Here is a 144,179-nt window from a genome sequence, read left to right as displayed (position 1 = left end):
ACACTTCATAAAATTGTTCAAAAAAAGCTCCGGAAAGCCAAATTTTCTCATCATTTTTTCCAGAAAATCCCATTCTACTCTATCGTAGCCTTTGCACATATCAAATTTCAATCCCAGATAGCCCTTCTTTCCAGTCTTCTTTTTTTCTCAAAAAATGGAAACATTCATACGCTACCAAAATATTGTCTGTAATTAATCAACCCGGTACAAACCCACTTTTAGATTCGCTAATGTAGACACCCATTTGTGTGTCCCCAAAACCAAACCCGGTGATGAGTGCCTTTCGCGTCGAATCATAATCGAATTAAGTGAAAGTGTGGAAAGTTTAGTGTTGCGGATAGTTTTAATTTCTTTTCTCTTCTCTCTGTTTTTGAAAACTTATTTTAAGAAAAATAGCCAATCCAGTTTGGTTGGTCCATTATATGGGTCCGATAGTAGTGTATTTGAATGGGGCTTGACAAGAGCTTTCCAACGATATATTATAAGCCCAATTCCGATGAATATTGAGGAAATTATGGCCAATTTACTCACCTGGGCCCGGTTTGAGCCTTATATGCGGCCCAATGATCTAGGGGAGGGCCTAATATAGATTTTATCATTCCTAATGCAATTAGGAATGATTTTAGTCTTCTAGATTCTTCTAGAAGGTTCTTTTCATTCCTAATTCAATTAGCATTGATAAATTGACTTCTGTTAACTTTTCAGAGTTTTAATTAAAATCAAAGAACTTTTTTGAGGAAAGATACGATTTTAACCTCTTGTACGGAAATTTCTATCTGATTTTAAGAAAACGCGTGAATTTCTGAATCAGCGCCAAACGCCAGCTGTAGCGCCTGGCGCTACGTTTTGCGCCTGGCGCTAATGTTGGCGTCTGGCGCCAATAGCCAGCCTTAGCGCTAATTCAGTTTTATCTACGCCAGAATTCGGTTTTGATATTTTATCTTTTTGGCTGATTTTCTTTATAAATAACGTCGTAAAAACTCTGTTTTGATCATCAACCAATTCACAATCACCTACAATCACCGATTCTCTCTATTTTCACCAACTCTCATCAAGTTTTTCTTGATTACTTTCTCTCTCTCTTTTTTTCTAAACTAGCCTTCTCTCAAATATAAAAATTCCGCATTCATTAGATCTAGATACACCTAGCCATATTCGAAGTTGCCTTCGCCCTAGACGTGAAAGGTTTAATTTCTGAGGGTTTGGTCCCAAATCTTTATTTTAATTATTTAATTTAATTGTTGTTTTGTTTATTATTTTCCTTGAAGTTACTAACGTGTGTATTTTGTTATTAGAAAGAGGTACGAGGCATCCAAGTAAGTGTTTTAATTGACTTATTGTTATTATGATATAGAAATCATACTTAGGTTGTTATTATGATTCCTAGTGTTATGTTAGGGTGTTTTGATCTTCCTAGTATCATGTCTAGGGTAACTTTAATATCAAGTATGATTAAAAGTATGATGCTTCCTATTTTCTTTCCTAATATTCATGTTAGTATCATGTTAGGGCTAAAGCTTTGATCTTTATTGTTTAGTGACATGCTAGGGTTTGTTATTAATCTTGTTAGTATCATGCCCAGGATCTTGCTATTATTATGCTTTAACATGATTTATGATTATTAATTATGATTATGATTATTTTTATGATTCATGATTATGGTTATGAATATTATTATTATTATAATTTTATGATTATAATTTATTGATGATTATTATTATGTTGCTTGATATTTATTGTTATTGCTTGATCACGCCTTTTATGCATGTTTAAAGGGAATTGGTACTTGTAATCACGCTTATATAAGATATTTAATAATCTTGTTTAGGGTTAATTTGATTATAATTCAAGTGATCGCCAATAATATATTTATTTATTCATTAATATTCAACCAACATAGATAAACATGTTTAGGTTAATCCTCTTGATTGCATGTTAGTCGGAAAGTGCACAAGAATACGATCAGAATAAAGTAGAGGTCTATTATTAGGGTTGGTTCAATCTCTTTTAGGTTGGATTTGTACCCTCATCCCCGAACCCTATTTGGTTCAAGACCTTATGGAGTTGACGATCTCTTGGATCGTTAAGGGGTGTAACCTTAACCTTGTGAACGGCTTACAAGTTCCTAAAACTTTTTGGCGACTCTTTTGCTCTATCTTCTTTCCCTTTGGACGCCACCGTACTTTAGTGTATGATCACAGTGGGGTTCAAGCTAGAGGATTAACGCTTAAAATATTCCCTACAGCTAATAATAGAAGGTAACACATTTTTTAGTCTGTTTGCTAGCACTTTTGCAACTATTTTATACACTACATTACACAAACTAATAGGTCTATAATCTACAGGAGACTCACATTCTTTTTTTTTTGGAATTAAAACTACATGAGTCCGATTAATAGAGCCTATATCACCTCTATTATTAAGCATATTGAGAGTAGAGCTGTACAGAGTGCGGTCTAGACCGCACCAAACCGCAATTTTGCGGTTTGGTGCAGTTTGCGGTTTGAAAATTGCGGTGCGGTTTTCAAATTTGGTCAAACCGCGGTTTTATGGTTTGGTGCGGTTTGAAAAAAATTTCAAACCAAACCGCATCGCAAACTGCAATTTAGTAAACCATAATTAAAATCAATGTTATAATATACGAAGTATAGTTTTATAAACAAATAAAACTACTAGGCAGTCCAAGTTCAGAAGGTATTTCCAACTTATTTACTTTTGATATTTTGACATCTAGATGTCAAGTGCAAAAGGTATATCAAGTTCTGTGGGAACACCTCTTGCCGAAGATGATAATGAGGAAGGATTCCTTGAGTAAGATGAAAATCACAAAATAAAACTACTATTTTTTAATTATCATTTGTGAGTTAAAAAAATTGGGAAAAAACCGCAAACCGCACCGCACCAAACCGTATTTTGCGGTGCGGTTTGGTGCAGTTTTGATAGAACTGCGGTTTGAAAAAAATCACAAACCACAATTTTGCGGTTTGGTGCGGTTTGAGATCCAAACCACACCAAACCGCACCATGCACAACCCTAATTGAGAGTAAAATTAATCACATCTTCACCAACAACATTCCAGAATTTTTGAAAAAAGATTGCGGACATATTATCGGGACGGGGTGCCATGGTGGGATGCATTTTGAAGAGTGCCTCATGAACCTCTTCACCTTTAAAAGGAACCGCCAGATCATCATATTGCAAGTCTGAGATCCTCGTATCCACTTTATCAATAACAGCTTCGGTCTCCCCTTGACCCCCAGACGCAAACAACTCCTCGAAATGAGCCACAAACACTTCTTCTATTTTCTCTTCTTCGTCATAAACGAAACCCGCTCTATCTTTGATTTTTCGAATGTGGTTTCTCTCCTTTCGTTGACTAGCTTTCTGATGAAAAAAGGTTGTATTTCTATCCCTACTTATAAGACAGTCCTGTCTGCTTCTTTGTCTCCAAAACAAGTTTTCTCTACTTTCCAGTTCATCCATTCTATCATCAAGGGCTCTCATTTGTGCAATTATATCATCAATTTGATCTTCCTTCATCAAAATCTCCATTCGAGCTCTACAATCACTCAACTCCTTAATAAGATCACCAAATTTATTCCGGCTCCACGCACTCAAGTTCAAAGAAGTATGAGCAATTTTTGAGCATAAATCGCCCCCCATCCCATGCATTAGCAACAATGTCTCCACACGACTCATCCCTTAACCAAATTTCCTCAAATCTATATTTTTTCCTCTTTTTTTCTTTCCCACCCCCTCATTGATGCACAACAAAATTGGGAGATGATAAGTCAGCTTTCACAAATGAGCCCGAGAACATCTCTCTCCATTCTCTATTAGCCAAAAATCGGTCTAGTCACTCTTGAACATTTCTCTCCCCTCCTCTATTATTAGTCCATGTAAAAGCATGTCCAATGAAACCTACATCTTCAAGTTCACAGACGTCTACTACCCTCCTTAAAATATCAGCCTCCATCAAATTAAAATCCCTTCCTCCTTTTTTTTCACTAGACATGAGCATCAGGTTAAGGTCACCTCAACACACCCACGGTCCACCAAAATTGTTGTGAAGATTTTCAAGAAGTGAGCCTGTCATGTGTTTATTTTCGTCTTCAGGGATGCCGTACAAACCTGTGAATCTCCACCCTTCATTCGGCCTTAACTTCACCCATGAGTCAATATGATTCAAGGAGTACGATAAAGTTTCAACATCAATCGTATTTTTCCACAACAGAGCTAGATCTCCACTTCACTTTATTTTATTTTTTATTTTCTCCATCTCGTGACTCTTCAATTTTGTTTCCGGCAAGAACATGATTTGGGGTTTTTCAAGAAAAGCAACATTTTTTAACGCATTCACGGCCGAGGTGTTCCCCAAACCTCTACAACTCCAACATAAGATGTAACTCATTGATCACCGAGAGCCCAAGGAGTGGGGCCCGCCACATTTTGTTCAGGGATTTCAATCTTGTGTTTTTTTTATTTTGGTCTACAACATTGTCATCATCCACCACCATCTCATCCTCTTCCTCACTTCTTCCCTACTGCCCCTTTTATTCCCAGCCACCTTCTTATCCTCCACCTCCCTTTTTTTTTCTCCTCTAAGGATCATAACACTCCTAAGCTTTCTTTCCTTCCCAACAGAAGAGTTGATTTTATCCACCCCCCCCTACAATTTCTCCTTCTATTTTTTGCTCACCCCCCACCAAAGTAACAATTTTATTTCTGACATGTTATTTTTCTCCCTTTTACCTCACTCTCCTTCCTTTTATCGTCCTCCCTTATTTCATCCATATCACCCTCTGACCGGAGCACACTTAAACCTTCCCCCTCCGCAATCAATTCCCTCCTAGCAGTCCTTAAGACCTCTTATCCTCACTACCACTAGCCACCTTCTGTAGTACGACTTCCCTGCTTTGCGGAGACCATATAATGCCTCTATCATTGTAAAATTTAGGTGAGGCAAAAATTAATTTTCTTGCTACTCCAATAGGCCCAAGCTTCACCACATTGTCATCATTATAGGATGGTGTTTTCTGTTCTTTGCTGAAAACTATAGTCTTTCCATCCAGGATTTCTCAAGCTCTCTTTCAGCTATATCGACTTTTTTCTTCTTCATTGGTGATGCCCGCAACCATAGTCCATATTGATAGACCATTTTTGATTCATCAGTCTCAACTTGTTCTTTGTATTGGCATTCTTTTTCAGTGTGATCCAACCTTCCACAAAAGAAACAGAAATCGACCAATCTCTCGTATTTTATATCAATCCATTGAGGTTGCTTATTGCCAGTAGCCAAAAGTCCCTTTCTCAACGACTTATTGATGTCAACTTGAATCTTTATTCTCATACATTCAGCCCAACCCAGAGGGTCTGAGTCGTCTACTTCCAGAAATCCGCCAAGAAATTCTCCAACGTTGTACAATTCCTCCAAGGATCGCTTGTTAAAGGGGGCATCCAACAAACGCACCCACACAGGGGTGTATTTGAAAAGTATTTTCGAGGGCTGTTCATCTCAAACTTCTTGTAAGAGCAGCAGTTTTTCGTCAAAAACCCACGGCCTGCCTTCTAGGACCCTTCGTTTATCCTCTTCACAGAAGAATTGAAACACAAACAAATTCCATTCCACAACCCTAATTTCAAATTTCTCCTTCAATCTTCATACATTCATTAGGGTTCTTTTCATCGCCTCCATATTATATGGCTTAACAGTCCATAGTTTACTCACCAAGGTGAGATTCAATTTATTTTTAGTATCATCGTTGACAATTTCTACATAATCACCTCCTAGCACAACTCCTTCGTCATCTGTTAAACGTAATTTTTCCCAATCCTTCAACAAATCGTTCTCCATTCTTGGCAAATAGAGTAAAAATTCGACAAAGATTCGATCAGATGGCTATGAAATTGTGAGCATATTGGTTGAGAAACAGGGGTTTACACCAGACGCACTCACAAATCCTAGCACGAGACTAACTCACCCTGCAGAGGGACTTTTTTTGTAAAATATTATTGTATTTAATTTCAAGGTAATTTTTTCATTTAATATTTAAACATAACCCGAAACATCACCCGGGTCCTAAACTAGATTATGTAATAACTAAACCTTTGTATGCTCTCTACCCATACAAGTCTTCACACAAGTTGCGAGTTATATATTTGTAATGTACGGGTCCATCTTTACCCAAGCGGCCAAACCACATAATGATCGATTTTGATGGTGTCGAACTTAGCGAGTTTGACCCCCAATGCACGGGCGCATGGGCATGGGGGCATTAACTAGGCTACAAAATGGCGTTACTTATACTCAATGCGCTTTCTTTTTTCAAACACCGATCTGTTTAAACTTTAAACCCAACTGTCAATGAATCGTATGAACTAACAAACATGAATTCCCTTTCTTTGTACCTGCTTTCATTCATCACTATCACTCTTACTTTCTTCTGTTTCATCGACCTCGCCTTTGCTCTCACCTCTGAAATCCCAGGTAAAATCTTTCCCTTTTTTTTTAAAATTTAATTTATAATTATGGGTTCGTTTCAATTGGAGTACTTTTTGTTTTTGCACTAGTATAGAAATATATGAAATGGGCAATTGTAAACTGTGAATTAAGATAAACATGATCCCAGAATTTGAATTTGTAAAAAGGGGTGAATTAAGTTTGATGGGCAATTTTTTCTATTATTTTTAATTATTTATGAACTGGGTTTTGATTTTTCAAATTTCAAATTTGATTAGGTAGGAGATTGTTGGATGATGAGTCCTCTAAACCCAGGTAATTTGAAGTATCATAGTTATTTTTTCTTCTGATTTTGAATATTTACTGTGTGATTTGGTTGTAATTTTGATTGATGTTTTTTTTTTTTTTTTTTTTTTTTTTTTTTTTTTTTTTTTTGCTGCACTATGTCACTGTTATCAATAATAAAGAGAGAATTTTTATTTTGTATTTATTTTATTTATATTTATGTAGGATTGATGTAACTAAAGGGTACATGAGTAATGAAGATTTAGAGAATGCTATTATGGCATTTGGTGAAAGGTGCAGTAACATTTCAAGGATATACAGGTTATTGATCGGCCTTTTTCCGCATTGATTTCTTTGTATTTTGTATTGTACATGATTGAAATTGAAACAATTTAACTATAATTATAATTTAAGTAATGATTCTCTCATGTACAGGGGAAAATAAATTTTTTTGAACTAAGTCTATTTTTCGCCAAATCATTTTGGGACTAAGGCTTTGTTGTTGTTGTAAATCTTTTTTCGGCTTTTTTTATTCAACCCAAAGTTGATTTCACTGACTTGAAATTATTCTCTCCTTGAGGGATTTTACATATTGCTGCTCAGTATTGGAAGGAGTGTCAATGGATTTCCACTGGTAGTTTTCTCTCTTGAATTGGTTTTGTTCTGTAGTGTGTTTAGCATTGACTAATGCCTGGTTGATTTGGTTGCATACAGTGGGTGATGGAAATTTCTGATAAACCAGAAAGCGAAGAGCCTGAACCTGCATTTAAGGTGAGTTGTCTATGTTTAGAAAGAGAGTTTTAAATGGAAGGTGGTCTTTCTGCTTGCAGTCAACAATAGTTGGTGCACCTATCAAATGCATTGAATAGCATGCAAGATGAGGGAAGGTGTATCTTTTTAACTTGCTAATTTGTTGACCTGTGATGTCGTTGATTCAGTTCATTGGAAATGTTCATGGAGATGAACCTGTTGGACGTGAGCTTCTAATACGTCTTGCAAATTGGCTCTGTGATAATCATGTGAAGGATCCACTGGTATTTCTCCTTACATTCTGGGGTAGGCAGTTATTCGACTTTTTATCTTTGCTTTCTATTTGACTGTGTATTTTTCCAAAAATATGCTGTTGCTGTGATAAATTTTGCTAGGTAAACAGTTCATTTAGATTATACGGAGTCATTAAAATGAAGCCTTACATAACTGAAAGATCCTTGGAAAATTCTTAGAAGAGCAACACCAATTGTATGTAGGGTAGTAAGGAACACCTTTTCTAACCCACAAATCCTATCTTACATCCAAATCCAGCTATTTGTTTTTAACAATAATACGCTTAGAACGCCCAGACAAGCTCCTGCCTGTAAATATATTCTCTTGAATTTCTCCCGTTGATCTCTCATAAGAGGTGTATTAATGTAATGAAAAAAATGGTGAGGTCAAACCTACTAATTCCATACAATCTTCCCCAATAATATGCAATCACTTCACAATGCAAGAAAAGAAAAGTCTTTACCTACAAATTTTGATTGCACGATATACATACAAACAGGTTTTTAAGTCTGCAGGTCATCAATAATGTTAATCCTCCCTTAGTAGATTTGATCTGTTCTGAAAATATCTGAGATTTTGCCCCACAAATGCAAATGAAATGCATGTGAAATTTTCTCTGAGTGATTTTAGACAACATTTCCAAGTAAATGAGCCAGAAAAATACCCCTACCACATTTTACTTGATGAATGTCTCCTACTTTGAAATTCTAAAGAGGATGTACCTATATTCAAGAAGGAAATCTGGTGTTAAAGGGAAGGGAAAGAGACACATAGACCCTGCTTCCTACTTCAGTCTCCTTCTAAGAGCTGTCATCTAGTTGGGTAATATACTGTCTTAATTTGAGATTTTATTGGCAGTTGAGCTTACAAAAGAGTAATTGGTGAAGGAAATTAAACCAAATCTGGAGGCTTAAAGGAGAAATGATATGTCAATCAAAGCTGGTGATAGAAAACAGAGTCTTCCTTTAAGTTTCTGTGGGTTTATGATAATCAATTGTAGCCAATTTTAGGAATTAAAAAGTGCATGATGTTTCTGTGTAATACTAAGACGCGTATAGTGCAATATGGCAATCTATTTTTGACCTTATGTGACTTTCACATGTATAAATCATGCACAAAAAGAGATGGTAATTATCTATTCAGGAGAAAAATAAGTTAAAATTTTGGGTGAAATATAGATTGAGACGTGAGGTTGATTATAGGTTTAGAAAATTTAGATTGAGGTATGTGAAATTGGTTAAGAGTGAGATGTGTAAAGCTGACTGTTGTTGAATTAAGAGATGGAGAGGTTAGAAAGAGAGATTGGGTCTCTCCTCTTGTACAGCTCCTACTTAAATAGTTCATCCCCACATGTAGAGAAACTCCGTGATAAATCTGGATGTACTATGCAAATAGTACATACCCTTGTTTTTTTGCTCATTTGGAGCTCTCTCAAATGAGACAATAGAAAGGCGTAGGTTTAGATGTACTGTACATCTGGATGCACAATGGAAATCGCCCTGCAGTAAGTTGCTGGAATGTGGACTACGAATGACAGTTTTTTTGCCCATGGATCAGGTGACTGGAAACTTTTTTTGTCACCTTTCTATTTTGAATATCATACTTTTACTTGTCCAGTTCCCATTTCTTATGTCTTCCATTAAGGGTGCCTTGTGAAATTCCCACATCTCACTTGCTATTTTTCATTGAAGAAAGGGAATGAGAGAAAAAGTTCTACATTTTCAGATCCTTTCTCTTTTAATATATATAAACATGAAATTTAAATGTGAGTGGATGAAAAGAGGTAAACAAGACATCCTCTTAAAGTGACAAAGTCTACGAGCAAAAACTTTATGTGATACTTGTGTGTTATTTTTATATATGTACCTTGCCAGCCAATACACAATAGAGAAAATGAATAATGAATAGTTTGAAAATTCACGAGATTTTTGTGTTTTCAGGCAACATTTATTGTAAAAAATGTACACCTTCATATACTACCATCAATGAACCCAGATGGATATGCTCTTAGAAAAAGAGGGAATGCCAAGAATATTGATTTGAATCGAGATTTTCCTGATCAGGTATGTTTTTGTTTGCCTTTTTCATCCTCATTATTGGGTTTGGAGTATGGACAGTTAGAGTTTTTTTTTTAAAAAGAACACCATGCTAAATATGTTTCTAAGAGTCACAAAAGTAATTTGTCTGAGAGTGAGGGGTAGCTTAAGTGGTTAGAGCTTCCCTCCCGGTTCCAAGAGATCTTGGGATCGATTCTCACCCCCGACCTTGTGGCTCTCTAAACACCAAAAAAAAAAAACAAAAAAAAAACAAAAGTAATTTGTCTCACATTGGTTGTCATTATTCCTGTCAAATTTGACAAAATCTTTTTGGGGTGTGCATTGCTGTTATTTCAGGTAGAATCAACAGTGCTTTTTTCTTTTTTTCCTGCCCTAAGTGATGCTTGCATGTCAATGTTCAGTCCCCTGCTCTTTGCCTAGCATCCTGTACTTATTTGTTAGCTATGAACCTATGTTTACTACAGATAATCACAAGATACATGTATCTTTTTCATGAATAGTTTCCAGAAATCGAATGTCTTGCTTTCTTGTCTTTTTGCACAAGGACATAGAAGCAGTGTTTTTTTTGGGGGTAATTTTTTGTTAACCAGAATTTTTGGTCTTCAAGGATATATGCTGTCTTGCAACTTTATTTAGGAAGATAGTCAAATATATTGATTTTAGAAAACAAGAAGTTTCAGAATTTCATGATAGTTATATAGCCATTGCGGTTTGATTTGGATGTTAGACGCACCTACCTTATTCATATTTTCCCTTTTAAATAATAAATAAAGGGTCTTTTCAGAATATAGATAGACTTTGTGATTTGAAAACAACTTGAAGGAAAGATGTGTTTTTCAAGATCCATCTTGAACCAGTTTATATTTGTCTTTTCTTATGGAGCTACTGATAATGGATTTTTATGGTTAACATGGCATATTAGTTTTTTGCTATCAATGACTTGGAGGATGCAAGGCAACCTGAAACAAAAGCAATTATGCGGTGGTTGAGAAGGATACAGTTTACAGCCTCTGCCAGTTTGCATGGGGTAGTTCCTTCTTGCCTCTTGTTTCTATAAATTCTGTCCATAGTATCCTACTCTGGCGTGATCATTTATCATTGAAAAAAAAAGAATTATGTATTTAATCTCCCTGTTGAAAAGCTGAATGTTTATACCGCAGTTGTTCCAAATAAATTACCATTAATAATTGTATGTTCATCTCTCTGTCGACTTATGGATATAGACTAGAATTCAAAAGTTGTACCTTTATTTCTCAGTTGGTCTATGGTTATAAAATTTTGTGAAGAGTTTGAAAAAGGTGTACATGTTCTATTCTCAGTCGATCTAGGGATATTGATTATAATTGGAAGAATGGATTATATCATGAATTGATAGGTCTTTATAAGGTTTATGAAATTTGATTATTGCTTAACATTTGATAAGAGACGAGCAATAAAAGTTAAGAACCTTCTGGTTAAGAAAAGGAAGGTAAAGGGTCTTGTGTCGAAAACTAGTTTTAATTTGTCATTAGTTCTTTGTTTGTTTCAAATTTTATTTAAAGTCTCAAATCTGTCATTTCCAGTTCCCGATAGACCCTGTCAAATTGACATAGTGTGAAATAATTAGGTATGTATTTATGGCATGCTTCTGTGTTGGCTTGGCTCTGATTAGCAAAATATTAAGATTTTAACCATTTTATTAGGTGTAAAGTACTGCATCACTTCTGACTTTCTGAGAGTTGATGAAGTGCAGATTGTTGGTTTTTTTACTTCAATCCTAGAGTTGATACCGAGCTTCTTAGAACTAAATTATGTCCAACATCTCCTGGCATGTCGTTCTCTTTCACTATGTGTTGTGCCTGTCTCCCCTTGCAGGCCTTTTCATTGTTACCAACAATGCCACTTCATGTTTCATTTTAAATGTTATTATTTTTTATTAGTTTTGATGTTAATAGATTTGGGCCTCAAATTGTTGAAAACTATTAAGAAATGACCTAATTCTGGTTTGCTACTGAACTCAAAATTTTGTGACACATACTCACATGTGCTCACTAAAGGTTGGAATTCGTTAATGGGGGATGGTGCTGCTGCTTATCAGAATATTATATGTGGCTTGCTGGATGATTGATTACAGTAGGGTTTGTTTAGCATCACTGTGGTTTTCTGTTTTTTGGTTTTTGTTTTTTCAAATCATATGATATATGTCATATAATGAATTAAAATTAGTCAAACTTATTAAAATCATAATAATTTCGAAAATTGACAACAGAAAAGTGGAAACACATTTTTCTTATTTTCTGTTTTTGGTTTTTTTGTTTTGAAAAAAACAGAAAACAAAAAACGTTGCCAAACAAGTCCGTAGTGGTTTGATGTATGATTTACCTTGATTTTGCAGGGTGCTCTTGTTGCAAATTATCCTTGGGATGGCACTCAGGATAAAAGGTATAATATTTTCTAAAATCCTTTACTTGTATTTTAGCACTGCTTGTATGTTTAGAGAGAGAACCATAGCACCATATGACCTACTTGTGTGTTAAGTGAACCATAGAAAACCTGCTTGTGTGGTTTTAATTTCTGCAGTGAGCCAGTTAGACATCTTTCAGAAACCCTAGAGTACCCGATTCATCCATTTTATTCTGCAATGAGTAGCTTGATCTCATTTATAGATTGCTGTTTTGTTATTTATAGATGTACCTTCATGTGGCAAGGTGGTACTTTCTAGATAGATTAAGGGTCAATCTGTAATTGAATAATGATTGGATGATTAAGGATAATGAGCTGGACTATAATAAACTTGACCCTTAAGAAGGGTATTTTCTCCATTAATTGTGATTGGGCTTAGGAGATGGGCTAATATCATTAAGGGTCAAACACTAACCAAACGATCCAAATGTTCGGCCATCCATCTTTTAAGCGATGAAGAAGCCAAAGACAATGATGATGCATAGACTATTAGGGCTTTCAAAAACAAATAATTATCTTGTTATAATTTAGTTAATTGCTTATATTAATGGTATTTTTTTTTGTAAATTATTATTTTTCTATAACCTCATGCTAAATGTTATCCTAAATGAATGAAAGCAATTCTTACACAAAATTAGGATTTAGCATACTAAATTTCAAGGTTTACAAATTAAGGGGGACATTTGTAATACTAAGAATTATTTAGTTGACTTTTTAGAATGCAATTTGGGCTAAAATGGCAATAAAGTGGATCAAAAGCCACATTAAATTACTATTAAAAGCCAAAGAAAGACAAACAACACAATTTGTAACAAGGCACATGCCAAACATACAAGAATTTAGGTGTCATTTGGTTGACTAAAAAAAAACAATAGGAATTGAAATTCTTTTAGGGAAGTAGAAATTCCTAGGATATTCCATACAAAATGAATGAACTTAATTACGTAAGGAGACCTAGGTAAATGTATATTCTCATGGTTAATGATTAACCAAACAACTAGCATTTCCTTGGAAATCCAATTACAAGGGAATATAATTCTCTAAGAAATTTGCGATTCCTACATTCAATCAACAAGACATCAATTAAGAGAGGATAGTGCCAAAATTTATTTGGACGTGGTTAGAAGATCCTCAATTTCTAGAGTTAAGTATAATAATGGGGTTTTTGGGACCTAGAGTCACTTTTCCGGCCAAATACTAATCAAAGGTGAGTTAAGAAGATAGTCCCTTAGTTAAAAAGATAGTGCCCTATTAATATTAAAATTATTATTGATCTTTATACATATTTTTTTCCATCAAACATATAATTTACATATAAGTAAAAATAAAAACCACAATTGGATTTCCTTATTAGGGACCAATTACTTTTCTATTTGGATGGAAATATTAATTGCTGAAAGCCTAAAATATATGTATTTTATTATACTAACAACAATCATTCTTTAAGAAAAAAATATGATACTAACATAATCAAATACTAACATTATTAAAAATGATAAACATTGAGTATGACCTTATTAAAATACTAACATAGTCAAATATTAAATATGTATTTATGTTAGTATTTGATTATTGTTTAAATTAATGTTGAAGTCACACATAAAAAGTAAGTAATTCGTAGGTAAAATATACAAAATCTACAAGTAGAGAGTATCATGCAACGTAAAAAAACATAATCCCTTAGTTAAAAACTCAGTCCCTTAATTTATTTATATCCATTTCAGATTTTTAAGGACTAACTGACTAAGAATCTATGTTTTTTGGAAATTTGGCAAGTAATTAATGGGAAGGAACCTATGTTTTTACTCTGGTGGGTTAAAGTGTAGTTAGTTGGCCGGATTATCAACCCTAGGTCCTAAAAGGTGAAAAAAAAAAACATTGAGGTTCCAAAAGGTGAAAAATCTAAAAACTTAGTCCCCATCTTTATACTTAAGTCCAATTTCTATTAGTAGTGGCAAGCAAAATGAACATTAACCAAAAAGATACAACGATTGCTCTTTTGTAGTATTCTTTATTGTTTTTCTTAGCCTCCTCTTGGCTTAGTAAGCAGGCCTTAGTTTAGTAGGTTTTAGTGAATAACAATTGAAGAATCAACTTTCCAATTTCTTGTAACCGGGTAATTTTCCTCTCTCGTTGAATGCAATTGTGAGCCTGATTTCTTTGTTTTTCTCAATGACTATCACCGGTTTAATAATTTTGTTTGATTATGCTTATGAATATAGAACTCCATCCGTTTTTTAAGTGACATGGTAGCTTCCGCACAGAGTTTTAAGAGAAATGTATAGAGTGTAGGGTGATTTGTTGAAGAATTTATTATTAGGCTGTGATTTGAAAGTAATAGTAAAGATTGTAAAAGTGAGGATCATGAGAATTGAGAATAAATAAATAAATAATGTAAGATGAAGTAGTGGGAACCAAAAGAAAGAAATAACTAAAATTAGTATGACTTTTCTTTAAAAAGAAATTGTTTGGTCTAAAAAACCGAAGGTTTAAGGGTAGTGTCACTTAAAAATCAAATGGAGTAACTGCTTTTATTTTATGTAAAAGTTCATAAGGTCACTTAACTGGCAATAGACAACTTTAAGAGCAGTTCGAGCACCCTAGATCCACTTGATAGGGTACTACTGGTTTGTTTGTCATTGACTAACGATCATGGTTTAAAAATGCGGATGCACTGTATCAATGCGAGCGAATTATAACGGTTTTCAAGTTTATTGTAACGAGATATCATAATTTGTTATGGTGCAAAATAATTAACCGCAATATTGGTCTTTACATCTGATAAATAAATTTTACTCAGTTGAGATAAACAGCTACAATTTCTTGACTCACGATTTTTCCACATGACTCTACTGGAAACCAAAAAAAAAGAATAAATATGTGAGAGTAGAGAGAAAGAAACTGGTAATGATGTCTGAGTGTGGTAGGTGAAGCCGTGAAGGTGAGGGGTAGGGAAAGTGGGTGTGAGACAACTGTCTTTTTTTTCTTTTATTTATATATTTACTTTTTAAAGAGGCAACTTAACCAACCGTTCGAATTCCCACATGTTTAAAATTTTAGTGTTATCCTTTCTTATTCGAATTTCCACATGTTTGGCACATTTTTTGTTACATTTTGGGTTGCCTATCTTTTTTCCGGCTTATATGGTCAGCAGGTAATGTCATGTGGCTTTTGATCCACTTTGTTGTCATTTTAGCATAAATTGTGTTATAAAAAGTCAACCGAATAACTTTTAGTGTAATAATGTAATATTGTAAGATATAGTGAGAATGATATTAGCATTCGAAAGTCGTCTAATATTGTGAGTCTAGTATTAGGGAACTTACATAACGTGGTCTAATGTGATTAGGGAATGTCATTGTTAGGGGTATGATGGATGGCACTTTAGGAAGTCTAGTGTTGCTATGTTATGTGGTGTGTGTTTGTATAAATATGTGATTGATTAATGATAATTACTTGTGACGAATATTGTAACCTTGTATTGGTTTCCAAAAGTCTTTTTGTGAATCTAACAAGATGTCATTTGATCTGCATGGAAATATGTGGAATTGGTCTTCATTTGTTTAAATGTTTCTTAAATTTGAAGCATTTTATTCTTTCCTTTGCATGGACAGTGTAGTTTTCTTATCATATTCGTCAGCATCTTGTTATTCTTATGTTCAAAAGTTAAGATTTATCTGCATAATCTTCGCTTTCGATCTTGAGCCAACTTTTGTTTAAGTTTTGGGCTTGTACTCATTAATTTAATTATTATTCAGAAAGGAATACTACGCAACCCCTGATGATGAAACATTTCAGCTTTTGGCTAGTCTGTATAGTCAATCTCACTATAACATGTCTACAAGCAAAGAGTTTCCTGGAGGTATAACCAATGGAGCAGCTTGGTGAGCCTTTGTTTAACTTCTTAAGCTAGTGGATCACATCTGCTGATTTTTTATCAGCATTTTTAGTCTTATATATACATGTGAAATTTAACCATTTAACGAAACCACAATGAAGGTATCCCATCTATGGAGGCATGCAAGATTGGAACTATATACATGCTGGTTGTTTTGAGTTGACATTGGAAATAAGTGACAATAAATGGCCTAATGCTAGTGAGGTTAGCTATTATTTTTTTACCTTCTATGTGTGGTTTTTCTATGCACTTAAAGTATTGTTTTTATATATATTTTTTAAAGATTTTTATCATAAAAAAATTTATTTTGTTTTTATGTAATTTTCTTTCCATATATTTTTTATATTCTTGTATAATCAGCACTACTTTGTAAAATTGGATTCAAGATTTGTGGTGCCTTGATTCTACTTAATAACGATCCTTGATGGTATGTTTGGTTAGTATTAATATATGGTGGTAATAAGAATGAATTTTTATGGTATGCCTTGATTCAAAGAATGAATTTTTATGGTATGCCTTGATTCTACTTCACTTTGATGGTAATGGTAGCTAGCTGATCCTAGCTCCAATTATCTCTTTTTCTTCACAAATTTACATTACCATTTGGGGGTTGTATTGGAAATTTATGAAGACACAAGTTTGGGGATAAGATTACATTATTATGAACATTAGAATGTTATTTAGCTTGCTTACACTTACGGTGTGTTTGGATTGAAGGAAATGGAGGGAAAGGAAGAGAAGAGAAATGGAGAGATGAGATATCTTTCATTTGGATAACAAATGAGGTAGGAAGGGAATTGGAGGGGAGAGAAATGGAGGGATTAAATTGTACTAAATTGATCCCTCCATCAATAGAGAGATTTGGAAGGAAAACTCACCATTCCTCCCTCCCCGACCTTTCCCTCTCCTCCTCTTCTCCTCCCTCCCCTTCTTTTCCTTCTCCTTTCTTTATCCAAACACACTGTTAAATCCATTTATATTGCCGCCGTATTTAACCAGTTACCAGACAGACCGTCAATGATTTTCTACGTATATTTAAGTGCTTTACATTAGATAATATTAGTTACAAGCTTCCTGATCATGTTGGTTTACTCTCTGATGTGCAGCTTCCTACAATTTGGGAGTATAATAAAATGAGCATGTTAAATCTGGTGGCTGCTACTGTGAAGGTATTCTTGATAATTGTTTCATAATGTCTAATCCTTGTCCCATTTCTCATATCCAGTAATTTAACTAACAAGAATTGTCTTATTTGACAGACGGGAGTCCATGGAAGGATTTTTTCATCAGATACTGGGAGGCCATTGCCAGCCTCAATCAATATCAAGGGATTTAATCAGACGGTGAGTTCTTTGCTGACTATTTCTGTAAAAATGTTTTAGACAAAAAAGCTCTAGATTAAAATCTGGAACCTCTCCTTCAACTGCACCTGAATGTTTCCTGAAAACTGTAAAGTTTACCAGTCCTATTTTTTCTTCTTTTTGAGAAAAAAAAAGGGGGGGTGGGAGGGGGGTTCCTTTCTTCCACATCTCGCACTGGTGAGGCTGGGTTGCTTATGTGTAACATTATCAGATTTCGCCAACTGTGGATCCATTAGCCTATTAGGTAATTGTTCGTGATGTTGTGAAGTTCAATTTCAAAATTTTATAAGATTTTCTTCTGAATTCGAGCTTCTGTCTGTTTTTTCAGATTTAACTGTAAATCACATCAAAACAAATTCCTGTCTCACCTATCCTTCTTGTGACAACTGGTCTAATTTGCATGCAGTCTGAATGAATTATCAGAAGTCCCTTGCCCTATGATTTGGAGCATTAGTGACATGTGCTGTTTTGTCTTTTGCGTCTGGCCTCTTTTTATATGTCTATTTGGTAATATAGCTGCAATTATATATTTACGTAATGACTTTGCCTGGATGAAACTCATGTGGTTCTTGCTTTTATAATTCATCGAGTCTGCCCATGACATGTTCGGCCCACTTAAAGTCTCAGAATTTGAAATGGGTGATATGCTTTATAATACCTTTTCTTTTTCTTAATCACAGGTGAAAGCTGGACGTCTATTTGCTGATTACCATCGTTTACTTGTACCAGGGATCAAATATCAAGGTGTTTTGTCTGGAATCTCTTATCTTCCTAGTAATTATGTTTTTCCTGTTATCCACTATTCACATACTCTGCTTTTTTATAATTTTTACTTATTTATCTACGAGTATTAAGCAAATAATGAACAGAGGAATGGCTTCTTTCTGTATCCCTTGTCTATTGGGTTTTTTTTTTTTTTTTTTTTTTTTTTTTTTTTTTTTGGTTGGTGAAGCTACTTAAGTTATACCTTGTTGTTTGTTACAGTCACAGCCTCGAGTCCAGGTTATAAGTCTAAATCGACCACTATCTTTCTCGAGGAGGGAGCCACAACAGCGGACTTTGTTCTTGAACCAGAAATCAGTAGTGTGGGGAAAATAGTAGAAACTGGTTGCCCTTGCTCTGGCAGCAACAAAAATAGGCTTGAAGTGGTTGATATACTTGCTCACCCTCAAATGGAGATTTCTCTCGTCATTGTTGTTGCATTTGCGTTCCTTTTGCTTTTGTACAGAAGAAAACTCTGTTTTAGTCTTCCAAAACATAGACAATCAGCTGGGTCTAAAAGACCGGTTGTTGTATGAACCTCATCTTGCTCTTTTTAATACATTAGGAAACTGTAACCTATGTTAGCACGTTACCATAGCATTGGTTGCCACAGCCATAGAGCATTACCACAGGCAAGGAAAACAGCTTCGAGCAAATTCTGTATAAGCGTAATTGTAGAAATACTTCGTACGTTGTAACTTTTGTATACTAATTTATCATATGTCGTGAGCCAAAGTAGTTCTTCCAATGACATGTAGCAAACCAATTGATTATAAGAATCTCATACGGTATTTGGAATGATTCTCAAATTCAGCAGAAACCAATATTTCTAAGTTGTACAAAAGAGTCGAAATCTTCTTGGCTTTTTAGCAGGCTAAGCCGTACATAGCGATCTTCAGCTTCGAATAATCGACCCCTACGACCGAGGATTCCAGCTTCTTTTAGTACTTGATAACAATCTTCATCTTCTTCTCTCTCGCATTTCAACCATGCATATGCTGCCGTGGTCCAAGATCATTCATAACATCAACAAAAAAAAAAAAATTGTGGTACCTCAGGAGACGTAAAAGTCAAACTGTTGTAATTTTAATAAAACAAAGAAAGTATATGTAGACGAATCAAATTTGAAAGGTGAGAAAATATTACTCCGTACCTGGGGAAGGTTCTCTAACTCGTTGATAGAAAGAGCAGAATTGAGGAGGTATGTGTTGGAGGGAGAAGCGCGATGAATAAGACAAGATTGTGGTTAGTCCTTCCCATCTTTCCTTCATTATTTTGTGTCCAGATTCGAATATTTCTCTTCCACCTTCATCAACGATAGCTTTCAATAGCTTCAATACTCGCAATTTAGTATCATGAGACACACCTATCGTATTATGCATCACATAACTATCCATTTTTTGATGTACAACCTCGTCCTTCACCAATGCCCACCTACATTTCTGAGGAAATTAAAGTGCGGAGTAACTCTTCTTTACTTTCACGTTCTATTTGTTTGATTCATCTCAATGTATGTAGTTTATTTTGGCTTATACAAGAAGTACCTATATACATATACACGAAGTATATGACTATATGAGTGTCAAGGTTCCCTAGTCTTTAACGAGTTTTATCATCATATCACGTACATATGATTTCAAACAATATATCGATTCAAATAAATTAAGAAATTAAGCTAAAACGCGGCTAATATGGATTAGAAGGAGTAGATAACTGTACCCGAATCTGCTGCCAGCATGACCAGTTAGCTTGGAGATGGAGAATAGCATGAGATCTTCAGCAGCTGGGGTTGTAATAGCAGTGTAATGAGGCCAATAATAGACACGATCATGAATAGTCTTAACTGAGGGTCCTGTAAGAACACTCTCTTTAAATTGACCACCTGGATTGTTTGGGGATGTCACAAATTCTATAAATGTAACATTTTCATTGCTTGTTTTGTTCTTCCATAAGGATGTGTCACCTTTAAACTCGTATGCACGAGATTGAAACAACTCAGTTTGGGATTTGTATATTTAAAAGAAAAAAAAATAATAATAATTATAACAGACAGAAGTAAGTGATTAAAAATAAATGATAGATGATGGAACTAAACAAGGGCGGATCCAGAGTTTATTTATAGACCGGGTCGAAGTTATAAAGAATTTCAATTAATAAAGCTATAAAGAAATATGAATATAAAAAATCCACACGGAAAAAAAAAAAAAAAAAGAAAAAAAAAGAGTGCAAACAAGGGGAATTGAACCCTTGATCTTCCTACATCTATATATCAAGTAACTAACCAACTACAAAACTTATACAAAGTATATTTTACACAAAGATTTTTTATTTATATGTATCAAAATCTGGGCATAGGGGGCCAAGGCCCGGGTAGGCCACCCCCTAGATCCGCCTATGGATCTAAAAATAATACGAGTATTTATTAGTGAGGATTATTAGATTAAGATTGACGGATTTCTATTTGGATTACATGAATCATCAATTTTATATCACAATCTTTTAAAAAAACATAATAAAATGTAAGTTTGGGTTGATTGACCATTTGACCCTACAATCTTTAATGTGGCTTCGTCCATCATACATCAACAAACATTATGCTTATGGTATGAATGATCTCATAATTAAAATAATGATATACATAAATAATGCAGGGTACTTGTTAAGTCATTTTTTTCTAATCAAATTGAGGTAGTTTTTTTTTTCCCCCCTCATATAAGTACTATGTAATAATAATCTATAACTTACACTGTTATTATCTATAACCACTTTAATTAAAAGTCAAAAAGTTAAAGAGCAGAAAATAGTGGTACTAGCATGTTCCAAAGTTGTAATATAAGTCTATTGTGGTCTCGAGTGTCTAGACACAACACATAGGATAAATTACACGTGAGCTCTATTTACGAAAGATCAGCACCACACGACTTTTTCTTAATAAGTTTCAAGTAAAGTAATGTGAATATATACCGGGTAAAAAGGGATGGAAGCAACCACAAATGCAGGACTAGAGGAGTTAGAGGAAAGAGCATTCACAGCAGCATTAAGTAGTTGAGTAGAGCCAGTCCCAAATACAACATGCCTTCCTTCAGTTTCTGCATTTCCAACCAACTCATGCACTTTGCGAATGTACTTCTCTAGCTCCGTTGATAGCTTCCGACCGTCGTCGTCGACCGGTATGTATGTATATCCCATTCGATGCCATCCTGATACCAACACTCCACTGCTTTCCTTTTTACTCATCCAGTAAGGCTCCATATACATAGGATTCCCACTGCAAAATATTACACACATAGACATAATAAAGTTACTCCTAGAATGAAAATCTAATAAGTTCATTCAATTAAGGTGTGATTAAGATAAAATAAAGGTTAACAAGCTCTAGTACTATAATATATGGATAATGGATTTGATATAAAAATATATTTTGAATAATATAACAATTAACAAATAATCATTATGACAAACTTACTACTTGATTGGTGTAAATAATATTTTATTTTACTTACCTGAGCTAAGGAAAAGTGTAACTTAAAATAGAGTATACACCAGATACTCCCTCCGTATTTTTTTAAGTGATACATTTTCCATTTCCGGCCGTGTTTTTTTAAGTGATATATTTCCTTTTTTGGCAAAACAATACATTAAAATATTATATCTCTCTCCTCTCATGGCCCCCACCCAAACCCACTACTACTTTTTTATTATATTTTTCCCCTCACATTCATTACTTTTCAATAAACTATTAACCCCACTATCTTTCTTTAACAATTTTTTAATACTCCACTACCCCCACTTACCTCTTATTTTATTTAAGTCAATTAAATTGCCTAAATCTATGTGCCGGTCAATATGTATCACTTAAAAAAACACGGAGGGAGTACCAAAAGTTATACAACTAAGCACAAAGAAAAGTGTATACTCTATTATAAGAGTATAATCAATTACATGAAAGTATTGATTCATGTTACAATTAAGAGCAAGTTCTAGATTGGCTAGAAAATTTTGATTAAATAATCTAATTGAGTATTGTGTAAAAAAAAATTACTCTTAATTGTCAAATATGGTTGTTGGATTGATTTTGCTTGACTTGAGAAGAGTTGTGTAAGATTTTTTTTATTTTTTTTAATTTTTTTGTCTTCTAAAAAGGTCTCTAATAACCAATTTAAGTATAAAGAAAAGTGCATGTTATGTGGACACCAAAATTCTTGTGAGTTGACTTAGCTTATAGAGTACTGTTACGTATTTACGTGGTCTGTAGTACATGGTAAATGTACATAAAAATTAATCGTGATTGTTATGTTAGATATTGAACAAGGAAATTAAAGACCAAGAAACTCCTTACTCATCAACATCTGCAACGCATGGCAAAGAAAGAAGAGAGCAATCAGGGGCAGTGTAACAACTGTAGCACTCGCACACTGGTTTTCCATCAACAACCAGGCCATCTAAGAACGCCCTTCCATGTCCGGAACACGATATAGCCGCCACTTCCTCCGCCTCAATTGCCGCCTCTCGTGACCAACTTAGCTGAGTACTTAGACTACTTACTTCACCCCACTTTACATTCAAGTATAAACCACTAAACACAATATTTAGGATTATTGAGCAAAGCAATAAGCATACGTGCTTAGCCATGCATGAATGAGCACTTTTAACTTGAGAAAATGCTAGCTTCTTTTAATTGGTCTAAATATGGATAATTAGACCCTCATAATTGAAGATGAAATCAACACTCTACCCATTATTTTATATGCCAATCAAAATCAAATAAAGCAAGGTGGAGTTTTACAAATATAGATACAAAAGATTGATATTATTCACTTTTTTTAATACATAGACAAGATATATACAGTTGAAATGACATTAAAATCTTTATTGATCAATTAGCAATCATTAAGCACCCTATCTTATAATATTATACCTTTGGATTCCATAGAAAGTTTGACTAGGTTACTAAGGTCAATATTTATTTTATGTAATAATACTACATCAGCTTCTTATTATTTGCAACAATTAAATATTTAAATGTCTAATTAATACAAATAATATAAAACGGAGATAATATAAAAATTCAAGAATACCAATACATAGTCGATCACGTTAGGTGTATGTTACTCTTATTTTAAATTATCTTTGCTGATGCATAAAAGATAAGTTACCCAACAAAAGAACCTATAACCCCCAAATGCATTATTGTTTATTGCTTACCAACTAATCTCTACCATTTTGTCATTTAATAATATCAATAATGTCTTGTTCTAACGTGATTCACATGCATGAAACAATCAAGATCTTGGTTAATATATATAATTCCAAAAAAGAAATATGCCCATACAATCTGGTCGTAGATGAGTCAATGTAATTCTTCAAATAATGTGTATGTTACCAACCAATTCAATTTATTATTACAAACTCATATGGTTTTGGAATGATTTCGAAATTCAGTGGAAACCAATATTTGTAAGTTGTACAACAGAGAGTCGAATTCATCTTGGCTTCTTAGCAAGCTGAGGCATACAAAGCGGTCTCCAGCTCCGAATATTCGACCCCTACGACCGAGGATCGGGCTTGTTTTAGCACTTGATAACAATCTTCATCTTCTTCTCTTTCACACTTCAACCATGCATATGCTGCCATGGTCCAACACCATTCAGAATATAATCTACTTATAAAAATGTGTTCAAGTTTTAAATTTTGTGTACTTGTTAACTAGAACATTTAAAATACTTTCAGCTACTATCCAATTGCAACAAACCTTAAAGCCCCTATGTGTAAACATGTTAGATTAACAGATTTTGTTAGATTTAGGGCTTGTTCACTTCAGCTTAATTTCACTTCAGCTCAACTCCTAATTTCCTTCTCTCATAAAATATTCAGTTCAGCTCCAATAAGTTTAGTTCACTTCAGTTCACCTCAGCTTAGTAAATGTGAACAGACGCTTAGAATAGTATTTGATGTTATCTTGAAATAAATTCAGCTTTGATAATTAGATTCCTACCTTAAACAACAACTAGAGATGGTGAAATTATATATATACCATAGCGTTTAAACAATTACAAATACAACACTTATTTATAATTGTAACGGTTTAACTTTCATACTACGAGTATTTTATTCACTAACCTTGACCACATGTTTTGTTCATATATAAAAAAAAAAAAAAATTATTGGATTAAACTCCTTTTTTTTTCTCTTGAATATTAATATTTTTTATTATTACGCCTAATAAAACTAAAGATATTAATTAATATAGATGATAAAATTGTGCGATGACAAATATAAAAGTGAAATTGTTGTGATTTTAAGGAAATGAAGGAAGTATGTGGTGCAACGATCAAATAATATTACTTGGGGAAGACCCTCTAACTCGTTGATAGAACGAGCTGAATTGTGGAGGTATATGTTGTAGGGAGAAGCGCAATGAAGTAGACAAGATTGTGGTTAGTCCTTCCCATCTTTCCTTCATTATATTGTGTCCAAACTTAAAAATGTCACATCCTCCATCATCAACAATTACTTTCAAACTAGTCCAAGAAAAAAAACTCTCTCTCTAAATTGAGAGCTTATCTCTCTAGGAATCTAGAGCCTATCCACAGCCTTCTGCACCGTCTTCCACCATCCTCAACCCACACAATTATCAAGCATACTCACAGTCAGTTCGCTGCTTACGCACACCCGAGCTGGAGTTGCACGTCCTCAAGCCTTGGACTATAGGTGACTCGATAAGAGATATCAGTTTTAACGAGGCTTCTATATGGGTGCAACTTGATGAGGTACCTTTGAACTTATGTGAAATTGATATTGTTAAACCGATGCTTTCTTTGGCTGGGAATGTTCTCTGTATCGATAAACCCCCTCCAAGTTCAATCAATTGCTTGCTTCGAGTAAAGCTTCAAATTAATGTTTTTAGACCGCTGTTACAAGGCTTCTACTTGAACCTCGGAAACTCTTAAGTTTAAATGGATCAATATCAAATATGAGAATTTGTTTATATTGTGCTCTGGATGTAATAGAGTTGGTCATAGGAAGAATTCTTGTTTACTATCTTCCCATATGCCTACTCCTATGGTGGCTGATAACAATAGTAGGTGCAAGTCGACTTTGGGTCTTGACCATAATTTCTCCAATTCGAACATTGGCCTGAAAAAGGACTGAAAAATTCAGAACAACTAGAGTAAATCTTCGGAGTTTTTTTATGGACATTATCCCACCCCGATCCCAGAGGAGCCAATCAAAAAAGAGGCCCCTTCTTTTTGCTACTCCATCTTTATCCCCTTTGAAAAAGAGGAATTTGCACTCTGAATCCACAGCACATAATAACTCTCCTCCTGCAAAACTCAGTCATACACCAACCTCATCCAGTTTCTCACCGTCTAGAAAACCCCGTTCCAAATTTAAACCTAGGATGATTAATGCGTCATTTTCCTCAAAAAGATCACATCCTCTTAAACAGCCAAAGCCTCCTTTTTATAGATTAGCATGTTTTGGTCCAAAACCACGGAGGAGCGAAGAAAAGATGTGGGAATAGGATAAGCATCACGGATGTAAGAAACGTCCAAGTAGTGAGGTTGAACCGTTTACTCCACCTTTAATAAAGGGCAATAGATCTTTGAATCTCCACTTATTTAGGAATTTTGAAAAGATGAGGTTTGGGGTTAAGGATTTTTGGCCCTGTACAAAGTTTGCTTCAGCGCAGTATATTTCAACGGCACACTTAGGTGGGGAGGGTAGTATTTCTCCTTATTTGCAGTCTTAATCCTTTTAAAAAACGTAGAGGGTCTTCCAATCAACACCATGTGTGTAGTGTTTTAAGTTCAATTTCTGAGGGCTTGGTGGCTCCCCGGTCTGGGCCACCACCGTTTTCATGAATGTGATAGCCTGGAACTATAGGGGTCTTGGAGCAGCGGACTCCCCTAAAGTTCCGTACATTGCCTCTTTAGTCCGCTCTTATGGTGTTGATATTATGTTTTTAGTTGAAACTATAACTACTGTTACTGTTCTGTACAAAAGTTGTCCTCTTTAGCTTTTAGTGGGTTTTGTGGTATGGATGCTACTGGGCTTAGTGGGGGTTTAGTTGTTTTCTGGTTTGCTCCCCTTAAGGTAGTTCCTATTTCAGTTTCACCTAATGTAATCTTTTGTGAAATCCATGTTCCTTGTCAAGTAATAAAGAATGTAGTTTTTGTGTACAGATCGCCTCACTTTTCAAATCGTAGTTCTGTTTTGGAGGAGGTTTCTACTATTCTAAGGACAATTGACAATGTTGTTTTGTTAGGAGACTTTAATCAAGTTGAATACTTGACAGACAAAGTTGGTGGGTCGTTTAATATTCCTGGTTTTCAGGACTTTGTGGATTGGAAATTAAATGCGGAGTTCATGGATGTACCTTTTTCGGGTCCTCCTTATACTTGGACTAATGGCCAATTAGATAACCCGATTTTCGAGCGTCTTGACAAGGCCTATGCTTCTAGGAAATGGTTGGAGTCTTTTCCTGAGACTGAGCTTATCCATCAACCTATTTTATTCTCTGATCATGGGGCGATTATATTACGTGATAGTCCAGTTATTTCAACTAGGAAGCGTCCTTATAGGATTGAGAATTGGTGTTTGTTATTTCGGGAAGTTTCCTTGCTGATTGGTACCAATTGGCAAGCTAATGCCCAAGGGTCTAAGATATTTTTAATTTGTCGTCAATTAGATTATATTCGTCGTTTGTTATTGGCTTGGTGTGTTGCTCATAAGAAATCGCGGGGTATTGACTGGAGGAAGATAGAGACTTCTATTTTCTCTTTATCTAGTACTTTGACTACTGAGTCAGATCGTATGAGTTTTATTTCAGCAAGGAAGGAGGTTTTAGAACAAGCCCGAGTTGAATTTCTTTATTGGAAACAGCGAGCCAAGGTAAAATGGGATGCATTGGGTGAGGCTCCGACTCGGTTTTTGTTTGCTTCAGTGCAGGCTCGTAAACAACGCAATAAAATAATCAGCTTGAAAGATGATTGGGGTAATTGGGTATCGGATCCAGCTGGAATCTCGCAGAGGTTAACTGATCATTTCTCGAACCTTTACCAATGTTATGCCCCTTCCGCTGAATTTCTGGTCCTGGATTGGGAAGATTTAAAGCTTCCCACTCTTTCTTCCTCTGCTTGTCAGGAGCTTATGTTACCTTTTTCAGATATGGACATCAAAGATGCTATGTTCCATATTGGTGATGACAAATCTCCAGGTCCGGATGAGTATTCTGCAACCTTCTTTAAGACCCATTGGTTAGTGGTCGGTGCCTCAGTTATGGAGGCCATTCAATTCTTTTTGCCCACGGTTATCTCCTTAAGGAATGGAACCGTACCTTTTTTATTTTACTGCCGAAGGTGGATCACCCAGAGGTGCCTTCTCAGTTCCGTCCTATTGGTCTCTGCAATGTTCTTTATAAATGTATTGCTAAATGTTTAACGAATCGCCTTCGGAGATTTTTGCCTTCTTTGATTTCAGGATTTCAGAGTGCCTTTGTTCCTGGTAGGTTAATATCGGACAACAGTCTGCTTGCTCATGAACTTATTTCCTATATGAATTCCTCGGCGTCTAAACTCTGTTCAGCGGCACTTAAGTTAGACATGAATAAGGCTTATGATAGGGTTAATTGGGAATTCTTGTGGCAAGTTTTACGAGCTTTTGGTTTTCCTCCATATGTGGTTCATATAATTAAGCAATGTGTTACAAAGATTTCCTACCAGGTCTTGGTTAATGGTTGTCCGTCAAAGACTTTATTTCCTCGTTGCCGCCTCAGACAGGGGGACCCTTTTTCATCGTATCTTTTTGTTCTTTGTATGGAGATTTTTTCTTTAATGATTAGTCGTGTTGAGGCTTGCTTCAGATATCTCGTAAGGCCCCACCCATCTCCCATCTCCCATCTCTTCTTTGCTGATGATGCCTTGCTTTTCTTTCGAGTTTCGCCTTCTGCTTGCGATAATTTGATGGCTATCATTAATAAATTCTGCTCTGTCTCGGGCCAAATGGTTAATCTCCAAAAATTGTTTGTAAAGTTCAATTCTAATACCCCATCGGATTATAGGGATTATTTGGCTTCTGTGTTGCGTATGGATTCTCGGAGCACCTTAGGTACTTATCTGGGTATGCCAATTGATATGGGTAGGGGGAAGTGTCAGGTTTTCCAGCCTATGGTTGATAAACTTGTTCAGCGCCTTTCATCCTTAGCTTCTTTGCACCTTTCAGCGGCTGCGAAGTTGGTTATTATCAATTCTTTTGTGTCGCTTCCTTCAACCATATCCTCTCAGTTTTTAAAGTGCCTTCTACGGTCTGTAATCGGCTAGATAATCTCCGAGCTCATTTTTGGTGGTGCTCTTCTCCTTCTTCTAAAGGGGTAGCGTTATCTCTTTCTTCTGTTCTTTATTTGCCTCGAGGACTGGGAGGTTGGGTAATTGAAATTTAGTTGTTTTAATGTTGCTCTTCTTGCTAAGCAATCTTGGCGACTTATGCACAATCCTCAACTCCTTGTTTCCAAGGTGTATCGAGCAAAGTATCCGTCTTTGTTAGCTTCTCATGGTACTGCCAAGATGGTCAGACCGTCTTGGGGTTGTCGTAGTGTGTTACAGGGTTTTCAAACTCTTTGTCATGGTTTGATGTGGAAGGTGGGGTCTGGTACCAATATTAGTATTCGTAATGATAGCTGGGTGCCTAGGGTTCAGGTTCAGTTTAAGGATTCTGTGAACAGGATGAGTGTCCCATCCTTTGTTTCTGGTCTAATTAATGTGCATTCGAACACATGGAAAACGAATGTGATTCACCGGTTGTTTCCTCCTCGTACAGCTGGCCTAATTTTAGGCCTTGAACGGCCTAAGGAGAAAATAGATGATTATGTTTATTGGATATTTACTAGGGACGGGATGTTCTCCACGAAGACTGCGTATGTGTGCTCCTTGTGTTATGAGAATGGTGATCAACGATCACCTTTAGTTCTTGACTCAAGTTGGTGGAGGCATTTTTGGGCTTCACCTTTACTTCCAAAGTGTAAAATGTTTGCTTGGAAGATTATATATAATGCGTTGCCTTCTGCTTCGTTGCTTGCTCGGAAGGGTTTGCCTGTGGATTCCAGATGTGGGTTCTGTCATCAGGATGTGGAGACTCTTTCTCATCTTTTCTGAGATTGTCCTTTTATTTGGAGTTTATGGGAGAATCGGCCTTGTGGATCGGCCTTGAATAAGTCCCAAGATCAGCCTTTTGAAGAGTGGTTTCCTGAGGTTCTTTATAGGTTTCTTCACGATAAGGAATGATTGATGTTAGATCGTTTTTTTAGTTTGTTATGGGCCCTCTGGCTTACTCGGAACTCTATGAGGTTTCGTTCTGCGGTTTATTCTCCTAAATCTGTTATGGATCTAGCTTCTAGTTGGGTAGACAGGTGTTCCGAGGCTAGGTCGTTCAGATATAATATTATGCCTGCCTTTCCTCCTGGGTTTTCTGGTACTGTATCTTCTTCAGTTCTTCGAGGGAATGTATCGAATGCTTTCTCTGTCAGCTTTACTTTTGATGGGGCCTGGAAATTTGGCACTCATAATGCGGGTACTGGATGGGTATTCTGGGATCTGGCTTCTAATGTTCAACTCGGGGGTGGGGCGCAGGCTTATAACTCTAATTCTGCGTTACAGTCTGAACTGATGGCTTGTATGTTTGGTTTACGTCATGCCAGGCAGTGTGGGTATTCCTCTTTACAGATTCTTACTGATTGTTCTTCGGTGGTGGATCTGCTTCGGTCTAAGTTTCCCAAGGATATTTCTGTAAGTTGGATTCAACAAGAGATTTTGGAAGTTATTGGTGCTCTGGGTGATCCATAATTGGGAACAAAATAAAGATTTATTTACTTATACTACATCCGTTTCAATTTATATTCGAACAATTTGTCCCTATAAGTAGATGTACAAGGCAACTAAACAAGGGAAATGGGTGTAGTACGTGTAACATGTAAGATGTACCTATATACATAAACACCAAAGTATATAACTATACGAGTGTCAGAACTCGCTTAATGTGAAACAGAGGGAGTAGATTGTGCCCAAATCAACTGCCCGCATGACCAGTAAGCTTGGACATATAGAAAAGCATGAGATCTTCAGCAGCTAGGGTTGGAATGGCAGTGTAATGAGGCCAATAATAGACACGATCATAAATAGTTTCAATTTTGGCGTTGATTATTTTGATAGTTACTTCTCTATCACTAAAATTGCAACTATTAGGACTTTAATTGCTCTTGCTTGCATTTTTTATCTTGTTGTTCACCAAATTGATGTTAAAACTACATTATTTTTAAATGGTGGATTGGATAAGGATATTTACATGGTCCAACTTGAAGGGTTCGTTGTTCCAAACCAAGAGAACAAGGTTTGTAAGTTGGTCAAGTCATTATATGGGTTTAAGCAAGCTCGAAAACAATGGCATGCATAACAAATTCGATAAGACTATGACTGGTAATGGTTTTCATGTTAATGAAGGTGACTCTTGCGTTTATTCTAAGCATGATAGTCTTTGTTGTGTGATTATTTGTCTGTGGATGATAAGTTAATTTTTGGTACTGACTTGGATCGAGTAATGAGACAAAATCGTTTTTGAGTTCGAATTTTGAAATGAAAGACATGAGTGAGGAAGATGTGATTTTGGGAGTAAAAATCAAAAGTATTGCAAATGGCATCTGTCTTAATCAGTCACACTATGTTGAAAAACTTCTTAAAAAGTTTGACTCATTTAATGTCGATCCAGTTAAGACTCCATATGATCCAAGTTTCCACCCAAAAAGAAAAATAATGGTGATCTAGTTAATCAGTCTTAGTATGCTAGAATTATGGTAGGGTTATGTTTCTTATAAACTACACTAGACCTGAAATTACTTATTCTGTTAGTAGGTTGAGTAGGTACACTCATAACCCAAGCAGTGATCATTGAATTGCTCTAAGGAGGTTGCTTAGGTACCTTAAGGTAGGGTACTATGGATTGGGATTTTCACTACTCTAAATTTCCTAGAGTTTTGGAGGGCTTTTGTGATGCCAACTGGGTATCCCATAATGATGAAGTTAACTCTACTAGTGGCTATGTCTTCACCCTTGGGGGTGGAGCCGTATCCTGGAAATCTTGTAAGCAATCTTGTACTGCTATGTCTACTATGGAATATGAGTTTATTGCTCTTGAATTGGTAGGTCATGAGGCAGAATGGTTAAGGAACATGCTGTAGGAGTTCATAGGTACGAATTGCGAAAATATGAATCACATTCATATAGCACCTAATCCCAAGATCATGAATAACACATAATGAATTAGAATTATTACCTTTAAAGCGTGATTAACGTATGATCGAGCAAGAACAATAGGGAGAATAAGAACCCCACGTGTGATTCCTCTACTAAGTCCACGAGCACGGATCAAACCTCCACTAATGCTAGTTAGTTGTGATCAAACACTTCAATCAACCTTTGACGGAGATGTGAGTCACGAGCACACCACGAACCCCCACGACACCACCACACGCGCCACCTAAGGAGGAGGGTCATACGGACAGGGAGGAGAGAGAGAGGGCCGAGGGGAGAGAGAGAGAGTAAGGGTTTTGGGAGTTAGTTGCTTGATCCACAATTAACTGTTAATTGTTATATCATACAACCCTAGGAATGGATTATATTTATAGATCACATCTCTAAATAAATCCATGTCAAGCCCAAAACACATTAATTAAGCTCTTCTAACTATTCTAGCCCAACAGTCATTGTAGCATGTCATAAACTCATGAGGCCCAATAATGGGCCTCTAACTTGTTTGACCCAATACCCATGTGTGTGACCTCATAGGATCCATTCTATAAGGCTTTGGACTACTCAACTAGCCGAAAGATCAATTTTCATATCTAGCACCAAACATTGACGACCATATCGAATGAACTAATTATCTCCATAATTGTGATCCTTGATATATCTAGTAATTGCACTTATCAAAGACAGAACTCCTTCAATCTCCCACTTATCTGAGACAAGTGCACAATATTCAAATTCCTTATGTCAATGTGTGTCGATTTGATAATATGATTGCATCTCATGTCGTGATCATATTAATATACAAATCTTTTCTTGAGAAATTGAGTTAGAATTACAAAACAAATGATTACTATGTAATCCATTTGAGCACGGCCATGCATTTTCTAAATTCTCCCTCCTCAAGGGGCCTAGACACATTCCTAATTAAATAGGTAGACTCAATCCAATCTTGTGGCAACCAAATCTCCCACTCAACTAATGAAGTAATCGGGAAACACACTTTATAATCTCCCTTTACGGGCAGACGTTTGAGTGTACCACAGTTAAATCAATCATTGAATGGAATCAGTGTTCCACTCATGTCAAAAAAATCCACTAATATATCCGGAAGTTCTATACTTGAACTTCAAAGTAAGTCTATAGTTCAATCATGCATCATTCATGCATATCCATGTGATTGACCGAGCTTCACTACGCTCCTATAGCCCATGAAACAACGATATCCAATCAATCTTACATGCTAGTCCATTTAAAGAAATCATTTATGTCCATTTTAATGATTCCGAACTAGGAACGTAACTCAAATAATGTATGGATTTTGTTCACCTGTGGGGTTTCATTCACCAGGTCATCAACCTGATGAGCCCATCAATGCATAATTATTTTGGACATTTTATTTAATATCATAAAACCATAAAGTTTTTCTGCAAAAAAAAGTACAACTTAAATTACATCATTAGCCTCAATCCAGTTGCATTAGCATGTTTCTCATGCTTAGGCAATGGAAGGGGTTTAGTAAGTGGATCAACGATATTCTCATCCGTATGAACTTTGCACATCTTAGCATCCCCTTTGCCAACGATTTTCTCGAATGAGATGATATTTCCTCTCAACATGTTTGGATTTTAAGTGTGACCTAGGCTCCTTTGATTGATCAGTGGTGCCATTGTTGTCACAATACAATTCGATTCCCTTTTGAGCACTTGGTACAATGTCCATCTCAATAAGGAATTTTTTAATCCAAACAGCTTTCTTAGCTACTTCAACAGCATCTAAATACTCTCATTCTGTAGTAGAGTCTACGACAATGCTTTGCTTTGAACTCTTCCAGCTCAATGCTCCTTCATTCAGACAAAAGATGTACCCAGACTGGGATTTAAAATCATCTCTGTCTATTTGGAAACTCGCATCTGTATAAACTTTGACAACCAACTCATCTTCGCCGCCATATACTAGAAACATTCTTTTAGTCCGTCTCAAGTACTTAAGGATGTTCTTGGCAGCTGTCCAGTGTGCTTCTCCTGGATTTGCCTGAAATCTGCTACACATTCTCAGAGCATATGAAACATCCGGCCTTGTACACATCATGGAATACATGATTAACCTTATCGCCGAAGCATAAGGTTTATCAACAATACGTCTCATCTCTTCTAGCGTTTTAGGGCACTCAGATTTACTGAGCGTAATGCCATGAGACATAGGGAGAAATCCTCTCTTAGAGTCTTTCATTGAAAATCTGTCAAGAACCTTATCAACATAAGTCTCTTGACTTAATCCAATCATCCTTCGAGACCTGTCTCGATGGATCTTGATTCCCAATATGTACTCAGCATCACCCAAGTCTTTCATGGAGACACAATTCTTCAACCACTCCTTGACTGACTCAAGCATTAGTATGTCGTTCCTCATGAGAAGTATGTCATCTACATACAAGACTAAGAAAACTATGATGCTCCCATTGGACTTCTTGTATACACAAAGTTCCTCTTCGCTTTTGAGAAAATCAAATTGTTTGATCGCTTTATCAAAACGAAGGTTCCACACTACTAAAATTCGGCTAAATTGCGACCGTTTTTCTACGACCGTCTAAAAAACGGTCGCAAAATCTGAAATTTGCGACCGTTTTTTATGCGGTCGTAATATTACGACTGCTTTGACAACGGTTGCAAATTTGCGACCGTTTTTAGCCTTTTAGACGGTCGCTAGGATGTTTGAACTATTAAAAATAATTCTAAATTAAAATAAATCGTTTTCGACCGTCAAAGACGGTCGTAAATGTCATAATCTACGACCGTTAGAGAGACAGTCGTAAATGTCATTAATTGTGACTGACTAAGACCAGTCGCAGATTTGCGACCGCCTTTAGCCGTCGCAAATTGTAACAATAGCGACCGACCATAGACCGGTTGCAGATGTGTGACCGCCTTTAGCCGTCGCAGTAGAGTAATTGGTTTTTGGAAAATTGGGTATAATATATACGAACCCTAACCCTGATAACTACACGCCACATTTCCTCTTTCTTTTTCTCTTTCTTCTCTTTCTCTCTCTTCTCTTTCCTTTCTCACGCCTCTCCATCTCCTTCTCTTTCCTTTCTCCTTCTTCTCTTTGCTTTCTCTTTCTTCTGATTTTCTCCATTTCCGCTCTCATATTCTTCTCCATTCTTGCTTTTTCTTAATATTTTCATCATTAAACAAATTGTGGTGTGTGGATTTTCATGGTCAAATTCGACCATAAAACTTCCAGATCTAGAGTTTTTATGGTCGAATTTGACCGTATAAACCTAAAGTGGAAGAATTATTGGATAAGGTATGTTGTTTTGTTTGAAAATTTTGTTTATTTTGGTTTAATTTTGATTTTCATGGATTTGTTTTGTTATCTAAATGAATTTCCTTGTTTATTTTGTTAAGTTTGATTTTTTTTTTCGATTTTTGTTTGAGTTTTGGGTTTGATTTTTAGTTTCGAATTTCTTTGTTTTTATGAAAATTCGAATTTCTTTGTTATTGGGTCTGATTTCATGAAAATCCGAATTTTTTTGTTTTTGGGTTTTATTTTTATTAGTTTTCTAATTTTTATGTCTATATTCATATGAATTATATTATCTGTTTTTTTTTCGATTTTTGTTTGAATTTTTGTTTGGGTTTCGTTTATTTTTTTATTTTTTTTTTAAGTTTTTGTTGATTTTGCTCGAATTTTCGTGAATTTTTTCCTATTTTTTTTTCAAATTATCATGATATTTGTTCATATTTTGTTGATATTTTTTTGTTAACTTAGAATTTTGATTTGGTTTTTGTTAATTTTAGTTTGATTTTGATATATTTGTTGGTTAGTTTTTGGATCTATTTTTTTGGGTTAAGGGTTGTTTGGGAGGGCGGCGATGGTGGGTTAGGGTTGTTTAGGGTGGGTACTGCTTTTTTTTTCCTGAAAACTTTTTGCAACCACCTAAAGCCGTCGCAAATGGAAATTTTTGCGACCGCTTAAATACCTGTCGCAATTAATTTTATTTGCGAGCGTTTTGGTACCGGTTGTTGAAAATATAGGAAACGGTCGTAAAAAAATTGCGACCGTCAACCAGTCGTAATTTTTTTTTGCGACTAAGGGAATAACGACCACTGCTTTACGACTGTTGACGGTCGCAATTAGTTTTTGCGACCGTTTTTGTTATTTTTACGACCGTTTGTGGCGATTGCAAAAACATTAATTTTTAGTAGTGCCAACTTTTTGATGCTTGCTTCAATCCATAAATGGATTTCTGAAGCTTGCATACCTTTCTAGGATTTTCTAGATCTTCAAAACCCACTGGTTGTGTCATATACACTTCCTCCATAAAGAACCCATTCAAGAAGGCGGTTTTGACATCCATCTGCCAGATTTCGTAATTAAAAAATACAGCAATTGCTAGAAGAATCTGAATGGACTTAAGCATTACTACTGGGGAAAAGGTTTCATCATAGCCAATGCCATGAATCTGTCTGTATCCTTTTGCAACCAGTCTTGCTTTATAGATGTAGGAATTTCCATCCTTGTCTGTTTTAATCTTGTAAACCCACTTGCAACCAATAGGTTTTATCCCAACAAGCAAGTCCACCAGGGTTCACACAGCATTTTCATACATTGATTCCATTTCGGATTTCATGGCCTCAAGCCATTCATTTGAGTTGGGGCTCGCCAAAGCTTGCTTGTAGGTTGTAGGTTCCTCATTCTCCAATAAGAAGATTTCAGAATCCTCAGTTAACATAACTTCAACAATCTGTTTGTTTCTGATTCTGGCAGACCTTCGTGGGGTAGGAGCCACAATAGAAATGTTTACTTCAACTCTTTGAATATTTTCGCAAGAATTAGATTCAAGTGGGATGATAGGAGTCTCGCTAGTTGAATTAGCTTGCTCCAACACATGATTATGCGCCCTCGCCTCTGATGTGGTGTTGTCCGCATCCATTTGTTGCTCGTCTCGAATTTCTTCGAGAACTACTTTACTCCCACTAGACTTTCTAGAGAGAAATTCCTTTTCTAGAAAGACACCATCGCGAGCAACAAACACTTTGTTATCTTCGCGATTGTAGAAGTAATACCCTCTTGTCTCTTTGGGGTAACCCACAAAGAAACACTTGTCTGATTTAGGGTGTTGTTTGTCGCCTTGTAAACGTTTTACATAGGCCTCACATCCCCAAATCTTGAGAAAAGACAAATTTGGAACTCTTCCATTCCATATTTCCTATGGTGTCTTTTCAACTACTTTGGACAGGCTTCTGTTCAGTACTTTGGCAGCTACTTCTAATGCATATCCCCAGAATGATATATGAAGATCATTAAAGTAAAGCTCATCATGGACCGAACCATATCCAATAAGGTCCTATTCCTCCTTTCCGACACCCCATTTAACTGTGGCGTCCCTGGAAGGGTTAACTGTGAAATTATTCCACAATTAATCAGATGTTCAACAAATTCTTGTGTTAAATATTCACCACCACAATCAGATCGTAATGCTTTAATTGTTCTCCCAAGTTGGTTTTGTACTTCATTCTGGAATTCTTTGAACTTTTCAAAGGCTTCCGACTTCTGCTTCATTAAGTAAACATAACCAAATCTACATAAATCATCAATAAAAGTAATGAAGTAACTAAATCCACCCCTTATCCAATAATCTGTCGCTAAAGACACTAAATATAATTATAAAAAAAAATAAATAATTACGACAGCTATAAATTGTTGCAAATTACGACGGTGTTCGAAACTGTCGCAATTCGCGACATCTTATGGCTGTCGTAGAGTTGTTTTTTTTTTATTTAAAATTAATGGTATTTAAATACCAATTCAAAAGCCCACACCTAACCCTCAATTGCCTTCCGCCGTTTCTCCTCTTTATTTCCCCTCTCAGTTTCTCTCTCCTCTCCTCCCCACTCTTTTTCTCTATTTTGCTCTCCTCTTCCCAACCATAAATTCTCTCAGTTTCTTTCTCCGCTCCTCTCTATTTTCCTCTTTCCTCTCTATTTCTAATGTGAAATTAAAAGCAACGAAATTCATGGTCAAATTTCTTTGGGTTTATCAAATTTCATGTTTTGAGGTCCAATTTCGTGATGTTGGAGTTTATTTGGTCAATTTTGACCATAAAAATTCCACATTTGGATTTTTTATGGTCCAATTTGACCATGAAAATCCAAAGAACAAATTTTCGAAGGTATGCTCATTTTTTTCGTATTTTTTCATTTTTATTATTGTGGTTTTTGTTTGTTCTCTGATTTTTATGGTCTAAATTCATAATTTTGTGCTTGAATTTCCGTTTTTGTTTCGTTAATTTTCGTTTTATTTTGGTTATTTGTGTCTATTTTCAATAATTTGAAGTTAACTTTGATTTTTGGGGGTGAATTTCCTATATTTAAAGGTTATTATTGTTTGTGTTTAATTTCATTTACTTTATTCAATTTGGTGGATGTTTTGTTGTTTTTTTCGTTTGATTTTTTTTGTTTCTTTTTTGTTCGAATTTTGTAGTGTTTTCGATAATTCCTGTAGTTTCATTCATTTTTTGTTCGTTTTTTTGTGCGGTATTTTATATTATTTGATATATATTTTTATTTGTATTTTTTTACGTGTTGTTATTTTTAGGTATTTTTTAGATCTTGTTAGGTTCCATTTTAATTTTGATTCTTATTAGGTTTTGTTTAATTTTGATTTTTCTTGGCTTTAATGTCGTAGCTTTTGTTTTTTTGGGGTTTAATTCCATATCTAAAGTTCGCTTGTTGGTATTTATGCGTTTTTTTATTTTCTTTGGTGATTTTTGGGTGGCGTTATGAGGATTATGGGGGCGGTGGGTGGTGGTTCGTAAGGGAGAGGATGGTGGTTAATGTTTACAGTGGATGAAGGGGGCTGGATTGGAGGGGGTTTTCCTTTTTTTAATTTTTTTATTTATTTTGCGAGGGCTTTTGACCGTCGCTAAAAGGTATTTTGCGACAGTTTTGTAAACCGTTGTAAATTTGCGACAGTTATATGCTGTCGTAAGCTAATTTCTGCAACAAAATTTAAAACTGTCCTTGAAATTAAAAAAGTCATCGTAATTTTTTTAACGAGAGTCAAACTGTCGTAAAAATGAAATTTTGCGACAACTCATATTGCGACAAACTCATAACAATAGTTTGTTGACGTAACTATTTTTAGCGACGGTTTTAATCATTTTTGCGACAAAATTTGGCTGTCGCAAAATTGCTAATTTCTTGTAGTGTTTAATGATCTATGTTGTAGACATGAGTTGTATAATCTAAGACATACAAGCCATTAAATAACTTTGCTTTAGCATATAACATATTTTTTTTGGAAATAAAACAACACTTGTCTCTTATTTCAAAAGAAAAACCTTCAGTGTCTAAAATTGGAACTGAAATAATGTTCTTGGTAATAGTTGGAACATAATAACATTTATTAAGAACCAAAACTAAACCAGATGGAAGTCTCAAATGATAATCTCCAATAGCAAGTGCAGCAACTGTTGCGTCATTTCCTACTCGGAGTGTGACTTCCCCTCTTGCTAACTTCCTACTCCCTCTTAAGCCCTGCTTGTTATTAACAATGTGAGCACCACAACCGGTATCGTATACCGAAGTTGAAGAAGAAGTAAGATTAATTTCTACAACAAAAACATTAGGTAACTCTTTACCTTCTGTTTTCACTGGTGTGTAATGGGGACACCCAAGTACGTGGCAAGACCACCTACCGCAATATAAGCACTAGCTTCCCTCAACCTCAAGGTACTCTTCTGAATGGTTGACCAAAAGGTTGACTAATGTCAATATAGAGCCTTCATTATCATGAATAAGCTTGACTAGATCAAATCCATCATGGAGCGAGAACAATATAGTGTCATGTGCAGATTCATCATCAAACAGCCTCCTAGGATATCCATCTGATTGAGTAATCCAATCAGTTTATTGACATGGTTCCTAACTGACTGACCAGGCTTCAGTTTCTTAGCCATTATCTTACAATGTATACTGTAAGTCTCAAACCTTACACTGCCAGTTAAGGAGTAGTAAATCTGAGAGATCGAGTTAACGACCTCTCTTACATTGTGGTTGTTGATGCTTCCACCTCCACTTCCTAATGCCCCAATGCCACCTCGACAGATGGTACGAAGACATTCATGCATATTGGTCAACTCATAGTGCCTGAACCTTCTTTTCCAACAAGTTGGAATAAATTCTAAAATGAGATTCTTGATTTTCTCTGCATCCGAAACATCTTTCGCATGCCTTTTAGGAGTGAAACCAATAGTATATTTGCTCTCAATGGGTATTCATAAACTAGCCTCAACCCTTTGACTACTGAGAACATTTCTCAGCTCGTTTTCCCATTCCCTGAAGTTTCCGAGATTCAGCCTTAGTTTCAATTTGTTTGCCAAAATAGTGTTGTCGTAAAGGTTATTCATCTACAAAAAAAAACGAGGCAAAGTTCATTAATTATGTTCAATAATTTTAAAGTACCATAAACGATTTAAATTGGTAACTTTAAAGCATTTATTCAAATTAAATTGATCCCTATTGAATTAAATAATTCCAAGACCTTTTATTTGTGTAATAGTTGACCGGACTGAGGCCCTACCATCAAGCATTACCTTTTCAAGGTGAGTAAACTCTTTACTGATTACAACTCTTTGTAACTCTTGGTTGAATAATTAATCATCACATGTTTAATTATTACACTTAGTTTCAAGGTTCTAAACGCTTTAGGTAACCTTGTTGAGTACAACCAATTAAATGTGTAGAACGTGATCTACCCCACAATTACCTATGATAACAAGTGACACTCTGCTGAGGCCGACTCATTACTCATGATCTAAGGATTGTTGGGTATTCAATTGGAAAAGCAACCTCAATATTACTGGGACCTAGATTCATTTATGTTGTGATTATTTAGTGAACTCTAACACATCATTATAACATAGAATAAATCTAACATGCATAATCTACCAATGCATAAATAAAACATGACATAGTATGGCCCCTTAATCCTAAGAAAACTAATAAAGCAGGAAATGCTCCCACTCAGGGGCGGAATTGGGGGGGGGGCCTGGTGGGCCATGGCCACCCCCTTGGCCCAAAAAAAAAATAGTGTTGAAGCCCAAGTTATAAAATAAGAAAATAAAAATAAAAAAAAAGAAAGAAAAATAGCTCATGCATACATGTTAGGCGGCTGACACAAAATTAGGAAAGAATCTTTGAATTCTTTTTCCTATAAAATATAGGAAACAAAAAATACTTCTATATATATAGGCTTAGGGGCTAGGCTACTTTTGAGTCTTTGTCTCTTTGACAATTTCTAAAGTATATTTTTTTTTACCCATTTACCAACTTAATAAAATAACAACTACGGAGTACCTTCAAGCTTCAACAATAGCCTACTTTGGTACCTTCAGGTTCGTCTTTTCTGACTTTTTTTATTCTTTGTTGTAATTTTATTATTTTTTAATATATATGTATTAGAGTTATATAATCAAATTAAGTGAGTTAAATTAGATTATAAATTGTATTACTTTGTATATGTAATTTAATTGGCCGAATATAATCGCATAATTTTATCATAAATTACTATTATAACTCACTGATATTATGAATTATTTAGCGTGTAATTGATCAAAATAATATTATTTTTTCTTGGTTTAAAACTTGAAATATGAAGAGAAAAACAATTGACTCTTATTTTTCGAAAGCAAAATCTCCTTCTAAATTGAACATTGAAGACCCATCCCCAAATGTGACTGTTGAAACGAATGTTGATGTAAATCCCGAGAATTTTACCCATAATGAACAATCAACAAATGCATTTACAGCTCAACCTACATTTAATATTAGAAATACAGTTTGATGCGTGATCCGGCTTTGCGTAAGTCAATTGATAGTTACCCTTCAAAGGAGCAGGAAGATATTGTCAATGCATATATACATTACGGGCCTTATCAATTTCACTTAGATCAATACCTTTCTTCAGGTCCGACAGATCACCCACGTCGACTCCAATCTAATTGGTTTAAGAAATTTCCCTGGCTAGAATATTCCCCTATAACGGATGCAGCTTATTGTTTTCCAAAGGACCCATTAGGAAAATTCGGATCAAATGTTTTTACAGTGAAGGATTCAGAAATTGAAAAAAGGTTGGGGGTAAAGATTGTTCTTTGTTATCTCATATGGGAAAAGATACCAATTCAGCTCATGGATATTCAGCAATATGTTGGGAAAATTTGAAGAAAACTGAAGGTCACATTAATCAGGCATTTGAAAAGCCTAATCCACAATTGATTGAAGATAATCGTTAAAGAATAAAAACTTCAATTGAAGTAGTGTGATGGCTTACATTTCAAAATTGTGCATTCAGAGGACATGATGAAAGTGCAAAGTCGAAAAATCAAGGTAACTTTCTTGAGATGTTAAAACTCTTAGCATCATATAATAAAGATGTATGTAATGTTGTGATGGACAATTCCCCACAAAATGCTAAATATACATCTCCTGCAATTCAGAAAGAGATTCTACAAGTATTTGCAAACAAAGTGCAAAAAGAAACCGTGAGGAAATTGGTGATTTAAAGTTTTGTATTATTGTTGACGAATATCGAGAAATATCTAAAAGAGAACAAATCGCTATTGTTTTAAGGTTTTTTGATAGATATGGTTATTTATGAGAGCGGTTTTTTGAGCTAGTACATGTCTAAGATACAATCTCGAAGACTCTTAAAGAAGAAATTTTTGTGGTTTTATCTAACCATGAGTTGAGCATTCAAAACCTTAGAGGGCAAGGCTATGATGGTGCTAGTAATATGAGAGGAGAATGGAATGGTTTAAAGGCTTTGTTCATCGAAGAATGTCACTATGCTTATTATGTACATTGTTTAGCACATCAATTACAATTAGCTCTTATTGCTTCAGCAAGGGAAGTAGCCGAGGTTCACGATTTTTTTAAAGATTTAATTTTTATTGTTAACATTGTTAGCTCCTCTTCTAAGCGTCATGATGAGTTACAAGCTAGCCAAATAGCTGAATTGGAGAATAATTGAGATTGAGGAGGTTAAAACAGGGAAAGGATTGAATCAAATTGGCACGTTGCAACGTCCTGGGGATACTAGATGGAGCTCTCATTATAAGTCGATTTATAGTCTATTAAAAATTTACAATGCTAATCGCTTAGTCCTTGAAAAAATTGCCATTGATCGTCGGGTATCATATTCTCAACGTGGGGATACTAAATATGCTCTAAAAAAGTTGGTATCATTTGATTTCGTATTTATCTTACACCTTATGGAAGATCTTATGGGATATACAGATAGTCTTTGTCGAGCTTTGTATCATAAATTACAAGACATTTTAAATGCTATGCATTTAGTTGTTGGTACAAAATCCTTGATTCAAAATTTTAGAGATAACGGTTAGGAATCCATTTTACAAAAAGTACAATCATTCTGCCTTAAACATGATACTCAAATACTGGATATGCAGGTTGCTTATTATGATATAATTCGATCTCGACGCAACAAAGACACCATTACAGTGGAGCATCATTATCGGGTGGATGTGTTTAATGCAGCTTTAGATCAACAATTGCAAGAGCTAAATAGCCGCTTTAGTGAACGAACAACAGAGCTACTGACTTTAAGTGCATCTTTGAGTCCTATTGATGGGTATAAACACTTTAATGTGGAAAATATTTGTCTCCTTGCAGAGAAATACTATCCCGAGGACTTTACAGAGTATGAAAAATCACATTTGAAGTATCAACTTCAACAATTTTATAGTGATGTTCCTATAAGCACCCGGATATGAAGGATTTGAGTACCATTACTGATTTGTGTAGAAGTTTGGTGGAGACTAGGAAATTAGTTACTTATCCATTAGTTGATAGATTGATTCGGCTTATTTTGACCCTTCCGGTTAGCACAGCAACAACAGAAAGAGCTTTCTCGGCAATGAAAATTGTGAAAACTAGCCTTCGAAATAAGATGGAAGATGACTTTCTTTCTGATTACTTGCTAGTGTATATTGAGAAGGAGATTGCTGTAAAATTTGAAATAAAGTCAATTATAGATGACTTTTATTCTATGAAACCGAGGAGAGCTCGTGTTAAGTGATTAGTATTTTTTTAATACTTCAAATTTTTATAGACCTTTTTATTTTAATGGTTTATGTTGATTTTTTTAACCCAATTACATATGCATTTATGACTTGTTGATGTATGTTTTTTAGATTATCGATTAGGTCGGCCACCCCTTCGAAATTTTTCTGGTTACGCCACTGCTCCCACTTGAATCTTCATGGATCTCATCCATCTTATTCCTTTGGGCCTCCACTCCATTGGCTTCTTGGATCAACTGCAACCTGTAATATTATTCTATTCTATCTACTACTTAAATGAAATAAAATAAATTACAAAAATACTTAACGGTACACAGACCGTATTTAGATTACAAAAATATGAACGATGCGCATATCGTATTTAGAATTTATGGGACATACTAGTCTAAATATAGCAATAAATAATATCATATATTATAAAGTGCCACATAATAAATCACTCATTATGCTTTCCTAAACTACAACATCAAATGTTGACAATTAAGGAAACATGGCTCCAAAATATCTCATATTTTAATTAATTACTACAATTAGATAATATCATATATTATTTCTAACCAACCATAAAATATCATATATTTTATTTTAGGTAAAAGATAGAATCAAATCATATTTTAATTATGGAAAAATAAATCATATTTATTTTCCATGATTATCATATCTAATTTAGGAGATTATATCTTTATTGCCTAGCCAATCACATAATTTTAAATCAATTACTATCCAAAATAATTATGGGATAATCTCATTAAATCAATTATTATCCAAATAGAATATTATGCTCCATAATTATCCAAACTTAACAAAACTAACCACTTTAACTTTGTTAATTATCTTTTCAAAATCAAAACTTATCTTTTAAATTTAATTTCAAAATCTGATGCTCATTAAAATAAAATAATTTATTTTTTGAAAACCGTGCACCAGCCACCGTGGCGTGGCCAGCCGAAGCCGGCCACGGTGGTCGTATACCGTGAGGTGTACGCTACTCAGCAACGGTGCACAGCAGCAGTAGTAGTTCCGCGGAACTCATGCAAGGTGCTACTATTGTTGCACCTCCCTGACGCGACTGCTGCCCCCGTCCCGACTCCCTCCAGACCACCTGCAACGGCATCCGCTGTGGCTGGCTGTGCTACCCAGCCGCGGTTGCCGCTGCTTAAAACCCTCTTTTTTATTTTGGAAAAATACACTTTAATAATCCCAACTATTGCCGATTTACCTACAACAATCCCAACTAAGGTTTATTTTTTAACAATCCTAACTATGCACCCAGTTTTCCTCTAGTAGTGCCAAAAACCGGTTACCTGCTAAAAGGGTAAGTTTTTTTTTTTTTTTTTTAAATGCCACATGTCATCACATGATTGGCTTAATTTAAAAAAAATTAAGAAAAAAAAAAGAGAAATTGAATCAGCCAACCCAGCCAACCGCCGCCGTTCCCGGCCACCCACATCCAATCAGAACCCGCCGACCATCGCCCTAACCTTCTGAATATGGTCGTTGGCCCTCCATACCCTTGAAACACACACCCCCAATCGACCGCAACCCTCTCTCTCTCCTCCATGTTCGTACGACCCTTCCTACCCCTTCGCCGGAAAATCGATTCAAACAAAAAATTCAATCATTGTCGCTCCTCCTCCCTTCCTACACCCTCGAAACCGTCCATGGGGGAGAATTCGAGGGTTGGGGAAGGAAGGAAGGAGGGTGGTTTTTTATTCGAGGGTTTCAATGGTTTGGGAGTGGAAGTTTTTAAAGGTCGAATTCGGTGGTTTGGGAAAGGGAATGGGCTGGCGAAGGTGGATTTTATGGTTTGGAAGGGCTGGCCGGCAAATTTTGAGGGTAAGGGGTGACGATCGGCCATTTTCCGAGGGGCTAGGGGTTAGCCCTGGTGTTTTGCGGTGGCACAAGGGAAGGGGTGGTGGCTGTGAGGTTTTTTTGGTTTTTTTTTTATTTTTTCTTTTATTTATAATTTAGACCAATCACGTGCTGACACGTGTATTGGTTACTTGTTACAGCAAGTCATTGACTTGGTGTTGACCGGATGGGTCTGTTGGAGGAAAACTGGGTGCATAGTAAGGATTGTTAAAAAATAAAAATTAGTTGAGATTGTTGTAGGTAAATCGGCAATAGTTGGGATTATTAAAGTGTGTTTTTCCTTTTTTTTTCAATTTTTAATTTAAATAAAAACAAAACATATTTTGTTAAAAATAAATTAATCTTAATGTTGTCCAATTAATTTCAAAATTAAATCATATTCAATCTTGAAATTAGGGTTCTTCATGAAAATAATCCCCAATTTAATTTCTTAAATTAATAATTTGATCATGAAAAATTCAGAATTTAACATGAAATCAAATAAATTAAATTCTTTTAGCACATAACTATCGAATCAAATCAAAACCAAAACACAAAATTTCACAAATTAGGGTTTAGGGTTTCAAAAATTTCAAAAATTAGTGTAGGGGTTCGAATTTTTTAAAGTTTTTTAGGGCAAAAAATCGGATCTTTGATGGCTAAATTGGAGCAAATTAAACAACTTTTAATGATTTTATATTGTTAAATCAAATTTAAAATAATAATTGGCCCATAATTAAAATATTCTCTCTCCTAATTGAATTAAAATTGTGGACTATCAAAGAATTAATAATCAATATATGTACATGCATAGGCTAACTGATACCACTGTAGGAGTTTATAGGTACGAATTGCGGAAACATGAATCACATTCATATAACACCTAATCCCAAGATCATGCATAAAACATAAAGAATTAGAATTAATACCTTTGAAGAGTGATTCCACGTATGATCGAGCAAGAACAATAAGGAGAATAAGAACTCCACGTGTGATTCCTCTACTAAGTCCACAAGCACGGATCAAACCTCCACTAATGCTAGTTAGTTGTGATCGAACACTTCAATCAACCTTTGACGGAGATGTGAGTCACGAGCACACTACGAACCCCCACGACACCACCACACGCGCCACCCAAGGAGGAGGGTCGTACGAACATGGAGGAGTGAGAGAGGGCCGAGTGGAGAGAGAGAAAGGGCCGAGTGGAGAGAGGGAGAGTTAGGGTTTTGGGAGTTAGTTGCTTGATTCACAATTAACTGTTAATTGTTATATCATACAACCCTAGACATGGATTATATTTATAGATCACATCTCTAAATAAATCCATGTCAAGCCCAAAACACATTAATTAAGCTCTTCTTACTATTCTAGCCCAACAATCAATGTAGCATGTCATAAACTCATGAGGCCCAATAATGGGCCTCTAACTTGTTTGACTCAATACTCTTGTGTGTGACCTCATATGATCCATTCTATAAGGCTTTGGACTACTCAACTAGCCCAAAGATCAATTATCATATCTAGCACCAAACATTGACGACCCTATAAAATGAACTAATTATCTCCATTGTGATCCTTGATATATCTAGTAATTGCACTTATCGAAGACAGAACTCCTTCACATGCTTGCAGATATTCCACTGTGGGGAAGCCAGCTCCTTAAGTTGCACTTCATTGTGATTTGCAAGCTACAATTGCTGTTGCACACAACCATGCCTATAATGGGAAGAAGAGACACATTCCTCTAAGGCATAAAGTAGTCAGAATTTTGTTGTCTAAAGGGGTGATATCACTGGACTATGTTCAGTCCAAAAAGAACATTGTGGATCCGTTAACTAAAGGCCTATAAAGAAAACTAGTTTTGGAAACATCGGAAGAGATGGGGCTAAAGCCCATTATATGGATTGTAAAGTAGTGAACTCCTACTCTTAATGAGTTCAAAAAGGAACATTATGTAATAATTCGGAAGCACAATTTTTATTTTATTTGTCTATCTCTAGATGTTTTGTGCTTCGCTACAAATGAGAAAGAGGTTGAGCATATGGCTCTTAATGAACCCATATCCGTACTTTTAGAGGTGTGTTGTAGCTCACACTTGATGGGATTCCCTACTTAGGTGTGGAAGTGTGACCGCTTCCTATGAGTATTACTCTAGAGCACCTATGAGCATCCAGGTTGGACGTATGGCTAGTATAATGTGTCACCTTTATTCGCGAAATTTCATAATATTATACATGTTCAATTCTGTGGCTCAAAGTGACGGGTCCCTAACTCCCTATTAAGTTCAGGACGAAGGTCACTTGGTAGGTGATGGATCATAGCTTGATGTCCACTATGTGTTAATTCAAGTCGCGAGACATTGACACTTATGAAATTGTTTTGTTTTGCCCAGAATTCATTTTTCCTTCCTTTCTTTCTCATATCTTCGAACCTGTGGGGGATTGTTGGAAGTTCTTGATATAAAACAAGAGAGTTGGGAAAAGACAAATAGAGAGAGAGAACAAATGAAAGGATAAAGTCCCACATTGGTTGGGGAAGAGTGTTTTCCCTTGTTTTTATATTGTAGTGCTTTAGCACTTCTTAGTTGATTGAGTGAGAGGTGGGTGTTATACCACACACACACACGCGTGCGCCAAGTCAAGCCGGATCAGGTCGGGCTCGGGCCTCGGGACTTGGGGTCTAATGCGATGCGCAGGCATGGGTCCCTCTTACTTTTTTTGGAGAAATTTGTATTTTCTTTCTTTGTTAACAGAATATTCCTTTTTGACTGTTGGGAAATTAATCATCCATTAATCCCTTGATTGTAGCTGATTGTTTCTTGACTGACCGAGTTCATCTAAACAGTCTTTTGGCTAGGTTCTTCCCTCGTTTTATGCTAGCCGTTTTCATTTGCTGCCTATATATATATACTCGGTTTTTTCTTCAGCAAAAATACACAAACAATTCCAATATTATCTCTTCTCTAAAACATCTAAACACGATTTATGTTCTTCTGTTTTCTAAGCAAGTGTTCTGAATTTCAATCGGGTTTGTGAGTGCACATAAACTCCAGCGTCATGCTTATCCCGGAGGGAAATCGTTTCTAGTCTACTGCACCGGGAGGTAGCGCGGAATTGTCTTTTAGGTCAGTGGTTCCCTACGACACGGCTACTGTTAGTTTTGTTCACGCATCAAGAGATAAGTAATTTCTGTTTTATTGCTTATTAGTATAACAAATTCTTCTTCCATTGAGCAATTAGCCTACCCAAAAAGCAATTAATCCAATTATGGTTGGAATCCCGAATCATCTTACTAGTTCAAACTCTAGGAAAGAGAACTTGTCAATTGAAGGCTCGCCCATACAGCTAATCGAGCCCATTATAGCAAAGTGGAGCATGGACATTGATGTACCAAGGATTTGTGCCTCTATTTCTCACAAAAAAAAGTTGTCGTCATCTCACACTCCTATCAAGGCCTAGAGCAAGCCTACAAATAAAAAAAAAAGTTGTCGGCCTCACACTCATATTAAGGCCAAGAGCAAGCTAGGAAGGAAAGTATTCAATATTGAGTTCTCAAACAAATGTCATCTTCAAGTCTTCAACTAACTAAACCAAGAAGATTGGATTGGTATAAGGATGTCTCTTTCTCAAGTTCTAACCCAAATAATTTGAATGCAGGTAACAAGTTGGTCATAAGAGAAAACACAATTTATTGGGTCTGTCCACTTGACCAAGTAGTTTGTCAATCCAGCTATTGTTTTTTGCACGACATTACAAATTTCTCACACCCTCATTTTCACTCACCAACAATACTCCCACTCAATCCTACTACACTTTCTCTCTCCTCTACCACCAACAATACTCCCACTCAATCCTACTTCACTTTCTCTCTCCTCCCTCACCTTTAACCCACCTCTATTTACTCTCTCCTCAACTTTCTGCTAAATTACTCCATTTTATTTGTTCATAATTCATACTTGAAATTAAAGAGGATGGTAGGGATAGTGAAAATAAATATTTTTTATTATATTTGTCCATGATTTATGCTTAAATTGGCTTGATAATTGATTAAGATTCTCGGATTTTTCGAAAATAGCCCAAAAAATCGATTTGGGGCTTTCTTGTGTGATGTATAATTGTTAAAATTGATTGTTCTATATGATTGTATGTTGAATTATGAGCGTTTTGATAACAAATGCATGTATTTTGGTTGAGAAATGAGCATGTTATGTTATACCCATGAGCTTAGTACAGGACCTTCGATGGTGATTCCACCATTATTGACCTTCTAATTTTTTTTTTCGTTTTTTTTTAGGACACCTTTTAATTTTTTTTATATAGAATAAATTCTATTTTCTTGATTATATCATCTATAATAAGTTGTTGGATGATATCATCCATTGTCCAGATGATATCATGTACTAGTTCCATGATATCCTCTACTAGTTCGAGGAAAAAATCATTTTATAAATCCCAACTTTGGGCGGTTGACTTTAATAAATCTCAACTATGCGTTATCCCGGAAAAACCCAACTTTCATACCTATTTTCTTTTAGAGGACCCATCAAGTCACCAAACCTACTACTTCAGGTTTATAGGCAACGTGTCACACTATAATTGGTCCAAAACAATTAAAAAAATCATAAAATTAAAAAAAAATCTGAAAAATAAAAAAAAATCAGAACATTTTTTAAAAATTTCAAAAAAAAAATCGGAAAATTAAAAACAAAATCAGAAAATTAAAAAAAACAGAAAATTATAAAAAAAAAATAAGAAAAAAATAAATCTAAAAAATAAATAAATAAATTACAAAAAAAAAAAACAACCAGCAGCTCCCACCCCCAATACCACCACCACCCTCCTCGGAAAAAACCCCTCCCCTGCCGGAATCCCCCCCTCCCGGAATTGTCTTCCTCGACCTCCCCGCCTTCTTTAATTGCCGGAAAACAGCCCCTATTGTCGCAAAACCCTCCCCCTTCCATAAATCTATCCCGTAAAACCACCCTCCCCTAATCCCCTACCCTCGAAAACGCCCACTGTCGATTTCAGGGGTGGGGGAAGGGGGGCGCTTTCGAGGGGAGGGGTGGTTTTACGGGGAGGGGGTTTTGAGGGTGGGGGAAGGGAAAGGGGTGGGTTTCGAGGGCTGGGCGCAGTATTCCGACACGACGGGAGGTGTTTACGGGGGATGGGGGACGAATTACCGGCGAGGTTGGGGCGGGGGTGTTTGCCGGGATGGGGGCTGCTAGTTTGGGGGTAGGGAGCTTGGTTGGGTAGTTGGGTTTTTTTTTATATATATAAATCAGAATTTTTTTAAAACAATTATTTTTTATTTTTTGAGCCACTAACTGCGTGACACGTGGCAATTTAAAAAATTAAAAAGTTAACCTTTTCTTCGGGTAACCGGTCATTTAGGTCCTATGAAAGAAAGTACCCCTAAAAGTTGGGATTTTCAATAGTAAACCGCCTAAAGTTGGGATTTATAAAATGAATTTTTCCTTAGTTCAATGGTATCTTCTATTATATAGGTTTCATGATATCCTTTATTGGTTCTATGATATCCTCTACTAGTTCTATGATATCTACTATATTATTAATAGGCTGGATGATATATACTACTGTAGGGAATAATTTCAAGCCTTAAAAATCCCACTAGCTCGAACCCCACTGTGATCATACACTAAAGTACGGTGGCGTCCAAAAGGGAAGAAGATAGAGCAAAAGAGTCGCCAACAAGTTTTTAAGGAACTTGTAAACCGTTCACGAGGTGAACGTTACACCCCTTAACGATCCAAGAGATCGTCAACTCCATAAGGTCATGAACCAAATAAGGGTTCGGGGATGATGGTACAAATCCAACCTAAAAGAGATTGAACCTGCCCTAATAATAGGCCTCTACTTTATTCTGCTCGTATTCATGTGCGCTTTCTAACTAACATACAATCAATAGGATTAACCCTAAACCTTTTTAATCTATGTTGGTTGAATATTAATGCACAAATAAACTATTATTGGCGATCACTTGAATTATAATCAAAGTTAACCCTAAACAAGATTATTAATTATCTTATTAAGCGTGATTACAAGTACAAATTCCCTTTAACATGCACAAAAGGTGTGATCAAGCAATAAAGAATAAATAATGTATCAAGCAACATAATAAATAATCAATATCATGAATAATAATTATAATCATCATAATAAAATAATCATCATCAAAATAATAAGAACCATAAATTATAACAATTATAATAATTATCATGTTCATGTTAATATTAAGGCATAATAAACATAGCAAGATCCTAGGCATGATACTAACAAGATTAATAACAAACTCTAGCATATCACTAAGCAATAAAAATCAAATCTTTAACCCTAACATGATACTAACACGAGTAAATATTAGGAAGAGAATAAAAGGCATCATAGCAATCATATTTAATATTAAAAATACCCTAGACATGATACTAGGAATATCATAATAACAATATAAACATAATTTCTACATCATAATATCAATTAATCAATTAAAGTACTTACTTGGATGCCTCGTACCTCTTTCTAATAACAAAATACACACGTTAGTAACTTCAAGGAAAATAATAATCAAAACAATTAAATTAAATAATGGAAAGAGAGATTTGGGACCAAACCCTCAGAAATTAAATCCTTTCACGTCTAGGGCGAAGGCAACTTCGAATACGGCTAGGTGTTTCTAGATCTTGTGAATGCGGAATTTTGTATTAAAAAGCAAAGTTTAGAAAAGAAAAGAATGCCAATGAATTAATATTATTGAGAGTTGATGAATGAATGAAAAGAATTGATGAATGAAGAGAATTAATTAAAAGAATTGATGAATGATGAAGATAGTTGGTGAATAAAGAGAGTTGATGAGAATTGATGATTGTAGATGATGAAGAAAACGGAGTTTTTAATACGATATTTATAGAGAAAATCATCCATAAAAGATAATTTAACAAAACAGAGTTTAAAGATCGAAAAACAACCTTGGCGCCAGCCCTGGCTAGTTGGCGCCAACACCAGTGGCTAGCGCCAGGCGCCAATGGCTAGCGCCTGGCGCCAATCCTGGTTCCAGGCGCCAAGGCCTGGGGTTGGACGCCAAAGTGGTTCTCAACGCGTTTTTGAAAATCTGATAAATTTCCTGTACTGGAAGATAAAATAATATAATTTCAATCGAAAATGCTATTTGATCTTGATTAAAACTCTGAAGAGTCCTAATTGAATTAGGAATGAAAAAGAACCTTCTAGAATGTTCTAGAAGACTAAAACCATTCCTAATTGCATTAGGAATGATAAATTATATTAGGCCCTCCTCTAGATCATTGGGCCGTACATAAAGCTCAAACCGGGACCAGTTTAGTAAATTGGCCATAACTTCCTCAATATTCATCGAAATTGGGCTTATAATATATCGTTGGAAAGGTCTTTGCAAGCTCCATCCAACTACACCACTATTGGACCCTAATCATGGACCAACCAAACTGGATCGGCTGTTTTCTTAAAATAAAGTTTTCAAAAACAGGGAGAAAAGAAAAGAAATAAAACTTTCTGCAACACTAGTCCTTTCCACACTTTCGTTTCATTCGATTATGATTCGATGTGAAAGGTACTCATCACCGGGTTTGGTTTTGGGGAGACACAAATGGGTGTCTACAACTACGTAAATCTTTTAATGGGCTATATGATATCATTTGTAGGTTGGATGATATCCTCTATTAGTTTGTTGGATGATATCCATCCAATAAAGAATATCATATAGCCAATAAAGGATATCATTCAGTTAGTAGAGGACATTATCCAGCCAATAAAGGATATCATCCACCTAATAGAGGATATCATCCAGCCACTAGAAATATCATCCTGTTAATAAAGGATATCATATCGCCAATAAAAGATATCATTAAGTTAGTATTGGATATCATCCATTCAATAGAGGATATCATTTAGTCAATATAGGATATCATCCGCTAATTGAGGATATCAAAAATCTGCATTTTGTTAGTCCAGACTGACACAATACCTTCTCAAAAGAAAATGTGATTCTCCCCCGCAACAAATTAGATAAGTCACTGAATGAAGAAATTAATACCATGCTCGCAAATGGAGACTGTTGTCATAGTCCTAAGGGCCTATTCACATTTTTTGAACTGAGTTGAACTGAACTGATCGGAGCTGAACTGAACTTATTGGACCTGAACTAAACTGAAGTGAAATGAATATTTTGTGAAAGAAGGAAATTAGGAGCTGAACTGAACTGATTGGAGCTGAACTAAAGTGAACTGAACCTGAAATTAAGTAAATGTGAACATGCCCTAAGTCATAAATGAACGACAATCAACACCACAACGAGGCCAGTTAAAAACAAAACTTTAATGACTGCTCTCCAAATAACAGGTCATGACAATAAAGTACAGTACGAAAATGACAATTTTTTATGCATGTAATGATTTTATTTTATAAAATGCTATGAAGTGCGAATTGAACAAGCTTTGATCTCAAGTCATGATACAATTCCTAAGACTACCAGCTAGATGAAATTCACTAGAAAATAAGAATTTGTAAATTCCAATGTGATGTTCACAAAGAGAAACAAATTTCCAAAATTAAGTAAATAAAAGAAGAAAAAGAAAAAAAAAAGAAGAGAAAGAGAGAGAGAGGGACGCTCATTTGCAATTTAGCTGATCAATTATTGGGTTGGCCTTGGGATAAAACCTGTTTTGTCTTCTCCAAGACACCAAAAAATATCGAGCCTCCAATTCCAATCCATAAAACTCTTGGTCCAATGCCCTGCAGTACACAACAAATACACAGCTTTGAAATTCCTTTCGCCTGTTCTTTCCCTGATCTTCACAATCAATTTGATAATACACAATCCCCCACTGAAAAAAGAAAAAGAAAAAAAAAAGCGAATACTCGTATAAGATGAGGACAAACCTTCATAAAGACATGCCCTCCTTCTTCTCTCAGTATGGTCCTCACACAGTCATATATACCCTTGTACTGCTGTGACGACCCCTGTAGAATTAAGACCATTGTTTTACACGAGGACAGGCAACAAAATTAGCACGCTAAACTTCAAATGAAAGAAAACTTGAGGCAGAAAAAAATGGATTACTATATACCTGAATCATCAGTCGTGTCTTGATCACATCAAGAGGGGTCGTTATAGCTCCTGTTATAGCTCCTGTTCAAGCAATGAATATTAAGTCCAGCAAGTAATAAATAGACAAATCCGTTTTGTCTAAATTTCTTTCCTCAAAATGTATTATCAATATATTGCATGCGTTATGTTTTTTAATATCCTGAAACCGATTGATCAGCCTAATCCATAGAGCTCAGCCTATATTGCATTTTTATTATATTTGGAAACATACTACACGGTCAAGTGGTCAACACAAAACAAACTATCCCAACAACTTAATCTTGATTATATCATTACTCTTTCTCCAGAATAGGATCGTTGGAGGTTTTAGGCATGAACACCATGGCTAAGGTTCAAGCCCTAAAAGTTCATTGGGATATTGGAGAGTTTGTATCCGGGCCTGGGTTTGGGCCCTTATAAAGGGCCAACTCAAGATCGTAAACCAACCAAAAAAATACACTGCACCCTAATTGACACCAAAGACAGGTAATAAATTTACTGCAGCAGGTCAAGATTTTATTTTTGTATCGCTATCTCAATTCTTTATCCAGTCTGATACGAAGTATTTTGTATCATAAGCTCATAACATTACACAGAAATATCCATGTTTCATCTTAACAGCTCAGTTCACAAGAATCTGTAATTTAGATAGACCAGTATTTTACAAAGGGTATACAATCATAAGTTCCTCACTTCCCCCAACAACTTATCCTCCCCAACAAAAGTACTACCTCTGTTAACTTTTAGTTGCAACTTTGGGCTATTATTTGTGAAGTAAAAAAATTCCAAAGTTGCAACTAAAAGTTTACGGAGGTAGTAAATGAAGAAAAATGATTATGGTTAGAATAGGTAGAAAATTGGAATTGCTGGCAAATGTCAGTCATGATCAAAGCACAGAAGTCTGCAGCAAGCAGCCGTTTGACATTTTTTGTTTATCAAGTAGTTTTAAGCTTTTACTTTACAGGGAAAATAAGAAGAGTTCTTTATTACCTGCAAAAGCACCAATCAAAGCATTTTCAGGGTCATTTAATTCCCTCTTAGCCTGCCAAAAAAAAAGTTGTATTTGATCAATGGACATGTTAACCAAATATGTTACTAACCATCAAACGTTCTACTTCAAAAATGTTAGAAAATAAGCAGGCTTTCACCAACATATGCTGAAACTGGTAAACCTAAAACAGACAAAGCTAAGAATCTATTTGAAGATTCACAAAGAGGTTGTAAGTGTCTGTTTGCACTATGAGCATATGACAGCAAATCATGAAAAGTATTCTCAAGCTTTAAGATCTCACAAGTGAAACATCAAAAAGATGAAACGACAACCAGTTACAGCTTACAGAAGATGAATATTTTAAGAATCACAGAACATCAAAAAGATGACTCCCTCTTAAAAATTTGATTTGGCACAGGTCAAAAGTAAAAATTGTACTTTGTAGAGAGAATAATTGTGTAGGATAGAAAAAGAAAAATTATTGATGTGATGAAATTAGAAGAGTGATAAACAATATGTATTATTTTTTTAATTGAATTACGATGAGTTTTATTTTGTGACATGAAAATTAGAAAGTAAAAATTATATTGAAATGGAGAATATGTCTAAAAGATGGGGCAATCTGAATAATCCTACAGTTTAGCAAATATCACAAGATACCCTTACATAGTTGCATATCTCCTTCATATTTCTCATCCCAAAATGGACTAAATTTTTTTTTTTAAACCATGAGCTTATGGAAGATAGAGAATCCCACATAATTACATAGACCTATGTTGATGTGAAATATATCAAGAACTTTGTCAAACATTTAACACAGGAATTCGCAATGGTATTCTACAAAAGAATAACTGGAAGTAACATTAATTGCTACTTATGTAGCTTTCGGAACTCTGACGGTGAAAAATATAAAAACAGCCTTTTCAGGTTATGAAGTATAAGGGTAATAATTTTATCTTTTACCCTCATAAGCCTACAATATTTGATAATACCAATAAATTTAGCTCACAAAATAGACAAGATGAAATATCTTAATAAGCTCTTATCAAGAGAATATATATCAGCTCACTGCTAGTTTATAACCAATCCTTATTTGCTCATAGATACAAAATTGGATGGCATCGAAAGGCAAATCGCGAAGTAGAAAAGATCCATAACCCTGCAACAGAAACCAAAATTTTAGGATTGAAATGCATCAGTCAATAGACAGCATTCCTCACAAAGCTACAATTAAGAAAGCATGGAGCACATAGCCTACTAACCAACTTGACAAACAAAAAAAAAATTATATCTTTACTGCACAACAGAAGATCTCACTTACCGCATAAAGTCCTCTGAAGCCCTCTTTAGAAACAATCATACGCACGGCATTAGGGGCTGTTGCAAATTGACCCGTCTGCATCCTTTGTTTTACAACCTATAATATTGTTTAGGATGACAGTATATTTTAAGCCGCATACACTTGTAAACCGAGAATGACAAATGGTATAAATCTTAATACCTCCGTTGGGACTCTGACAATAGAAGAGGCAGCTCCTGCAATGGCACCTGCAGACTGAATGAAGTTTAAAACTAAAACTGGCTGCATACAGCTCAACAATGAACTAAGTTGTTACACAAAAGCTATTATCATGGACTAATTGATTTACAGTAAATTGGCAATACGAGACATGCCATGGACACATTCAACCCCAACACCCTTTCTTCCAAAAAGAAAGAAGAGGGACAAAAAAATAGGCTACAAGAAGGCTTCCACCTCAGTGTACAATGAAAATCATTATAGAAAGACCTATGCAATGGTTAGATGCTAAATTATGGGTTTTTCTAAGATATGCCCCCAAGTTCTTCGGTTTCTAAGTTGTACCCATGCTTTTTCAAAGTTATAAGCCGTGCCCTTCACCTCACGATATTTTATCAACAATACCCTTTAACAGCCATATCCGTTAACGAAAGTCAAGTTATTTTATCAACAATGGTGTCGTGGCATTATTAATTTGACATGTATCCCGTTCTAATTGGTTTAACACTTTAAACAAATTTAAAAATCAGAAAATAAAATAATAAAAAAAAAAGTTATTGTTAACGTCAAAGGTTATTGTTAATAAAAATAAGTGAGGTTGAGGGCACAGCTTAGACGTTTGAAAAAGCATGGGCACAACTTAGAAACCAAAGAAGTTTAGAGGCATAACTTAGAAAAACCCTTTTTATTTATTAAAAGATGGTTAAATACTTACAATATCAGTCCATCAACTTGAAACTTCCTCTACACAGTGCATAATGAAGGGAAAAAATCCAAATCCTTTTCCTCAAACTCCAGACTCTAAAAGTATGTGATAGATCAGGCTAGCAATATGGGCAAAGTAAGTAGGATCAGATTGCAGTGTGACGAGGTCATTCCCGCAAGAAACCCATTGGAAAACTATAGCTTGCTATCCATTTCTTTTTAGATGCATCACTTTCTAATAAGGATGTTTCAAATTAGATGAATCATTTTCCTTTTTAGTTGATGAATTCTCTCTCTCATATTACATGGGTCCTCTTTTTTTCTCTATATGTCTCTCATCTCCAAAAACTAACTAGGAATCCGTGTTTTTGTAAATGACGCAACTAAAAGAAACACAGGAAGTAAATAAGTACAGGAAAAAAATTAGATAGAGGTTTGGTTACATCTGCCAGAATCCAACGTTAGTATTGACGAGTAGTCACTCTCCCCACCCCCCCCCCCCGCCCCAAAAAAAATGAAAAAAATAGTTGATTAATAATAGAATCGCAAATAGAAAACCTCAAAAACAGCTTCAGCACAAGTTAAAGTACTTAATGATTTGTTTTTAACAGTGAAAATACATGAAGAGGACACAATGTCCCTAGAAAATAAAGATAAACAGAACTACACATTAGCACAATTAGTCTGTCTAACACAAAAGTTTCAAATTGCATCTTCAATAAAATTCTCAGTTGGTTTACCCATTTTACTTATCTATACAACTTACAAGATGAGCCAGAGAACTGAGGTTCTCAGGAATAGCCTTTAACAATTTCTGCTTTACTGGCTCGTACACACCCAAAAATATCGCAGAAGCCCTGGAAGAAAACAAAGAATTTCATCTTCATATAACTTTGCAATGTCGCTAACACATGCAAAAGGAAAGATATAACAACTGACATACAATACAGTTAACAACTATACATGGGCTGGCAAGATATAATGACTGTAATATTATTACAGTGGCAATGGTAAGACTCTTGCCTAAAGCAGGGTTAGAGAGGATTTATAAACAGAGTATTACTCTGACAATGGCAAAGAGGCTCTTTCAGCCTTACCCCTTTCAAATAAAAAAACTGCATGTGCTTGTTCCTTGATCAAAAAGGCAATTACCGGTTGTTCTTTCAGCCTAACCATTGCAAAACAATGAAATGTTGAGGGACCCTGAAAGCAGTCATTAATCTGTCCAAAATCCTGAAGTTGCTTACAGAAATAGGCATCATAATTGTGTACATAGCTATGTATGGCCAGGCACAGACCATCAAGGAGTGCACACTCACACTAGTCACACATACATAACCAAGAGGGACTGAATTGGAATGGAACAAATTTGCATGAACCCAGGCAGAAAGTACTATTAAAATAGATAACACTTACGGTAAAACACCAACCAAATTTCCAAACAATCCGGAGTAGAGGCCTTTTAAAATGATTTTTCCACCACCATGAGCTGCCTAGAGTTGGAAGAGTAAAATTTAGACATTAAGTCAAAAGGCAACTTAACATATGCGTATTTACAAGAAAAAATATAATGGTTATAGCAGTTCCATTCTGTTAAAACTTTAATGCAGCCAAAATTGACACATTAAATGAAATACTCCCTTTGTCCCTATTAAACTTATTGTAATTGAATAAAGTTTGGACCCTAGTCGACTTGCCTCATGGGGTCAAACCTATTGGATGCAAGTGGGTGTTCAAAATAAAAACAGACAAAAATGGAAACGTCTATATCTATAAAGCAAGACTGGTTGCAAAAGGATTCAAGCAAATTCATGATATAGACTATGATGAAACCTTTTCTCCAGTGGCAAAGCTTAAATCGATTCAGATACTTTTGGCAATTGCTGCACATTACGATTATGAAATTTGGCAGATTGATGTCAAAACCGCCTTCTTGAATGGGTTCTTGATGGAGGATGTGTACATGACATAACCCGAGGGTTTTGAGGATTTAGAAAATTTTAGAAAAATTTGCAAGCATCAGAGATCCTTTTACGGATTGAAGCAAGCGTCTTAAAGTTGTAATCTCGTTTTGATGAGACAATCAAACATTTTGGTTTTCTCAGGAGTGAAGAAGAACCTTGTGTCTACAAGAAATTTAGTGGGAGTAGATAGCATACTGCTCATTGGAAATGACATACCAATGCTTGAGTCAGTCAAGGAATGGTTGAGTACATATTTTCCATAGAAATAGGTCTCGAAGGATGATTGGACTAAACCAAGAGACTTATATCGATAAGGCTCTTGCGAGGTTTAGCATGGAAAACTCTAAGAGAGATTCATTCCCATGTCACATGGCATTTCGCTTAGCAAGAGTTGTGCCCAACACCCAACGGAGCCTGATGAGTTAAAGTGAATGAGTAGCATACCTTACGCCTCGGCTATAGGTTCTATCATGGATGCTTTGAGCTTATGTAGCACGTTCCAAGCAAATCCAAGTGAAGCACACTGGATAGTGGCTAAGAACACCCGAGAAGGATTAAAGGAATGTTTTTGGTCTATGGAGGAGTAGATGAGTTGGTTGTTAAAGGTTATACCGATGCAAGCTTCCACACCGACAGAGATGATTATCGCTCACAATCAGGGTACGTCGGCACAGTTTATCTAAGTCGGATATGTCGGTGAATATTCTGTTATTTTACCACCCGAACGGAAATGGGATTGGGGTGCTCTCTAAGTGAGGAGCCATGGAACTCCAGCTTAGATAGAAAGGGTTTTTAGGCCGGACAAAGGTCTAGGAAGTCCGAAGAGAGGGCTTGATGAACACCACCTCCTGGTTAGTAATTGGACACACGCTTCTGTCTGAATGAAAGAGCAGTGAGCTTGAAGAGTTCAAAGCAAGGCACTGTAGCAGACTCTACGACGGAATCAGAATATTTAGCGGCATATGAAGCATCTAAGGAAGTTGTTTGGATAAAAAAGTTCCTAACAAGGCATCGTACCTGATGTTCTACAAGGGATTGAGTTGTTTTGTGATAATAATGGCGCTATTGCACAAGCAAAAGAGCCAAGATCGAATGACAAATCCAAGCATGTAATGAGGAGATATTACCTCATTTACAAGATTGTAGACAGGAAGGATGTCAAGATTGTTCACACGGATGAGAATGTTGCTGATCCACTTATTAAACCTTTACCTCAACCCAAGCACGAAATTCGCGCTAGGGCTATAGGTTTAAAGCAAGTGTTAGAATGGCTTTAGATTGTTTTATGTTTAGAGAAACTTGTTACAATTTATTTTGCTAATTTATGTTTTTATGGAATGAAATTTTTTTCTCTTATTTAATTTTGGTTTAGTAGTTAGTAAAATGTCCAGTATATTTTATTGAATTTAATGGGTTTGTTAGATACGTGATTTGATAAATGAAACCCCATAAGTGGACTGAATTCATATAATATTTAGGTTCCTAATCTAAGTTGTTAAATTGGACATAAATAACTTAATAAAAGTATTAGCATGTAAGATTGATTGATAGCGTCGTTTCATGGGCTATGGGAACATGGAGATGTTTAGTCAATCATATGGATATGTATAGTTGATACATGATCGAACAGACCTACTTAGAAGTTTTAAAACTTCGCAATTGTATTAGTGGATTCCTAAGACATGAGTGGAACACTACTTAGCTCAATGATTAGTGTAACTTTGATGTTGTCAAATGTCATGCCGTAAAAGGGGACTATAAAGGCAACACTCGGGTTGTGCTAAAAGTTGAGTGGGAGTTTTGGTTGCCACAAGATTGAATAGGTCCTCCTATGTTATATAGGATGGGTATCTTGGCCTCTTGAAAAGTAAGAATTGAAAATGCATGGTCGTGCTCAAATGGATCATAAGATGATCATTTGCTTAGCAATTCAAACTCGGATTTCAAGAAATAATTTGAACGCTAGTATGGATAGCATAGAGATGTAATCATACTATTAAATTAAACACTAAGAGACTTAAGGAATTTGAATATTGCAAACTTGTCTCGGACAAGTGGGAGATTGAAGGAAATGTGTCCTCGACTTTAGTGCAATTAGTAAGTATAATTACAGATCGTATTATAGAGAGTAATTCGTTTATTTGGGTCGTCCATACGTCTTGCTAGAGAATGCTATAGAACTTTAATTTAGTGAGTAACAAACCCGAAGCCCACATAAACGGATCCTGCAAGGTCACACATTAGGTTTGGATCAATAAAGAAACCTGAAGCCCAAAGTTGGCCTTAGGGTGACCGGCCAAAAGGGAAAGGGGAGAGAAAAATCCTAACCTAATTAATGGTAATGTGATTATTATTAATTAAAGGTTTTAGAAAATAAGAGACACAGTATTCAGTTTTAATTTTTAAAAACAACGTAACTTTTTCCTCTCAATATTTTCTCTTCTCTCTAGACTGGTTCTCTACTCCAAGAAAGGTGAAAGATTTTCCCGTCCAACTAGCATTGGTGGAGTGTTGATTCAAGCCGGTGGATCGAATAGAGGAGTCGCGCTTGAGGCTCTTTCATACTAAGAGGATTCACGCTTCAAAGGTTAATTCTAAACTTTTATGTGATCCTTTATTTGTATATGCATGAGATCCTGTTTAGGTGCGTATGAATGAGATTCATGAAATTCCGCTTAGAGTACCTAAAACCCTACGTGATTGTAATTTTAGTAGGTAAACAACTCTTATTATCCTTTGCTTATCTATAAAAACTCAACGATGGGTGCTATGTGTGGATTTATTATGCTAGTTCTATTATTTCTGTTGATGTCAAAAGGGGAAAGAAATGTAAATAGTGAATTGCAAGTCACCCGAGTTCCTTACCAATTCTCATACCATGTTTCTTACAAGCAGTTATAAAGTAGTACTTTTTATTTTCAACTTTCATAAAAATTACTATTAATAAATTATGTTATCTATTAAATTAATTAGAAGCTTGTATTTGCTTTTCTTCACTAATATTTTGTCTCTTTAATTAAACTAGTTTGCAAGGTTTGTCATCACAAAAATGGGGAATATTTTTTACCTCGACTAGTTATGGTGACGACAAGAAAACTCAATTTGATAAAGGTGTATTGAGTGTGCAGGTTGTTTAGGCAATTTCTATGTTAAGAACTAAGTTTCAGGATTGGAACAAAGAGAAGACCTTAATCTCCATATGGCATACACCGTTGACATTTAAAGTAAAGAAAACAAAGAAGGTTAGAAGCTTTGATGTTCCATTAGGAAGGACAGAAGTTATCAAGGTCTGATTGATGTATCGTATAATGCAATGAGTATTACATGAAGACTAAGAAGAATGATTAATTACTTTTAGGCTTATTGGAGTGTGTAGCATTTTATGATTGGTTAAAACAAAAGGAAAATGAGAATTAATTAATGTTAACAATTAAAACGCTCGTGTTTTTTTTATAAAATTGGATATTTATTTAATGATAATTTTATCAAACATTTGATCTCAGTTAAATTATAAAGATTTGTTTTGGAAAAATACAATATTAGACATTTCCTTTTTGACAAAATAAATATCTTTTTTCAAAAAGTACTTTAACTAACTCCTTGAATTACTCTTAAAGAAAAAGATTTTTTCAACACCTCTATTCCATGTTAAGTTGAACGTTCTTCCTTTTCTCTAGTACTGGGGTTGGTTCCTACCTTTTAGGAACACTAGCTCGAATAATGGAGAAAGTGTGGAAGTTAGTTGTGATGTTGTACCATTATAAAAAGGGAATTAAGTTTCAGTTTTTAGGCATCCTAACAACGTACAGTATTTTAGTAAGAAATATATTTTGTGCCAGTGAGAGTGATCCTTTGTTCCAACTATTTGTAAAATCATCTAAACACGTAGAGTTAAAATTAGTGAGTTGTAAATTGGGAAAGGGTTGAGTCATCCTTATATAGACTTAGAGATATTAATCATTCAAAATAATTTGAAAAAAAAAGGCGAGTAAAACAAGATAATCATTTGAAAGAGTTTGGGGAAAAAACAAAATGTGAGCAAAGTGAGCAAAAGAAAGAGTATCATTTGAGCAAGTTTAGCCTAGGGTGACATCATCATTTTTTTTTTCTTTTTCTTGAGTCTCAAGACTTATGTTCAAAACTTCCCCCATTTTTCTTCTTAAATCTCAAATAAGGCTCAAGTTGAGTCTTAAAATTCCAAGACTCTAACTTAAGACTTGAGATTAGGACCCACCTCATTCTTATTTTTATTATCCTTTTTTTTTTACACTTTTCTACATATAAATTACTCATAAAGAGATAAAAAAAAATGTCATATATTTAAGTCTTAGGACTAAAGGGATAAATTTGGACAAGTCTTAGTGAGTCTTAACAAGAATTTTAATGATATCATTTTCAATAGGGACCAATGATAAGTGGTTTATTTTGACCACTTATTGTGTTAATTTAAACCCGATTTTGCAATCTTTTCCCCTCTTTCTAACCCGTTTTTGATTGAAAATGTTTTATCTCGGCTTTGCCCCATCTTTGTTTGTGTTTGTCCTTGTTTTGCAGGTCTTATGACTCATTTTGACAAGCTTTCAAAGCGTGGAATGCATTCAAGGCAAGGAGCAAGAGGAAGGAAAGCCCGCTCCAGGAGGAGCACCTCTCCTGGAGTGGGCGCTCCTCAACTTAAGCCACATTCTGCCACAACACTGCAGGGAAGAGTAGGCTTGCTCCCACCTTGGAGCGGGCGCTCCTCCCATTGAAGATCAAATCTGACTTAAGCTGAAGCAGGGATGAGCGGGCGCTCTTCCCATTGAAGTTCAATTCTGTCATATGTTGTGGATCAGGGGAGCGGGCGTGCACCCTATGAGGAGCGGGCGCTTCTCCTAGGCAGCTTCGAATCTGCCTTCTTCTAAAGCCAGCAGGAGTCGGAACACATCACTCAGGAGCGGGTAGCTGAGGCGCTCCTCATTATGGAGCGGGCGCTCCTCGCTGGGAATCCGTTTTATTTTGACGGATTTACCTATGTGTTTCGGGGAGTATAAATACTTCCCCTTTAGCTCATTTGTATTTTGGACAGCAGTAGCCTAGTTTTTAGAAATTCCTCTTAGTTTGAAACATTCCTCTTAGTTAATTTAGCTTAGTATTCATCGATCCAATCATTGTATTAGTGAAATTCAAGAATCATTCTCAAGATTTGGCACTTTGTAATCAACATTTGAAGCTTCAATTAGTAATTTCATCAACCTTTTTCTACTTAATTTCATATTTTATTTGGTATTTACATGTTACTTTAATCCTTTTAGCTCTTAAGGATAATAGTGAATTCAATTGTTAACCACTTTTCCCCAATTATTGAAGTAGTTAGAACCCTAATACTTGTTTGCATGTTGATTAATATGAGTTGTGAGTAGTCTTCTTCCTATGGGTTGGGTGAAGCTCAACCTTTTGGGTTAGTTATGCAAATGTGGGAGGAGCATTGATGTTTGTATTGCAATTAAATTGATTGTATGAGATTACTTGTTAGTTTTTCATGATAGGATTAGCTACCCTTGACTTAGGAGCTTGATAGCATGATATGCTTAGTTTGACATGGAAATGTGAATTGAGCATGGCATTACTTATTGCAATTTGATTGTGTATCTTAATGAGGAATCTAAGTTTAGTAGTGTGAGTTGTTTTCTAATTGCATGAGGTTGATCTTACATATAGTCCTTGCTATATTTTGTCTATTTTAATCCTCCTCTGCCTAATTGTGTTGGTTGCGTGGATCCCATTCCCTAGTGTCTTTAATCCATCGCTTTAGAACCATAGTTTGTTTGTGTACTTGACGAACCCCAATTCACCAAAGACTTTGAATTAGCTTAAGTGTTAAGATGTTTAGCAACCATATCCCGTTCCTTATGGTCCGAACTCTTACTTGTCATCTTAAGTGTTAAGATGTTTAGCAACCATATCCCGTTCCTTATGGTCCGAACTCTTACTTGTCATTATGCTTGGTTTGGAGGATGTTTGTTTATAAGTGTGTTTCATTGAGTCTGAAATGTGCGACCGTTCTAACGCCCATCAAAATGGCGCCGTTGCCGGGGAGCGGTGTCGTTGATTGCTAATTGATTACTTGAGTCCAGTTCACCATAAAACATCAAAATTTCAAAAAGAGTGTTTCTTTTTGGCTACACTTGTAGCCTTGTTACTAATTGCAATTGTTGAGAGTGTATGCGCAAAACTCATAACAGGATTTTGGTGCCTTACGATCCCGAGATTGAGCAAACCTATAGGAGGAGAAGGAGAGCCGATTCTAGGCCATTAACTACTGCCCTAACTAGGAAGGTTGATTTCGAGGAGGAACAAGATCAAATGGGTGACGCGGATCCACCACCTCAAAGACCTTTAAAGGAGTATGGAACTCCAGGAGCTTATAGAGTTTCAAGTGGCATTGCTTCGCCCGTTACTCAAGCCAATGATTTCGAAATTCGGCCCGTAATGATAAATTTGATTGAAAGGAGGCAATTGAGTGGAGCAAAACATGAGAGCCCTCTAGCACACTTGAACGAGTTTGAGAAATATTGCAACACGATCAAGGTAAATGGAGTAACTCAAGAATTTGTGAGACTAAAGCTATTTCCTTTCTCCTTGATAGGAAGGGCTCTTTAATGGCTTGAGAAGGAGGTAAGGCCTAACTCCTTGAGAACTTGGGACGAGGTCACCATGGCCTTCGTAGGGAGATTCTACTCTCAAAAGAACACGGCCGAGGCAAGGGATTTGATCCAAAGTTTCCGTCAAAAGGCTAGTGAAACCATATACGAGGCATGGGAAAGATATTAAGAATATCAAAGGGAGTATCCTCATCATGGCATTCCGACATACCAAATGCTTCAAATTTTCTATGGGGGCTTGAGCCCACAAGGAAAGACTAGCTTAGATATGGGAGCGAGTGACCCGATCATGATTAAAACGAAGGAGCAGGTCAATGAAATAATTGAGGATGTGATGAGGCACCACATGGATTGGCAAGAAGGAGAGAGGAAGTCTCTAAGAAAAAGAGGAAATGCGGTCTACTCCGTCGATCACCTGAACGCCATCAATAATTTGACGTCTCAAATCACCAACCTTGGCAAGAAGATGACATCTATCAAGGCGAAACCTGAGACCTCCACTTCACAACAAGAGCATCCCTCCTAATCTAAGGGGAGAGGTATGAATTCTAACTCTTGTCCTTCTACATCTAATAACATGCCACATGGGTGTTTATTTTGTGAAAATTGTGGGTTATATAACCACGATACCTCTTCTTGTAATTATGATTCCCAACCTCAACCCCAATATGAAGATGGTAATGATAATGAAAACAAACAAGTCAATGCCTTGTCTTATGATAATAGACCTAGGATTGACAATCAAAGATACTTACTACCTAATCAAAGAGAACAAGGGGGATATTCCTATAACCAAAAAGGAAATGATTATGATTACCATAACCAAAACCAATAGGGAAATAGGAACCAAAGGGACCAAAAACCCCAAGATAACTACAACCAACAAGGTGGTTATGGTAACCATAACCATAATAACCAAGGGAACTATGGAAATCAAGGCCAATATCACCAAGGGGGGAACTATGATAATAGGAATAATTGGAACAACAATAACAATAGAGGTTCTTCTAATCAAAATGCTTACAATTCAAATGTGAGAGGTAATAGAGCTCTCCAAGATAACTACTATGCACAAGCACTACCTAGTAGGTCTAACTTAGAGGAAATGATGGAGAGTCAAACCAAAATGTTCAATACTTTCATGGCTTCTAGTGATAAGAAATTTAGTAAAGTCATGACCCAAAACAAAATGCTTGAAACACAAATGCTTTAAAGGAAGGGACTAGCACTTCCAAACTTCGACCCCAAGGACTAGATGCCAAGTGGCCCGTTAATGCCATATCAACTAGGAGTGGTAAGGTGTTGGAAGAGAGTGTCCCTAAGAGAAGCAATGAGAAAGTGAACATGAATGAGCCTCCCCTTGAGAGTGATTTTGAACAAGAAGAAGGGGGATAAGAAAACAAATTAAACAATTTGGATATTAGGGGTTTGGATGTTAGGGAATTTGGATGTTAGAGGGGTAAGAAGATAAGAAGAACAAGAAATTTGGATATTAGGGAAAACTAACATCATCAAGCATCATCAAAAGAGACGAAGAGCAAACCAACCATACCATGCAATCAACCATCACACAAACCAACAAAAATATGTAAATACCAAAGCTAATCATAAGAATAAGATGCTCCAAAGCACACATATAAGGAGAAGTGAGACAAAAACATTAATATGCAATCGTTCTAGCCTAGGCATGTCATATCATAGTGAAAAGAGCAACAACCAACCTAAAATAGGCATGCAATCAAGAACATAATACTACATGAATCCTACCATAAGTCCCAAAGGCTAAGTTACCTTTCATGCCAAGCATTCCACATACAAACTCAAACTTCTCCATACATAGCACAAAAGCATCACATGAAAGCACATATCCTATCAAAATCGAAACTACACTAGACACAAAGACCACAAGACTTCCCCCAAGCTAGACATTTGATTACCATTCCCGCGATAAGTGGACACAATGAGAAACATCTCCACCACCCCCCCCCCCCAAGCGAGAACTCGACACCAGCCTCGGTGTTACACATGACGGGAAGCAAGAGAAGGGAACGGTAAAAACAAATGTCTAAAGGCTACTCCCGATCATCCTCCCTAGGCGGCGATGGCATGTAGTTATAGTTTGGGTCTACATGCAAACATGTGGTAATATGGCTCCCAAAGAGATCGATAACCATCCCTTAAGGGGATACTTTGGGTTTCCACCCGGGTATTATGGTGGTTGGGGTACTAGTAGTGCACCGGACTACAGTCACTATCGAAGTAGTCCCAACTGTGATCTTCATCCGTACGTAGATCAACCTTCCTACTCCGGCGATGTAGACCCAAACTATAACTACAGGTCATCGCCGCCTAGGGAGGATGATCAAGAGTAGCCTTTAGACATTTGTTTTTACCGTTCCCTTTTCTTCCTTCCCGTCATGTGTAACACCGAGGCTGGTGTCGAGTTCTAGCTTGGGGGGTGGTGGAGATGTTTCTCATTGTGTCCATTTATCGCGGGAACGATAATCAAATGTCTAGCTTGGGGGAAGTCTTGTGGTCTTTGTGTCTAGTGTAATTTCGATTTTGATAGGATATGTGCTTTCATGTGATGCTTTTGTGTTATGTATGGAGAAGTTTGAGTTTGTATGTGGAATGTTTGGCATGAAAGGTTTAACTTAGCCTTTGGGACTTGTGGTGGGATTCATGTGGTATTATGTTCTTAATTGCATGCCTATTTTAGGTTGGTTGTTGCTCTTTTCACGATGATATGGCATGCCTAGGCTAGAACGATTGCATATTAATGTTTTTGTCTCACTTTTCCTTATATGTGTGCTTTGGAGCATCTTATTCTTATGATTAGCTTTGGTATTTACACATTTTTGTTGGTTTGTGTGATGGTTGATTGCATGTTATGGTTGGTTTGCTCTTCGTCTCTTTTGATGATGCTTGATGATGTTAGTTTTCTCTAATATCCAAATTTCTTGTTCTTCTTATCTTCTTACCCCTCTAACATCCAAATTCCCTAACATCCAAACCCCTAATATCCAAATTGTTTAATTTGTTTTCTTATCCCCCTTCTTCTTGTTCAAAATCACTCTCAAAGGGAGACTCATTCATGTTCACTTTCTCATTGCTTCTCTTAGGGACACTCTTTCCCAACACCTTACCACTTAGTTGATATGGCATTAACGGGCCACTTGGCATCCAGTCCTTGGGGTCGAAGTTTAGAAGTGCTAGTCCTTTCTTTTAAAGCATTGGCCAATTGAGAAATTTGTGTTTCAAGCATTTTGTTTTGGGTCATGACTTTACTAAATTTCTTATCACTAGAGGCCATGAAAGTATTGAACATTTTGGTTTGACTCTCCATCATTTCCTCTAAGTTAGACCTACTAGGTGGTGCTTGTGCATAGTAGTTATCTTGGGGAGCTCTATTACCTCTCACATTTGAATTGTAAGCATTTTTATTAGAAGAACCTCTATTGTTATTGTTGTTCCAATTATTCCTATTATTAGAGTTCCCCCCTTGGTGATATTGGCCTTGATTTCCATAGTTCCCTTGGTTATTATGGTAATGGTTACCATAACCACCTTGTTGGTTGTAGTTATCTTGGGGTTTTTGGTCCCCTTGGTTCCTATTTCCCTATTGGTTTTGGTTATGGTAATCATAATCATTTCCTTTTTGGTTATAAGAATTTCCCCTTGTTCTCTTTGATTAGGTTGTAAGTATCTTTGATTGTCATTCCTAGGTCTATTATCATAAGACAAGGCATTGACTTGTTCGTTTTCATTATCATTACTATCTTCATATTAGGGTTGAGGTTGGGAATCATAATTACAAGAAAAGGTATCATGGTCATGTGACCCACAATTTTCACAAAATAAACACCTTTGTGGTATGTTATTAGATGTAGCAAGGGAAGAGTTAGAATTCATACCTCTCCCCTTAGATTGGGAGGGATGCTCTTGTTGTAAAGTGGAGGTCTTAAGTTTCGCCTTGATAGATGTCATCTCCTTACCTTGGCGATTTGAGACGTCAAATTATTGATGGCATTGAGATGATCGACGGAATATACCGCATTTCCTCCTTTGCTTAGAGACTCCCTCTTCCTTTCTTGTCAATCTATGTGGTGCCTGACCACATCCTCAATTATTTCAATGATTTGCTCCTCCATTTTGTTCATGATCGGGCCACCCGCTCCCGCATCTAAGCTAGTCTTTCCTTGTGGGCTCAAGCCCCCATAGAAAATTTGAAGCAATTGGTATGTCGGAATGCCATGATGAGGACACTCCCTTTGATATTCTTAATATCTTTCCAATGCCTCGTATATGGTTTCACTAGCCTTTTGACGGAAACCTTGGATCAAATTCCTTGCCTCGGCCGTGTTCTTTTGAGAGTAGATACTCCCTAAGAAGGCCGTGGTGACCTCGTCCCAAGTTCTCTAAGGAGTTAGGCCTTACCTCCTTCTCAGGCAATTCAAGAGCCCTTCCTATCAAGGAGAAAGGAAATAGCTTTAGTCTCACAAATTTTTTGATGATGATTGATGTTGGTTTTCCCTAATATCCAAATTTCTTCTTCTTATCTTCTTACCCCTCTAACATCCAAATTCCCTAACATCCAAACCCCTAATTTACAAATTGTTTAATTGGTTTTCTTATCCCCCTCCTTCAAAAATCCCTAATATCAAAATTCCTTATTTAGTTTTTTTATCCCCTTCCTTCTTAAAAAATAAAAAAAAATAAAAAAAGGAGAAAAAAAGGCTTAGAAAAACAAAAACAAAAAAAAAAAAAAAAAAGTTGTTTTGTTTTTGATCGGTTTGCAATGATGATATTGGATTATATGTGGTGGAAACTTGTTTTCTTTTTGTAATAAAATTTCAAGTATGGTTTAGATGCCCTTGGTTGAACATATAATTGGCTAATTTAGGCTAGTGTGAGAATAACCTTACCGAATGTACGAGACTTAAAGTCTAAGCTTGTGGTAAGATGGTGTCGCCTATCTCAAAGGAATTTGAACCCCGAAAGGTAGTGTTTGATCCCGCATTGTCCCCAAAAGTGAGGTCTTAATATTTTTCAAGCCTACGACATTTTGTATGAGTGGTAAAGATCCTTTTTTATTTAGTACCTAGATCGAGAACTTGAGTCTCAACTCCCAAGACCGCGGCCTAAACTACTCTTATTGTTAATGAAGGTTGTTATGTATTTGTTATTCACAAAAGTTAAAGCATATCATATTTTTTTTTGTTTCCTTAGTTCAATCTTTAATTTTTTGTAATTAGTAGTGTGTTGTGAAATGTTACTTAAAAAAAATGAATGAAACCAAAAAATGAATGGGAAAAAAAAAAAAAAAAAAAAAAAAAAAAGTGATGATTAGCCACCACCCTAGAAATTAAACAAGCTTGGGGGTGTGTTTTTGTTTTGGTTCATTCATGGTTTGTAATATGGGTCAAAGTTAAAAACCTCTTTAGGTTTGTTCTTAATGATATACGTTTTAGTTTAGCTTAAATTGCAGAACACTTCTAGTTCTTTCTATGCCTAAATTTTGTGTCGAAATCCTTGAGACTTGTAATGTTAAAAGAGTAGTGGAAGTCATTGTCGGTGGAGGGAGTTGATTCACAAGCATATGGAGAGGGTACTTTTTCATTGAGATGTCGAGTGTCTTATAACCCGCTTTATCTATGTTTTTCCAGCTCCTTCGAGGAGTCACGAGACACTACCATTAAGGGGGATTTGAACTTTGTGAAGGGGACGCGGTAAGATGTGTTGAATGGGCCTAAGTTGAGCATTTTCGGGAGGGTTAGCAAGGCCTTGGCTAGTCATGACCGTGGTTGATCTTAGGCATATACCTCATGCTTGAGTTTTATTACTTAAGGATTCTTGTATCTATGCATGTGCTTTTCTTTGAGCAAATTGATCTTTTGTTTTGTTTTTTAGCAATGTGAATTGCTGGAGGACAAGCATTTGGCTAGCTTGGGAGGATTTGATAAGTGGTTTATTTGACCACTTATTGTGTTAATTTAAACCCGGTTTTGCAATTTTTTCCCCCTCTTTCTAACCCGTTCTTGATTGAAAATGTTGTACTTCAAAGCATGGAATACATTCAAGGCAAGGAGCAAGAGGAAGGAGAGCCCGCTCAAAAAGGAACGGGCGTGCACCTCTCTTGTAGCGGGCGCTCCTCAACTTAAGCCACATGCGGGCGTGCTCCCACCTTGGAGCGGGCGCTCCTCCCATTGAAGATCAAATCTTACTTAAGTTGAAGCAGGGAGGAGCGGGCGTGCACCCTCTTTGGAGCGGGCGTGCACCCTCTTTGGAGCGGGCGCTCCTCCCATTGAAGTTCGATTCTGCCATATGCTAGATCAGGGGAGCGAGCGTGCACCTTGTGCCTAGGCAGCTTCGAATATGCCTTCTTCTGAAGCCAGCAAGAGCGGGCGCGCATCACTCAGAAGCGGGCGCTCCTCATTATGGAGCGGGCACTCCTCGCTGGGAATGCGTTTTATTTTGACGGATTTACCTATGTGTTTCGGGAAGTATAAATACTTCCCTTTTAGCTCATTTGTATTTTGGACAGCAATAGCCTAGTTTTTAGAAATTCCTCTTAGTTTGAAACATTCCTCTTAGTTAATTTAGCTTAGTTTTCATTAATCCAATCATTGTATTAGTGAAATTCAAGAATCATTCTCAAGATTGGCACTTTGTAATCAACATTTGAAGCTTCAATTAGTAATTTGTTCAACCATTTTCTACTTAATTTCATATTTTATTTGGTATTTGCATGTTACTTGAATCCTTTTAGTTCTTGATAATTTGTTATTGGATAATAGTGAATTTAATTGTTAACCACTTTTCCCCAATTATTGAAGTAGTTAGAACCCTAATACTTGTTTGCATGTTGATTAATATGAGTTGTGAGTAGTCTTCTTCCTATGGGTTGGGTGAAGCTCAACCTTTTGGGTTAGTTATGCAAATGTGGGAGGAGCATTGATGTTTGTATTGCAATTAAATTGATTGTATGAGATTACTTGTTAGTTTTTCATGATAGGATTAGCTATCCTTGACTTAGGAGCGTGATAGCATGATATGCTTAGTTTGACATGGAAATGTGAATTGAGCATGGCATTACTTATTGCAATTTGATTGTGTATCTTCTATTGCTAAACTAATGAGGAATCTAAGTTTAGTAGTGTGAGTTGTTTTCTAATTGCATGAGGTTGATCTTACATATAGTCCTTGCTATATTTTGTCTATTTTACTCCTCCTCTTCCTAATTGTCTTGGTTGCGTGGATCCCATTCCCTAGTGTCTTTAATCCATCGCTTTAGAACCATAGTTTGTTTGTGTACTTGACGAACCCCAATTCACCAAAGACTTTGAATTAGCTTAAGTGTTAAGATCTCTAGCAACCATATCCCATTCCTAGTGGACCAAACTCTTACTTGTCATTATGCTTGGTTTGTAGGATGTTTGTTTATAAGTGTGTTTGATTAAATGTGGAATGTGTGACCATTCTAACGCCCATCAACCAACAAAAACAATGTCACATCCAAGTCTTAAGACTTTGGGCTAAACTTGTAAAACATGATTAAAGTGAGCAAAAAAGATACTTGTATGAAATGATTATTGATTAGTTTCACTTATTAAAATTAAAAAGGAAAAAAAAAAAAAGTATAAAGTGTTCCATTATTAGATAAGACTCCAATCTTAATTAAATCAATACGGTTTACTTAAACGCTTTTCTTAAAGGAATTATTAGGCTTGTGAAATAATCCTAACAAATAGTAACTTCTATTTATATGTCATCTTTACCTCCCTTTCTTTTTAGTCGCAATAAAGGATATTTTATGAGTCATAAATGATACCCCTTATTTGCAACTAAAAAGAAAAGGAAGTATTGCTGTAAAAAAATAAAAATAAAAAAAAAAAAGAGAGAGAGAGAAAAAAACAAAGGTACTCCCTCCGTTTCCTAATGTTTTTTACGTTTGGAATTATGCGCGATTATTAAGAAATTGTGTAAAGTTGACGTATATTGGAATATTTCAATGATTGAAAGTACAATTTTATTGAAAAATACAATGTTGAGCATGTGGGGTGAAGAAATTAGAGGAGAAAGGAGAGAGAAAGTAATAATAAGTGTTGAAAAACTATTAAAATAGTACAAAAAGTACAATAGCACATGGAAAAGTAATGACTTTTGAGTAAAAAAATTGTAAAACAAGGGTAATTTAGTCCAAAATTTATGACAAAAATAGGAAACATACTAGATGTAAAAAATAAAAAGGAACGCCCTAAATGGAAACGTAAAAAGCATTTAGGAACGGAGGGAGTAGTAGATTAGTGAAAGTCACTCATTACTCTTCTCGGTTCGAGCTTCAAAGTTTCATATCTACAAATTGATTTCAAGTTCAACCAATGATTCATCCAGCCTCTTTTGAAATGGATGCACATATTTCACTCTCAACAGTTGTTTTTTTCCCCACAATATAAGGGCAGTCTCCTATCCTGACTCTCTTTAAAAAAAAGAGCTAAAATTTCTTGGCAGAATGTACAGCATCCACTTTAGCCAAACTGAATTTATGAACTTCAAGCATGCCAAAAGGTCCATGAAATGAAATAGCCAGTCCATTAGGCAACAATAATAGAATCATGTTTCTCATTATCATGAAGAATATCAACCTTGACTTAGTGGTATGACACCACCTATATATTCAATTGATGATATGCTGCATGAAGATATTGAAGGCTCTATACATACTCATAATAATTTATCAGATTTCAGTAGATTAGTCAAAGTATAATATTTAAGCTTTAACTGATATAAAACAAATCACAGACACAGACAACAATAAGAAGTTGAAGATTGTAGACCTGCCTGCAGCCGAGTTTTAACTGTATCTATCGGATATAAGGCTGCTTCAACCACACCACCTGCAACAGCTCCAGCTATAGCACCATCTGTGAAAGACATTTTGTAATTATCTATGATAAGTTACTTTCTTGCCATAGCATAATGCCAAATAGTATGATCAACTATGATGATTTAGGAATAACCTTAGAAAAATATAAAAGTTTTAGAAGAAAAAAAAATAGCAACATAGCATTACGCCAACCTCCTCAAAATATACTCCCTATCAGACTTTTAGATTTCAAATTTAGAGAAGGGAGATGAAAGTGAAGGATTGAAAAATGAATAATCAAACAAGAGATCCGCCGCCCAAAGGCCCAAGAACATAATGTAGATGGGTTCTTGAAACAACTTAGGTTCCACTACCTTATTTCACTTATTTCATGTCTAACAATTTTTGATAAAATAAGATGAGATGAGATAAGATAAGGGCCGATAAATTCAAATCGGTTAAGATAATCAGATAAAATAGTTCAAATAAGGTATAATAAGCTCCTTTATTTCATGTCTAATAAGTTCATATAAGATAAGGTATATAAAGTTCACATAAGATAATAAAAGGGCCATTAATTTATGATAAGACAAAATAAGGTTTGATAATTTTAAAAACGATAAAATAAAGGTTAATAAGTTCCGATTTAGTCAACACAAAATCTTATATGTGGCTAGCCACATGGTGTGGCCACTTCACATAATCACATACAAGACAATTAATTAAGTAATAGAGGGTTACGGTGATGAGCAAATGGGGTTACTTCAACGTGTATGCAGGTTACTTAAATGAGAAATAGGGGTTACTCTCTTAAATAAGTGGAATTATTCTTTCGTTTTTTTTTAAACAAAAGAATAGGGGTTACTCGAATGAACAAATGGAGTTACTTATTTCTAAATTACTTGAAGTCGCTCGTATAATGAATTTGGGTTACTTTTATGGAAAACATGAGGTTACTCTTATGAAAAATTGAGGTTACCCATATATATAAATGAAGATTACTCTTATAAACTAATGTGGCCACATCGTGTGGCTAGCCACATACAAGACTTACCGGTTTAGCCAAATAAGGTCCATGATAAGATCTAATAAGTTCAAATTCAATAAAGACTAATAAACTCAAATAAGATAACGGCTAATAAGTTCAAAAAAGATAAAGATTTATAAGTTTAGATAAATAAGGGCTAACAAGTTTATATAAGATCATGGTTCATAAGTATACAAGTTTGAATAAAATAAATTGTAAGCTAATAAAATAAGATAAATGAAATTCAGTGGAAGAGCACAGTGCCTGAGGCCTCTTATAACTCAAGTATAGGCATACTACTATTCACATTTTTCTAGGTTTGTATCTTTTTTAGACAATTCCATGCCATATTCTATTGGAATATTAACTTGATTGGCATCTTTCTAGTATCTATTTAATATAGAATATTAATGGCTATGCAAATGTCATCATTACATTGTACAACTTTGTAGCCTGCATACTAAGACATGAATCCAATATCCTATATCTTTAATGAATGTGCCATCCTCAACACAAATACAAAAATATGAGTGGCAACCTTGTAAATGCATTTTTAAAACCCTTTATTTTGCCACAAATTCAAAAAGCAATGCTTTGCTTGGTTTGTAACCTTTAGCATCAAACTTAGCTTTGTATATCTCCGCAATAAAGGGTTTGATGCTAAATCCAAAGCCCTTATGACCCTATCCCCTTCATCAAATTGAACTTCACTAATTCTCTTTTGACCAATTAAATCAGATTCTTTGATCAATTTCACAAAGCATACCGATACCATTTTTATGACTTTTTGAAGATGACTTTTGGTGGAATAAATTGAAAATCCATAACATAGTTTCCTTTATGTAATGGAATGGCCTTTCTTCAAATTTCATGTGAATATGAATTACAATGGTAGGGGTGTTACGGCTAAAACAAAACGACAAGACTCTTAGATATGCAAGTTGAATAACTTTGTAATACAGAATTTCTTACCATGTTTCTTTATGATGTTCCTCTATGGTGCATTTTAGGCTTGGAGACAACCTAAATCAGCATGAAAGGAACACATTTGCTTTCATTAACTTCTAAAGAGGTCTATAGGTCTTTTGTTGATGTACTCATTATGTTTTTTTTTATATACTTTAATAAAGTTAAGTATTCAAACATATCACTTCCATCGATGAACAATATTTTATTAAAACAGCCCTACTTTAGAGAAGCAGAATTTCATTGACATATACTTCCTCCAATTCATGCGGGCTTTCTTACTTCCAACTTTGAGATAACTACCTGTCCTAGATTTTTTATTAATCCCACTACTCAATGGAAAAAGGAAAAAAGCACGAGTCTATTACTCTATTAGAATATGCTGCAATCGTTCTATTTAAGCACTGAATGATTTGTCATTAATATCTGAATGAGAACTTCAAATAAAATTAAGATCTCTAGAATATATATCCAATTGACCAATTCATGAGAAGATATTAATGCTCTTTGAGAAAGTATCAGGCTGCTTGCATGTTAGCCACTTGAATTTTCTCCTACAATCGATAAAGGTGTTTCCATCTGGAGATGCAACTAACATATAATATTCTCACATAAAGTAGCCTTCTTTAGGAAGTTATTAACTTATTTAGCATGTTGGTCAGTAAAATTACTAAATACTGTTTATTGCATCCAAGAAAAGGTGGTTTCAGTAACATAAGGTACAACATTTTTCACAACAAAAGTTTTTTATAATAACAAAGCAACATACCATATAGGGATTGCAGCAAATTCAATGGATTTTCTTCCATGATAATGCCAGATGCAAAATTCTTCTCTTGATCTTTGGAAGATCGCAATTGATAATCCAAAGCACCTGCAAGATGTAACATATCATACAAACAACCAATGTTCTCAGCACAGAAAGAGTAACAGTATATAAATAAAAAGGTTGCATAAGGTAAGAGAAAGTGAGTAATAAAACACAGGGTATGCCCAAATCAATGGCACCTGAACAGAGCTTGGACGATAGTGTTTAAGAATATGATATTATTACAATGACATTTAGACATCATTCACAAAAAAAAAAAAAAAAAAAAAAAAAAAAAAAAAAAACACAAAAAAGAAGTTAAAATATCCCTTTACATAAGGGCTTTGGGGATATTGGAGTGGCAACACAAAGAAAAATCAAAGAGAGTTTAATCTCCATGCTGGCATGCTAAGCACCTCAACAAGTTAATTGGATGTAAGTCAAACCAAGAAAAATTGAAGAGAATGTGTAAGGTATCAATTTGGATCATGAATAACATTCACTCACTTAAATATTTATATTCTAAACATAATATGACGACATCATTCAATTCACTTGCACCTTCTGGTTTCTTTTTTCACTTCCCTTATAACAATAGTCTCAATGCATAGAAAGGCTCACGGCAATAGTGCGCCTCATTTAACTGAGGTGCACATATCAAAAGTGGAAAAAAAAAAAAAAAAAAAAAAAAAAAAAAAAAAAAACAGGAAATATTGTTGTGCGCCTTTTGGTTAGCATTATTGCCCCTTTTAGTGTGCCACACCAAAACCCCTTCTCCCTGACCAATAAAGGTGCATGCCCATATCGCCTTATACCTCAGTGCCAATCCTAGCCTCAGATGCGCCATTTCATAAACTGGGTAGTGTGAATGATTTGAGAAGCAAACTAAATTTGGTATAATGAAACTAGCAGCACGACATTCCATCACAAAAAGTTGCTTTAAGGCTCTAATATAACCTACTATAAGTAAAACTTGCATGAAAGAATCACCCTTGACAACTAAAAAAGTTAAAGAGTAATGACTGAAAGATTAATAGAGCATATACTAATGAAACACAAATAGACACATTGTAGAAGCGGACCATTAGTATAATAGATCAGCAACTAGAACTAACAATTTAACATTATTCACAATAAAAAGGGCAAATAACACATGGTTAACACGCGTCCAAAAACAGCTTAAGTTCAATTTAAGGATAATGTGTAGCAGAACATTTCAAAATTAACATAGAATGAAGCAGATTTTGACATGTAACACTTAATAGTGCTATGTTTGAGCATCAACTATCTTACAAGGATGTACTTCATTTCAACTGAAATTCACTTATTTCTGTACATGTCAGTCTAATACAGTTCAATTCAACAATTGAACTCACTTAAATTCCTACAATCATCTTACTTACAACTACTTCCAGCGAAATCGAGAAATCTAAATTGTGCAGCGAAGTCAAAATCGGAAATCATAAAAGTAAAACTCAAATCAACAATCATTTGATAATGTAATTGAAGATAATTGAGGAATTTCTGAACCAAACCATACAAGAGAGCTCGATACTTGACAATTCATACTAAAACTTAAACGGCAATCAGATTAAAGTAAACAATATAGTATAAGATATTTGAATTATACAGATAATACAATGCAATTGGAAAATACAATGTAATTGAATTACTATGATTAAACAATCAACATTTCAACCAATGAAGGTGTAGGAGAATTAAAATTAAAATGAACCCTAGAAATTTTAAGAAAGGAAGAGAGTGATTACTTGAGGGAACAATAGTAGAGGTTTCTGTCTTCATTATAGCTGCCTGCTGCTGCAATTTCTCTGTTTAACCCAAAAATGAGGAGGATACTGTTGTCAATTGTAATTTTCTAATTGAAATTCTATCCAACCTCTAACTGTTTGGTTCACCACTTCAACAAGTATTGAGAAAGAAAAATATCATGCACGGGCTATTCCGCTATTGATACTTCCGCAAAGCACTTGTGCAAATACCGTGGCCCCAGTACTCAGAGGCCACGGCATAACTCAAATGAGCTCTAAATTTATCATTGTCCGAGCCGGGCCGGACTGAAACATATCCTATCGAATGGTTGTCGAGGCACACGGACCATCGGAAAGGATGGGGTATAACAACGTCCTTAAGATACGTGAATGCTTTCTCCTTAGAGAGGATTGTGTTCCATCTAAGGTACCTAGTTACTTCATCATCACTTGCCCATTTAAAGAAATCATCCACGTCCGAAAGTGTAAATGGACGGATGGAAATTGTTGATAGATCCATCTATAAAAATTAAAAAGCTTGATAAATATTAAAAAAAAATAAGGAGTTAATACAAGTCTCTTTAGTGTGAACTTTTTTTAGAAGTGGTGGAGAAAGACTTTCACCTCATGGCTATCCATATTTGACTTATTTGCCTCGTGATCTTGACTTAGAGTATATGACTTTTCTTTTCCCAAAATTTTTTAATATTCTTGATAGGCAAGTATTCGCGGTGAGATGGTTTTTTTTTTTTTTAACGTGTGAGACGGTCTTAATATAACTTATTGTGGAATGAAAATGACTTTTGCTTTTAAAGAACTTATTATCATACACTCAATGGATTTTTTACGAAAGTAAGCTTAATTGGCAAACAATTTACCAATCTAGACGCGTGGCCAAACTATTTACGAAACTGAGCTTCTGAAATAAAACACTGCCTCGGTCAGCGTTTTACCTTTGGTCATTATTTTTTTTTATAAAATTTCGTATTATGTGAAATACAAATTTAAAAAAAAAAATTGGAAATACAGTAAAACGCTGACTCAGTCAGCGTTTTTCTTATATCCATAACAGAGAAAAACGCTGAGTGAGTCAGCGTTTTACACCTAAGCATAAAACGCTGCCTCAGTCAGCGTTTTATCTGCTGGCTGAAGGCAGCAACAGCAGGCCCCCAACAGCAGCCAGTGCAGCCCCCTTCCACATCCACCACCCTCTCCACATCTACCAACACCACCACCCTCCTCCTCCACATCCTCCACCACCCTCCTCCTCCACATCCTCCACCACCACCACCACCCTCCTCCTCCACATCCACCACCACCACCACCCTCCTCCTCCACATCCACCACCCTCCTCCTCCAAATCCACCACATCCACCACCCTCCTCCTCCACATCCACCACCACCATCACCCTCCTCCTCCACATCCACCACCACCACCACCACCCTCCTCCTCCATATCCACCACCCTCCTCCTCCACATCCACCACCACCACCACCCTCCTCCTCCACATCCACCACCACCATCACCCTCCTCCTCCACATCCTCCAACACCTCCACCACCCTCCTCCTCCACATCCACCACCTCCACCACCCATCCTCCTCCACATCCACCACCTCCACATCCACAATTTATTTTGAACGAAATGAGTCAAACGTGGACAAATAAGGAATTTGAAATTCAAACAAGACATAAATTCATTCAAATAATTATTAAAATAATAATGTAATGTAAGTGTTATGTACAACAAACAAGAGAAGGTCATTACAGTAAATAAATCAGATAATTCTATCCTATTCTGACTCATCAATTTGGTGTAACGGCTCTCTATCCTGTATGTCCACTCTCGGCCTTTGACGACGGCTGTAGTGACGGACCGTGGTAAATGGGTTCGGGCGTACTGGCGGAGTCAGCTGGCTGGAAGATGGGTCATCAGGATGACGTAGGGGCGCGGAACTGTAAATGTCGTACTCCTCTGCGCCCGTGAATGACGAAGGATCACCCCCACAGCTACTCTGGCCAGCCTCGAACTGTGAGTGACTAGAGTGGCCGCCATGATCGTCCCGGGGGTGGACGAGATAGGCGTGACCATATCTCTGCAAGGTAGCCATGCCCATATCTCGCACCCGCTCGACCTGTGCTCTGGGCGGCTCAGGTATGCCTGGAAGGACGTCCGACAGTGCGTCAACCATAGCCGTCATATCCAACGCCTGCAGTAATTAAGGATGAGTTAGTTGAATGATATACAAATTTAAAATTGATAAAAATAAGTTAATCAAATACACTTACATATCCCCTAATCACGTCAAAGGATGGATGGTAATGTGCGGATGGCGGTGTGTAGCTGGGGTTGATGAAACGCCGTGTAATCCGCATGTACCACTCCATGTATGGATCGTATGGATCCATAACGCCGTGGATGGGGTCACGAGTGACGACGAACTCCAACCGTCGATGCCACAAGTCAATGTACTGGGCATGCTCCGTCTGCCAGTTCCTGTCGCTCTTTCCCCGACGGTCAATGCGGTGCTCCCAAGACCAATACTGGACATCAAACACACAAAACTAGGTTAATTGTAAACTAAGTAAGAACTTTTCGAATGAAATTGTTAACAGATAGGTAGGTTACCTGAAGCAAAAATAACGGTCCGCTGATCTCACGAGAACCCCGGCGGGATGCTCTACACAAATGGTGATACAACATCGCCAGACAAGCACTGCCCCAGCTGTAGCCACGAATATGCTCCCAGTCGTGGTCTACCAGCTACAGGTAAATGATCTGTAAATGGCTGCCACTCTTGCCACCGAACAACACACCCGAGATGAGCAGAAAAAGGTACGCTCGAGCATGTCTCGCAATAGTGGCCTCATCAGCACCATCAAGCAACACACGAAAAGTGTCGCGTATCCAGCCGATCCTCAATCCGCCGCCCCTGATATCGTCCGATCCTGGCTGAACCCCGAGAACCTGAGCTACATAACCGGGGGGATCGGCCAACGCAGATCCAGACACCGGACTCCCATGAATGGGAAGCCGTGTGAGTATCGCCACGTCTGGCAACGTCACGGTCGCCTCCCCAACAGGTAGATGGAAGGAGTGCGTCTCCTGCCTCCATCTCTCCACAAGCGCAGTAACAAGCGCTGGGTCGACCTCTCTGAACGCCATCCGATGTATACCCATGAAGCCAGCGTACTCCACGAAAGGCAGAATACGGGGATCGATAACCCAATCGCCAAGGAACGCGACAGTGTAGTGCCTGCATGTCAGTATGCCCGTCGGATCAACCGACTGACTCCAAATGTCAACGCTACGATGTGTATCCTGTAGTGTAAGGACAGAAGGGTTGGTGGGTCCGGGTGTCCTATCTCGGGTGTCCATGGTATCTGTTCATAAACAGTTATAATCCAACAATTAAAAAGTAAAAATTACATATTAGCGATAACAAAATACAGAATTTCAAATCTCATACTTCAATCTAAAAATCCAACTGTTACAATCATTTGAAATGTAGAAATACAATCACCGTACTATTCTACTACATCACTCTAGATAACAGAAAAAATAAAAAATTAGTGCCCGGTCGATCTAGAGGGACACGATCTCTTGTGACTATGGTAAAGCCGTCTGAGTGCTCACTTTTTTTGGTGCCTGGTAGCGACCAACCACAATTCTTCTTGCACCGCAGATGAAGGACCTTCTCATTTGAGGTCACTGTGGTGTAGAATTGGTTCCTTTGTATAGAATACTTCTTCACCATTTCCTGAAGCAGTTTCTTAGATTCAAAGAACATACCCTTCTCAAACTCCCCCCCGATCGACCCAATATTGATCAACCTCATAATTCTCATTTACTTGACTTAACCAAGGAATAGGAGTTCTAACCATAGCCTCCCCACCTTCCATGTCTGTAGAATCAACATCCATGTTATCCAGAATTGGTTCCTCCTCTTCGCTCTCAGCCTCATCATTTGTTTCCCGGAGCGCATCATACAGAGACAACTCGTTATTCACCATATGTTGTAGATTTTCAAGATGATTCACCAATGGTTGAGACGGTGATGTATGATCATCATGCTGCGTAGGTGAATAACTTTGGAGTTGCATGGGAGAAGATATAACTGTGTTCGATGTCGAAGGCCCAGATTGGCCAAACATTGTCGTAGATGTTCCACCATATACAGGTGAAGCTATATGTGAACTCAATGACATCTGGAACCGATCGTCATGAAGCAGTCTGCTGAAGGACCCCATCCCATATTCAGTTGATGGAATGTCTTGTGAGGGCATTCGAAAGGACTCTGTGTAACCGGAAAAATAAGTAGTTTGTTGATCTGGTCGAGTACTTTGTTGCGTACACGTAGACACTATTTCTACATATATCTCATGTGGATAACCCCTCATTAAAACAGCGCTCCTCAAAGCTTTCAAATGTCTATCGTTAGAACAAGGTAACACTTGAACCGCAACATTAGTCTCAAACCTCATTTGAATGTTAAGTTGTACATTCATTCGGTTTAAGCCAATAATGCTATGAACCTCGTTCATCAGATCGTTGAAAGTCATGTCTGGTCCAAGTGTCAATGGTTCCATATTTCCACCACTATACTGGACATTCGGTCCATCAGACACAAATTCACCCCCCATCGGCATAACAAAGCTGCGTTTTGTGCAGCCATATTCTATACAACAACCAAAAACACATCTTAATTGCATGCAATCTCCACCAATTCGCACAATAACAACCAAGAAATTCACACTACAAACATAATTAACCATCATTGTTCCAATTCACATAACAACCAAAACAAAGTACACAACGAACATATTCACACTAACAACCAACGTATTCTACATAACATAATTTTCGTAATTAAACGACAATGTAGGATATTTTATCAAATTAAAACAACAATTTCATCAACAATATCAACAATTTCATCAACATTTTCAACATTTTTACCAAACATTTCCACAATTTCATCATAAACTTTCTTACTAAACTAACATCAATTTAGGGCTTTTATACTAAAGTATTATCAAATTACAACAAACTAACTTAGAACTATCAACATAATTATCAATTTACATCAAACTAACTTAGAATAATCAACAACATTATCAAATTAAAACAATGTACTATATAATTATCAAACTAACCTAGGTTTTAAAATTTTAAAAACAAAGAGAAGTACCAACAATGTCATTAAATGAAGAGGAGAGTTTGAGAGAGAGTACCAACAAGGCGGCGACGGCGGCGACAGCAGCACACTTTCCGGTGGCGGGGAGGCCTAGTACAACGATGGAATATCCGTTTTAGAGAGTTTGAGCAAGTTTGAGAGAGTTTGAAGTAGAGTGAATAATGTGATGTCGCGGTTTTCTGTGGCAATATACCAGCGAAAACCGCTGACTGAGGCAGCGTCTTTCCCTTGTTAATGAAACGCTGCCTCAGGCAGCGTTTTAGGACCTACCTAAAAACGCTGCCTCAGTCAGCGTTTCATTGTATTTCATGTTTTTTTAATTTGGCATTTTAAAATACGAAATTTAAAAAAAAAAAATAAAAAGGAATAAAACGCTGACCGAGTCAGCGTTTTACCTCTGAAGCTCAGTTTCGTAAATAATTTTACCTCGCGTCTATTTTCGTAAATTGTTTTTCAATTAGACTCAGTTTCGTAAAAAATCCACACTCAATAGTATACTTTGTATAAACATGTACAAATTAATACAATTTTATATAGAGCAACTAAACACGTAATTGAGTTATATCATAATTTAATCTCATGTGACCATTTATTTCATTAGAAGGATATACATAAATTGGACAAAGAATAATATAGAGCCACTTCGTAGCCTACAGGTGAAGTGGAAAACGAAAACAAAGTAGGTGAACATGAGATTTAAGTACAAAGAGTCATTCCAATCAATGATTTAAATGTTAGGTTTAATTTACCATGAGTCCATGATTGAGAGTATAACAACGTTTAACAAACTTTGTCATTGCTAATTTCTTGATTTATTTTATTCAACTTCATACAAATTGAAAAGAATCTTACATGATCCCTCACAATAATATTTGTTTTCTTAATTAAAATTTATAGAAATATTGAAATCATTCAAATTTTATTTTCTCATATGAATGTGAGTATTATATTATAAAAATGAATACTTAGGGTCTGTTCACATCAGCTTAATTTCAGTTCAGTTCAACTCTAATCAGTTCAGTTTAGCTCCAATCAGTTCAATTCTGTTCAATTCAGTTCAGCTCTTAATTTTCTTATCTCATAAAATATTTATTTCAGCTCAGTTCAGTTCAATTTAGCTTCAATCAATTCAGTTCAGTTCAATTCAATCCACCTCCAATCAGTTCAATTCAGTTCAGTTCAGTTTAGTAAATGTGAACAAGCTCGACCCTTAATTAGTATATTTGTATAGACTACAGAGTACTAGCTATTTTATGATTTTGTCATCAATCATCGATCCAAAACCAAAAAGGAAAAATACACTACAACAAAATAAAGCAAAGGTAACAATGCAAAACCATTGCCTAATATAAAAAAAGTGTTGCCTTGTAGCTAAGACAACACATATGAGGCTTAATTTATGCCCCCGTTGTCTATTCATAAGGCAACACATTTTTATTCAAAGGCAACAATTTTGAAAGCTTAGGTAAAATGATACATAAGGCAACACTTTAACAAAGACAACAAATGAAAAATGTTGCCATCTAAGAAGATAATTCAAAAATGTTGTCACCCCCTTCCCCACCAACTCTACCAAACTTATGTATGTATGTATGTATGTATATACATATATATATATATTTATATAAATATATATATATATATGTATATACATACATACATACATACATACATACATACATGTATATATATATATATATATATATATATATATATATATATATATATATATATATATATGTTGTCATTTTAATATAAATGTTGCTATAGATGGCAACATAGATATTAATGTTACATTTTTCAAACAATAGTTTTGTTATTGTTATCTTTTCATGCAACAATTATTATATTTGTTGTCTTAGACAAGAAAAAGATAACACTTTAAGCGACTGTTGCCTTATATAGTCTAGAGCAACACTTTTTTTCTGTTACTTTAGTTCAAGGTAACAAATAAGTATTGTTGCGTTAGATTATTAAGAGTAACATTTCTGTAAGTGTTGCAATCTTTAGTGTTGCCTATTCTCATTTTTTTTGTAGTGATAGTATGTACTCCCTCTGGTTGTTTTAAGTGTAACTTTTTGACTTTTTGCATTATTAACCTAATTCATCATAACTTTTATCAGTGATTTCTATGTAAGAAAAAAATATAGTCTTGTGGATACATAATGCTGGAATCGTCCTAATCTTAGTGTTTTATTTATGTGAGAATATACGAGTATATAAGAAGTGTCCATGTAGGTTTGGAAAACCCAAACCTATAAAAAAAAAATAAATAAAAAAAAAAAAAAAAAACATTCATACATGAAAGTTGTTCATCATCTCCTATTTAGAATTTATTTTATACTCAGGTGCACCGTACACCCAAGATAAATCATTTGATGATTAAATGAAAAATAATCATCAAAATGAGAATAAAATACTCATAATGGAGCCATGGGTGTACGAGACACCTGAGTGTATATAACAATCTCTCTGGGGGCGGAATCAAAGGGGGGCTGGGGTAGGCCATGGCCACCCCCTTGATTCAATATAATAATTCATTTTTCCCTTATGTAATGCCTTTGCATTACATCTCATTTTAACAAATGAGAGATTTAAGGAGTTGCAGGTCTACAGTTCGATTCTTGTTGTTGCATTTTTTTATCCCTCTATTTTTTTTTTGACACAAGCACATCACTACCTAAGCTACTACCTACCCCATGCTCACATTATTTGCTTGTGGAAATTTTGGGAATCTAATTACTTCTTTTTATTAAAAAACTGATTCCATCAGTATGTTTGTAGTGGTATACAAATACGAAGTGGTAGAACTATATTACTATATAGTCTGAAGAAGTTATACATATGTATTATAGTTAGAAGATTTTTTTTTTTTTTTAATAATAGAAGAATTTATTTTATTTCATAAAGTTTTAGCTATCTAAAGAGAAATGGAAACATTGTGGAACTAAAAGAAAAAAAAAATTGATTTTGGCCCCCCTAATATAAGAATTCTGGTTCTGCCACTGAATCTCTCATCCATGTCTATCATACATAAGGAAAAATGGTGCACTTGAAAAATGAGTATCTTTAAACAGAACCAAAATGCATAGTTTCGTTTACATTTTAATTTGCCAAGAGCCAATTTAAAGAGTAAGGGACAATTGAATTAGATTAGAAGGTCAATGATCAAATTATTCTAGTAAGGGTCATGGAAAGAACATGTACTAGCTGTAGCATACTATGACTAAGCTTTCCCTATACCTCTTACCATAATAAAGTGAAACATATAAAAAAAGTATCTTGATATTCTAAGTTACAAAGTGTGTAAGTCATTATCATTAGGTATTATTTGATAAGTTTATTAGTATTTTTTGAAGAATTTGTATACCTCTGGATTCTTATAGTTGCAAGATGACAATGAATCATACTAGAATTTTTAATAATTTCAAAGGTATTTTGTATTGTCTAATGTAGAGTAGTTATACATTGAAAAACTGAAGTATGAGGATGAGATTGCATTTCTATGGACACTGGGATGTTATTTGGCTTTCAAATTACACTTTAATTTATTTTACTATTGTGGTTTTTAACTGGCTACCAAATAGATCATAAAAGATAATAGATTAATTAGACAAAGCATTATATATGTAGAGTATTATAAGAAGTATATGTGCAATTTCGTAGCCTAATTGTGAATTGAAAAGAAGGGAATAGATAATGAAAAAGAGACAAGTTACTAGAATATTAATAATAATGGGTTAATAGATTACATAAAGTCATCTTGATTCTTGAACCATGATATTATGTAGAACAAAGTGAACGAGGTAGTAGTTTTTTATGAAATACTTCTTCTATGTGAACCTAACTTTCTATATACCTCTATAATGTAGTGTGAAATAAATCAACAAGTGCTTAGATCAACTGATAAGAGAGTTGTTCTAACTTAACCAAGTGTCGGAGTTTAACGGACTCTAGATGACCAAGTAGCTTGCATTTAAAAATACTGTGTGAAACAAATCAAAGAGAATCTTGACACTTTATTTAGAAAGTATTTTAAATTAAAAAAGTATGTAAAGCATGGTCATTAGGTATACCAGAAAAAATATAGATATTCATATATATGTATGAAACTATAGGTATATGGATATTTATAGGTGTAACTGTGTAAGTTGTGACAAGATTTTAATTTCATAGGCAACTATACTGTGTTATAGCACTAAAGTACCTATCTTTCTTAAGCATTCTTGCATTGATTGGGTTTACAAGAAGTTTATCGTACAAACATGCATAAGTTGTTACCTTTTTAATTATGAATTTCAAGTAACACAATTTTGTGGATTGGACTAGTATTGAGGTTTTTGTATTAGAAAAATTGTGGTTAGAAATCTACTATTGTTCTACTACTGCTACATAACTGTAAATATATTTGAAGATATCAGTAAAAGGCCAATAGTGTTGTATAACTTGAGTTTTTTTCATTAATTTAAGTAGCTATGTTATAGCAGGCTAAAAATGAATTACATATGATTGCTAAACTGGTAGGTTTCAGAAGTATACAGCAATGCAAGAACACAGATCCTTCGGCGAACCAGATAAGTACTGTTTCCTTATAATCAGGGTCATTAGAAGATACATTCTAAGACTCTTGACAAGGTACAAACAAGTACTTGTCGTTTACAATTTACAGCAGCAGCATCACAAATTCACAATGCTTAAGTGATCTGATACATTTTGAAAATCATTACATTTCGATTTTACACTGCGCTTAATTTACAAAACTTTGGCATCATGAATAAGCCGATCCTGTATTCTGATGTTCTGCAAGTTTCAGAAACCATTTTCACAGTCATCACGAGGTACTGCAAAGGGACCGAGAAGTTGAGGCTTCCTTAGCCAGTACTGCTGGAACCTCTGTCGCGCATACTCCTTGTAATCAAAGTCGATATTGTTCACATAGGCCTGCCGTGACAAATTAAATACTCGTTACCAAAAACTGATTTTTTTTTTTTTAACCAAACATTATGTCCTACAATTCTACTGTCAAATCCTATATCACGAAACAAAGATAAGAGATAGCGCGAATGTAAACAAAAGATGCTTACCGAGATGATTCCCCACAAGCCCCAAAATATATGATTTGCTAGTGAGTATTTTTCAGCATTTTGGAGCAAATTTTCCACTTCACTATCACAAATGTCATCACCTGTATGTGGACCATATGAAAAAAACATTATCAAGCTGTTTGAATTGAAAACACAAAATTGAATCAATTGATTACGAAAGTTGTACAACATTAGAATATATGCAAATTTCCAAAATATCGATTTGGATGGATCAGCAGAAACAAACATAAAATATCAACATGAAGAATCTAAGTTAATACAAGTCGATTAGATTCCGAGTCAGCTCCAGATAACTTATTTTGTTCTCACTAAACAACTGGCCAAATTTTCGACATTTCATTAAGCTTAGACTTTGAAAGAAATTATTTCTGAAAAAGATTTCTCAACTGCTTGAAAAGGGTAAAAATCACTGAAATTTTACTGATTAACACTAACCTGATGAGTTCAAATATGCAACAACAAATCTTCGACGTTCTTCCTCATCTGTCATAAAATGCAACAGAAAATGTTAGCTTCAACTGTCACAAGTATTTCCCTAGTCCATCCATTCAGATTTAATAGTCACGTAAATAGTATAATTTGAACTAAACCCGGATAAAAGTAGTACACATTAGTTACATGACCAACAAATTACCTGGATATTTAGTGTAGTCCAAAATATGAGGTTGATCAGTATGATAATTGGCAGCCATTTCAGAGAAGTGATTAGCAAGATCATAGGCAATAGGATTATAACTCGCGTACTCATAGTCCTGCAGAAGGTTATTAATTCAGTCAGGTAACAAATTACGAGCATAAGCTAAAGAAAATCTGATGTTTTTAATCAAACAAAGTCATTGGAATTTACAATTAGAGTGACTAATTTAGTCTGTTCGTCCATCATTATGTTGCCATATTGAAGGTCATTGTGACAAAATCCAATCTCTTGATCATCTTGTGTGAGTTCCTTTTCTAGGAGCTGAATTTCGTCGTCTAAAGTATCTAATCCATACTCCTTGATGTCTGCAAGTGAGCATAAACTCTTTGCCTTCCTCAGCCAACGCCTATTTAACGCCACGAAAAAAATGAACAATATTAGGTAGCTGCTAAAACAATCAGTTCAATTTTCAGGGCTAATTGGTTAACTGTTAGTCACCTAACACTCGATAAATCATTTTTTAACTCGAGTTCAGTACCTTAATCTGTTCCACAGGATGACAGTTTTAGTGCCAGGCATATCAAGGCCATGAAATTCTCTCATCTTGCCAGCAATCAGTGATGATATTTCAGGATCACGTAAATCCTCTGCTGTTAAAGTCTGTAAATCACCCAATAAAGAAAAACAAATAATTAGATTAAGGAATAATTCCGTAATTATTAAGAATTAATGTGATTAATTGTTATAATTGAATTGTAAATAGTAGGTAATCTACATTAATAAGTTTCTAATAAAAACATGATTGCTACATTAACCTACTCCAAAGATATGAACTCAACTAGCCGATTTTGCAACAATGGAAAAAAAACAAACGTATTTTATTTAATCCCCAAAGGACATGTTCGGATGCATAAAACAATAATTTATCTTCAATGTTCGTCCACATGTATACTTAATATGATTTTTTTTAAAAAAAGGTGTTATCCAAATATAATTATATCTTTGCTAGGATATTAAGAAATGAACGTGTTCATGTTTACCATGGCGTATACAATACATAACAAAATTCTAAACGAGCATTCACTCCATTCACAATTGACATAATGACATTCACACTAAAATAAAATAATTATGATATTGTTTGTAAAAGATTTGATTTTAATAATATTTATAGCATGAGAATTAAATGAACAAATAAAAAACAAAGAATGTGTTCATACAACCATACATACCCTGGCATGGAGGAACTCTTCAACACGGCCATCGGAGAACCGGCCAAGAAGCCGAGGGCCTTGACCGTGGTGTGACAAGTTTTCGAACGTACGAATTTCATCGTCTCGATTGAAGAAGACCTCAACACCTTCACCGTAAATTCTGACCAAAACTTTTCTATTAAGATCATTTTTATCGTTAGGCCAAAGAATTTGAAACACTTCATTAGTCATGGCACCATTTAAACGTTTTACTTGTATGTAATTAGGGTCATTGACATCTTCCCATGTTGATGCCAATGTCACCAAAATCTGCATCAATTCCTCGGGTAGCGAACCGTCTACGAATCCGTTAGTCTTGATCGCCATCCTTGTACTAGAAATCGAATTTCGGGTGATGAGAATAGGGTGTATTTAGGCTTGTTTTGGAGGCTCTTGTACCTTAAGACAGGGGAAACAGAACATTAAGAATGGGTGTTATATAGAAATGCAAGTAAAATAAAAGGTGTAAGGATATTATATTAATATTATAAGGCTACAACTAATATTTGACTATAAAAAATAATGCAAGCAAACTTTAGTGGGTATAACAAAGACTTATTTTCAGTCTAATTGTACAAGTAATTCGACGGAATCTAAAGCTGACAATCTCTAACACGAAAGGACGATATTATTATCATCAACTTTTTGCAATATGCTGTGATATTTTACTAAAACTGAAAGTACATAGAATAGTGACCAATTAACTTAAAATGCAAGCCTTTAAAAGAATCATTATAATAAAGTAAGAAATCAGAACAAAAAATTTGATTCTTGTACTAATCAAAATCATCAAATACAAGCAATTTTGCATCAATCAAAGTGGAAGATGAATTGGTTGACTGAACCAAAATAAAATACAAAGTAAAGAATCAAAATCTTTCTTTCAATTATAACCGTTGCTTTAATGTTCTATACTTCTATCCATCCATCTCTTTCTCAAGTTGGCAATTGAATAATCTAATCAAATCAAATGAAAATTAAAAAGTTTTCCAAAAATCATAAGAACCCCAGAAAGTGAGAAATCTTTTGGTTGGAGAACAAACATTCAGATCTTTTCTTTCTTCTATCTTATAAACTTCTCGGGATTGAAATCCCGTCTACATCATCGCCCTTTATACGCTAAAACAAATGAATTCACGTGTAAACGTTACAAACAAAATTAAGGATTCTTGACAATTTTAGCCGGTTTTTATTGAACCCATTAATCAAAACAGAAAAACCCAGAATTTTTAAAAAAATTCCCTGAAAATTGAAGAAACTTTCACTTACCAATAAGAAGAAAAATGAGAGGAGAGAGAAAATGAAGGTTAGATAGTTGCAAACTTGCAATAACAGAGGAAACAATTGCGGGAAGTTGGACTATTTATTCTTGAAAATCAACCAATTTAGATTTTTTTTTTCATTTTTTTATTATTGAAAATTTGGGGCACGCGTGTTTAAAACGCGTGAAAGATGGGGGCGAATGAATTTGAACACGTGGATGGATTTGATAGGATTTAATATCTGACTAGGAGAGAGAAAATGAGCTGAAAAGGTCCTGCTCGGCTTAACATGAGAGAAAAAAATAGAAAATAATAAAATTAATTAAAAGATGGAAATGAATAGTGCAAGTGGGTGATTGACACGTGTAGGTTGTCTCCCAGTTGGCGGTTATGACGGTAGAGAGCAGTGAGGGTGTCGGTTAACGAATTACCAAATGGTTCTGTCTACCTTTTCTAGTTTTTCCTTATCCGTTAAGCTTTTAATACTAGTATTATTTTAATTTTTTTTAAAGAAAAATACTTCTTCTGTTTTATAAAATTATGCCCGGTTCTCTTCACCTTAAAAAAATAATATTCAATAATATTAATTTTAGTTCGGTAAAAATAATTTCAATTCAATAAAAATAATTTCAGTTCAGTAAAAATCAGTAATTATAAAGAAGTACAACAGAGAACAGTAAACTAATTTTAGTTCAGCAAAAATAATTTCAATTCAGTAAAATTAATTTTAGTTCCGTAAAAATAATTCAAGTTCAGCAAAAATAATTTCAATTCGGTAAAAATAATTTCAGTTCAGCAAAAATAAGGTGAAGTGAACGGGGCCTTAGCCACATATGTAATCAATCACATAAAATAAGAAAAAGAATATTTAAAATCTAACATTAAAGTATAAAATAATTCATTATTAATTTACCTTATTTATTTATTTTTTATTTTTATTTTTTTGAAAAGCATAAATCATAATTGCATAATTCAAGGTAGAGAAATCCTTATTTAGGGCATGTTTTGTTCAGTTTAATTTTAGTTCAGTTCAGTTTAGTTCAGTTTTTTTTGCTAATTTATTTGTTTTATGTGATTAGCAAATGATATTGTTAATGATATTTAGTTTATGCATGCCTTTGAGCCGATATTTTTAAATTCATCATTACGTCTAATGATATTGCTAATAATAATTAAAGTTAACTTCATAGTTTTTAGTATATATAAAAAGTTACCCGCATATAATAGCCGAAGATGAAGGAGTTTTTTTGGGTTTAGGGTGGTCAGAGAACGGAGATGAAGGGCATGCAGTGCGATGTGTAATAGCGAAGTGAGAATTGAAGAAAAAGATGGAAGTGCGATGTGTTTATTTTTTCTAGTTTGGAATGGAAGTGCGTAATTTTGAACTTTTGGGTCTTTGTTTCCTTTTTTGTCTTTTTTTTTTGGATATTTTATTCGTTTTTTTGTTTGTTTTGTTTCATTTTCTTATCATACAAACTATTACACTAGATTAATTTCAAGGCATTTATTAACATGAAAATAAAAAAATTAAACAAACAAAAAAAAACTATTAGTGGATTAATTTTGAACTTCATTTTATTTTTCATAATTATTAGTGGATTAATATCATTACTAATCCATTGTTAATAATTATTAATCCATAGTCAAAACAATTCAGTTCAGTGCAGCTCTAATCAGTTCAGTGCAGCTCAATTCAATTCAATTGTTTAAATCGGAACAGGCCCTTAGAGTCATGTCATCAACCCACAACCAATTAATTCAAAAAAAAAAGTTAAAAATGAAACATATTCAATATGGGGTAGATTTTTTTGAAACACCCAAAATAATATATGAAACTAACATTATAAGGTAATGTGTAAATCTATGTTTAATTTGTTTTTAAGTTGAGTTAGTTAACAAATTAAATATAGGTTTAGACATTACCTTATAAAGAATTGTTTTTAAAAATAATTAAATGCTTCACTTATGGGATTAAAACTTTGACTCTGATTGAATTAAATACTCCGTATTTAATTTGTTTTTAAGTTAAGTTATTTGAGAGATCGAGAGTGATGCTTAGCTCAAGTGGTTAAAGCTTCCTTCTCGCTGACAATCAATTCTGATCAATTCTCATCACCTGCACGGCTGCACTTATAAATATTTAAATTATTTGAATTTATTAATTATATCTTATCTAATTTGATTTAATTATGGAATTGGAGCATTACATTTTAAATCTTATAAAATCTTTTCTTATCTTATATTTATAATGCTTGATTTTATTAGTCCAGTGCATTATTAACATGTCTAAATTAATTCCGTTATAAAAAATATCTAAATCAATTAAAATTAGTATTATGTATATGCAAATATTTGGTAAAGAGAATAGTGTGTAATTTACACACACGAACACAAAACGGATATTGTAAGATGTTGGTCAAAAATTGAGGGGCATTGATATATCAAAGTACAAATTATAAAATATATTATAGGAAAGAAATTAACAATTTAATAATTAGATTATAAAATAAAAATGATTTTTAAATATCATTTTAATTTTGACTTTAATTTATAATGTGAAAATAATATAGGAAACATCATTGTTGTGGCGTGTATAATTATTGTAAAGATAATTGTGTCAAAGTAGGACAAGTCTGGTATCCGAGTGTCTAAAAATATATATATTAAACACTATTTTTGGATTGTGTAACACATTTAAGTGTGTTTTACGTGTATTGTTATCCGACATAATAACTAAAATAAGTGTAAGATATGACAATTGAATGGTGTGTATGTTCTTTATTGATAATAGAATTACGTACTCCATAAAAGTTTGAGTACTGTATTTCTCTTAGGCTCTTTTTAGATAATTTATTTTAATAGAATGTGCTTTGACTTGATGTTTGTGTCATGCTCACAGCTTGCTACTAAGTTTGAAAAGTGGTATGAATTTAATGAGCAAACCAAACTTGACTGGTGAATTGGTGATAAGTCTACAGCTAAGAGTATCTCAAGTCCAAACTCATGCTTTAATGTTGGACATCTTTTTGACTTATCATGTAACAAGTAGTGATGGTCAATAAAGAAATCAAGATAAGACGAGAAGAAGAGGATAGAGAGAGTAGAGTGTGTGTTTAAGGTAGTCCAATTAATTTCTCTCTATCCATTAATATTTTTTTAATAACTTATATTTTGACGACTGCTATATAATATGTTGAAAATATTATATACCATCATACAATTCGTCTTTTATATTTAATTTTATGTCTTTGTCAATTTTCTGTGAATGTCTCTAACATAACAACATTGTAATATTAAACTCAAATAAAATCTAACATTAAAAAGTAAACCTTATACATGATGTTTTTCTTCTTAATGTTAATTTTTGAAATGGATAAACCAAATGTATGTCTTGTCCTTTATCATTACTTATTATTCTCTAGACAATTTTGAAAATGGAAATAAGGTGTGCACAATAAGATCTAAGTTCTAATCTAGTCTAGGAAAAGATATAAAGTTCAAGAAAAATAAGGGTTATTCATGTTTTTGGGACTTAGATAAGTTTAAATTTAAAATAAAAATAATTTATGAAGTAAAATTAGACACTGTGAAAATGATTATAATTTATTAAAATAATTTTTTATTTGATAAAATTCAAGTTAAGAGAATTGACATTATTTGCAAATATGATGGTGGAGGCGTATATACAGTGCTCACTATGCATGTGTTGAATATCAAGCCTAATACTATATACCAAATAACATGAATATTTCCAATTAACATAAGAGTTATAACTAAGACGATGGTATATTAATTAGAGTTTGTTCTTTTCATTTAGGGTCTATTCACTTCAACTTAATTTCAGTTCAGTTCAGCTCCAATTAGTTCAGTAGTTCAGTTCAAATTAGTTCAGTAGTTCAGTTCAGCTCCTAATTTCCTACTCTCGTAAAATATTCATTTCAATTCAATTCAGTTAATTCAGCTCCAATTAGTTCAGCTCAATTCAGTAAATATAAACAGACCCTTACTTTTTTTTTTTATGTTCTTTGATTTTATGCTCCGTATTCATTGGATGCTTGAAGTGCACTATGCGTATGCCTTTATCATCTTATTATTACCTAATAAAAAAATAGGCCTTAGTATAATCAAAACTACTTGTTAACAATGATGGGCTGCTCCAAAAATTCTTAAGTGTTCAGTAACGGGCCTGACTGGCCCATATGCTTGGTAACCCAAAATAGGATAATGGTGGCAATACTTGTTACGTGGCATTTTCTCAAGCCCCTTATAAATTCGTACATTTTTATTGATTGATGAGTTAATGAATGTATACAATTTGATGTAAATAGAAGTAATGTAAAAGAGTATGATACAAATTCATATTCATATTTCTCTTACGCATTGCATCATGTTTCTCCTCAAGGTAATTTCTTTTTAAATGTGCAATTATTTTCCTATTTGGCTTTAATTGTTCAAATTTTAATTAATCAACTGATTTAATTTTTTTTTTTTTTTTTTTTTTTTTTTTTTTTTTTTTTTTGGGAAATGAAGGCTTGGAGATCAGCAGCTTTTGGGATGTATGGATACCTAAACTTCACCAAGGCTGGTTTCATGTAAGTAATAATTTAAATGTTGACCTCCATTTGTCAGTGTGTTTCCCTGATATTGTTGCATTGAATTAGTTGTCATACATTGGTAGAAATTGTGTTTTTACTGTGATCTGCTATACTGTATGTAAGTCATAATCTTTCGTCGTATTTTATGGTTTATGATTGGATTTTCTAACATGCCGTTATTAAGTTATGGATGGGTAGACTAGGAGAGGTTCTTTTTGTTAAATTATGCTATATTCTGAAATGCTACCTCTATTTTATGTTATTTGCAACGATTTGACATCAAATAAAGAGGAAAAATATCTAATTGTTGCAAATTATATAAAACGGAAGTAGTACATGGGTTTGAGAGCTTAAGTTCTTACATAGGAAAATGTGACTGATAATTTATGACCTAGCTACCTAAGCTACAATAATTTATTTTTATTTTGATTTTGATAGAAGCTTTTGGTTATTTTGTTATGTGGTTGATAGTAAAGTGGGGATGTTTAATTTTGAAATGTTGTTGGTTTTTAGCTATATAATCGTTGGTTGTCTAGCCTAAGCTTGTAATTTACTTTATCATGTAGATGAACAATCATTTTATTAAAAATACATATTGAATTTTCTTGTCATTGAACAGTAAGTGGTGCTGAAGCTTCTTTTTTTTTTTTCCTATATGCTTGTTTAGTTGTTTATGTGGTTGACATAGCAATATGGGAAGTGGGAGTTCCCCTAGGAAGTGTAAGCATGAGAAATTGTTAATTTCACATATTCATAGGAATTTTTTTCTTCCCACAAAATGGAGGAAGTTGTTTACCAAGGTACCATAGGTAAGTAAAACTTCTGTTCCTAGGTAAGCAACTTCCCTTGGGAAATCGGACGTATCATGATCAACTATACAAATTGAAATTCCTAAGAATTTCTACCTTAAAAAAAAAATTCCTATGAATTTCTAAGAAATGACACTTCCTATGTTCAACCAATTGGTCACCAATTTGTTGGCTATAATCTGGTGCGGACTGCGGACCTAATGTTTACTGTGTAGCATGGAAACGACTTGAGCTTCAGTAACATTAATGTTTTAAAAAACAGGAAACCTCAACCTTTGCCCATTTCTAGGCTGCATTAGCACGAAAGCAATGGGTTTTCGTAAACGGGAAATCTTCATGTCCCAAATGTTTCCATGCTTCCTAGATGATTTATTTAGTCTTGTGGGATCAATTTAATTTTTTTGTCACTAATCTTGTTTTATACCGTGAAACCAATGATAAAATGAAGTAAGGTGGGATGACAGGCGTAAGAATCCATGGGAGTGTCTGAGGGTTCTTCACTGTTGTCCAATATACTCGATCAAAAGCTGTGTAGTTAAGAACTTGCAATGGACAAGAAAGGATACATGCATGAGGGAGATGATTATAATTTTACGAGGGGGAAGTATTTGCACTTAATCTTTGGGATGTCCTGGGCTGATAGTGGGAGTGTACTTGCATCATCATTCTAAGGTTTGATACTTCGATATACAGGGTTTTCCGGTTATTCTTTTTTTTTTTTTTAACTGATCGATTCATTAGACCTCTCACTATCCCCAAATGCAGTAGTATTTGTATCAATTTCAGAATGTATTTGATGTATTTCATGCTTGTAAGTTGTTTCATTAGACCTCTCACTGTCCCCAAATGCAGTATTATCATCAATACAACTTACAAGCATGAAATACATAAGATGATAATAACCGAAATTGATCACACAGTAGAGAGATATTACCCATCTAAGCTATAAAAGTCAAGTCAATTTTTGATTTGTTTCATTAGCTACCATCAGAGAATGTTAATTAATATAAAGGCCTGCATTGATGAGTGAAGTGTGAACTCTGAAAAATAACTCTCATCTAATGTTTAGCTAATTGAATATCTGATTGTTTATCTGCAGTTAGAGTTTCTCTTGAACTTTTGAACTTCATCTGTGTATAGCTGAGCTTATTTACTCAATTCCTGTTCTTCCTTCCTCTTATATGAAAAGAAAAGAAATTTTATGTTGTATAATCAATTTTTACTTTTAGAAATTTCATACTTTATGTTCTAAACTTGATAATATTATTCTTTCAAATTTTTGTATGTGGCTGGCCACATGGTGTGGCAAGGGTTGCTTGTAGGGTGTTAATGGTTTTGTCAGGGGTTACTTGTAGGTATTACTTGTATTCTGAGGTTACTTGTATGAGTGTTACTGGTTTTGGTCGGGATTACTTATAGGGTGTTACTGGTTTTGTCAGGGGTTACTTGTAGGTGTTACTTGTATTCCGGGGTTACTTGTATGGGTGTTACTGGTTTTGGTCGGGGTTACTTATAGGGTGTTACTGGTTTTGTCAGGGGTTACTTGTAGGTGTTACTTGTATTCTGGGGTTACTTGTATGGGTGTTACTGGTTTTGGTCGGGGTTACTTGTAGGGTGTTACTGGTTTTGTCAGGTGTTACTTGTATTTTAGGGTTATTTGTATGGCTGTTATTGGTTTTGATCAAGGGTTACTTGTAGGGTGTTATTGGTTTGGTATGAGATTTTGGTCTGGAGTTACTCAGAATACAAGTAACACATACAAGTAACCCCACGATACAAGTATCCAATAAAAGTAACCTCATAATACAAGTAACACCATACAAGTAACCCATACAAGTAACCCTAAAATACAAGTAACCGTGCCGCACCATGTGGCTTGCCGCACTGAAAAACCTCTGTATATTCTTATGATCATCCTAGTGATTTGGTTCTTCTTAAAGTTCTAAAATACTTGTTTATCATTTAGGGAACATTCTAAAAACTTTAAAGCCGAAGATATGAAGGTGAGATTGGATGGAAAGAACTGTATTGTTACTGGAGCAAATAGTGGCATTGGGTTTGCAACTGCTCAGGACCTTGCTTCAAGGTATTCCCTATGCTTTCAGAACTTTGTGCTTATCTCAATAATTAATCCAGAAAGCCGAGTTCTTGATTATATGGAAACTAAGAGGTCTTTTGGTCATGTTATATCGATAATTGTCAACAGAGGAGCATCTGTCTACTTGCTGTGCCGTAGTAAAGAGAGAGGAGAAGCTGCTCTTTCTAAAATCCAAACTGAAACCGGAAACCAGAATGTTTACTTGGAGGTGTAGGTCACTCTCTATAAAAGTGTTATTTAGAGACTGTAGGGTCAATTATTGATCTGGTTTCAGATATATTTTCTGTTATTTCCATGAACTCCTTGGGATCTCTTGATTATTAACTGTTTAAAAGACAATAGTTGTTGCTCAAAATCTGCTGATTGCAATTGTCTTCTAAATTACATGCGTAGATATGTGATCTATCTTCTTTGAGTGAAATAAAGTCGGTCAGTGCAAAATTTGCTTCAAAGGGTACCCCTCTTCACGTTTTGGTAAGCTCAATTTCATGTGAACTAGGATCTCTTTTAGTTTTTAAGATCTTACACCATTTGGGTTTTATTGCACTATAACCTTTTCACTTTCTTCATATGACTCTAAATGCTACTTGTCTAATTTGCTTAACTGCTACAGGTCAACAATGCTGGCATTCTTGAAAATAATCGTATCACAACTTCTGAAGGGTAAAAATTATGCTTCTTTTGGTTAAGAGAAATGCTACAACATTCATTTTTAGTTGCATTGCTAATAGAGCTTTTTCAATTGGTATCCTTTCAGCTTTGAGCTAAATTTTGCTGTGAACGTATTGGGAACTTATGCCATGACAGAGTTGATGTTGCCTCTATTAGAGAAGGCTGCCCCTGATGCACGAGTAATTACAGTTTCTTCTGGTGGGATGTACACTTCTCCTTTGACAAAAGATTTGCAGGTGACTTATCTTTGAGTAAAAGATTAGCTTCATTTGTATAGATAAGAGGCAGGTGTAATTTGTGACTGTTTCTTTCTAATGAAGTTCAGCGAGGGAAAATTTGATGGGGTGATGCAGTATGCTCGAAACAAGCGTGTTCAGGTCAGTAAAAGTATTCATGCTCACATTTTATCTATTTTCTGATTTCACCATTTGTATAATCATCCTCACCGTAGTGAACTGATCAAAGTAATTTCTGTCAAATACCAAAACTTTGTGGTGTAGGGTATCGTATACATATTCTTAGATTCTCTAAAATGCTGTCCTTCAACTAAGACAATATACATTCATGCGTACAGATCTCTTCATTTTTGTTTTGAACAGGCTATATTTTTAAATCAGTATGTGCACCATGTGTTTGTCTCAGGTTGCTTTAACAGAAAAGTGGGCTGAAAAGTACAAGGATAAGAACATTGCATTCTATGCAATGCATCCAGGTTGGGCCGAGACACCTGGAGTTGCAAAAAGTTTGCCAAGTTTTTCAGAAAGGTAAGAGCTGAAGTTTGCTGTATTTTGATTACCTTGGTAACACATTTATCTTTAGATTAGTTGGCCTATTAAAATATATCATGAGTTATGATAAAATAATGATATGTTTGGGAAACTAAAGTCCAGTTTAATAGACCATTAATGTTTTATACAAGGCTTATCCTGATAAATGTGGATCATCAGAAAATTTTAGTTGTTTGACATCTGATTAAATGACTTGGTAATATTTACTGATAATTGCTAGATTTTCTGGGAAACTTCGAACATGGGAAGAAGGTGCTGATACCATAATATGGTTGGCTTTACAACCCAAAGAGAAATTGGTCCCTGGTGGATTCTACTTTGACAGAGCTGCAGCACCTAAGCACTTGCCATTTGCAGCTACTGCTGGATCTCATTCTATTATTGATTCAATCGTTGAGGACCTTCGCTCTTTGTCCGGAATTCCATCATAATTCAAATAATTATGCGTGCGAGAATGCACCTTCATCTCTCTTTTTCATAATTGGCTCTCTGTACGCTTGGTCTGTGTAGGTTTATAGACTAACAAATATTAAAACCATAATAATGGAGTAAAGATATTGAATTATAATGAGAAAATGTTACTCCCTTTGTTCCTTTTATTTGTTACGTTTGGTTGTATTCAATAACTTTTTGATAATTAAAAATGCTATTTCCCTTATATTTTTCCTCATTGTGTCTCTCCAGTATATTTTTTACATTAAAATAAAAATCAAACACTGATTGCTTATTGGAAGGTTTATTAATTTTATTTTCAAATGAATACAACAATGACTTGAGTATAATTTTCTGAAAGTAAAGTAAGAACATTGTTGGCTTAATAACTTTTGTTGAAGATACCTGTCAAATTTATAATATGAATAGAACAAATTCCTTGTGTACTGAATGGAAATTACCCAAAACAGTATACACAACAAATAACAAGGAACCGAGGGAATAAATGCTTATTTGTGGGTAAGAGATGCACATATCATTGCCCTGATTATAAATGAAAAGCCGGTAACTCGAGTTAATACAGTTTGACAACAAAAGTGATATATGATTCACCTTTGGGGACAACGAAGAGTTGAAGATAGCATTTATTGCTTATTCATAGAACATCATAGGCATACAAGTTACATAATTCATCCAACTGCAAGAGCAAATTTCATCTGAACTCTGAGCTGTTAAGGAACATACAAAACTAGAGCCGCATAATGATAGTGTGAACTATGATTACAATATATGGAATCCTAGATTTAGACAAAAATTTACACATAATATGGTTGTTTCATCAATGTACAATTATATCAATGTCTAATGAATGATGATACTCTCAAATTCAAGCTTTTGCCTATTTGTCAAAACCTGTACAGGTATCACAGATCGATGGAGGAAACGACCTGCAATGTACTATACCATCGAGGAATGCTGAACACTCGAATGGTACACACGAGATAGACCGAGTCACTGGATCCAGTTCAAACGCGGCCCACCAAGTCAACGAGCCAAACCAGGCATGTCCTGCTGCAATAGATCGAAACAATTATAAACATTAATAATCTGAAATATTATTATGTTGATTTATACTGTATATAAAAATTAAGGGTCTCAATTTTATGATATTACATACTACTTCTTCCATGGACTCGTGCAATATAGTTCATATGTTGCAAGGAAGCACAAAAGAGACATCCATATATGTGTGCAATCACGGAAATAACCTAGCCAAACTACTTCAATAGCACACTGTCCTAATCTCCTAAATGTGGATCGAGCACAAGTTGAACGGGGGGAGGGGGTTATGATGTTGTGAAAGGATGTTGCTGTACTACAATTTCCTTTTCTAATAATTTGTATCAATTGATTTGCCTTAGCCTATGTCCAAAAAAAACTAAGGAAAAAAAAAAAAAATACTACTAAAGTACTATATCACCGTGTCTATACATCGAATTTTCTCATGCACTTTGAGCATCTAATAAAGAGAAAAGGGGCAAGTGAAGAGTGGTGGACAATACAATGTCACATGTAAAACACACTCTTGATCATCTTCCGACACTCAAGAGGATGCAGCATTTTCTTTCTATTTTCCAGTGTTACAGAATATACAACAGATTAGAGTAGTTTTATTCCTCCTGATATTAAGGCACGGCTGCCTCCACAACAGACCTAACATTTGGTAAATAGGTACTTAATGAATGTTGTGTTGTTAATCAGCGATAACTCTACGCTATGAATATTTCTCTACTTGAAACACACAATAAAAATAAAGAGCTGATAATCACACAGACAACCTACCAGGCCACTACATATCCAAGGAAGATCACTACATTAGAAACAAAGATTTGTTACTTGCCTCTTTCGGTCTCAAGTGGCTCAATGCCGCATTCATTCTGTGGTCAAACACAATATCTTCATTTTCCACTTCTGCATTAGTAAATGTAAGGGCCAGCTGTAACTTTCTAGGAGAGAACACCTCCACCTCAATATCATATATTGCAGTGACAGGTCGATGATCAGAAAAAATAAGTTCACATCTTCTATAATCGAGCTGCTTTATTCCTTTTCCGAATGAGAGGACACGATCACACCTGAAAAGCATACAAGTCAATACAGTACTTCCAAGCTAAGGTATCTTTCTTGGACAATACTAGTGATGTTGCAAGGCAATATAGGATATATCACTGTTGGCATTTAGAACTTACTGCTAAGAGCCTGCCTAAGGCAGGCATGTTTAACAGTAAAGGTGCAGAAAATAGTAACACGTTCATAGAATCAATATGTAGCACAATCTACATGCTACTGATGACTTCATTAAGAAAAAATGATACATTTAGGCTCTATTATGCTTGATGGAAAATATTTTTCGTTGATCTTCTGAAGAACAAATCACGCACAATTACGTGAAAAGTTCCTCCTCAAAATTACTCTGAAGGAAGAGGGGTACTTGATTTTATGTGAAAAGTGAAGAGAAAAAACTTCCTCATTTCCTAGAATGATTACTCATTGAGAGAATTGGTTACCCAACCCTTTTTTTTTTTTTTTAAAAAAAAAAAATCATGAAATACTACAAAATACGAAGTAACAAATTAGGAACAAATTAGTAACAAATAGGAAGTAACAAATTAGCCTAGGCAGAAATTCGGGTACACATTCATTATGAGTGTGCAGACATAATGTGTTGTAAATATTCACTGGTTATATTTTACCCTATATTTCTTCACCGCAATCTTCTCTTTTATAAAATAATTTCTGCAAGATTTATTTATAGCAGTCTTGTCTGAATTGAAACACCAATTATTTTTACCATGACCAAAACATCACAGTAGAAACACTGACATATGTCTACTTGAGATACATCCTGCAGAGTGCAGACTACAAAGTCTAGCACCATACTAGATTAGATTGTACTTCCTCCGTTTTTTATTACTTGACCCGCTTTGACTTTTACACTATTCACCACCCCTCCTTTGACCGTCTTTTGTAAATAATATGTAAGGAAAAATATATTCATGTATAATGTTTTTGGATTCTTCTCAATAAGTAATATCATTATATATAACTTTTATAATTTTTACTTATGGAGAATTTAAGTTATTGATCGTTAAAGTTTTGCATTGGCAAGCGTGATAAAAGAAACAGGTCAAGTAAAAAAGAACAGAGGAAGTACTTCTTTTACTTTTTTGAAGCAGTAATTTTACAATTTGTATAGATTAGTTCAACTAATTTATATTTCCAAATTTTATTAAGACATGATTTGTTGAATAACTGATTGAACAAATCACTAGAATACTTACATTTGCAAACACTAACAGATAACATGTAACAAAGCAATATAGAAGGAAAAAAGAAATAATGGTGGGGGAGGGGGGGGGGGGACTGGATGAGCTTTATTAAAATATTAGATGACCATTCAAGATGGTTGGGAAGGTAATAGAAGAACCTGAGAAGATTTGGAAAGAAAGGAAAAAAAAAAGCTACATAAAATGGGGAAGACGCAAAAAAAGAAAGTAAAGCGGAATTGAAAATATAAGCTAAAATCAGCAAAGATTGTACAAGGCACCAACTTATTTAGTGAAAGATAATATAATTTCGTACCATGCTGGGTTACGTCTCCCCACTTTCAGATCTTCTCCATAATAATTGTCAGAATTCATCTCATATTTGTAAGTCGGTGGAAATTTTAATATACCTTCAGACCATCCATCAAATACATGACCTTTTCTGAACTCTTTCACAAGCTGCAATTATAAGTGTCACCAAGTTAATAATAATGATACCATAATGAACAACCTGTCAGCAAAATAAGTTTTTCGCAGAAAGTTATCTTATCCTAAGTAGTAATTCGTCTTTGGAATTACATGATTGTTTTCTTTTGAACACTACGTGATGAATACTAATTTACATCAATCAGGTTCTGTAACTTAGTACTACAAATTGCCACTCAATATATTTCATTTTCTTGATGATACAGGTATGCAACATGTGAAGGTTGACAAAAAGGCAATGACTAACTATGTTTTAGCTTAGTTAGAAGCTTGCATCTTCTATCAAACAAGAGAAGATCAAAATACACTCGATAGAATCTACAACTCTATTCATGAAGTGCATATGCATATGAATTCATATTCATGAAATGCATATGCCAAAATTAATGAGACAATAACATTAACATCCATAATCAATACTCCTATCTAATATTTGCAACTATCATCATCTTATTATTGGGATGATATTACTTGAGCACCACAAATGCTTAACATTTCGCTAGAGGGATTCCCCCCCCCCCCCCCCCACTTTAATTCTCTTCTAGAAATGTTACAACAATCTACTGTAGTTGGGAAAACATGAATAAGCATGCACTTCATATGAAAATTATTCAGACAAATAGGAAACTAATATTCAGTCACTGCAAAGCAGCAGACAACCATTCCATGTCAAAATCAAACTAAGGTTCAACAGAAAATATCCCCTCCATTGTCACAGGGAGTAATCTGCATGAATCCGCTCCAAACCCTCACTCATCCATCATGATCAGAGGTGGACCTCCAATACTTAGAAGAATAGGAGTAATGAATAATGATATCAAATAGGAAAGCAGTACAATGAGCTTCATACAAAATTAAAGCTTTCTTTTAGAATCGGAGTTGAATCTTTATACATTATTTCTTTACCAAAAAAATTACATATACATTATCAACAAAGTTTAACTGTGAATTCACCAAGGACAAGAAAGGATAGTTCTCACCTCTCACTGTTAACAAAACTCATACAAGAGGTTTGATCAAAAAAAATTTGATTGGTTCATTGGATTTGTAAAAATTATACTTGTGCCCTTTTCTCTCTCTTTTTTTTTTTCTCTAATTTCTTAGTTTGGAATTAAGTGAGCATTAACGTCTCCAAAAGTGAGTGATTACATGTTATGAATTTATGATTGACAGTAGCAGCTATAGTAGTTCACTTTATTATAGTGCCAGTCAAAAGAACTTGAATTTTGATGAGAGGATGGATGAGAGGGAAGTTAAAAGGAGTAAGGAGGGAGGAAAATGTGGCTTCCCTTGTTTAGTAAAGGAAAATGTTTTCCATCATTAAGGACGCAATTCTCCACCATTGGGAAAACTGTTTTCCACCCTTTCACAAACCAAACAAAGGAAAATGGGGTAAAAAATGAAAAAATCATTTTCCATGAAAACATTTTACATCAAACCAAATGGGGCCAAATTCCTTCCCCCACACCCCCCCCCCCCCAAAGGAAGCTGAAGAGAAGTAGATAACAAAGAAAAACTTAATTTTGGGCTAGGGTAGTAGTATATTAACTCTCTCTTCAAACCAGCACCAGTAAAGATAATTCCATAGTTTCCCTCTCACTCTTTTCAAGGTAGCCCCAGTGTTCTCTCATCGTTTATGTTTTCACATATTCCTAATGATAAACATCACCAACAAAAAAAAACATTAATTACAATGATTATTCTTCTTGACTGATGTAACATGGTGTGACAGAACAAGTTCTTCTGCCTGGAGCCAAAGCTACAACTTATGGTTATGCAGATTCAAAATTAACAAAATGATAATGCCACCAATTCAGAGAGTTGAAGAAAATTGGGTTCCCATTTTAACTTTTTATATATGCTCAACAATCCAAATCCTCCAACAGTTGTAAGCTGATTAGTTTACACAGCCAATGTTACCAACAGGTCAGCATAAAACCATTCACAAATGAGGCACTATCAGATGCCATAACCGATCTTCAAATCATGCTAAAACATATGTTGACCCTTATGAGGTTTTGATGATGATGTTAAGAATTGAGCAAACTTCCTTTTAATAAGGATTTTCTAGTGTTGTGATGTTTGCAGGTTCAGTAAGCAGTGGCTGAAGTAGGAACTGAGACAAAGGAACTTTAGAAGATCCAAGAGGATAAGTAAAGACAGAAGAAGAGTTCCAGCAATGGAACTTCCCGAAGTTTCTCAACAGGAACTTCAAAACGGGTTGTAACAACCTGGTTCCGGTGTAATGCTAGGGAAAGCCTCAATAACCAAGGATCAGTGCAAAGATCGAGATATCAACCGAAAAAGATGGACTTCATAACTTAATAGTTGTATAAAAGATAAGTTTGTTTTTATAGGTTGATGTAAGCATATTAATGGTTGTTGTGCATGGAACTTATTAGAAATCAGATAAAGCTTGGCAAGCTGATTAATTCGTAAAAGATAACTTTGGTTTTATGAAAAAGTACTTAATTGATTTTATCTTATAAAATCTGATTTAACTTGGTTTTATCTTTTTCTTAAAATTCTATCTTTTAGTTAAAACGAATTTGATAAAAATGGTTTTCAGATAAAGCGAAATTAAATCTGTTTTGATTTCGATTTTAAAGAAGAAAAGATCAGATTTCTGTTTGATTTATCTTGTTTGCGAAAATCCTAGTTTGTGTAGCTGAGAAACTCCTATAAATACAGAAGTACTTCAGCTTAGCAAAATGAGAGTTTTAAGCGTGAAAACCACTTAGTGCTTAAGAGTAAGTTTGCCAAAGGTTAAAGCTTTATCATTTTGATTTCGGGTTTCATGTGTAGCTTTCCATTTATGTGTTAGAGTGTGTCTTTGTGTTGTAATTGGTTTTGGGGTGAGATTGTGAATTCTCTTAAATTCACGCTTGTGTATGAGTTTGAATTCTCTAAAATTCAAGTGGTAGCTGTGAGTGCACAGTGAGTGAAAGGAACCTGAGAGGTGTCTTGGGTCACCTAGGAAGTGTCCTGGGTAAAGGGAGAAAAGGGTCCTAGGAGGTGTCTTAGGTCTGGTAGGAGGTGTCCTATCATATAGTCAAGTGTCCGTGGTGGAACTTGCAAAGCAAAGGTCTATGTAATAGGTTGTACTAGGAGAGTTGCCTATTATAGTGGAATTTGTTTATAAGTCCCAATAGGCCGAGGTTTTACTTCCAGTTAGGCACTGGACGGTTTCCTCGTAAAACTTGTTGTGTGCTTTAAGTTCCTTTACGTTTTAATTGTTTATTTCCGCTTAAGTTCCGCGATTGGAACCTAATACTATTCACCCCCCCCTCTCGTAGTAGTTCATCTAAACTAACAACATAGAACCCTACCAGCCCAAAATAAATCTATAAAGTCAGCATCAATGCATGGACATTCTCATCAGGATCAAAAACATTTGCAAATACAAAAAACTAAAAAGCTTGACTTCATAAAATCATGTTCTTGCAGATGTAAGCACTGGAAACTAGAGCCAGAAAAGATCAAAACAATTATGTCAAATCATGCCAGGTGAAGACTAAGTTCAAATTCCACGTGATTTTAAAAATATGGAAGTTTCAAACAGATTAAACTTTGCTAGTGATTGAGAGAAATTTTTATTTGATTCTTTTCAGAGAGTAATTTATCTTAGCTCATACCTGATCACATTCGACCAATTTGGACCATTCTTTTTCAGATATTAGCTTCCGTGTGTCATCATATGAAATACTGATGCGATAGTTCAAATCCCCAAGCCAAATTATTCTTCTGTAAAGACGAACACATAAGAAATGCCACGTATCAGATGAAGCAATATAGTTTTAGCAGCACTTTTACCCCAACTCCCCAGATCTCCAAATTTGTGCACCAACATACAACTATAGGTAATGAAAAAAATTCACTTGCAGAAAATTGAGAACAAGAAGTGTGAATAAACTGAGCTTACTCGTGATCATAAATGCTTTTAGGAACTCCAAGACCTGAACCTGTGCGAAAATATGTTCTTCGGTGTATTTCATTCACATCAGCATTCCGTTTTAGTTGGTCAGCTTCCTTTTCCCCAGATGTCAGGTGAGTACATATGAAGCAGAAAAGAGTCTGATATATCGACATGCTGATAGAAACTGCTCCCTGTAAATCAAAATACAAGTATAAATTGCATGGGTATAAAAGGTACAATTCATGAGGCAGAAGATGCAAGTAGAATGTTTGATCCTTCTATATATATATACAGGAAAAGGAATTCCATCAATAGACAAAATTAATAAGACAGACTAGAGCTCCAAGGCTTATTTTTATACTTGTAAAAAATAGGGGAACAAAAAGAGTTACTAGATTCTCAAAGGGAAAGCAGATTGGGCAGGTTAAAAGTCCAAACTCATACAGATGCTCATCTGGAAGTCATGAATAACTTTATTAAGATGGGTAATTGATATCAATACAAATAACGAGAAACTAGACAAGTTAAATATTAAATTATGTCGTTGTTACATGAAATTAAGGAAGAAACAATTGAGATCCAATTTGATAAGATTCTATTAACATAGTTCATGGACCAGTCGAAACTGTAAGCAAACTAATAAATTCTTGTTTTAACATTTAAACAAAGAACAAGCAGAACCAGGAGTGGTTAAAAGGAGGAAGTAAAAACAAGACAGGATAAGAAAAGGGAAAGAGACAGACCTTATTACCAATATAGCCCATAACACCAACACCAACGGTAGACACCTTTAAGTTCTGAATATGTTTGCGCAAATCTTTACGAACCCATATAGTGAGGAAAATTCCAACCATTTGCTTACTTGCTATCCTCACATATTCTGGTCTTCTTTTCCGTCGTATAAGTGTTTCAAGGTCAAGTGCTGCAACCGTAGAAGCATCTGGTAACATCTTGTAGTCACCGTTTATCTTAAAAGAATTGTATGCCCTAAATGATTTAGACACCTTGCAAGATTTTCCAGACTTAAAACTAAGCGGTCTCTCCAAAACACGTTGAGCTAACAAATCTAGGGGAGGCTCAGGCCAGCTTAAACCAATCCTTTCTGTTCCACTTAATGTCTTAGTTAATTTCGATGTCATTGGATTGATGGCGAATACATCACCTGCGTTCAGAGGACCTGACTGAAAGCTTTGTAATCTCTTAAATCTCTTTGAGGGTACTGTTTGCCTTTTCAAATCCTTCTCTACACAAACGTCTGAATAAGGAATCTCATCACCTCTTGAAACTCCAGGGTCGTTATACATTCCATCACCACTGACCAGTTTGTCTCTAACTTCATAAAATCCATTGAGCTCCTCATCCACAGGATACACTTCCTCCTCCCCTTCGCTATCAGAACCAAGTGATATCTCATCCTCTATATCAGGAATATCTTCTGACGGCTTGAACTTTGATGGAGAAGGGGGATCACTGTAGCTTTTAAAGCCCTTCTTAGCTGTAACTCTACTAAGTGTATCTCGAATAATACTTTCCCATTGCAACGCTGGTCGATTATCTTCAGCCCCAAAAATGTTACCAGCATTCAGTGGTACAATTTCCTGGAGACTATTTTATATTTAAAAATAAAATCAAAATCAATAATAATATTAGAATGACTGAGAAAGCGGGTGGAAAATCATGCTATTATATAGTACAGCAAGCCAAAGGAAAAGAACATAACACTTGTGAACGAATTTTTTTGCATATGCCAAGGCACGCATATGGTGGAGTATGCAAGTGCTTTGAAGACAGCCTCATAGAAATAAATGAAGATGATCACATTATTAGAAAAGGCCCAAAATATATGAATGGGAACATATAGGGAGATACTTTAAGAATTACTACAAAAAGATCTTACCCTAGCACGTAAATATCAGATGGTTCATTGATGTTTATCCAATCCTCAATATCAAGATCATCAGGCGGAAATTTTCCACCGACATTCCAAGTCCCAACACATACTCTACAATCCAGGAAGAAAGAATTCAATAATCATAGCTCAGAAAAAGAAACAACAGTACTTTTCAGTATCCAAGATGAAGCAAGTACCTGATATCCTTCGTATGTATATATTGAGCCCTGAAAGTTTCAGAGTTTCGCCTTCTCAATCGTGGTAGGTTGTCTGAAATTAAAATGAGCAAATTTATGAGAGCACCTATAATATAAGGGGAAAATATGCAATGCATTGATATTATCCATGGACAAACATAGGAAGGCATATTTCAATAAAAACCCTCATATTTAAGTATATTAACAACGTTGCATGCTTCATCCAACCCTTTTGTACATTTAACATAGCTTTGGAAAGAGAATACTCATGAAAAGTTAATTAGCAGCACACACTGATATATTGTACTCATCAGAACCAGTCATATTTATCTATTTTGATACCTACTGTTAAACACACAATCAAGTAGTCAACCATATAAGACTACGGTCTCTAAAAAGGTGGATAAATACATCTTGAATATTCATAAATGGGTGTCTAACAAATGTAACAATCAGGAAGAGCTGGAACAATTAGTTCTAGAATACAATGATTAGCAGCATCAAGTTCATGAAATCTTGAGTAAAAGAAAAGTATATATTATCATTAAGTTTTAGCAGTTTGCTATTTGGTTATGGGAAAAAGGACAATTGGGTACTCTAAAGTTCAGATTTTGATTAGTTTTTCCAACGCATTTGAAGGATAAACAATGGATTAACAAATTAGGTAAAATATCCGTAATAACATATATGAGACTCATACTTTCCTAGATATATTTTTCCATAGTTTTCCTCTTAACAACCGAACATTGTCAAAGAATTTCTCAAATTTATACAATTTTGCCTAGAAATTTCTCATTAAAAACTCTGAACTCCCAAACACACGGTATAAGACCATTAACTATGGCAACACTACAATCAACATGATGGATATTTTCGTGTCTCTTTCATTGGACAAAATAACTCCTAAATATATTCTTTACATTGAATAAAACCGAAACCGACACTGTTGATTCAACTACTTGCATAAAACTAGCACTATTCTTCCAATTTACCATTGTCTTTGGAGCCAATAATTATTAGCAAGTTTCTGTAGACCCAAAAAAACCGAATTCGACACTGTTGTAGATTAACTAATTGCATAAATTTAGCACTCTAATGTCCTTAATCACCTTGTCAACTTGAATCTTTCTCACATCTTCCATAAACAAAAAATTGCAAACTTACTTCCTCAATTAAAAAAAAAATCACCAAAATTATAACTCCCAAAATAGAAAATCAAATACTAAAACAGAATTAGTATACCCTGAATCCAAAGCAACTGTCACCATCAAAAAATCAAACTTTACCAATTCAAACAAACAACAATAAATTAATGACACCAATGAAATACTATTTATACAGTAAAAATAACAAATCATTCAATAAAATGTTCTAATTCCATGATCCTACATATAACTTGACATAACATAAAAAATTATATACCTTCTTCGTCAACAGAAGCAAGAGAACCAAACAAATCGTCGTTGTCGTCGTCATCATCATCAATATCTTCTACATCGGTATCGGCGCTGTAATCGGAATCCTTGGAAGAGATGTTAAGCCATTTACGCAGAACAACTCTAGGCCACAACAGCTGCAGGCAGGTGCAACCCAAACAACATAACTCAGCCCAACTCATCTTACCATTACCACTACTTGAACTAGTACTTCTTTCTCCATTTCTCTACAGTTTCATTTACTTCCAATTGTAAATTTTGATCAAAAAAATTTCTGGGAATTTTTTAAAATTTAATTTTTTTCAAAAAAGTAATGAAAGGAAGTTTACCCTCCAATAATATGAAATTGAGGTTAATAATGATGATATTAAGACATAATTACCTCTAATGATCGGCGGCGGGTGTGACGTGGCTGCATCCCTGATAATCTAGAAGCTTAATAAGTTAGAGTTAAGAAGAGATATACTGAAAAAGCTGTATTTGATTGGTGGATATAGTTGAGATAACCACCACTTTCATTACTAATTAACGGTATTTTTTATGTGTTTAATTAGTTTAAATTTGTATGATCAACTAATTCATAAGTCATTCGGGTCATCGGGTGGGGGTGTTATTAATCTTAATATTAACCCGACCTGATACGAGCCGAATGACTTGTGAGCTAGATTTGGTCAAAATTAAACACAACTAAGCTAGAGTGCTAGACTAATAAGTTTTTTTTTTTTTTTTTTTTTTGACAATTAAGTGCTTCTAGTTTGGCACTGAATGAATAAGATAAGAAAGCTTGAGACACTTCTTTTTTAATCAATCATTTATGATTCTATTTTTGTCCATTTGTTTATGCATTTAGGAAAATAAAAATGCCTTCTTGTTCTACTTTTGTCCTTTTGCCCCCCCTTTTTTTTTTGAAAAAAATACCCTCATACGAAATTACAAAGTATATTGAAATCAACTACTCCATCCGTCCCACTAAAATTGCCCCATTTGAATCAAAAAGTTAAATGAATACAATAAGTAATCAAATGGGTCAATTTTAATGGAACAAAGGGAGTATTGTTATTCCAATTCTACTACTCTTACCTAACATGCAACCACGAAGTATAAGATCGTGATTTTCAACTTTTTTTTTTAAAGTATTTTAGTTTGAATGTTAAATTTGTCAATCAGTAATTTGACCAATAACTATCATTATGTATAAATATACGAGTAAAAATTGTAACAAAATTATATCATGAAACTAAACATTATGACTAATCAAATGATATAGTACTCCGTATTATATAATACGGAGTAACATTTATTTTTTTTTTAAAGAGGAGAAAAAATTAAGTCAAACATAATATATATATATATATATACAAAAGTCAAAGTGATGTATTTAAAAAAACATAGAAAAACTATTTAATACTTAGTATTGTTATTCAAAACTCATACATTAAAATATAAGACGGTCTCGCTTAAAGCTTGATTCGTTACAAATACAAATACGGCTACTCTGTAGGCCGTACCTAGTATAGTAGTAGTATCAGTATAGAAATTTGCGAAGTAGTCGTAATAGTAGTATTGAATAGTGACCACAAACAAGGAAGAGGGGTGGTGAGGTGGGACCACGCGCCATTGAGTAGGAGTCATGTCCGTATTCCAAATGTCAATTAAAACTTTGTAATAAAGATTATAACTTTGTAATAGTCGACCCACTTGCCCACTAACAAGGTCAATGCTGTATAATTAGTGATCGTCTGTCGACTGCTAATGCGTTACGCAAAAACTTTACTGTTTGCACGCCATGCTTCTGCTTCACCACTTTGTGATTTTTTTAATTATCGTTTTTTGTTTTCAGTTTATCAGTTTTTACGTTATTTGAATTGAAAATACGATTTGCATAACTATATTCATAAGTTTGTAAATTAGTTATTAGTTAATACCCTCGAAGTCACAATTTTCTATATACAACTATTTAGAAATAATATAGCATACAGATCGAAGTAATTCATTTTTATGTTTTTATTATTTACAATTTTAATTTCTTTTAATTAAAACTACTGGAGCATAATTTACTATATTATGACTCTTGTATCTTTTGACAACATAATAACCATCACGCCCTCACACGTACAGTATAGGCTCGATATAAACGTTGAATAATGTTTAGTTTTTGATTTCTTATACGTATAAATGCAACAAGCAAGAGCCCATAAGAATGACATATTATAGTTTCTTGCATAATAATGCCATGTAATCATAAAGACTGATGTTAACATGCACCATAAATTTTTGATTTTCATAAATCAACATATATCTCGTGAAAAATTGATGTTTAATGTTGCAAAAAAAACACCAAAATACTTTAATGTATAAGATGTTGAATTTGTGGTGGAAAAAGATTGGAATATTTTTGTAGGGTATATCAAAGATGAGACTTGTATTTCATTGAAAAACAAAGCTAGCATATTTTTTGGCATACCTTTTTGCATATTTATTTATTCCAATGCTTTTTAACTATTTAAGGGGCAGAATCTCAAAAGTAAAATTAAACCTTGCTTTTGTTGTATACGTGCATGCTTGATCCTCTTTTTCTTTATTATTATTATTATTATTATTATTATTATTATTATTATTATTATTATTATTATTATTATTATTTTTAAGAACAAATCTCCAATTAAATGGGTGCAGTTGCCAGTTGGGCAACCCTATTTTAGCTGTTCATTCCTTTTACCTATTCATCAACTGCCGTCTTTATATAAAGCCTTGCACCAACCTTGGACGGTGGCACCATAATTTATTAATTCGATCACGTATTATTACTATTATGAACGACTTGTAAAAACTGTAGAATCACCTCTAAAACAAACCCCTTCATTCTACTTAATATTAGAAATTCTCCTCACGAGATGGGCTTGTTAAGGTTTATTTTTCTTATCTTTTCAAACAACACCCAAAAAAAATTGTACTTACTTGTTCAACTTCTTCTTTTTCAATGTCTTAAATTACTTGCTCCATTGTCTTTCAGATGAGTAATTATGTCTAGATTAGGTGAAACAGGAGGTAACAATTAATGGGGTAACCATTATAGGGTTTTAGTAATCTTATTCCAAAAAAAAAGGGTTTATGTCCAAAAATTTTGCCTCTAAGAGTCTATTTTGAACTGAAACTAAGCTGAGTAAACAATCCCTAAATAATGATGATACAATACCCATCCACCTCCTATTGTAATTATTTTAAGGTTAAAAATGAACCTAAATAATTGTTTCTACTCTTTTTTTATTCGTTTTTTTCCTTTTTTTTTTTTTTTTTTGAGAATTTTTCCAAGCAAATGTTAGTTTATCTGTTTATGAATACATCAAATATCTAATCTTGGATAGTATTTTACTTATTATTATTTTTTGATTATTTGTTTGAAATTTTAACATATTAATATATATGATTGAAATTAACTTTTTGTAAAAATTAATTCTATAATTTTTTTTATATAAATATCTTAAACTAAAGATCTTCTATATTATTCTTGCAATTTTTCTTTGTTTTATTTTTAAAATTAAGAAGGATAAAAATGAACACACCTGAAATTATTTACCATATAATGTGAAGACTGTTTGATGTTATCATATCAGATCAGAAAAATTCACCCATATGAAGTTATCATAATCATTAAAAATATTTTGGTCCAATAAAAATTAGTTTAATAATACCCCTACAAAAACTAGGCACTAACAGCTTACACTTTTTGTATATTAATTCTATACATCATTGGTTTTTGTTTTGTTTATTATTATTATTATTATTATTATTATTATTATTATTATTATTATTATTATTATTATTAGAAGAATTTTTGTAATTTTAAATGTGAGGATGATATAAGAAGTTATGATGAGAAGTGATTGTATTTTTTAAAAAATAAAATGAAAATAGAGAAGTTAACAAAATTTGAAGATTAAGGTTTTGGAAGTTTGTCATTAAAAGTTGGAAAAATACTCAACAATAATAATATAGATTGTCTTTATTTTCTACTCTACAATATTTATTGTTTATACAGTACACTTTTCAATTGTTGCTTATTATAGTAGTTGATGAGTTGATCATATAGAGCCATACAATTGAAAGAAACTACTTAATGCTCATACTATTTAGATCCATTCATTTAGAAAGGGAATCTTGGGCAACATTTCTTAGAACAAAATTTTCATAATTGACATTTATTGTCTAACCAAGAAAAGCGAGAAAAAAAAAGTAGTGGTTGATGATAATTATTTAATTGGGGTTGATTAAAGTAAGGAGATCGAGATGAAGTAACCCCAAGAGATAGATATTTTCAAAAAAGGAAAAAAAAAAAAAATAAACAACTCCAATAGTTGAGTTCTTGATTTCTTAGGCCTTGTGTAAATGTCATTAAACAACTAAAAAAGAAAGAGTAGCTTAGTAAAATATAGGAAATTATTCCTTTTAATTTGTATCATTTAAGGGTGTTCGGCGTTAGTTTTTGAGTAGCTTTTAGATGTTTGACTTGGTCAAACCATCACTTAACAATTTTTTTTTTTTTAACTAACAAAAAATATTAGTGTTTGGCAAAGTAGTGGTTAGGGTAGCTTTTAGGGGAGGAAGTAGCTTTTACAAAAAGTTAAAAATATTAGCTTTTGAAAGTATAGGTAGATGTTGAAAATTTAATCTATAGTTTTAAAAATAAAATATTATTTTTATACGTAGCAGCTAGTCAGCCGCTACTTTACCGAACACTCATATTTAAATTATCTATATTCACAATTCACAGTTTGTTGGCAGCTAATAGCTACTTATACAGTTAACAGCTACCTTCACAACTATATTAAGAGAGATTATATTATGAGTTTAATAAAAAAAAATAAAAAAAATAAAAAGGAGTAGATAGTTGTTAATTTCCCTCAAGTGGTGGTTTCAAAATATTAACTAAAATGTTTTATATTTGAAGATTTTTGTGTGCTCAAAAGTGTGCTTGGAAAACAATACAAAAAGACAAATGAGACAAATAAAAGATAACAAAATGAATAGTAGTGTAATATTAGTGTATTTCATGTATTTCAAGCTAATATGATAAAATGGTAGGGAAATTTAAATTTAACCATTTCCCAAAAAAGTCGACAAATTATACTCAATGACCCTACTAATTTCTTTATCCTTCCAATTTGCCTAATGACCCAACAGTTAAGATCAATAATAAATAATAATGGATCACATGCACACTATTACAGCTTAATTCTAAAGCAATAATCGTTTGGCATTAATGTGGTTTTCTATTTTTTGGTTTTCTTGTTGTATAAAAGTATATGATATATGTCACATAATGTATCAAAAATTATTTAAACTTATTAAAATCATAATAATTTTGAAAACTGACAACAAAAAAGTGGAAACCCTTTTTTTTGTTTCTTATTTCATGTTTTTGTTTATTAGTTATCTAAAAAAAGGAACTGAAAACAAAAAATGATGTCAAACAAGCCCTAAATTACTCCTTTTTTATTTAGTAAAACTCATTTATTTTTCGTATCATAGTTGTTTAGTTGGTAGAATTTTAGAGGTGACGAGAGGCTAGCATCTATAGAAAGATCAATTCTCAACTTCCAAATTGATCTGTAACAACCGGTGCAATAGAGAAACCATGGATGCCCTAATCAACTAGTCTACCACCTTGTCGACGAATTGGACATCCATTACCCACCTTTACCCAACATCCATTACATCCACATACCCTCCGCAACGATGCAACACTCATTTGAGATGAAAATTCTATAGTAGTCAAATGAAATGAAATGTTAATAATTATATATGAAGACAAATGTTACTAATTATCAAATGGAAGGAGATTTAAAATGAGGTTGAATGTTCAATTTGTGTTGGAATTGTTATGTACATAATTTTATTTTATTTTTTGGCTTTATTGTGAGATTAATTACTACTCCACTACCTCCGGGATTGTATATGATAATAGGCAAAAGCTAATGAGCGCCCCCGGGACGTTAGATAATAGAATTAAAGTGCAAATATTAGAGTAAAATTAAGATTAATTACACCGAACGATCGTGATTTTGTCATAAATTCCTAACTTAATATCATTTCAACCAATATAATTTATCCTTATCTAACGCCCCGGGGCGCTCGTTAGCAAGATCCATGATAATATTGGAATGATTGGTGACATTATAACTTATCATTTATTTTTAATTTTTTTGAAAGTTAAGCAATATAATTAACAAATGGATGCATGTGAGAGATGTAATAATTCATGTACAAAATAACTCTACATTAGCTTTTAGGATTTAAAATATAAAGGTTATGATAATTATGATGATTATATTATCATTATTAGTTATTGCTTATATTTTGTGTTAATGGTAAAAAATATCCCTAATATGTACCTATTCAAATACCCCTAATATGTACCTATTCAAATGCTCAAATGTATCTAATCGTACTCTACTATTAACTCATGAATTATATGTATGTACTCATGGAATCACATTATATAATTCAAGCTTTCTAACATTCTCTTTCTCATAATAACTTGTCATTTCTTTGTCTCTCTATTGTCTTTTATTAACAAATTAATCATCATTAACGTGTAAAATTATGTTCCATGAAATACTTATGTATACTTCGATATACATATACATGCAAATAATTTATTTGTTCTATATAAAAGACAATAAATAAGAGAAAACGAAAGAAATAAGTACAAGTGCGCGGGTCAAAACTGCCTCCTATGTGAGTAGCACTACATCATGAATTATTTCTTATTTCTTATTTCTTATTTCTTATTTCATGACCCTCCTTTAATATTCTATTGTGTATATAATCCATTTCTAAAAAAACAAAATTCATGTAAAAATATCCTCAATTAAGTTAAAATGTGGTGGGGTTTTAAGCACAAGAGTTGTTGATCTGACTATAATAACGTGCAAATGTGAAATAAATACAATATGCATATGTAGACATAAGATAGAGAGCTTAAGATAAGATTTGATCAACTGGGAAATTCTATTGTCGGACCAAAATTTTATGGAAAAGGAACATTTCCACAAATAGTAAGCTTTTTTTCGGACGGTTTTTTAATATTATATGCCGGAATCTATATACAAGTATATTAAAAAAACATTAAGTATATGTCTTAATTGTTTTTTTTTTCTCTAACTTTCTCGTTTTGTTATGAAAAATGAACCCAAAAAAAAACTATAGTGAACCTAAGTAAATATTCCATTTGTTCCTAAATACTTATGACACAGGTAATAATAAAAAAATAGTTCACTACAAGATTTGAACTCACAAACTCTAATTTTAGAACTAATTGTCTTACCACTACAAGTTATGTGATTTTAATGTTTCATATTTTGTATTCAAAAGGAAACATTAAAATCACAGGTAATATATGTTGTAATTTACCTCTAAGTTATGTAATTTTAATGTTTTCTTTTGAATAAATACAACATTTTAATATATAACAAATGACAATATGAACAACAAATTTAATTAAAAGAAAATTGAATCATAAATTACAACATATATTACCGATCAGTTCCATGTAATAATCCAGGGTATCAGTTTTTGATCTTAAATGTAGCAAGTTGTTTAAAACAAATAAATTGTAAACTCTAATTGATAGTTTATTATGATGGAGTTAGTCTACGTTATTTTGGAGGTTGTTAACTATTTATTTCATATTCTCTTATTTACTTGTATATTATTGAATTGATTGTAAGACTTGTAACATTCTTTATTTGAAGTCATTTTCTGGGTTGTTGATAAGACACAAGGATCTTGTTTTTTCTTATTGAACAGTAACAACATGCTTCCAATATTGAGCAAGAACTTGTGAAAGTTTGCAGTTGAATACGGGTTTGGGCAAATTAACTTAATGTATTAGCCTAAGTGCGGCATTTCAATCTTGTATACCAAGTATATTTTTTATTATATAAAATAATTGTATGAGTATTATTATATTAACATATACTCGTACTCCGTAATATGTAATATGTAACGAATTTAGTATAATAACTAGCATAGTGCCCATGCGATGCACGGTTTATAAATCAAATTATTAAACCTGTAGGAAAAATAAAAATAAAAACAAAGGTAATTCATTTTACTATTAAAGGACTTGGTTACTAATGGTCAATAAAAAAAAATTAAAAGGAAAGTAATTTGAACGGTATTTTATGTTATTTGAATTTCTTTTAATTTTTTTATAATGTTATTTTATTAATTGAAAATAATTGAATAATACTCCACATAGCTATATAAGAAGTAATTTATTTATATCTCCCGTTGAGAAAAAACTAAAATTTTCTTATCATACAATCCGCATCAGTAGCTACAATCAATCTAATAAATATATGTTTTATTTACCCGTCGCACTCATTAAACCTATAGACACAATAATAACCTTATATTTACCAGAACATATATTTTCCTAAGTTAAGCATTGTGCCAAAAACTATATATTATATAATAGTCATATATATAACCAACAGCTGATTAAATATAGTATACAACACAAATACTTCGTATATAGGTATGGATACTGATAATTTTTTATAAATAAAATATACGGAATATATATTACTAAGATTTATCCCTTCCTTAATTATAAATGGTTAACAAAACTCTTATAATAGTGCATGGATATTTATATATCTAAAATTGTTCTTTTTACATATATTTTCCACCATTTAATTTTAAAAGCCTTAAAATTGTCTCTTAAATTCGCTAAAAGCCTTAAAATTGTCTCTTAAATTCGCTAAATTGATTTAAAAGGTTATGTTTATTTCAATATTTAAAGTCATTTACTATTTTCATTTCCTTTTGTTTTAATTTTTCTATTTAGAATTTATTAGACTATTAGGTTTCAAGATCGAAGTCAATATCTTTTTACCGTACAATCACTAAATCAAAGTCGGTCAACTAAAGTTTTGGACATTGCATAGCTACACAACATCCAACACATTTAATGATTACATGCAAATAATTTTAATAAAACTACGCATTCGATATAAGTTATTAAACAATTTAACTATATATACATTTTGATAGGTTTATATCTTTCATATTAACAAAAATTTACAAATGTTATTATTATATTTTGAAAAAAAATTTAGACTTTGGAGTTTTGTATTAGATAAAGGATAAGTTAATTCCTGTCATATATGCATTGAGTTTTGGGTGTTCTATCCGGTTCACCCTTTGGGCTAATCCAGATTTGAGGATTTGTTCTAGGCTATTAGGTTCCACTCCCCTTCCGATTGTTGTTGCAGGGGAGCGAACACAAGTCCTCCCTACCAAGTGTAGTCTCAATCATCAATACACCAACAACCAAACACTTGGTATGGAAGACACGTGTTATAAAATATTATATTATATACATATACTTTTTTATATTATATGAAATATTATATTATATACATATACTTTTTTATATTATAAAAAATATTATATTATATACACATACTATTATAGTTAAAAGTATTATTATGTATAAAACAACATAAATTATTGCACATGATTGTTGTATATCTAGTATAGTACATGAGCAATGCACGGTTTTTAAATCAAAATGTTTGTTTTTCTAAAAAAATTTCAAGTAATAGCATTGTTAATACGAATATTACAATTTAAAACATGAGTAATAGTTATAATACATTTTATATTTATCCTTTTTCCGTCAAATGTCTAATTCAATTTAACTTTTATTCTTCTTGTTTAGATTGGTTATTGGTTCAATTTTTTTTTTTTTTTTTTTTTAATGCAAGAAAAACAAAAGGTCATTGTAAAAGACATTGTATAGAAAATGAAAGGCCGATTAAAATTAAATTTATGATCAAGATTATGTATTTTTTTCCAAGACAACATTTCGGCTCAGCATTCAGTATTTGTCAAGGAGTACAACAAATGATAAAAGTAATTTTTACACTATTTTGTATCTTTGTCAAAAACTTTTGTATTCATCCGATTACTTGAATTGAATTTAGGATAATTTGTAGACTATTTTGGGTAACTTTTATCAATAAAGCATAAGTAACTTTCATTCATTACAGGGTAGCTTTTATAATAGGTGCACAATATTTTATTGTACATCTGATTTTTTAAAATGTTTGTATTGATTTCATAATTGACGTCAAACTAAATTCTACCGATTTTATTTAATTTTCTTAAAAAAAAAACCAATATTAGCCTTTCAAAATACGAAACATTTGTTTTCTTAATTATGCCACTTTAATCATATTGCTTCAAATTAGTTATTATTCTTTAACTTGACTATAAATTAAGATTGAAAAGACTTTATGTATTATTTGTAGTATTGGAAATTATATATTTATTATAAAAAAAAGTAAATCAATATTTATGTTAGGAAATCATGAAAATCTTATGCATGTATAGAAACTTGCTTTTATTGTTTGAAGTCTAACAAAATAACTATGCTTGAATATGTAAACAGTAATTATATAGATATATTTTATACTTAAGATAAGCCAATGAAAGAGTGACATTTGTCATCCTCACATTAAGGCGCTTGTCTTTTAGTATAATATATAGATAGATAGACAGGGGCGGTTCTGGGCCGGAGCGGGGTGTTCGACGGAACAGGGCCCCAAATTTGAGGGGCCCCAAAATTCAGATATATGTAATTAAGTTGTACATACTATCACAAGATTATAGTTGGAGTATTGGTTATAACACTTATGCTTTGTGTACGAGACCTAGTATCAAGCCTTGGGGCCAGCAATTTTTTTATTTTTTTGGGAAATAAAGTGTAGTAGTGTATAGCTGTATGTCAGTCAAATTCAATGAAGTGAATGAACTAAGTCACTTCTCTAGAATCCTCCGCCCAAACCTTTCCTCTTCTCCAATATTTTTCTCCAAAAAAAATTTCAATCTATCATTCAATTAATTCCAAGTCGTATATATCATTCAATTAATTTCACTCTATATTTCCAAAATTAATTTCACACTTAACTATTTTAACATCTTGTTTTCAACATTTTTAATTTACTTTTTATTAGTATCTTCAATCATTCAATTAGCCCAAAAATATTTCATCTTCCAAAATAATTTTGCCCATATTAATTCATAATTTCAACGGTTAAATCTTCAATTTTAAGATGAAATTAATTATTAAACCGTTGTTAATCCCCCAAATTTTTCTATATATGCAATTTACTAGGTTTTTCAATTTTATAAATAAAAAAGAAATCTTTAAGATAATATTAATTCCAAAATTATTTGCAAGTACTGTGAGTATAGCTAGTAATTGGAAATTTTTTTATCACAAACCTCTTTGGAATCGGCATTGGATATGGATACGCCTATGGAGTACGGTATGTGTTTAATCTTTTTTTTTTTACCTGTTAAATCTGTTATTGTTTGATAATATTATGCTTTTTAATTTATTTTTTTTGTTAAATTTTAGCAATTACTATGTATAAATTATTCATAAGTTTTTTTTTTATTTTTTTTATTGATTACAGCGGTTGATGAATGGTTTTGATGGAGTATTGGATTATACATAGCAATTAGCGATCTCGGATCTGTCGAATTCAATCGTTGGCTTGTTACAAGCTTTTTCCGGTGATATTTTTCCTCTCTTATCAAATATTTTGTGTAATTGTGTTTAAAATGTTTCGAAAGTATCCATCTGGGCATGAAAAACGCAATAAAAAAAGAAGGAAGATCAATTCATTCAATCACAAAAAGGTGCTTTAGATAAGTTTTTTGTAATAGTGCCACAGTCAACTGAAAATCCTATTGATTCAGAGTTAAAAGAAAATAATGAAAATGTTGGTGGTGATAATGTAATGTTGATAATGATAATGTAGATGTGATAAATGACAATGTTAATGTTGATGATAATAATATTAATGTTGAGCAAGAAGATGTGAATCTGAATAATGTTAATGATTTTGAACAAAATGTGGAGGAAAATTCAGACCATAATATTCACAATGTTGAAGAAAATGATTTTGTTTCTCGTGATATATATGATCCAAGGATATGGGAAGCTCTTGATCAGAAGTCGATTGATATTTTGGCTCTCAATGGCCCTAAAAGAGACTTAACCATAGTGAAAGGCCCTAAAGACAAAGTATCTAGGAGATTTACTTCAAATTTATATACTAGGTATTTGCCTAATGGTGAAACTTGTGATAGAGATTGGCTTGTTTATTTTAAAGATATTGACAAAGTATTTTGTTTTTGCTGTAAAATTTTCAAAAAGGGTATTGGAAAAGGCAATTTGGTAAATGAAGGATATAATGATTGGTCACATGTTAGTCATAGACTTAAAGAACATGAAACAAGTGTTGATCACATTTTGAACATGGGTGCTTGGTGTGAACTAAGAAATAGATTGAAAAATAATGAAACAATAGACAAAATTACCCAAGACCAATTTCATAAAGAAAAGGAGTACTGGAAAAGTGTCATTATTAGAATTATTGCTATTGTGAAGTTCCTTGGTAAAAATAACCTTGCATTTCGTGGGAAACATGAAAGGTTATATCAAAGTAGCAATGGAAATTTTTTAGGTTTGATTGAAATGTTGACTGAATTTGATCCTGTGATTATTGAGCATGTTCGTCGTATTGAGAATGGGATTATTCATCATCATTATCTTAGCCATGAAATTCAGAATGAATTGATACTCTTACTTGCTTCTAAAATCAATAATGCTATCATGAAGAAAATAAAAGAAGCAAAATATTTTTCTGTGATGTTGGATTGTACACCTGATGCTAGTCATCAAGAACAAATGACTTTAATTTTAAGGTGTGTTGACAAATGTTCAAATTCTTATAAAGTGAAAGAATTTTTTATTGAGTTCTTACAAGTTAATGATACTACTGGTCTAGGACTGTTTAAAGTGTTAGAAAATGTGTTAATATCTCATGATCTTGACATAGATAATATAAGGGGACAAGGATATGATAATGGTTCTAACATGAAAGGTAAACATCAAGGTGTGCAAAAGAGACTATTGGATTTGAATCCTAGAGCTTTTTATTCTCCATGTGGTTGTCATAGTCTTAATTTAGTTTTGTGTGACATTGCAAATGCTTCTCCTAAAGCAAGGGAATATTTTGGTATAGTCCAACACATTTATACTATATTTGTTGGTTCTACTAAGAGATGGCATACTTTAAAAGAAAATGTTAAAGGTTTAACTCTTAAATCATTATCTGCCACTCGATGGGAAAGTCGTGTTGAAAGTATCAAAGCAATCAGATTTCAAATACCTGAGATACGTGAAGCCTTACTTGAAGTAGCTGAAGTAGCTGATGCTGACAATGATCATAAACTTCAAAGTGAAGCTAGATCTTTAGCAAATAATGAACTTGGTAGTTTTGAATTTTTGCTTGCTACAATCATTTGGTATGAAATTTTATGTGCTGTAAACTTTGTTAGTAAACAATTACAATCCCAGGATATGCTGATTGATATCGCCATTGGTGAGATTAAAGGGTTGATTTCCTTTTTTAAAAATTATAGGGAGAATGGTTTTTCAAAGGCCATAGATATTGCAAAAAAATTATCTATTGAAGTTGGCATTGATCCTGTATTTCCACAAAGACGTATAATACGTAGAAAAAGACAATTTGATGAGATAGATGGTGATGAAACACTATTATCTCCTGAGGAATCATTTAGAATCCAATATTTTATATACATTGTGGATCAAACTATTGCATCATTGGAAAAAAGGTTTGAACAATATGAATCGTATGATAATATCTTTGGCTTTTTGTTCAATTCTGATAAGTTGCATTCAATGGATGATGAGAAACTTTTATCTTCTTGTTTAGCTTTTGAAAATGCTCTTAAGAAAGGTGAGGTTTTTGATGTTGATGGAGAGGATTTATTTGTTGAGTTAACATGGTTTAGAGAGTTTTTACCCAAGGAGAAAATGGGAGCAATTGATTTATTGAATTTTTTAAAACGATATACTTGCTTCCCAAATGCAACAATTGCATATAGGATATTACTAACAATTCCTATTATTGTTGCTTCTGCAGAACGGAGTTTTTCAAAGTTGAAGTTGCTGAAATCGTACTTAAGGACGACAATGTCACAAGAAAGATTAAATGGACTCGCTTTGATGGCTATTGAATATGATCTTTTAGATGAAGTCGATATGGAGAATGTCATCGATGACTTTGCTACAAAACATACAAGAAGAGCTACTCTTTTTAAGTGATATCTAGGAACAATCAAACTTTGATATTTTGTAGTATGATTTGTAGCTTGGATGTTATGTTATTTAAGTTGTTTTGTTTGCTGATGATCAGCAGCCTTTTTAGGCCCAAGGATCATGGCCACATTGTGCTTCTTGATCCTAATTTTGTAAACCTTAATCATCTCCCTTTTATTTAAAAAAAAATGATGAATTTTCTAATGTAATGAATTTTTTATCAAATAAAACTTAGGTATTAAATTTATGAACTATAAGGCCCCATTTTAAAAAGTTAAACAGGGCCCCAAAATTTTTTTGCAATTTTAGCCCCGGCACTGTAGATAGATACTCACAAAATTGTTTTTTTTCCTTTTAGGTATAAATAATCAAATAGGGACAAAGATGGGTATTTGAAGTCCAAAAGGTCAATAATCCCATATAGTACTCCATCAAAAGGACAATAACTAATTACGGAGTACTATTGAGTATTGAGTACTACTCCTATTACTTATTTAGGTAATACTCGTAGACTCGTGGTACTACAATTACAAAGTCGGCCGATGTAGTTATTTTTATTGACTAAACTATTTGGTACAAGTTTTGAGTGAAAAATTTCGTTGGCTTTTTAAATGTAACATTCGTAAATACAAAGTAACGATTTACTATTCCCTAAAAAAATAAAAATAAAGAATTACTAGTCAAAAAGTAATTAAATAAAAATTTAAACACAAAAAAGGCAAATGGGACGGAGTAAAAGTTAGTGTTAAAAGTAGGGCTGGCAAACCCTGACCCGACACGAAAACTCGACCCGAACCCGACCCGAAGTTACTGAGAGAGAACCAAACCCGACCTGAACCGAACCCGAACAACCCGAATTCGACCCGATTTGACCCAAATTTCATATTTCGTAATAATATTAAGTTTTACACTATTTTTAATAGTTTCTAAGCATAACCCGAAATCTGACCCGAACCCGACCTGCTGACCCGAATTGCCACCCCTAGTTAAAAGTCATATTAATTCAGAAGACTTTTTTGGTGAAGAATTCAGAAGACTATGCAGTACAGTATAAAACACATAATTCAAACGTGTAGTCACCAGTGGCGGACTTGGGCTTAGACCTGGTGGGTCAAGTGACTCACCAAGCCCAAAATTTTTTTTTAAGTTATTTTAAAAAAAAAAAAAATTAAAATCAGTTTTCCCCAAAAAAACCAAACACGAATTCAGTTCAAGACTTCAAGCCCTAGCCTTCTTCTCTTCGCGACTTCGCCTCATCTCCATTCTTCAGTTCGCCTCTTCGCTTCGTCCCAACCAGGCAGCCACCGTTCTCTTCGCCTGGTGGTCGGACGTCGGTGGTCGTGGACTCCGTCCTCTTCGTGGCTTCTCGCATAGTCGCATAATCGCATTTCGAAATCACTACTCGCTAGTAGGTTGATTTCTAATTTTTATTTTTAATTTCTAATCTTCAAATTAATTCAGTCTAATTAGTTAATTTTATTAAATTTTGGTTTAAACTTTGGTTGATTTGTTAATTTGTAGTTGGCTGTGCTGCTGAATTGGCGAATCGCTGTCTTGCTGAGTGCGTGCCTCGGTGCCTGAGACTTGAGTATTGCCGACTGCCGTGCTGCGGTGCTGGCCGACTGCCCGTGGCCCTATTGCAGTGCTGCTTCGCCTGCTCCGCTGCTCGCCTCCGCCTAGCAAGGTAGGTAATCAACTAATCATCAATTGATTCTTTTTGTGAAATCTGTTTTGCGTAATTGTGTTTTGTGTAATTGTGTTTTGTGTAATTGAAATCTCTTGAACTTATTACTTATGTGAAATCTGTTTTGTGTAATTGTGTTTTGTGTAATATGTTTATGTGATTATGTCATTATGTGAAATTGCTTGATTTAGACCATTTAGTTGAATATTTATTCAAATAATTTTTCTGGGGAATATTGCTTGATTTAGTTCAATATTTATTCAAATTTCAGAATGAAGAGAAAACGTACTCCAAATGAAATGCAAAACATTACTAGCTTCTTTGCTAAAAAGAATCCTACTCCAACTTCTCTTCCACATCCAACACAAAATGAACAAACTATAACTCCACCTCAAGAAAGTGAGCAACTTTCATCTCCATCTCATTATTCAACTCAAAATTCCCCTCAAAATGAACAAGGCCAATGTTTTCCTAATGCCCCAATCTTTGGAGAAAGATTAAGTGAACATGAATTTGCTAATCTTCCACAAGATCCAGGAAAGAGGAGAAAAATGAGTCAATTTCATAAAGATGATAGAGATTTAGTGACCCACCAATCGGAAATTCCTGGATCCGCCACTGGTAGTCACATTCATACGCCTTTGATCATTGGTACCTCGGAGAATAAATACATCCTCCTTTTTTCTTCTTTTTTTGTTTTAATTTCTTTGTGCTTCATTTCATCTTTTAAAATCATTATATCACACGAAATCTAACAACAAAACATTGCACATTAATTGTTTGCCAGTCTTAATAAAAGCATCGTCTATAATTGTTTGTCATTGATTCATTACTAATACAACGTATAAGCATAGTGTATACAAGTAATTGTGCACAGTAATTATTTGTCGCGTCAAATGGATAATCTTTACTTTTGTCGTTTGGAGCCATTGCCACTCTAAGAGTGACATACTAATGTCAATTTTAATAAATCATGATCATTAAAGTTTTAATTAATTTCAATTTTTTAAGAATGATTTCAATAGTTAAAAATCATTTTCAATCAATAAATAAAATACTCCGTACGTGGTCAGCCTAAGTTAACGTGTACTTACACAGTTAGCCAGTTAGGTCATGTTCACTTCATCTTATTTTTGCTAAACTGAATTATTTTTACAAAATTGCAATTATTTTACTAAACTTAAATTATATTAACCGATCTGAAATTAATTTTTATGAACCGAAGCTATTTTTACTAATTTTCAATTATAATTCTTCTTTAATTACTGATTTTTACTGAACTGAAATTATTTATTTTTACTAAATATTACAAAGTGAATGCCCTGTTTGTTTTTATGTGAATGCGTTGATTATGCTTTTAATTAACTCATATATTTACTTTGAAAAACGATTAGTCATACTCATAATTCAACCTCAAATGATTAAAAATGATTATCTCAAAAACCGGTAGCAAGAAAAAGAAAAATATAGGACTCGTTTGGTATTACTGTCGATTTTGCTGACAGCAAAACCCGGAAAACACCCTCTTTGGTTTCACATTAACGTACAAGCCCTTGTTCGATTGAAAAAAATCTAACATAACTTAATCCAATTTTAGAATAATATACTATAAAAACTAAAAATAAAAGTAGGATAATATACTTATTAATTGATGCAGAAAAAGGTGAGACTGAATGATTCTTTCATAAAAAGGGGTGAAAAAGAGAGGAAATTTTCAGAATAAGATCTATTAACAATACATAAATAATCTACCTTATTAATATATAAATAAACGAATAAATAAATAAGTAAAATAAAATAAAATTTTAATTCACAGTTAATGGAGTAAGAAAGAGAGAGAGTGAGAAATTCACACCTGATTTGCTCTAACTTTGCTTGATCGACAATCAAATTCGTCTTCTAATTCTGCGCAAATATTTCTAAATTAGGAATTTTATCAGAAAATTAAAAAAAATAAAATTGTATTTTGTTTCTTAAATAATGTTTAGACTAAAAATGAGGGGGCAAAAATGTAGAAGAAGAAAATACCTTAAGAAGTTTAGAGGAAAGAAAAAAGAATAGTGAAAGTTAAAAAGACGGCTGATATTAATAGTTGGAGTTTAGAAAGAAAAACAGAGTTTTGGTTAATTGGTTAAATTTCGGAGAGAATAATGAATGAAAACTCCTGTTTAATGTGTAAGTATTATTTTGAGTTTGACTTTGGAAGAATAAAATTGGTACTTGGAATGGGGAAGGAAAGAAAGAAGAGGGTGTTTGTTTGAAGAGACTGATCGATGGACGAACAAGACGGTGCTATATATATATTCACACTAACTTTTTAAATTTCTCCTCCACTTGACAAAATTAATGTATACCAAGTATGGAGTAGTTTGATACCACTTATGTGTATTTGTATAATTCCTTTTTATTTAGTTAACACCCTCTTATTTATTTGTGATAATGGTGTCATTTTTGTCTTGAATTTAAAATTATCGAATCTAAGGGACTGTTCACATTTACTGGATTGAAATAAGTTAAATTAAACTGAGCTTAATTGAACTGAACTGAACTGAGTTGAAATGAATATTTTATAAGAGAAGAAAATTAGAAGCTTAATTGAATTGAACTGATTGGAGTTAAACTGAATTATTGGAGCTTAACTGAAATTAATCTGAAGTGAACAGACCATAAACGGAATCCTTGTAATGAACTTCATTCATGTGTTGTTAAACACTTGTTTAAGGATTGGTTTGTAATATATTAAAGTTACTTTCTAAAATACTACATACAAAACGAAAATTAAGTTGGAATTTCGAAAAAGAATGATGTATGCTTCCTTTGCTATCATTTAGGGCATGTTCACTTCCGTTCTATTTCAGTTCAGTTCAATTTAGCTCCAATCAGCTCAGTACAATTTGTTTACTTCGGTCTTATTTCAGTTCAGTTTAGTTTAGTTCAGTTCAGCTTCTAATTTCCCTCTCTTATAAAATATTCATTTGATTTCAGTTCAGTTCAGTTCAATTCAGGGTTTGTTCTCATTGACTGAACCGAACTGAACTGAACTGAAATGAGCTGAACTGAACTGAACTGAATATTTTATAAGAGAAGAAAATTAGGAGCTGAACTGAACTGAGCTGAACTGAACTAAACTGAATTGAGCGGAGCTGAACTGAACTGAACTGAATTTCAACGTAAGAGAACAGGCCATCAGTTCAGCTCACTTCAATTCAGTTCACTTCAGTAAATATGAACAGACCCAGTTGAAACATAAGGATTTTGGCATACTTTATAGGCTCCTTTATTATGACTTATTGTAACAAATATATATATTTTTAGATTGCCTCACCGAGTTTACCAAAGTTTAGCTCTGACCACATTCGGATCCAACCCGGGTTGCACACCTTGACTTTCAGTGGGTGAGTCTTCCAATAAGATTTTTCTGTTGCCAGTCACACAAAAAACGCACTGGGATTTATATGAAGAAAAACTAAAGTCATAAAATATGAGATTATATTGAATTAATCCCTAGGATAATTAAATAAAGATAATATAAGGTAGGGAAATCTTACTCCGTAGAACAAGTTTAGCCCCAAGAAACTTAGATGTAACATCATTTTTGGTGGTCCCCATTAAAAATGATGTTATCAAAATCTTGTTAAGACTCACTAAGACTTGCACAAATTTATCACTTTAGCCCTAAGACTTAAATATTTGACTATATGTAGAAAAGTGTTAAAAAAAAAAGGATAATAAAAATGAAAGTGGGTTGGTGAAGTGGGTCCCAATCTCAAGTTTTAAGTTGAATTTTGGAATTTCAAGACTCAACTTAAAACTTACTTGAGATTTTAGAAGAAAATAAATTGGAAAAAGTCTTAAGCATAAGTCTAAACTCAAAATGATAATATCACCCCAAATTTATTACTTACAAAATATAATCTAGAATATGCCAAAAATAGGCTTAATTATTGATTACTAGCTACAATCCACTTAACAAAAAATCCAAAGACCTTCGTGCTGGTCGTTTATAATAGGGGCAAAATAGCTAATTGATCCAGGGCATATTCAAAACTTGTTTTATCATCTTACTACTCAAAAGCATCACATGTGTAATTGTGTTTCATTTATTCTCTCATTTAAAGTTTGTTTTATTATCTTACTTTAAATGATATTATGAATTTATGATTCCCAAATATTTATTTAGTGATACCAACAAATGCAAAAATAATGTGCTAGTATCAATATATATTTTTTTTGTTGGCATTTAAATGATACACATACCTAGAGCTGTAAAAAGCTGACCTGATCCGAAATACCGATTCTAACCCGACCTATTAACCGACCCGCCTGAACCCGAAAAAAATGGTGACCCAAACCCGATCTGAAACCAACCCTAGATCCGAGTTGACCCGAGTATTTGAGACCCGAACCTGACCGACATAGAGATAACCCGACCCGAATGTAACCCGTAAATTATTGACCTGAACCGAACCCGACCTGAACCGAAATCGGCCCAAACCCGTTTCAACCCGTTAAAACCTGAATTCAACCTAATCTGTTCCTAACCCGATCCAAATTCAACCCGATCTTTTCCTAACCTGACCCGAATTTAACCCGACTCGAATTTCAACCCGACCTGTTACAAACCCGACCCGAATCAACCCGATTTGTTATTAACCTGACCCAAATTCAACCCGACTTGCTATTGAATCAATATGTATAGGTCGTAATCTCATATTGGTATTGGAACGGAAATTGAATCCTAACTCTATATCTTCAATATTTCACTTTGAATTTTAAGAGGTTAGTTTCACAACATGTTTTTAGGGACAAATTTCAGGGACGAAACAATTGAGAAATGTGACATATGGTTTTCTAGGAAATTAAAATTCAAGATGGGTTTTTATCAAAAAAAAAAAAATTCAAGATGGGCATTGTGCCATATGAAATAACTAAAAATAAGCTTGATATTATTGACTTGGAAATGACCCGACTTGATTATAACCCGCAAATTATTGACTTGAACCGAACCCGACTCGAACCCGAGAATGACCCAACCTGATTATAACCCGTAAATAATTGACTTGAACCGAACCCGAGAACGACCCTAACTCGTTTAAACCCGTAAAGACCCGAATGTAACCCGACCTATTTTTCACTCGACCCGAATGTAACTCGACCTTTTACTAACTCGACCTAAACCCAACCCAAACCCGATAAGATGTATGACCCGACTTAAGCATGACCCAACCCGAACCCGACCCGCATATGTTATGACCCAACCCGAACGGAACTGAACTGATTAGAACTGAAGTAAACTGAATTAAAGTGAACTGAAAATAATCGTATTAGAGCATGCCTAATAGTAATATTAAGGGCCTGTTCTCTTCCGTTGAAATTCAGTTCAGTTCAGCTCTTAGGGCCTGTTCTCTTCCGTTTAAATTCAGTTCAGTTCAGTTCAGTTGAGTTCAGTTCAACTCAGTTCAGTTCAGTTCAGTTGAGTTCAGTTGAGTTCAGTTGAGTTCAGTTGGGTTCAGTTCAGCTTAGTTCAGTTCAGTTCAGTTCAGTTCAGTTCAGCTCAATTCAGTTCAGTTCAGTTTAGTTCAGTTCAGTTCAGCTCTTAGGGCCTGTTCTCTTCCGTTGAAATTCTGTTCAGTTCAGCTCTTAATTTACGTCTAATGATATTGCTAATGATATAAAGCCAAATTTCATTCTTTTAAGCTCTTATTACAACGACGACGACGACAACAACAACAACAACAACAACAACAACAACAATAATAATATTAACAATAATAATAATAATAATAATAATAATAATAATAATAATAATAATAATAATAATAATAATAATAATAATAATAACAATAATAATCAATAAATACTAAATAATAATAATAATAATCATCAATAAATAATAATAATAATAATACTAATAATAATAATAATAATAATAATAATAATAATAATACTAATAATAATAATCAATAAATAATAATAATAATCATCAATAAATAATAATAATAATAATAATAATAATAATAATAACAATAATAATAATAATAATAATCAATAAATAATAATAATAATAATCAAAATTAATAATAATATTATTATTATTATTATTATTATTAATATGTACATTTGTATATACACATATGTATAGTAATAAATAATCAATAAATAATCAAAGATCACTAATCCGTAGTTAGAAATCACTAATTAATAAGTTCAGTTCAACTCAGTTCAGTTCAATTGAGTTCAGTCAATTGGAACAAACCCTTAATTTATGTCTAATGATATTTCTAATGATATAAAGCCAAATTTCATTATTTTAAGCTCTTATTACAACGGCGACGACGACAACAACAACAACAACAACAACAACAACAACAACAACAACAACAATAATAATAATAATAACAATAATAATAATAATAATATAATAATAATAATAATAATCAATAAGTAATAAATAATAATAATAATCATCATCAATAAATAATAATAATAATAACAATAATAATTGAAATAATAATACTAATAATAATAATCAATAAATAATAATAATAATCATCAATAAATAATAATAATAATAATAATAATAACAACAACAACAACAACAACAACAACAACAACAACAACAACAACAACAATAACAACAACAACAACAACAACAATAACAACAACAACAACAACAACAATAATAATAATAATCAATAAATAATAATCAACAATAATCATCAATAATTAATAATAATAATAATAATATTATTATTATTATTATTATTATTATTAATATGTACATTTGTATATACACATATGTATAGTAATAAATAATCAATAAATAATCAAAGATTACTAATCCGTAGTTAAAAATCACTAATTAATAAGTTCAGTTCAGTTCAGTTCAGTTCAGTTCAGCTCAGTTCAGTTCAGTTCAGTTTAGTTCAGCTGAGTTCAGTCAATCGGAACATGCCCTTAATTTACGTCTAATGATGTTGCTAATGATATAAAGCCAAATTTCATTCTTTTAAGCTCTTATTTCAACAACGACGACAATAATAATAATAATAATAAATAACTAATAAATAATAATAATAATAATAATAATAATAATAATCATCAATAAATAATAATAATAATAATAACAATAATAATTGAAATAATAATACTAATAATAATAATCAATAAATAATAATAATAATCATCAATAAATAATAATAATAACAACAACAACAACAACAACAACAACAACAACAACAACAACAACAATAATAATAATAATAAGGCTTAATTAGAAAATAACACCTGTTAAAAGACCTAATTTTGTTTTTAACACCTTAAGATTTCGAAGTTTAATTATAACACCTGTTAAAAAATAAAAATTTTGCTTTCACCACCTAAATTGGAACAACGTTAGAGATTCTGTTAGCTGGGCCCACAATAACGGCTATTTTTTCCAAACTGCTTTATATAGTTACGACATCCTTCACTAATGTAGAATTGTTGAGCTGATTACACAAAATTGCTTCACATTTTGCGAATTCTGACTAACAAATTGGCGAAATTGTTTGATTTTACCATCATTGTTTGGGGGACGTAGATATCAAATCAGGTAATTGCGTCAATAGCACTTTAGAAACCCTAATTTATCTTTCAAAAATAAGGCGTAAATTAATCTATATGTTGTTGACTTAAATGCATAATTCAGGTCGTATCTGGCAATAGTCATGTAATTCGTAAATAGTTATGGTTCATTGTGTGTTAATTGTGCTGTAATTTGCGAGAAAATGAAATTAGGGTTCATTGTAGAAATAATTTGGGGGTTTTGATTTGTAGGAGTGACTGTTTAATTCCCGTGGTTCAATTGTTTTTTTTTCATAGTACGAATGGTTTTGCTTATTATGGATGGCAAATTGGTGCAGGAAATGTCTTCTACAAGTTTCTCACCTTCAAAGGAGAAGAAGTGCAAATGTGGTGTTCCCTTTGCAAAGCTTACCAGTTGGACAAGGGAGAACCCTGGTCGTAAGTTCAGAACATGCAAGTTCTACGATCCTGTAACTAAGAGCAGAGGTTGTAAAGCATTTGAATGGGTGGATGAACAAGATGGGACAGCCTGGCAAACAGAGGTGATCAACAATTTGTTGCTAGACAAGAAACTGTTGAAGGGGGAAATTAGTGATTACAAGAGGGAAGTTGATGATCTTGGTGGACAGTTGAGGTGCTTGCTGAATGAAGTGGACATGCTGAAAATGAAATGCAAGGCTTTAAACTCTGACAGGAACAAGATGAACAGAGAGATGCATGGAAGGAATGCTAGATCAGATCACTCTGTTCTTAGTCTTGCTGTTGGGATTAGTTTGGTCATATTAGTGATCCTTCTTATTAGGGGGTTTGTAATGCATTAAGTATAACTTGTAATGCTAGTAATTGCATGAAACAGTAATATGGTAATGTAATGATTTATAAGTGGCAGTGAACCACTATTGCAAGCAAACTAATGTACACAATTATGAAAGCAAAGAATTAAGTAAGTACCTAAGTAGTTGATATTGCATTTAAGTTGTTGATCAAATTTGTTGTTGCAGTGCCTAACAAAATTGGCTGGTAAAGCCTTACAGCAAAGTATAAATTTAACAAAACAGGATCCTTGTCCTATACCCAAAAGTAAAGCTACAAATATTGCAACCGATTGTTCAGAAAATACAACCAACAACTAAAGTTCAGAAAAACAATTCAAACATCATTGTGTCAGCCCTCCTTGTCTGGAAGTCAGCAGCTTAGCCCTCCTTGTCTGCACTCCAGTAGCATTGGGTTCAGGTTGGCTGGAAGAGGGGGTGGTGTGATGCTTGGCTTGTGGCTGCCCTTGTTGACTGTGTGAACCTTTCCTCTTACTCAATGGTTCACAGCCAGGTTGCTCTTGGGGAAAAGTCCTATTCCCAATGCTGTTTGGACCAGCCCCTATTGCACTCTGTTTATTAAACACAAATACCAATGAACAAGTATCAACATCCAATTTCATCACAAATTTTAAAAGAAAAGTTACAAATCCAACAGCATACCTTCTTAGCAGCTTTGATCTCCCTCTTCTTCCTTTGCTCAACTACCCAAGGTACATTTAAAGGAGGCCTTCCTGCAGTTCTCTGCTCAGTTGGTTCAGGTTCATGTGGGCCCTTGCAAGTCTTGGGATAGTGGCCAAATCCACCACAAATCCTACACTGACTTTTCCTCCTCTTTCTTCCCTGCTCCCCTCCTGTTGCAGATGTTCCCTCCCCAGGTTCCAGCTTCCTCTTCTTCTGTTTAGGTCTTCCAGGCTGCTGTTTGAATACTGGTGGATGAGGCTCTCTCATGTTCACTCTCTCCCAATGCTTTGAGCCTGGCATAGGTTGAATTGTAGGCTCATATGCTGCTCTGTAAGTGTCCATAGTGTAATAGGGGTGGACAAACTGCTCAGCATCAACCCTCTGATCCATTATGCATGCAAATGCATGAATACATGGGATGCCTGTTAATTGCCAGTGATTGCAGGAACAAGACCAATTTGGCAAGTCAACTAGAACCTGGTCATCATTCAGCTGCACTTCATAAGTGTCATCCCTGGCAGCTTCAATTATGCAATTCCTAGCCACATAGCTCATCCTCTGAAATAGCTTATGCACATATGGAGTGACGTTGGTTGTGATTTCCTTGGAGTCCTCCCACTTCTCATTATTTCTCCTCATCATGTACCTCCTCATCCATTCCATTTGGGTGAGGATAGGTTTGTCTCTTGCATCTCTGATAACAGAGTTGAAAGTCTCACACATGTTGTTTAGTAACATGTTGGACCTGCAATTGTCACTGAATGCATGTCTGCACCAGTGATGAGTGGGGATGTTCTCCAAATAATTGTAAGCATCCTCATCAAGCTCCCTAATCTGTTGCATGGCTATTTGAAACTCAACCTACAACCACAACAGGAACATTATCATGAAAGAATAACATACACAACTGTTGTTGCTCTTATTTTGCTTTTATACACAACAGGAACATTATTACATGAAGTAGGTACATGATCAGGAACAATATCATGCATTTACTTATTCAAAATAATTTAAGGTCACCTAGAGACTTACAAATGTTGTTGCTCTTGCAGCACTCCAAAAGAGCTCTTTGAAAACTGATCCAGTGAACTTCAACTTGAAATTTGCCCAAATGTGCCTAACACAGAACCTAGTCTCTGCATTAGGCACAACTTCAGACAGAGCTTTAACCAGTCCCTGTTTAACATCATCAACAATTACTTGTCACACTTCAAACAATAAAGAACAGGACAGAAAATAAGACTACAATAATCAAAACAATATTACCTTCTGCCTGTCTGACATGAAGGTGAAGCCTGCCCCATCTGCACTTCCAATGCATTGCATCAAGGATTCCAGAAACCAGACCCAAGTCTCCCTGTTTTCAACCTCACAAGTTGCCCAAGCAATGGGGTAAATGCTGTTGTTCCCATCCTTGGAGACTGCAACTAAAATCTGGCCTGGATAACCTCCTTTCAAGTGGCAGCCATCCACCCCTATAATTGGCCTACAACCCTTCAAGAACCCATCCTTCAAAGGCCTTAAACAAATAAACATCCTCATAAACAAGGGAGGCTCAGGCTTTTCAATGCCATCAATCACAACATTACAACCAGACCCAGGGTTGTATTTCAGTACAGCCTTCCCATAATCCCATACCCTAGCATATTGCTCTCTTGCTGAACTAAAAATGATCAACTTAGCTCTACATCTTGCCATCCAAGCCCTGTAGTAGGTCACTTCTACCCCCAAGTCATGAAGCACCCTATCCTTGATTTGCTTAACCTTCCATGATGGGTTAGTTCTGAAATCCTCAAGATACCTCTCAGCAATGAACTCTGCTGTGACCTTCTTGTTCTCCCTGCTTCTCACACATTTATGCTCCAACTTCATGGTTTTTATTTGCCAAGTCTGTTGTCTTTTTAACTTAGTAGCATGGATCTTGAAACTACACTTCACTCCACCCCTGCATATACACAAAGGCATCCTACTTGTCTTTGTGTCAAACTTGCACCCACACCTATTCCTACACTGAATAGTAATCCTAGTACTATCATTGTGTAAAAAATAGTACTCATACCTATTCTGTATGGCATGCACTCTTAAAGCTTTCCTCAACACTGTAGCATTGCTAAACCTAAGCCTATGAACAAGTACAACAGGCTTTGAGAAGTCAGATTTGTCATTAAACCATGGAATTTTGTCCTCTTCATCAGATGAACCATCCAAGCTCCTTAGGTCATCTGATTCTCCCTCAATTTCTTCTTGTAGTTGTACCTCATTCACATCCAAGTTATCTGTCAACCTTGCCTTTGGATCCTTGGAAACCCCCTCATCATGTACATCAAACTGCTTCCCAAGACTTCTTGTTACCTTAGCTAAAATTTCTTCAGAATTCTGCACAAACCACCTCTCATCCCCACTGTCATACTCCTCCTCTCCAGGCTCCCAAGTTATGTCAATCTCACTCCCATCACTTGAAGAAAAATCATCTTCCCTCCCAGTCTTACTGCCCTCACTACTATCCTCAAAAATCAATCCTTTGCCTACAGATTTTTTTTTTCCCTTTCCCTTATCCAACACCTTCACACTGCCAGAACCCCTTTCAAGCTTAGCTTTACCCTTTTGTTTCCCCTTACTCAACAACTTCCCTTTACCAGGAACCCCCTTAATCTCAACAGAAACCCCTTCAACCCTTTCTATCCCCTGTCTAGATCTAGGTTTAGGAGATTCTTCACCCTCCCTCACCTTAGGCTCATTTTTGTTAATTCTTGGGCTCTTCCTAACTACAGCAGGCTTACCTGAACTTTTCTTCCCCTTTCTCTCAGCCTTTACTGGAGTGGACTGGGCCTGGATCTCATGTATGGGCCTTAATGTTTCATTAGCAGTCACAAATACTTCAACATACCCTTCCCCATTCACTGTCTCCAGCAGCCCCTTCACTTCCTCTTCATTTACTAACTCCCTTCTCCCTGTGTTAAAGGTCCTACCTCTTTCTTTATACCAAAGTCTGTAGTTAGGTGGGACATGGACATTAAAGTTCACAAACCCATGCACAGCAGCTACCCTCAAATAATGCAAATCTATCTTATCCACTACCACATCCCTCCTCCAATAACATAACCCACCACACCAACAAAGCAAATGCTTTGATTTTGACACTTGTTTAGTAACAAAAGCACCCCCTACTCTAAATACTATATCAATTAATCCATCTTCGTTGTCGGCCATTTTTCTACCTAATAAACAAATGCAAAGCAAATCAATAAAACCCAACATAGCTAACCCCATTACACAACCAACCGCAATACTTTAATCAACAAAATCAAACATATTTAAACCAACACAATGACAAACCAGTCAACAGTCAATAAAATCAATGATTTAAACTAAATAATTCACACATTACACTAAATCATACTTAATTTAATCAAATTCAACTTTAATTACAAATTAACCCATTTTACTGTTCTTAGGGTTCCTAATTTTTTTTCCCAAATTACCCTACTACACCCACACAAATGGCATAATGCAGCACACAATACTTGTTGAAAACTACCTTAAAGGGTTCGAAAGGTACCTGTATTGGAATCTTACTCCTGTTGCTGTCAGAATCCACGAAAAAGTCCAAGCTTTTTGGATGTTGGAAATGGCTGACGGAATCTCGCTGACTTGTTTCGCTCCAATATTGACACCTCCTCTTCCAACTCAATTTCTCAATCACAATAATCAGTATAGGGTTTGAATGTTCGCAGTAATTTTGGTTGTTCAAGATTTGCAGACGAAATTCAATGAAGCAAAATTAGTTGGGTGGTAATAAATGACAGAGAAGATAAATTCGAATTGAAGGGGATGGAATTTGGAGGGTAAACGACTATGTGGGCCCCACCAAAAAATTCCGTCACAGTTTCTGTTATCTGGTGGTGAAAGCAAAATTTTTATTTTTTAACAGGTATTATAATTAAAGTTCGAAATCTTAAGGTGTTAAAAACAAAATTAGGTCTTTTAACAGGTGTTATTTTCTAATTAAGCCTAATAATAATAATAATAATAATAATAATAATAATAATAATAATACTAATAATAATCAATAAATAATAATAATAATAATAATTAATAATAATAATAATCAATAATTAATAATAATAATAATAATCAATAATTAATAATAATAATAATAATATTAATAATAATAATAATAATAATAATAATATGTACATTTGTATATACACATATGTATAGTAATAAATAATCAATAAATAATCAAAGATCACTAATCTGTAGTTAAAAATCACTAATTAATAAGTTTAGTTTAGTTCAGTTCAGTTCAGTTCAGCTGAGTTCAGTCAATCGGAACAAGCCCTAAATTGACTCAAATTATTAGAGGTAGAGAATTCCTTTAAAACTAAGAATAATCAATTAGTCAAATTCATACAGAAGTTGCAGGTTAGCAGCAGCACAGTAAAAGGAAAGTAGCTTGGATTAAGAAATGAAAGTGGGAAAATCAGGAAAGAACCAAATTAATTAAAAGGAGTTGGGATCGACCATCAAGGTCGCACCAAAGTGTTGGTCATCATGCCACGTAGTAATCTAATTGATTCCGATGTTCCCTTCTTTACTTCTTTTAAATTTGTCTTTGGATTCTCAAACATCCAAAAGTCGACTTATATAATTGTATTTCAAAATGTACACTTGCTCTTTAAAAATTTAAGACAATAGGTCCTATGTTAGGTGTTGTCAATTTTTTGTAAGAGAAAAAAAAAAATGATGCCCTTTAATGATGGATTAGTTGCGCTTGATGAGGTATCATTTGGGATATTGCTTTCAAATGGGTTTTAAATGTATTTGATATGCTTATACATTCTTAATGACATTGACATATTGTTTTAGAGTATGTGTTATGATTCAAGTTTAATTCTTCATAATTTGTGTATAAATGAATCTTGGACGGTTGGACCTCAATCAAACCATCAATTAAAGTTATTAGTTGTGGGATATAAAAGCCAACATGATCCAAGGTCATGAGTTCAAATTTCATACACCCCTCCTTATTAAGTGCCACCCTGGATATTGGGAGGCCGTAGATGCTTCCACATTCCAAACGCAACGAGCTCTCATGTGAGAAGGCGTGATAGGTTATATAAACTTGGCCTTTTTTTTGGAGGGGGGGGGTTTGATAATTAGCTT

General features: G+C 34.3%; 9 protein-coding genes across 15 annotated transcripts; 3 read left to right on the top strand and 6 right to left on the bottom strand.

The window, feature by feature from the left end:
• The first annotated feature begins 4,565 nt into the window (after positions 1-4,565).
• Positions 4,566-19,100, top strand: LOC110704163 (carboxypeptidase SOL1-like). Of its 2 annotated transcripts, XM_021881947.1 has the most exons (15): positions 4,566-6,487; positions 6,739-6,775; positions 6,971-7,066; positions 7,349-7,379; positions 7,460-7,516; positions 7,684-7,779; positions 9,730-9,852; positions 10,769-10,873; positions 12,221-12,267; positions 16,047-16,172; positions 16,288-16,390; positions 17,293-17,355; positions 17,446-17,529; positions 18,228-18,291; positions 18,532-19,100. In XM_021881947.1, exons 1-15 carry the CDS (start codon positions 6,388-6,390, stop codon positions 18,843-18,845), a joined length of 1,446 nt encoding a protein of 481 aa, XP_021737639.1. In that variant the 5' UTR covers positions 4,566-6,387; the 3' UTR covers positions 18,846-19,100. The 2 variants fall into 2 exon arrangements, with proteins under 2 accessions (XP_021737639.1, XP_021737640.1); XM_021881948.1 differs by lacking the exons at positions 4,566-6,487; positions 6,739-6,775 and having other exon boundaries at positions 6,972-7,066; positions 7,326-7,379.
• Positions 18,998-23,083, bottom strand: LOC110704164 (tryptophan aminotransferase-related protein 4-like). The gene is made up of 5 exons (XM_021881949.1): positions 22,649-23,083; positions 21,268-21,577; positions 20,029-20,318; positions 19,463-19,743; positions 18,998-19,307 (listed from the first exon to the last, which is right to left on the bottom strand). The coding sequence occupies exons 1-5, from the start codon at positions 22,939-22,941 to the stop codon at positions 19,120-19,122; spliced, it is 1,362 nt and encodes a 453-aa protein (XP_021737641.1). The 5' UTR covers positions 22,942-23,083; the 3' UTR covers positions 18,998-19,119.
• A 30,912-nt stretch (positions 23,084-53,995) lies between these two features.
• Positions 53,996-80,161, bottom strand: LOC110704162 (S-adenosylmethionine carrier 1, chloroplastic/mitochondrial-like). The gene is made up of 12 exons (XM_021881946.1): positions 79,959-80,161; positions 78,151-78,255; positions 75,360-75,446; positions 59,334-59,406; positions 58,684-58,774; positions 57,195-57,248; positions 57,015-57,110; positions 56,763-56,852; positions 55,693-55,744; positions 54,683-54,744; positions 54,495-54,575; positions 53,996-54,347 (listed from the first exon to the last, which is right to left on the bottom strand). The coding sequence occupies exons 1-12, from the start codon at positions 79,990-79,992 to the stop codon at positions 54,243-54,245; spliced, it is 930 nt and encodes a 309-aa protein (XP_021737638.1). The 5' UTR covers positions 79,993-80,161; the 3' UTR covers positions 53,996-54,242.
• On the bottom strand, positions 80,155-80,929 carry LOC110704124. The gene has a single exon (XM_021881902.1). It carries the CDS (start codon positions 80,476-80,478, stop codon positions 80,155-80,157), a length of 324 nt encoding a protein of 107 aa, XP_021737594.1. The 5' UTR covers positions 80,479-80,929.
• Positions 80,930-89,592: 8,663 nt separating this feature from the next.
• LOC110704160 (probable choline kinase 1) lies at positions 89,593-93,559 on the bottom strand. The gene is made up of 8 exons (XM_021881945.1): positions 93,420-93,559; positions 92,130-92,549; positions 91,436-91,557; positions 91,108-91,303; positions 90,895-91,012; positions 90,696-90,743; positions 90,240-90,340; positions 89,593-90,096 (listed from the first exon to the last, which is right to left on the bottom strand). Exons 2-8 carry the CDS (start codon positions 92,475-92,477, stop codon positions 89,965-89,967), a joined length of 1,065 nt encoding a protein of 354 aa, XP_021737637.1. The 5' UTR covers positions 92,478-92,549; positions 93,420-93,559; the 3' UTR covers positions 89,593-89,964.
• Positions 93,560-97,688: 4,129 nt separating this feature from the next.
• LOC110704159 (dehydrogenase/reductase SDR family member 12-like) lies at positions 97,689-102,969 on the top strand. 2 transcript variants are annotated; one of them, XM_021881943.1, is made up of 10 exons: positions 97,689-97,814; positions 97,943-98,004; positions 100,783-100,902; positions 101,023-101,122; positions 101,308-101,388; positions 101,528-101,577; positions 101,672-101,822; positions 101,907-101,963; positions 102,229-102,350; positions 102,595-102,969. In XM_021881943.1, the coding sequence occupies exons 1-10, from the start codon at positions 97,758-97,760 to the stop codon at positions 102,803-102,805; spliced, it is 1,011 nt and encodes a 336-aa protein (XP_021737635.1). In that variant the 5' UTR covers positions 97,689-97,757; the 3' UTR covers positions 102,806-102,969. The 2 variants fall into 2 exon arrangements, with proteins under 2 accessions (XP_021737635.1, XP_021737636.1); XM_021881944.1 differs by lacking the exon at positions 101,308-101,388.
• A 420-nt stretch (positions 102,970-103,389) lies between these two features.
• On the bottom strand, positions 103,390-132,234 carry LOC110704157 (type IV inositol polyphosphate 5-phosphatase 3-like). 5 transcript variants are annotated; one of them, XM_021881939.1, is made up of 12 exons: positions 131,980-132,234; positions 131,807-131,870; positions 114,441-114,486; positions 114,045-114,285; positions 112,623-112,695; positions 112,432-112,536; positions 111,278-112,139; positions 110,541-110,725; positions 110,254-110,362; positions 106,449-106,591; positions 104,707-104,941; positions 103,390-103,877 (listed from the first exon to the last, which is right to left on the bottom strand). In XM_021881939.1, exons 3-12 carry the CDS (start codon positions 114,474-114,476, stop codon positions 103,851-103,853), a joined length of 2,016 nt encoding a protein of 671 aa, XP_021737631.1. In that variant the 5' UTR covers positions 114,477-114,486; positions 131,807-131,870; positions 131,980-132,234; the 3' UTR covers positions 103,390-103,850. The 5 variants fall into 5 exon arrangements, with proteins under 5 accessions (XP_021737631.1, XP_021737630.1, XP_021737633.1 ...); XM_021881938.1 differs by having other exon boundaries at positions 131,807-131,856; XM_021881941.1 differs by having other exon boundaries at positions 114,045-114,195; positions 131,807-131,856; positions 131,980-132,233.
• LOC110704158 (zinc finger MYM-type protein 1-like) lies at positions 125,874-128,610 on the top strand (the record flags this gene model as incomplete). The annotated part of the gene is made up of 1 exon (XM_021881942.1): positions 125,874-128,610. A coding segment is annotated over one exon (2,400 nt), but the record flags the coding sequence as incomplete, so codon positions are not given.
• A 7,168-nt stretch (positions 132,235-139,402) lies between the features above and the next one.
• On the bottom strand, positions 139,403-142,958 carry LOC110704123. The gene is made up of 5 exons (XM_021881901.1): positions 142,573-142,958; positions 140,280-142,231; positions 140,046-140,189; positions 139,491-139,874; positions 139,403-139,435 (listed from the first exon to the last, which is right to left on the bottom strand). The coding sequence occupies exons 2-5, from the start codon at positions 142,221-142,223 to the stop codon at positions 139,403-139,405; spliced, it is 2,505 nt and encodes an 834-aa protein (XP_021737593.1). The 5' UTR covers positions 142,224-142,231; positions 142,573-142,958.
• Between the last annotated feature and the right edge of the window lie 1,221 nt (positions 142,959-144,179).

Source organism: Chenopodium quinoa, unplaced genomic scaffold, assembly GCF_001683475.1.
Source record: "Chenopodium quinoa cultivar QQ74 unplaced genomic scaffold, ASM168347v1, whole genome shotgun sequence".
NCBI lineage: Eukaryota > Viridiplantae > Streptophyta > Magnoliopsida > Caryophyllales > Amaranthaceae > Chenopodium > Chenopodium quinoa.
The sequence above is the reverse complement of the archived record's forward strand: the minus strand, read 5'-3'. Positions and strand labels throughout refer to the sequence as shown.

What these genes read in the sequence shown, in the direction of transcription:
- LOC110704163 (XM_021881947.1), top strand. Translation starts at nt 6,388, where the DNA reads ATGAATTCCCTTTCTTTGTACCTGCTTTCATTCATCACTATCACTCTT. An exon ending in GATGAGTCCTCTAAACCCAG is followed by an intron (nt 6,776 to 6,970) that starts GTAATTTGAAGT and finishes ATATTTATGTAG; the next exon opens with GATTGATGTAACTAAAGGGT. An exon ending in AGCCTGAACCTGCATTTAAG is followed by an intron (nt 7,517 to 7,683) that starts GTGAGTTGTCTA and finishes TCGTTGATTCAG; the next exon opens with TTCATTGGAAATGTTCATGG.
- LOC110704164 (XM_021881949.1), bottom strand. Translation starts at nt 22,941, where the DNA reads ATGGCTAAGCACGTATGCTTATTGCTTTGCTCAATAATCCTAAATATT. An exon ending in TCCCTTTTTACCCGGTATAT is followed by an intron (nt 20,319 to 21,267) that starts ATTCACATTACT and finishes TTTTAAATATAC; the next exon opens with AAATCCCAAACTGAGTTGTT. An exon ending in CATGCTGGCAGCAGATTCGG is followed by an intron (nt 19,744 to 20,028) that starts GTACAGTTATCT and finishes TCAGAAATGTAG; the next exon opens with GTGGGCATTGGTGAAGGACG.
- LOC110704162 (XM_021881946.1), bottom strand. Translation starts at nt 79,992, where the DNA reads ATGAAGACAGAAACCTCTACTATTGTTCCCTCAA. An exon ending in CTCTACTATTGTTCCCTCAA is followed by an intron (nt 78,256 to 79,958) that starts GTAATCACTCTC and finishes TACATCTTGCAG; the next exon opens with GTGCTTTGGATTATCAATTG. An exon ending in GCTTCAGAGGACTTTATGCG is followed by an intron (nt 56,853 to 57,014) that starts GTAAGTGAGATC and finishes TTTCTGTTGCAG; the next exon opens with GGTTATGGATCTTTTCTACT.
- LOC110704124 (XM_021881902.1), bottom strand. Translation starts at nt 80,478, where the DNA reads ATGGATCTATCAACAATTTCCATCCGTCCATTTACACTTTCGGACGTG.
- LOC110704160 (XM_021881945.1), bottom strand. Translation starts at nt 92,477, where the DNA reads ATGGCGATCAAGACTAACGGATTCGTAGACGGTTCGCTACCCGAGGAA. An exon ending in ATCCTGTGGAACAGATTAAG is followed by an intron (nt 91,304 to 91,435) that starts GTACTGAACTCG and finishes GGCGTTAAATAG; the next exon opens with GCGTTGGCTGAGGAAGGCAA. An exon ending in GCTTGTGGGGAATCATCTCG is followed by an intron (nt 90,097 to 90,239) that starts GTAAGCATCTTT and finishes TTGTCACGGCAG; the next exon opens with GCCTATGTGAACAATATCGA.
- LOC110704159 (XM_021881943.1), top strand. Translation starts at nt 97,758, where the DNA reads ATGATACAAATTCATATTCATATTTCTCTTACGCATTGCATCATGTTT. An exon ending in TTCACCAAGGCTGGTTTCAT is followed by an intron (nt 98,005 to 100,782) that starts GTAAGTAATAAT and finishes TTTATCATTTAG; the next exon opens with GGAACATTCTAAAAACTTTA. An exon ending in GCTCAGGACCTTGCTTCAAG is followed by an intron (nt 100,903 to 101,022) that starts GTATTCCCTATG and finishes AATTGTCAACAG; the next exon opens with AGGAGCATCTGTCTACTTGC.
- LOC110704157 (XM_021881939.1), bottom strand. Translation starts at nt 114,476, where the DNA reads ATGCAGCCACGTCACACCCGCCGCCGATCATTAGAG. An exon ending in TGCTTCTGTTGACGAAGAAG is followed by an intron (nt 112,696 to 114,044) that starts GTATATAATTTT and finishes TTTTAATTTCAG; the next exon opens with ACAACCTACCACGATTGAGA. An exon ending in AATTGGTCGAATGTGATCAG is followed by an intron (nt 106,592 to 110,253) that starts GTATGAGCTAAG and finishes TTATAATTGCAG; the next exon opens with CTTGTGAAAGAGTTCAGAAA.
- LOC110704123 (XM_021881901.1), bottom strand. Translation starts at nt 142,223, where the DNA reads ATGGCCGACAACGAAGATGGATTAATTGATATAGTATTTAGAGTAGGG. An exon ending in TCATGTCAGACAGGCAGAAG is followed by an intron (nt 140,190 to 140,279) that starts GTAATATTGTTT and finishes GATGTTAAACAG; the next exon opens with GGACTGGTTAAAGCTCTGTC. An exon ending in TGCAGCTGAATGATGACCAG is followed by an intron (nt 139,436 to 139,490) that starts GTTCTAGTTGAC and finishes GGCAATTAACAG; the next exon opens with GCATCCCATGTATTCATGCA.